At 40.8% G+C, this 121,896-nt stretch overlaps 4 protein-coding genes across 8 annotated transcripts; 3 read left to right on the top strand and 1 right to left on the bottom strand.

Annotated features, from left to right (window-relative positions):
- Positions 1-538: 538 nt before the first annotated feature.
- mrasa (muscle RAS oncogene homolog a) lies at positions 539-14,395 on the bottom strand. Its single transcript, XM_052081540.1, has 6 exons — positions 14,229-14,395; positions 8,402-8,652; positions 7,408-7,561; positions 5,896-5,995; positions 5,676-5,755; positions 539-5,583 (listed from the first exon to the last, which is right to left on the bottom strand). Exons 2-6 carry the CDS (start codon positions 8,592-8,594, stop codon positions 5,484-5,486), a joined length of 627 nt encoding a protein of 208 aa, XP_051937500.1. The 5' UTR covers positions 8,595-8,652; positions 14,229-14,395; the 3' UTR covers positions 539-5,483.
- A 3,472-nt stretch (positions 14,396-17,867) lies between these two features.
- Positions 17,868-21,553, top strand: tmem177 (transmembrane protein 177). The gene is made up of 3 exons (XM_052081529.1): positions 17,868-18,053; positions 19,014-19,250; positions 20,436-21,553. Exons 2-3 carry the CDS (start codon positions 19,050-19,052, stop codon positions 21,165-21,167), a joined length of 933 nt encoding a protein of 310 aa, XP_051937489.1. The 5' UTR covers positions 17,868-18,053; positions 19,014-19,049; the 3' UTR covers positions 21,168-21,553.
- A 1,270-nt stretch (positions 21,554-22,823) lies between these two features.
- On the top strand, positions 22,824-87,378 carry ptpn4a (protein tyrosine phosphatase non-receptor type 4a). 2 transcript variants are annotated; one of them, XR_007965238.1, is made up of 28 exons: positions 22,824-23,397; positions 46,889-47,043; positions 55,444-55,551; positions 56,400-56,442; positions 58,075-58,153; positions 59,298-59,342; positions 59,639-59,691; positions 62,686-62,806; positions 63,252-63,339; positions 65,777-65,865; positions 71,092-71,155; positions 72,308-72,480; positions 72,919-72,987; positions 73,101-73,235; positions 73,822-73,983; positions 75,983-76,142; positions 77,821-77,904; positions 78,083-78,139; positions 78,260-78,416; positions 79,990-80,156; positions 80,271-80,361; positions 80,505-80,566; positions 80,780-80,926; positions 81,275-81,403; positions 83,293-83,441; positions 83,741-83,876; positions 83,950-84,584; positions 84,887-87,378. XR_007965238.1 is itself a non-coding variant. In XM_052081445.1 (27 exons), exons 2-27 carry the CDS (start codon positions 46,906-46,908, stop codon positions 84,304-84,306), a joined length of 3,063 nt encoding a protein of 1,020 aa, XP_051937405.1. In that variant the 5' UTR covers positions 22,824-23,397; positions 46,889-46,905; the 3' UTR covers positions 84,307-87,378. The 2 variants fall into 2 exon arrangements, 1 of the variants encoding a protein (XP_051937405.1); XM_052081445.1 differs by having other exon boundaries at positions 83,950-87,378.
- A 1,721-nt stretch (positions 87,379-89,099) lies between these two features.
- On the top strand, positions 89,100-118,141 carry epb41l5 (erythrocyte membrane protein band 4.1 like 5). Of its 4 annotated transcripts, none has more exons than XM_052081458.1 (26): positions 89,101-89,286; positions 90,048-90,263; positions 94,245-94,349; positions 95,472-95,514; positions 95,760-95,838; positions 96,671-96,715; positions 97,119-97,171; positions 99,741-99,861; positions 99,996-100,083; positions 100,403-100,491; positions 100,603-100,672; positions 102,246-102,415; positions 102,929-103,035; positions 104,015-104,033; positions 104,666-104,711; positions 104,810-104,922; positions 109,728-109,888; positions 110,302-110,393; positions 110,539-110,673; positions 110,864-110,931; positions 111,919-111,987; positions 112,466-112,547; positions 112,697-112,780; positions 113,990-114,052; positions 114,218-114,357; positions 115,760-118,141. In XM_052081458.1, the coding sequence occupies exons 2-26, from the start codon at positions 90,084-90,086 to the stop codon at positions 115,827-115,829; spliced, it is 2,292 nt and encodes a 763-aa protein (XP_051937418.1). In that variant the 5' UTR covers positions 89,101-89,286; positions 90,048-90,083; the 3' UTR covers positions 115,830-118,141. The 4 variants fall into 4 exon arrangements, with proteins under 4 accessions (XP_051937419.1, XP_051937418.1, XP_051937417.1 ...); XM_052081457.1 differs by having other exon boundaries at positions 111,916-111,987; XM_052081456.1 differs by having other exon boundaries at positions 111,862-111,987.
- Positions 118,142-121,896: the final 3,755 nt, after the last annotated feature.

Here is a 121,896-nt window from a genome sequence, read left to right as displayed (position 1 = left end):
GTTGAGTCGTAATATTTTTATTGTAATGGCCCCCTGAGGCTAGATTAAAAAGGCACCATTTGCACCTCGACTAGCTCCTCAGTCAGAAGACCAAATGATCTGTATAAAAACAAACAAACAAACAAACAAAAAACATTTATAACCACACAGTGTCACAACTTCCAAATGTAAAACATGACGACGGGCCTTTACAAAATGACACTGGTTTCGGAGACCCCCCCCCCCCCAAAAAGCTTTATTTGTCAAATATGTTTCAAAATATGTAACAACAAAGTGCTTGATTTAACTCACATAACATTCAGGGTTTTGACACTTTATATACCTTCAGCGTTTTGTATTTGGTCTGGCCAGACATTCATTAACAAACAGCAGATGTTCTTTTTTTTTTTGTGTAACAGCTAAAATGCAACGAGAAAAGGGTCAAAAATAAAACACTTGTTACAGTGCACTGAGAAAGTTTATAGCACTCTTCACACATTTCGTTATTTTAGTTATGCACTTATTATTTTTTTCCATCAAAAATACAGGTGATTTAAAAAAAAAATAACTGGTCAAAAACGCTCCATGTTGTCATTATAGGGTGTAGGAGGAACCAATTTATGACGTGACACAAAATGTGGGGAAAAAGCAAGCACTCCGTATACTTTTCTGAAGCTCCATAATAGTTTGGTTTTATAAAATTGCTAAAATAGTAGTTTAGCTTAGCATAAGGGGGTTGGTGAGTTAAGGGGAGTTAGGTTGGCATCGCATTCTGCTGAGAAATTGCACTGTAGCATTGCATTAGCTCAAGAAATGGTTAGTTACTTGACCAAAACAGTTGCTTAGCACAGCAAAATGGCTCCAAACAATTGCTTCACTTAGCACCAACGCTAGAAATGATTGCCTCGATCAGCATTTGGGCAACAACGTTTTGTTTTTGTAGCATAAGTGTTCCAAATTGTAGCCTACTTTAGCTCAGCAAACGGTCCAGAAACAGTTTGATTGCATCGAGTTAGAAACAGCTGCTTGGCATAGCATTAGCCAAGGAACAGTTGTTCAGCGCAACATCAATGTAAAATTAGAGCTAAAAATAAAAATAACAGTTGCTTCGAAAAACAGGTGTTTTTATCATAGCACAAGGGGGGAAAACTGTACCTAAGGTCAACATAAGCTCCAGAAACATGTTACTAGCATAGCATTAGAGTAGGGTGAGCTGCTTGGCTTCGCAAAACGGCTAGAAACAGTAATCATAACATAAGGGTAGCATAAAAGTCAGTAAGTAGGTAAATAAATAAAAAGAGGAAAGGAAACCGCTGCTGAGCATAGCACAATGGTTTGAAACAGTTGCTTCACTCAACATTAGGAGCAGAAAAAAAATTGCACAATGCTAGGGCAAACGAAAAAGAGATTAAGGTAAAAAAAAAACAGTATCTCAGGATAGCATCATAAAACAAAACAAAAACAAAAAATACTTCAAAACTCATTCACTGCCGGCCATTTTGGAATAATTTGGCTGATATTTCAAGACTCACAGCATTGTTTCATTCTATAAACCAGCAATATAAACATTTAGGAATGGCCTTTGACAGCAAAATAATCATGTATTTACCAATTCAGTATATATGCTTGGTGAGTGATGCTAATTCACCAGATGGCACGTCAGTGATGGGCTTGTATTTATCGGCTCCTTACATGGCAACTGTAATCCTGTTCATACATTCAAGATCTTTGTTGTACTTTTGTCATATTCATGACACACAAACCTCTGCTAATGTGAATACTGCAAATGTACAATACCTGTTCTAGTGTCTGCCGAAATTTGACCTACTCTAACTTATGACCTGTGCGAGCCATTTTTTCACTCATAATATCTGATGCGTACTCACAAACTGGGCTGATGTCAAATCTAAAATGTTACATCCCTGCCATTTACTGGCAGTTGTGTGTCAGTAAAGTTGCTCCAGGCTTTGATATTTGCAGTGGAGCAGCATCAGACCCTCTCCCACCAGTTGGAAAAACCTAATTGATGAGTATACTCATTAATGGCAGTGAAGTATTTAACAAGAGGGGTAAGAAATGCTCGGGTAGCATTATAAACTAACAAACAAAAAACAGTTGCTTAGCTTAAATAAAGGCAGAAAATACATCCTTAACATACTATAAGAACAAGAAAAGGTTATTTAGTTGAAGAGTGGCATAAGAGTTATTAAAAAAATATTAGAATAGTATAATGTCTTCACTTCGCATAGGGGCCAGAAACAATAGCTTGGTAAATTATTAGCGCCCCCCACCCCTGAAACAAACAAAAAATACTTGCTGATATTAGAAATGTTTAAGCAGATAGTATAGCATAAGAGCTTAAAGTAGTTCCTTAACATTATAAGCAAGAAACAGTTGTTTAGAGTAACATTTTGTCTTCGAAAAACAGAAAAACAAATAGCACAAGGGCTAAATATGCATACAAGGACCAGAAGTAGTTAGCTTAGCATAACCGCGGAAAAAATAGTTCCTTAATATATGAGCAAGAAGCAGTTGTTTAGCATAGCATTAGGCTCGAAAGCCGAACATAACTTGGCATAGCAAAGGATACTTGGTCACATTTTAGTGAGCAGGCCATACATGCTTTTTGGTGGCTGATAATTTGAATTTTGGAAAGTTAACAGTTGCTAGCTTTGCTGCCAAGCTAAGCTAACCATCTGCTAGCTCAGACAGACAAATACTGTATTGATGTGATCTTCATCCAAATCGCATTTACTCTTGGATTTGATCCTCTCGCAGCAAATAAATATAATATTGACAAGATAAACCTTTTCACGTGGCTATTGAGCTAAAAAAAAGCCTAGAACCTATTTTTAAGTTCTAGAAAAAGAAAGAAAAAAAGGTTAGGGGATGTATTTTTTTTCTTTTGTTGTCCAATCTTAGGACACACTGAGGTATCAAACATCAATAAATTATTGTTTAAAAAAAAAGCACGCACACATATTTTCATATCAATAATACAAAATGGTATCAAACTTTCATAATGCAACATTGTCACGACACACATTCAATTTTAAGAGTGACTGGCTTCCTTTTTCAGTCTTTATCACATCCCTTTAATATCCAATGTTGATCAAGACCGTTTTATCCCGAGGTGACTGCGGGTCATTCACTTTGTTTTTGTTTCCCTTTGAATACCTCAAGTACACATTTGGTCTCATTCCCAGCCTTTACGAATACCACAGGCATACCCCAGACACGGACGGAGCTACAATACTAATGCTTTTTTTTTCTTCCTCTAAAATACATCTTCCAAACCGTTTGGACCATTTAATTTCTTGTATGCCTATAGGAAAGTCCGATGTCACATTGAAAGTGCAAAAATGTATTCCTTTGATAGACAAAATTCATTCAGACAATCATTTGCCAAAATGGTTTGTTATAATGCGTTAACAGTACAAGCCATTTCATAGGTTATTCAATTGTACATTCCCCTTCAACCTGTCCTTGAATGTTTCACTGCTAAAGTAAAATCATTGTCGTATTTTGACGTCATATTGCCTCATGGAGGTATAGCCTTTTAAAAATCTCATCGTACTAGTCGCAGGGCTCAAATTTCAACATGTGCTGTCCCTTCGCTGAGCGTGATTGGTCTTACAAGATGAACCTGAATTCATTGGTTTGCAAAGCTCCCACATGACAACAGAAAAGTCAGATCATATTAGTTTGGCATTTCAAGCGTCCACCACCAATGTTAAGATCATAACTTGTATTCACATTCATTATGAAGAAACACCCAAAAATTAGATGGTGAATTTTCTATTTACAATAGAAATGATCTACCAAGAAGTATTACTGGGACCACAGTGAGAGAGGGGGAAAAAAAAAAATTACAGACGCTAGATATAAAGTCACAATCGTTTTAAGAATACGTTGGTAATGTTACAAAAAATACAATTTGAGTATTATGAGGGAAAAGCAAAATGATTTTAATACTTAGTCATAATTTTAGGTTAGTGATGACGATGACAAAAAAATCTTATGAAAAAATTAGATATTTTTAAAAATGGGAAATAATTTTACAAAAAGATGCACATAAAGTCAAATTACACAAAAAAAACACTTGTGTTTAGTTTTTTTTTTTTTTACATACGGACATTTTACAGACGAAAATACACATTGTCTGACACTAAAGTAATACTAAGAACAGTCGCAAATTTACAAAACTATAATGTGATTTAACGGGTTAAAAAATGCTTACGGTAATATTCCTTGAATATTGCAAATCGTAATTTTAAGAATACAGTTGTAATATTTGGGGTAAAAAGTAAAAAAAAACTGACAATAAAGTTTGAATATCATGGGAAAAAATGTGTTATTTTTTGTAAAAAATCATATTGAAAATGTCATTTAAGTTGTGATATTACAAACTGTAAAGTAAACATTTTAGGAGAGTAAAGTGTTACAAGATTTTACAAAAAAAACATCAATTTTACAAAAGAGAAAGAGAAGCAGTTTGAAAAACAAGCTCAATTTAAAAAAATCACATGGTAAAAAGTCAATTTTATGAGGATGGGTTGTAATATGAGGGGAAAAAAAGTAGTTTAATAAAGTAATAAATACAGGAACGAGAAATGTTAAAATAAAGAGAAAAATATCATCATGTAATGAAAAGTTATTTTCCAAAACCCATACAAAGAAAAGAAGTGTTTTTAAGAGTGAATTAAGGAACTACAAGCATCATTGTAAATGCTTTTGGCCGTTGTATACAGTTTGTTGGGTTCTTTTTTTTTTCTTCTCACTAATACTTGATTCTCATAACTTAATGACTTCCCCCCATAATTGACCTTTTTTTTCCTCTTGTCTACGTGTTTTGTACTGATATCCCATCGCTTTCCCTTTTGAGAAAAGATTTTCTTTTTGAGTTGTTGGCCTAAATCGTTTTTGGCATCAACAAGTGGATTGGAGCAACCTTCCGTTTCCAATGACAATATTTCAATGTTATTGTACACGATACAAAGTTCACGGGTAAAACACTACGCTTTTCTCCGCTCGTTGCGGCACATCCTTCCGTCACCCTTCGACGACGTCCCAAAACAACCATTTGTTCATGTTTCATAATTTTCTTTCCACGCTGACGTCCACAGAATCAAAAACCACCAACCCCCAACAGGTGCTCTTCTCTTCCAGGATGGTGGGTGATGACCGGTAAAAACAAACACATCTTCACTTTTTTTTTGGCCATGTGATTTTGGGCCATCTTTGTTTTCTTTCCTTCTTTCACATTGGATAACACAGTAAAGATGACACCAAATAAACACGTCAGTACTTCTGGTTTCGTATTAACAGGGGGACATTAAAATCCTTCATGGGAAAATGGAGGCAAAAGACCTCCTCCCAATTGTCTCCCTTATTTTTTTTTTTTTTGTGCGCCAGTAGTCATGGACTACTGGGGAGTTAGTTCCCTGACAACCAAAAAAGGTATTTGTGTGGGTTATGTGGGAATTGATTGTGGAGGAAAGAGGTCACAATATGACACAGCGGAACCTGTGAGAACCAGTCGATCGTTCTGCCCTCCATTTCATCTTCTTCTTCTTCTTCTGGTTTCGTTCAGGGACTTGTTGTCTAAATGAAAAGAAAAAAAAAACAACGCTGATTGACGGAAATTCAGAACGTGCAAGTGGAACATATTTTTGTGTCAAGTAACTAGTTATTACCTTATGACACGGACGAGCTCGTGAAAGGCCTTGTCCACATTCATTGGAGGATCCTTGGCACTGGTTTCAATGTATGTTATCTAAACAAAATAGATGCAATATACTTCTTTTGTGATCTTTTTTTGGGGGGGGGGGGGCAGAGCCCTCTAATAGTTCTTGTTGGCATACTGGCTAATTTCTACAAATACTTTCATGTATTGTTCCAGGTATATTGACTTACATTATGTTTTGCCGCCATCTCTTGGCCCTGCTCAGTGGTGATCTTTCTCAAATGAACCAGGTCCACCTTGTTTGCCACCAGCACCATCGGAAAAGCCTCCCTGTGAGGACGTTACAGCAAATCAGAAAGCTGTTGGACACTTTAAAAGCTTGTAAAACGCCTTCATTGTACATATTTTCATTCATTCATCATCCGAACCGCTTCATCCTCACTAGGGTGGCGGGGGGTGCTGGATCCCAACAGTCTTCGGGCAATAGGCGGTGGACACCCTGAATCGGTTGCCAGCCAATCGCAGTTCATATTTTCAATGAGTGTAATTTCCAGAGTAGCCCCCCTGTAGCCCGCGGACCACCTCACCAGTGTTGGAACAATGTGATTTACAGCTATAGCTGTCGAAATAATCATTTGAAAATGCAAACCCGGAGATTTGGAGAAATAATTTACAGTATCTGTTTCCTACCTTGTTAAATCATTAACGTGACTGTTGTCTTCACCGTGATGAATATCATCAACTATTAATCATATACTGAAAGGTAATTTGAGCATTTTTTTTAAATTGAAGAAGTGTGTATCAAACTGTTAGCCCTTTGCAAGTTTTTGCTTTCACATGTGCATTTTCGCTTTTAGGGACACCTTCTGAAAATAGAGCAGGATTGAAAGAAAACGAATTTGCAGTGGATTTAACCGGGAATTGAGTGCCATCCTTTTGAATAGAAGGAACACTTGAGTCAAGCTTTAGATCGCTATGTTAGCTTCTCAGCTAGGGACCGTGTCATGTTTGTGTTATATTGCAAGACGTTGCGGCCAGATAAGACGTTCCTTGTGTAATGATTCGTTTTATTATTATGTTTAGAAAATACCTCAGTTTTCATGCAGGTCATATCATATTATTTTGTTCTATTTATCCGGCACACCTTAAAGGCCGGTCCCTGAAGGACAGTAGTGTTTGGACAGAGTTTGGTTTCAATTCGGGTTCCAAATATAATTGATCTTCTTGGGAATTTTGCATTTGAAATTCGACTAAATCAGAGTTTGAAGCGCCACGGCATATTTCATCAGACTTCTATTTTCCGGAGGGAATCGAGTGCATCTTAATATTGAACAGACAATGCGTTTGGTTTCACTTCCTCTTTCCTGCGATGTCCGTTTTTGGGGTGGATGTTGGTCACAGTTAAAGAGATTTGGAAACAAGTCGTACATTTTGCTCCAACGGCGGTGTACTTTTAAATCAAAGGAAGAAGTCCTCTAATGACTGTCACACTGAGAGGACAACGCCGCCCGCCAACATTTGTGCTGAGCATGCGAAGCTCAACCACACTGATGCTATTCAGCGGAAGTCAAAGTGGTTATGATTTTTATAAAACAACAACTGGGACAAGAGAAAAGGGTTTTGAAACACGTGGTACCTTATGTGTATTTATACTATTATCTACGAAAATCCTGCTACTGAATGACACATGAATTATCAAATAAAAATACAGCATAAAATTGTGTTTTGGGATGTCTTCTAACCTGTCTTTGACCCGCAGTATTAGCTGATGAAAGCGGTCAACGTGTTCAAAGCTGGCCTTGTCCGTCACCGAGAAGACGATGAGGAAGCCGTCTCCTGTCCTCATGTACTGCTCCCTCATGGCACTGAACTCCTCTTGACCGGCTGTGTCCAGCACTGGGTGGGTATACATTTGCACGAAAAAAAACCCACAATAAAACGCACACCAAAAATTTAACTCTTTCCCTGTTTATTTTAATGCTATAAATTGTAAAAATGACCGTGGTCAAGGAACACAGTAAAAAAAAAAGTCTTGGGTGTCTGATCAGATGTCAGCAAAAACACCAATATCGGACTACATCGATCTACATCCCAAATCTCTGATATTAGCAATCATAAACCTGGAGGTTTAATGGTTTTACATGGCTTTCGTTTTGATCTTAACCCTTTAGGCGCCAGTTTTTTTTTTCAATACAATATTATACAATACAATACATGCTGATTTCTATAGCGCTTTCACAGCAGCCGCAGCTGTAACAAAGCGCTTAACAAAACAGTTGGCATATTCATTTTGAATATCACAATTGCAAAAGGTTGTAGCTTGAAAGTGGTTGGCGATAAAGGCATCCTGTAAATGTTGTTTGGTGTTTCAATGATTACAAGCAGCTGCGCTCATTACGACAGGAAAGTTTGCCATCACCAAGATGCCACAAGATAGCCCCAAAGTACTTATTTTACAGATAAAGCTTTCGCCTGAAATCAAAAACGGTGAATAGGTAACTTTTGCCACTAATTCACATGTAGCAAGTTGTGTAATAAATTGGTAACTGAGCACCCTTTTTTTTTTTTTAGAAGCATCCAAATAGAGCAGGACAGCACTGTGTACTAGTAGTTAGTACATCTGCCTCTCAATCAACAGGTCCGGGGTTTAGACCTTGGCTCAGGCCCCATCACACGTAGTTTGCGTGTTCTCGCCGCTTGCGTGGGTTTTCCCGACATATTCCAACTTGCACTCACCATCCAGTATGGCCCACTGTCCGTCGATCTCAGTGTGTTTAAGGTAGGAGTCCTCTATGGTGGGATCATAGTCTGGCACAAAAATCTTCTGGAAAAACTGGATGGTGAGCGCGCTCTTGCCGACGCCGCCGTCTCCCACCACCACCAGCTTGTACGTTGGCAGGTTGTCGCTTGGCACAGCGCTGGTCGCCATGGCTACCCCTCAACGACGGAGTTGAAAGGTGGTAAGGCGGCTTGTGTTTGGCACTGGTCTGTAATGGAAGACACAGAGAGAAGACTCTTGAGTTGAGACATTTCTATTTTTTTTTTTTTTTTTTTTTAAACCCGACTGCTTTGTGATTACAGCTAAGATCGGTCGAAATGTGGGAAGAAAGACGAAACGGCATCAAGCTAAACGGAGTGATACTGCATTAGCCAGCCTGGAGTGCTTTCTGTGGCTTATGCTTTTTATCCCACCAGGGGCTCCCAGTGGCAACCCACAAAAGGCCTTTACTGTAAATGCAGCCCTTTGTTTCATTTCTATTTTAACGACTCCTTAACTGCCGTTGTGACGAAAGCTGGCCGACAAAGATTAAACATTTTCCCATTGTTTGAGAGCCAAAGCCTGAACCTTCGCAGTAGTCTTCTAAATATATGAAAGAATTGTTAACTACAAAGTCGTAAATACAAGACCGCTTGGTGCGCCAGTGAATTCTAGGTGGAACCAGTAAGGTGCACTGTAGTCAGAGCAGTAACTTGTTTCCTTTTCCCACAGCGGGTGTGAACTTTATGATCTTCGTTCCCCAATAATGTTGCCTTGCATGGTGAACAGTCACCCTTGGCAAGTGAAGTTGAAACAAGGCGCAGGAACAAACTACAGGTCACGGCAGTCCTTACAAGTACTGTAACGTGCTGAGGTTGTAACGGCGCTCAACTCGGAGTGCAATTTAATATTTTATTTCAAAGCTGATAAGTAGGCGGCACGGTGAACCCACAAAATGTCTGCCTCACAGTGTAGAGGTGCAGGGTTAGATTCCGGTTCCAGCTTTCCTGTGTGGAGTTTGCATGTTCTCCCCATGCCTGTGTGGGTTTTTTTCTGGGTACTGTGGTTTCCTCCCACATTCCAAAAGTATGCACGCCAGGTTAATGGAACACTTTCAATTGTCCCAAGGTGTGAGAGTGAGTGCGAATGGTTGTGATTGGCTGGCAACCAGTAAAGGGGGTCCCCCGCCTACTGTCCGAAGACGGCTGGGATAGGCTCTAGCATGCCTGTGACCCTTTTGAAGTTAAGCAGATTAAAAAAATGGATGGATGAATGAATGATAAGCCCAACAATAAATGATATGTGGGCTTTTATTTCTTTCTCAGGGGTCGGGGGAATAGTGTTTTTTTTTTTTTGCTGATAATTAAATCTTGAATTCTTGTTTCAAGGTGTGCATGGTTAATATTATAGGAATTAATTATATTGAACAAAACACAGGTTTATTGATTTTGATATATTTTTATAATTTATTACATCATTATTTTTAAGGCATTTTTCTTTTGTAATTTTGATTAAAAGGAAGACAATGCCTGATGATTAAATGTTAAAATTAAGGAGATGAGATCAAATTGTTTATTACCGGTAATTAGTTGTGTTGCCTTCTACTTTTGGAGAATCATCCGCACATATTAGGAGGTACTCATGCTCTGATAAAAGGGTTTGGGGTTATAAGAGATACAAAAATGTAGCCATTGTCTTAAATCATCCTTTACTGATATTAATGGAAATGATCATCATCAGAAAATGAATGTCGAAGGAGATGTGTAAATTTGCCAACAATGAATACACAAATATATGCCACTAAAGCTGCAGGAAAACTTTGTGGAGTTTGTCTTTTTGCAACAGTTTGCCCTCGGATTCGGGTTTTTGTTGCCGTTGTAGGAACAAAACCTCGTTACCAACAGAGAACACCTTGTCCTGTAGCATGGCACTCAGTCGAGCACAGACCTCTGCCAAGGCCAGGCTGTTGACATTTCTTGCACCATAGTTGTGTTTTTCCATCTTTTAGTAACTCCCTTTCATTGAAATTGCAAAATAGCACTTTTTTCGGCTTTTTTAGCACACTTAGCACATTTTTCGGCCAACATTTTTAGCCACTTCAAGCTGGAAGAAGTGAATCTGTCTCTGAGCCCATTCCTCCCAAAACAAAAAACAAACAAACAGGCAATTCAAGATCATCTTGTCTATTTATAAGGCTAAAGTAAACAAAACTGGGCAGAATGTGAGAGCAGGCAAAGAGCTGATTAGCTGGCAGGGTTTAGCTCAGTTGGCTGAAGGTGAAACAATACAACTCTGAACTTGACATTCACATTCGTTTTTCTCCTGTTACCACAGAGATGTAATCAAGGGTGCGTCAGTGTTCAGTTCACCCCTCCGTTTGAAGCTCGTGGTTAACAAGTTTAGGGAGTCAACACGCACATGCAAGCAAACACAGCTTGTTCTGCAACCATGGTTACTGCTCTTCTGGTTAATGCCAACCTTTCTCGTTTCCCCTCCTCTCTGATGTTGCATTTCAAAACTATTTATCAACCTCGCAATGTGGTTGTTGTTTTGACTTTTTTGTGTGCAACTTAATACGGTCATGTATCAACACGCTGCATGCGTCCGACACTTATCTGCAGAAATGGTCGCATATGTGCAGTCTGGAGAACCATGTGTTCGCAATCAATCTGGGAGTGATGACACGAATCTTCAATATGTCACTCAATCGTGTTATTATGGCAGAATGCTCACATAACTGTGGGCCACGGTGTGGGAGATGGTGCCAAAAAGAATGAGTAGGAGGCGAGCCAAGGCAAGATGAGAGTGTGAAGATGACTTGATGCTGCTGGACTAGTCAGCCTTTTTGCTTATAACACATGCAGTTTAAAAGTCATACGTTACATTGTTCAAGTGACATAATGCGGATTTTTGGCTAATAAGTGAATATTCGATTTTGTGTCATGGCAACATAAAAAGAAGTGGGTGGTAAATGCAGGAAATCGGACACCTGCAGATTAGAATCAGGAATCTCCCCAGATGTGATAGGCATCAGTTACTACCAAAAGACCTTATGACAGGTCTTTCGGTGCTTAAATACAAATTTGGGGAAAATATTGGGCTAACCAATCTCAGTAATTAATCGACACCTTATTTGGCCTTTCACTGATGTGCGCCCACACAGATTTGCATGCATGTGAGTAAGCTTATAGGCGACCGGGAAGCAGCTGTCATTTGGCAACCGGCCATTTTATCCTGGCCTGCACAATGGAGGGAAGGAAGATGTTTCCTTCCTTTCGAAAACCTGCCAGTCAATATGAGCAGTAGGTGGAGAATTTCAGAGTCAAAGCCCCCTGATCCAGTCACATATGGATGGCTGTCACAGAGGAAAATCATTTGTCGTACACACAATGATGTTTCATAAAATACTGCTGGGGATAATTTTACTATACTGTACATATGGGGATGAAACAAGGCCTTTCTTGCTATTAGCCGTTGTGCTTTTCAGACCGAAGTGATGGTGTACATTTGACCGTTAAATCAATTTAATAAATATGTAAACAAAACCTAACGGTGGATCTACCTCTTGTTCGGAATTAGGGCTCTGCGCAAATTGATTGATGATGCGATTAGAGATGCAATACGGTGTGCCGTGTGGTCGTGAAAATACGGTATGTACGTCTGTGGAGTATGCAGAGCGTCGTGTGAGGTGTGCTCTTTGAGAGCAACAGTCGAAGGTGTTTGCATGTGTATCGGAATGTTTAGCCGCCTAATGATCATTAAATGAAACTGTTAAGCAATCAGTCATTCACGCCCATCAAGGCAGGCCTCCCTTATTACTTACTTCGCTGTTAGCCATCCTAGCGCGAAGCCAGTTTTTAAACATGGGAGTTCGACCGGAGAAATCAACTTTCCCGGGTTACCTTATTGCTAGTTGGCTGGTATAACAGAACACAGATGGATTTAAAAGTTTTAACAAAAGTGACGTAGGCCAGTGTACGGCAAGAGATCCTGGAGGTTGCAGTTATTTTAAAGTAAAAAGGAAAACTGTTCTGTAGGTTGACGCAGCTGTTTTAGATCATTGGTTAACACTCATGAGTTTTCAAAAAAATATGAGTCTTGATAAAATGCTTTTGGCAACATATGGTGGAGATAAAACATTATATAAGTGCACTCCAGTTACCATTAGGATTAAACTGGATTTTTCATTTTTTGGATGATGATGTATTTTTTTCGGCAAAAGTACAATTAGTACCTCATTCGGGTTGATTTGGGACTCTCTGCTTCAACAGTAAACGAGGCGCGAACGTGGATTTTGAGTACAAGTCCAAGAGCTAGTTGTATATCTATATACAGTACAACAGCAAGGGTCTCAAACGCAGGTCCCAGCTGCCATTTGCAGCCCGCAACATGATATTTTGCGGCCCCCTACTTGACATCACATTTTAACTTTAGTGCTGCTCTCACTTTTATTGTCGTGTTATTGCCTTTTGTTTAATCACTTCTGGATGAACAGCTCAGACTCATGAAAGCTTTCGGCAGTGCTGTTGACAAGTTGGCCACATTGAATTACTGGTTGAAACGAATTTCTGAAATGACATGAAGTTGAAGGAAAAAATATCCTGTCACTCAGTCCCAATCACACCTTTTTTAAAAACCTGCCAGAGACCCTACTCCAGCAGCCCCCCACACACTGTAAATTGACTTTACCCCTGCACTATGCGCTCTGGTATTTACTTGGTATGTGGATGTTGGTCATAGTAAGGAGATGAGCGTTGCCTCAAAAATTATTAATTTTTAAATAACTATTGCCCACTGAGATGATGATAATCTGTGCAATATAGATTTATCATGTGTTGTTTAAATCATGATGTTTCAGGGGGAAAAAATCTGCAACATCATTGTTTTTGGAGATGCTTCAATTCTGGTTTGACAAAAATATTGTAGTTAGGCTTGATCATTACATAATGAATGCTCTGAAGCACATGCTAGTGCACACTGATCATCAACATCCATTCACGCACACATTTACACCTTTTAGAGTCCTCAAATCACCCCACGCACGAATCGGGAGAACATGCAAACTCCATCGAGGAAAACCTGAACTGAGATTCGAACCCAGGAAATCTTGACTGTGACACAGATGTTCCAACCACTAGGCAAATCAATAATACAGAATGAATGAACCTTAATGTTGACCATCATTACCATCATCCTGAGCAGAGTAGTGTGCGTGTGTGCACTCGCGCCCGTAAGTGTGTGCGCGCGTGCATGTCTCTGCTGACTGTTGCTTCTGAATGATCTCATCCTATGATTAAACACAACAAGAATCTCACTGTTCCCTTTGCACAGAGGTTCGCCAGCCTGTGTGCCTATTCAGTGGCTCAACACCGTTGATGCATTGGGTGGAAAGGTGGGTGTGCGAGGATTCCTTAAAATGCAGGAGGAGCAAAGAGTAGCATTTTCCCCACTGATTGTCAATGACAGAACCTTGCACACACCGCCGAGGCCCCGTGCTGTGCGGCTCTTTATTCGGCCGCGTAGTGAAGCCCTATCGCAACCGCCCAAGAATACAGTACCACATAAATGGCTTCGTCGTTCTCAAGTTTGCAGCATAAAACGGCACACGGTCCTGAGTCTAAACAAGAAGCGAAACGTGCCGCAACGATCACAAACACTGTCATTTGACGAGTAGTTATTCCTACATCAGTGGCACTTAAAGAACAGTTTATACACCAATTATTACAGGAACTGAACGCAAAATTCATCCGCGATACCATACGTCTATCGCCCTCTGTCTTTTTCCTTGGCAACCCAGCCACTTACCGTTAGATGTTCCTCTGATGAACAATATTTTTTAGAAAAGCCCTGAAGACAACCTAATTGTCATTTTCCGTCCGTCTTGGCTCCACGCCGCCGCCCTCGCGCCGCAGTCGGGCTTCCCACATCTGCGGAACAATACGTCGAGTAGCTCATCTTTGTATTGCAACAGCTGATGCTATTAATAGAGTAGCCCGAAAGGGGTGAACATCATTTTTTGCCCAACACTCTGAACTACTTGAAGAACTCATTTACCAACTCAGTATTGTTTATGTGTGAACCAAAACACCATAAAGAGCGTGTTGAGTTTCTTTCCATGCCGTTTCTTATGTTATACTTGTAACATCTCCGCAAATCGCGGCACAACTCCCCTTCAGATGAAATGGACTGCCCTCTAAGTCTTTAAAGGGATATAGTACGGTCAAAAGACGAGGAGACGAAAGAATGCGGCGGTTTTCAGACCGGTTTTTTTTCTCCATTTTCTTCACTGTCACAGGATGGGAAGCGACAAGTTTCCTGAACATAACACCTTATGTTATATTTCTGCCCCCCAACCCCCAACTCTAAATCTAATAATACGCAAATTAGAACTGCTCAAAATTATTAGTATTGGCCAATCTCTGGCAATTGACGTTATCATTTTACTCAACTGGAATTCCTAATTTCAATAACAGGCCTGAAAGTAACAGTGAGTGTTTCAAATTTTGACACCAAGTTACAGAGATTGACCCCAGTCCCCCAAAGTATTTTAAAGACAAGCACATCACAAACATGCTCATAAAATTTTGGGTTAACAGGACTGAGCCAAGATTTTACCAACTTTATTTCTTCCTCAAATAGTGAGTACTCGTGCATTGAAAATGAATTACTCTCCGGTGGAAAACAATTTCCAAGTGGTGTACATTTTCTGTTCTGTTTTCTTCGTGTGAAAAACAGTAAAACACAAAATGTTGTGATGGAATTTTTTTATTGGACAGCACAGAAATCTTTGAAGTGTTGACGTCTGCTGACTGATTGACAGAGAATTATTGCTTCTGCATTACAACGATAATGTAATAACTGCCTGTCATTAACAGTTTTTTTTTTAGGCTTTAAATTTGTTATTTTTCTAAAGCTGGTTTACTGTGGTTCACATTGACACTCTTTACGGGACCAATGCATTAAGCAAATGTGTTTTAATGATAATGTTGATTCTCTCTGTGTTTGTTACGTAGAGCAGTTAAGAGAAATATTATTCTCACCACCGACCCCCCCCCCCCCCCCATATTTTGTGTTAATAACATACACAATGGCTCACAGGCACATTTTCAGAAACACTGTAGCCAGAGAAAGACTTTCGTGGATTGTTTCATTTCACACTTGAATGGGTGGGTACACCTGAGACCAAATCATTTGTATACAAGAAATTGAAAAGTCAGTTCGCCACAATATATCCCTTTTAAAAAGTGTATATTTGAGCATTCACTTTATAGTGGCAGTAGATGTGAGTGTGCAGTTGTGGTGCATTGATTGCAGAGTGCACGTTTAAGTGCATGCAGCCGTATGGAGGAAAGCCACTCCTCCGAAGAACATGCATGTTCAGAAAGTACTGTAGTTTCATTAACCTCACCATTAACATCTCAATGCTGTAAACTGCTCTCTGAAACCTCATGAGTACTCAGAGCACATATGACAAAATGTCATATAATCTAGACAGGATTCATTTTTTTTGTCTTGGTTTATACTACAAAGTGAATGTGTGAATTGATACTTGGCTTGCAGTCTTAAAGCTTTAAAAAAAGAAGCTAAAACTGTACCACACACATTACAGTACAGTCTCTCAACCCTCTCGCTCTCTTTCACTCACATGCACACCTATCTACACTTTCTCTTGCCTGTTTCCATGGCAACAGCATGTGAGCAGGATTTTCTTTCCCCACTAGGATCAGCATATCTGGTATATATGTGCAAACACACATGTATACGCAAACGGCCTATAAACCTGAATTATAACATTTTCAGATGCACATAATTATCCTTTACTCACTTCTCTATTATATTTGTACATCTTCCGTTTCTCAAACACATGCCACCAGAGTAAGATTAGTATTTAATATCCATCCATCCATCTTCTAATCCGCTTTTCCTCATGAGGATCGCGGGCGTGCGGGAGCCTATCCCAGCTGACTTGGGGCAATAGGAGTCGCAATCGAACCCTGCACCTCTGCGCTGTGAGACGGATGTGCATTTAGAATTATGGACAAAAACTCAATTTGGGGTTTATCAAGCATAATGTTCTCAATAATTTTCACACGGTTTTATGTTTTTTTTAAATGCATGTTTCACCTTGAGCTACAATTAACAGATGAAGAGTACGGGAGATTGTCTTCAAATATATTAGAAAACATGTTTGTTTTTCAAATTCCAAATATTCTGTTCTGGCAATTATTATTTTGTTCTGTTTGAGTCATCAGTCATCAAGCGGTCAACAAACATCATTTGCAGGGCATGCACAATGGAAAACATACATTTTAATGGATTGTTGACAAGTAGTAGTATTTTGGGAGTGCATGCTGAAATTAAACAACTGTGCAAATATTTTGTTGTCTGAAAATGTATGTGTGAGTGATCCTGTCTAAACATCTGCCAACTGTTTTGTTACAGTGGGGCTGTTTTAGATAATACCCAATATGCTCCCATACTGAATTTACATAATACCCCATTTGCTCCCATACTGAATTTGTCTGCCGATTGGATGAAGATCCAAGGTCACTTTCAAATGATTGCATTGTCTGAGACATTGTTATGGCTTTGTCATGTAGAAACACTAACATCACCCACAGCTGTGACTCCCCTGCCATCATGTATTGGCAAAAGGTAAGAGGAGCTGCATGGAGGTTTGTTGGGTGTATAGAATAGTGAACTAATAAGTGACACATACTGTATTAATTTGCTTTTTGAGGCTGTTGACTTGGTGGTCGTGGGGGTATTTGTGTTTGATGATGTATCCATGGGCCACATACATACAGCATAGTGTATGAGGCGCTGTTTCCTTGAGTTAGATTTTGTATTGTCTTCATGTACGCATTGCCCGCCTCCCCAACACACACACACGCACACACATTCAGTTTTTTTTCCTGTGCAATTTGTCTGTTCATTCCCATAGCAATGCCCCAGGTTGCAGTAGAATCTGTACTCGCCGTTGACCCAGCAGTGTGTGGGAAGGGAAATGTTGTACACACACTTGTACAGGTTGATTTAAGCAAGACAAAAATAAGGTGCGTCAAGTGAATACCATAATTCTTGACACTTGGTGTATTTAATTGTTTACATCGTGAACAAAATGATGTACATTTCTTCTTCGTTGATGGGCAATGCATCGTAACACTGAATTAGTGATACAGTGTATGCCTCTGTATTCGGACCAAGGTAACAGATAAGAAACGCTTTCCCAAAGTAGGATGACGTTTAGCGCTACAAAACACAACACAAAAACGCGGATTAACTTGTGCAAGACTATCTAACGTTGTGGCTTGTCAATCCCGCGTAACTGCAAATCACAAGGTAATATAAAACGATATTTAGCTCTTAGAAATTATGAAAGTTCTCGCTCACGCCAGACAACTGCTACTGTCGTGAAACTGTCGTGCCTCAGCCGTACAGCCGTACGGCAGCGCTGTCGATTTACGACCAAGTTGTGTAGTGTTGTGTCATGGTTGTCATGTTACATTCGTACACACTGACAGATGTCCTTGAAATGATCCGGGCAACACTATCGTTTTAAGGCGTCTCTAAACTCTAATTGCAGTAGTTTTTGCTGCTTGGTGTTCAATTTCTCCAGAGCGAAACAATGTAAGTAACAGCCCGTTAGCCACCGCTAACTATGCAGTGTTGTGTGTACAGTTAAAAATCTTCATTGTTCCTGTCAGACGTTTTTCTTAATATCGTTCTTGTGTAAAAGTGGACAAATTTAAGTAACCTAAGTTTGTACGTAGGTCGAAATGTGGTGCAGCCCATCACTCGCTACACAGAGGCAGTGGTAAAGTCAATACTTGTATACAGAGACACTTCTAAGTCCATCCATCCGTCCATCAATTTTCCGATCCTTTTTATCCTCACATGGGTCGTGGGGCACTAGGCGGGGGACACCCTGAACCGGACACAGAGACGCACAACCATTCTCACGCACTCACACCTAGGAGCAATTTCTAGTGTTCAATCAGCCTGTCATGCATGTTTTTGGAATGTGGGAGGAAACTCGAGTACCCGGAGAAATAAACAAGTCAAGTATGCTCCTCTCACAAAGCCTTGACCAGGGTTCGAACCAGAATGGCTGCGGCCACAACGCGTGGCAATGACCACTATACAATCACGACTTAATTTCTACGTAATGAATATAAAATAAAATTAAAAGCCAAGTGTGGTGGTAACTGAGCGTGCATTATTGCACAACGGATCATTTTGCACCATTTGTAACCTTGGAATGTCAAACATTCATCCATCCATTATCCGGCCTTCAGGTGTGCAGTTTGCATGGCCTCAACGTGCCTGCATGGGTTTTTCTCCGGGTACTCTGGTTTCCTCCCACAGTCCAAAAACGTGTGTGCCAGATGAATGGAACACTTTCAATTGTCCCAGGTGTGATTGTGAGCGCGGATGGTTGTTCGTCTCTGTGTACCCTGCGAATTGCTGGCAACCAGTTCAGGGTGTACCTCATTTACTGCCCAAAGACAGCTGCAATAGGCTGCAGTCATATTAATGCTTTAATGATGTGCACAGAATGATTTATATCCTTGCCATCTATCGTCTCAGATTGTTCCCCCGAAAGCGGACGTCAAAGAAAAACACATGGCATTTAGCTTCCTCAAGTATGCGGTGCTTCTTCAGAAGTACAGAACTCCGTTGCTCGTGGCGAGCTGCGGTGGCATCTTTGCGGCCAACATGTTCTACCACGTATTCCCTGACGTGTCGTACCGCCAGCTCTACCAGGCGTGGTACAAAGGGGAGCCAGTCACCCTTTCTGACAAGCTGGAGGACCTTTTCCAGCAGGTGCGTACTTAAATTACTCATTTTTGGGCATATTTCTAGTTATACTTAATATTGTCATACCGGCAGAAAGGGCAAATTTGAATCCACTAATTGTAGATCGTGTAGAGGTCGTGTAGAGCTCTGTAATTTCATGTAATTAGTCCAAAGGTTATTTGTTTCCTACCCCCCCCCCCCCCCACCCCACCAATCTGTTTTCCACAGCAGTCTGGAGTGACTAGCACAATTCCACTGGAGGACAAAATCTCTTGTGAAACATTTCTTGGTTGTGAGCAGTGAGATTCTGCGAAATTTTGAACACGTTCAAAATTTGTTACCAACAAGAAAAACATCTGGCGAACATCTTCACAACCCTTTGCAACCATTAATGAACCCTGACTAAAAACAACATTTTCTACATTCGCTAAAACTCGCAGGCCTTCAAGGTGAACTGAATTATGAACATTTCAAATATACCTGACAGTGGTCACATGAAATCTTTATGCTTCAGCTTGGAAGCAAAAAATAAAAGAAATCAAGAAAAGCCTCCTTGAACAGCTCAAATGTATTTGTGCTTAATTAGAGGGTCTTTGAATAGTGGCTGGCATGCAGAGCCCCATTTAACATGCATTTAATATTAGACATGCATGACATTGGTTAATTCTGAACACAGCAACATCTAGACTTTTCCTCTAAAAATAAAATATCACTTGAGTTATACAGGATGTGCAGATTTTTATTTTATTTTATTTTTTACTGTTTAGCGCTTTCTTTTAACTCATTCACTGCCAGCCCTCCCAGTTAAGATGCATCTTAATAGGATTGAGATCAAAAGATGATATTGGCCAGTAGTTTTGGGCGGCATGGCTCAGTGGTAGAGTGATCTGTGACACCCCCCCTTCAATATCCAGAGCCAGAACAGCTTCGATGATATCTTTTGTATTGTGGGATTGTGTGAGAAATGATTTTACTGCAGAAGGCAGACAGTAAAGTTATATCCAATCCAATCCAAAGGCACAGTTCTTCTTTTTATATCGTGACAGGAAACGGTCAGCCAGAAACTACGCATATTTTCCACAGGGCACTCTGACACTGTTAGACTCCCGAAATGAACTTCCCAAGATGTCATGACGAGTGTACAATATAAGCAACAGAATAGATCCCAGTGACATTATACTAAAACCTGTGTGTTAATCTTGTCATTCCTAGGTGCTAAAAGACTACAGCGGTAGCTCATCCAAGAACTTCTCTGCCTTCGCCTCCTTTGGTTTTCATCCAGTCAGTGCTGGTGTCCCATGGCTCCCTGCAGGGGCCCAAATTGGCATCCCAGCGAACTTTAACAGCACGGACGATGACCGCAGTGGCATCACGAACCGGACTATTTTCATCAATGGCAAAGCAGTGGAGTGGGACAGTGAGATGGGCACGGCTCTCAAGGACTCCCTGGTGTTCTCCCTCCAAGCACAGAAATTCGCCATAGCGCGAGAGGTGGCACGTTTACAGTCAGGCGCACCCATTGTGAGTGCTGCAGTTGCCCCCTTTTGCCTGGGTGGGGTTTGGGTGTACAGCGTGGTGCTGAAGCAAGTGTTCAGCCTTCACGCTGGACCCGCTTTGTTGCGTGGAGCCGTGAATCTTGTTGCGCTGGGGCTTGGCGCCGTATCCTACTTCCTCACCTTGGACGCTGTCACCCAGTGGTCCGATTACTGGTCAGACCGGCGGGCCGCCGGGGTCTCCCGTGACTATGCGAACGGCGGGGTGGAGTTTTATGACAAGATTCTGTCCAGAAACAAAACCCTGCGTGCACTCATGGGAAAAAAAGGAGAAGAGATGTATGCGCCCAGTGGGAACTTGTTTCCCGCCAACATCCTTCAACTGAAGCACACACCGTACACCTCAAGGAGGGAGGGCATCCTCGCGCTAATGAAAAGGGACAAGATTTAAAGTTACTGTAGTTACTGCAACAGCCCCCACCCACACACACACACACACATTTGACTATTTTCCCATTTAATATTATTTTAATAGGAATTATCTTATTAGGTTAACAAAATGTGCATGAACCTACACACATAATTTCCTTACAAATGCCAGCAATCAACTGAAAATGGCCAATTACTGGCGACTGCAGTGCTTATTTCCGATTTGAGGTTCGGCAGTGAAATGACAGCTTGTAAGTGCTGCAGTGCACACCACTACTCTCTTCAAACATGAATTAAACCTTGTATGAGAAAATAATAGGACTATGAGGAGAATATTTGCTGAAAGCAAGTGTGCCATACCTCATGGAAAAGAACACCAAGGCAATATATATGCTTTTTTTTTCTTCACAGTGCAAGTCATTTATTTCCCCTGTGGTCTTTTTCCCCCCTCTAGCATCGTGTGTCTCCAGATGTTCTTTCCCCATCATAGCCCAAGAAAACAGCCTTAACTGAGAAAAACGTGCTTAAGTATGCACATATTTGCATGACTGGCTAATTTGTTTGGCGATAATCATCTTAATATCCACCTCAGTGGGACCTTGGAACTCATCGCACCACACTCCCTGAGGTCATCTGTCTGCATATTAACGAGGTTTCGATATGTGTTTTAATTACATTTCTAGTCAGGTACCCTGAGGATTCAACTAGATATAGCAGCTTGTCATGAATAATATTGCAGAATTGGCTGACTGGATAGCCTGTTTTTATTTCTTATCTTGGGTTTTTCTGAGCGGAATTTCACTGAAGCGAGTAAATTGTGTATAGGAGAATGTGAGCGTGAATGGTTGTTTGTCTAAATGTGCCCTCTGAGTGACTGGCAACCGGTTATTGCTGTTGCTACGAGTAAGGGGAACTGTGCATGGGAATTCCCAACATGTTGTCACCGAGGTCCCTAAAACAGTGCCTGTTCCAATGCCAGCTGTTATTTGGGATCCCTTTGTGCTCAGGTTGGGAGCATGGTTGGAGCAATTTAGGAGGCCAGAGACATTACTTAAAATCACACTAGTCTGTGTTTCATTATTGAGTGGAATTGCCACGTTATTAAGTATGAAACATGAAACGAGGCCTCAGATTTGAATGCATGCAATGCAAAAATTAAGCAAAAGACCCCCCCCCCGAAAACTATCACTTCATTATTGTGGCTCAGTCCATCGTGTGTGAGTTACTTTGGGATGTTCCCTTCAGCAACAGTGGGCTCACTGTCTCCTCTTGATCTTCTTATACTTAATAGTATGCCATTGATGGGGACAGTACAAAGGCCCATTGTCTTGTTGTTGTGCACTGGCTGCTATTACGTAGTACGCCACGTGAGGCCACTCCAGCCCACATCAGGACGCGTCCGCGTTACAAGAATTATGAATTACACGTCGGCTCGGTCAAAACGTGTGAATGAATACACTTGAGGTATTTATTTATTCATAAAAATGTGTTTTAATGATATCCAATTATTAAAAAAATAAACAAAATAGATTCTCAACGGTCGAGGAAAATTAGGTTACGCAGTCATGTAACGTCCCTTTGTAAAGAACAATATAGTCTCAACATCCGGGTCTCGAGAGGAGCTCTACACATAAAAGGATAATGCCGATTTACCTGGGTGCGCTTCATAACTAATAGCGCACCTCCCGCTCGTGTTGCCCCGCCTCCGCGCGCTCCAATTGCGCCATTACGTCGCCGCTCGCCGCTGTTGTGTCGCTCAGATGAGCAGCTGCAGTGAGACGGAGTGAGGCTGAAGTCAACTTGCGAGCGCCCGAAGTCAGAAACGCAACATTTTGGCGTTAAATTGACAAAGCCATTTACTTTTCATTTTTATATGTGTTTTTTTTGCATTTGCATCCGTTTCATGTACTGAGCCTGACGTGACTGATACTGGCCGCGTTTAGCCAATGCTTACCGCGGGGGCTCACAGCGCGTCTCGTGGATTATCATCCGTGGCTGCCGAGGCAGTGGTGGCATGGTCGCGGCCGGTGGAGGCCCCTCTCTGCCGGATGGATGTGTGTGAGGCAGCGGCAGACTGAGACCACTTGTGAAGACCGACTGTCCGTAGTAATGATGCCCAGGTCTCGTCGGCATCCGCGGGCGAACTCCTCTTGAATGTTCGGGCTTCGTCGCCCTACCTACAAAGACCATTTCCTTATACGGCGAATATTATATTCCTTGAAAACTGGACGCCCCCGGAGCAGTTTATGACGGTAAGAAAAAATCTATATAACTACAGCTTTTTAAAAACATTTTAAGCTTTCCAGACAGCTGACGTTAGCTAGCGTAGCTGGCTAGCTCAGCGCTGTCACTTTACTCCAAGTTGCTTCACCAAGCGAAATAATTTCCATTGCGTTAACGATTCCCCGTATTGCCAAATGTAACATCAAATTGTTTTAATGAGTGGTATGTTTTAAATGTATATGGCGTCTTAATATACATCACTAGTATGTAGCGCCCTTGTTTGCTAACGCTGCTTTGCCCATTCAACACATCGCAGTTACTTCTTAAAGCCAACAAACACACCAAAATGATCAATTATCCGCATTGTTGTATCGCGTTTAGTGACGTTTATGAAGCATTATATGCCTCAGCCTTCCGTGTGTCGACATAAACGTCCCACTTCGTTAATAGGTCATTCATTGTAACGTTACAAGTGTACAATAAGCCCCTTTAATGACAGCCCGGTTGGTGGTCAATAGAGCCAGTTCTATGGCGCACATTGATTTGAAGAGGAAGACAACGAATCAACAATTAACGAGAGTAACATGCTTATTTGTGCGCTCTTCTAAAAGTACAATATGGCGAGGGAAGATCGTGACAATTAAACTATGCATTTTCCATCCCCCATTCATTTAGAATCATTAAGCCTTTCATGTCAACCATTGTCTTTGTCGTGCCTGTCATTAATTGCATAAAACAGTTGGTAATCAAACAGTGGTGCGGTGTTTAATAATGCCAGTGAAACCTGCATGCGATTGAGGCGTCCTCCTTTCATTCTTTTTTTTTTCTCGATGACGTAATCCCCACCATCCGTGCCACATCTTTTGGGTCGCAGTCGGCCCCTCTGCTGCCTGCTGCAGCTCAGATATCATATTCACATCATATCTGCTCCTGCCCGTTTGTGTGCATACACAGCACTCGCTTTGTATTGCATTTGCGCAACCTTCAGTTTTTGGTCATGGTTCATCCTTCAATGAAGTGTTGCTATATTATTGAACAGTCATTTCTGGGATCTGTTTTCCTCCAAAGCAGCCACTGTGTGATTGAGGATCATCGGGGATCAGTAAAAGACTCCCATGCTGCTAAATGCTTGATGAAATACTGTATAGACTAGAGCACACGTTCCCAACCTTTTTCGCATTACAAACCAGTTTCACGTTCTGGTACATTTTGCAGACCCACCATAGAAACAAATACATAATCAAATATGCAACAGTTATACTGTTAGTGGTTATCAGTGGTGGTGCTGCTCATAGACTCAGTATTTGTGACTCCAAGGGGAAATGTTGGCACCAATGGTTTGCGCTTGAATGTTTGGTGGCAAAATAGAAGAATGTGTAATTTGACAGAGTTAAACTAGGTTTCATCACAAGGTTAGGGTTAGACATGTCGAAAGACATACAGGATGAATAAGCGCTCATACAGTATTAACCCCTGGCTTCACAAATCGTGTATGGTATTAACGTCTAAGTATTCTTCTTGTCTGCTGTTGACCTTTTAAATGCATTCATATGCACACATTGGGCAACAAAATTCTCAGGATTTTCTGTTGCACAAGTCCCATCTTGGAGTCAAAAGTTGTATTTTTTTGTAGTGCAAGCTACGTGTTCCAAATCAGGGTTGACACGTTCTTTGCCCCATTTGCAAGCTTGTAGCAAAATATTAAGGAATAGTTTGTTCCTTAAAAGGACTGCTGTACTGATATTGTACGATATTGTCTCTTCGGCTGATTATTGGCGCCAATATTTGGCATGTTGATGAATATTGACATCCGTCTTTCTTACAAATCTGCTGGCCAATATGAGTTCATATTAAAATTGGTTAAACCGCAGGGAATTATGATGATGATAATGATGATTATTATATATTTTTTTCACTTAACATTCATACATGTTTAACTCCCTGAACTTTTTGTTTGAAACAAAGCTAAGTGAAATGTTAACATTGTAGTTATAGTGACATTTTGGAAAATTTCACTGTTAAAAAAACTGTAAAGAGCTATTCAAGTTTTAAGACTGATGCACCTTTTGTTAAAATTTGAAAACAAAAATGTCTTTTTAACAAGTTCCAAATATGCAAAGCTGTTGAACAAGCATGCATAATGGCATTTCGACAAAGTGCTGAAGTTTGTATTCAAAATTTGTCCAGAAATATTTCCCTTTTTACTGTAAATGAATATTGGCTCCAAATATCGACCTGCTTAACTACTGCTAATCGGCATCGGCCGTGAGAAAAACATATTGGTTTCTCTCCATTGTCTGACTCATCGTTTGACCGATTCTCTTTTTCGAAGAAGCTGTCCAAGCTCTTTTTTTTGTATCATCTTTAAAGCCCTCCTCAAAACTCACTTGTATTCTTTGGCGTTCGACTCAGCATGATTTTACTGCTTGGTGCTTTCTACCGCCTTTATTACCATTTCGTCTTACTGTTTATTGTGTATGTTAAATTGCTCCATGTACAGCACTTTGTATGCAGCGATGGCTGTTTGAAAGTGCTCTATAAATACTGTTGACTTGACTTGACTTGTAATCATTTTGCTTGCCTTCTCCCCCTCCCCCATCATGTGACAGAGATATACGTGTTGACAAAAGCACCAGCAGATGTATCTGATTTTCCAAATAACGTTTCTTTCAGACTCCAATTGTCAATAAAATATTATTTGTTCAATCTCTTTGTGCGGAACAGTACCAAATGGCCCCTCCGATCGATTTGCCACTTGCAATTTTTTCTCTATAGAACTGAACAGCAACCACCATTCACTGAAAAACCCACCTATTCGTGCCTATGCATGCGTTTTTGCTCTTTTTGAAATGCTAAAAAATGCCACTCAAAAATGTTAAAAGAGTAGCTGTTAGCATTGACCACCCGCTGATGGCCGACCGTCTTGACAGCAAAGATCCCATTAGCGGTCCGACAGGCAGACAAGGGTACTTGTGGTGTTGACGCCAGAGAGAGCAGGGTGGTAAACTCAACAAGATGATTCAGAGAAAGGTCTGGTGGTAGTCGTGGAGGTTAACAATTGATCAGGTGGTAACTGTAAACTGCTCAATGTAAGGTCGAGTTAGTTTTCAATTAAATATAAAGCATTGTTTTTAGCGTATTTATTCAAGAAATCTGCATATACAGTATGTATCACTGATTCAAAAATGGAATAAAATAACTAATAGGAAAGTAGTAATTGGTCCATTTTGAGGTTGCAAAGCGGTGACACAAATCAGCATCCTTCAACTTCCAATGTATGTTTAAAAAAATCTGTGGGTCATTTCGTTTTTTAAAGAGAATGGAAGATGAATTTGAATTCCACGATACAATTTACGCACCTTGTTTCTTGTCTCGCTGAAAGTAGTCCTCATGCAAGTGAGTGACTGAACACCTTTCTGCATCCTGCTGGACAAATGGCAAGTCTGGCTTTTGTTACCATGGCAACCAGGAAAGGAGCTTGTTCCTTGTGACTGGAGCACAGCCCAGATTGTGTGACAGCAGCGATATAGTATACTCAATTAAAAACCTCGACTACCTTTGACAGTGCAAAATTACGAATGTGGCAATAAGGCTTAGTCTTTAGTATTACACAAATTTAAGCCCCAAAGGGACCTTCCAAGTTCCCAAGGGAAGAGTGTTTGCACATGAGGCATGTCTACAGTGCAGCACGTTTTAACGAGAATGGTGGTGTAAAAAAAGAAAGGGGGGACTTGTTTGTTTCTTTTGGATTTTTAAAAAATGTCGCATATAGAATTCAGTGTTATTAAAACAACCCTGTTTCTCACCCAACTGCAGAAATGGCAAACACGCGATGTCCTGTGCTCTTCTGTTCATGAAAGGATGTTAGGTCCCGTTGCGCTGGAATTCTCTGTGTCGCATCGGTTGGTTAACCCCCCCCCCCCCCCCCCCCCACACACACACACATTTTAGAGCAACTGGCCACTGTCATATGTGTCCTACGGGTGTGAGGATCTTCAAGGTGATTCATGTGAGATGACATACCTGCATTCTCACAGGTTCTGCTGCCTCGCGTGCTTCGTATGACCCACATGCTTCAGATCAGATTTCCTGTGGTACTGACTCCGCTTTTATTATCCTCGTATCCATGACCCTGACATGAGTAATGTGCATGTAGACATGTATTCTTAGTAAGATCTGGGAAGAAACGGATGATTTTTTTTTCAATAGAGGGATGAAAAGATTCTTTAAGTGGAAAAACATTGTTGTAAACTGTGAATTGCAGCACTAATGAAATTCTTTATTAATTTAAATTTTGTAGCATTTATCAAATACAAATACTAAACTTACCGGCTGACATTGTTTGATTGACTGAAACGTTGATGGGGTAACCTTGTTCATATTTACTGATTAAGCCGTTCTTTCATTGTCCGTTTCTACTCATTCATACGTGTAACCTGCTTAGTTCTCAAGTCATCTACGAACTCCCAGGGTTGTGTATCTATTGAACACTTGATAATAAATGATCAGGTTTTGAATGATTCACTTTAGTTGGCCATCACTGTCTTGCATCATAAACAATGGCCCTTTCTTAAAGTTTGCAGTAAGAGTTTAAAGCTAACCAACTAAGGCTTAGTTTGTTATTTGTTTCACAACTGGACTAATTTGAGATGGAGTGGTGTTTACCTTTTAGCGCCCTTCATTTATTTGACCGGGACCGGGCTTCTTTTGACCGTTGCCGTCTGCTGGTGACAGCCTTGTCAAAGAGGAGCCTGTTCATGTTTAACCAAGTGGACCAGCTGCCTGTCTATTCGACCGGAACCTCCTGGAAAGCTTGCAGTCCAGTCTAGAGTTGGGGGAGATCTTTGTTTGCAGACCCATCGATAGATCCGTTTTGCCAGATTTACTCCGCAGTGGGCTGAACACCAATCGATCTTTTGGCAAGTTATTTAAACTTAGTTTCAGATTGATCCTTAAACACTACACGTTTTACAACAGTAATGATATGAAACAGGGCTCGAGGCGGACACCAGTATGCTCAGGCAACCTAATATCGCAATGGAGCAAGTGATTGCACCGGTTTAACCAGCCTATTGAGAGGTGGGGGGAGGAAGGTATTATATATTTAATATTTGCTTAAGTGCAGTATTTGTGAACTGAGCCGTAGTCTGTTATACATAAATTTGTTAACTGATCTAGCATACTTTTGTTGTTCCATTATTCAGTGGCAGTGTTCACTATTACTATATACTCGATACTAATTATAAGTTATGCACACTTAAAAATGGATACACTTGATTTAAGATGCTCGATCATATTATCCATCAACAACATTGTTTGTTATAATAGTTTTGGGGAGAATATATTGGTCTAAAAATGGCCATCAGACATAGACTGAAAATAATTGCCATTATTTGAAAAAATGGTCAGAACGATTGCCAACTTCTTGAATCTTAAATAAAGTTCAAAGTAACACTGATGCAAATCAATTCATGCACCAATACTATTAAGTAAGTTTGCAGTCCTGTGGAGTTGTGATTCAAATAAACAACACCATACATGGCCCTGATCAGTCAATATCCCCAAAAATGAAAGTTAGTAATTTTCTTTGAAAAGGAGTGAACCTATCCCAATTTCACTGTTGAATGCTTTTGCGCTGATGCACCCAAGAATGAAAGTTGGGCACACCGGTGCAACCGGTGTAAAAAGTTAGTCTCGAGCCTTGTGAAATGTGGCCTTGCGTGGTGGCAAACACCGATAGAGCTCTCGAGGCAATGCGCTTTCAATCTGGCCCACCAGCGCTGCTGAAATTAAACCAGACAAACAGCCATCACCAACGCATCAGCCAGATGCCTCAGAGAAAGTGGGTTGGTCTGTTGATGAGGCCACACTGTGAAAATACTATTTCAGTTGACACAACACGAGCACAAACTAAAACTGGCCCGTCACTTGAATGTTGTTTTGATTTACTCAATTTTTTTTCCTCCCCTGAAGAATGCATAAAACGTGAATATATAGCTCGACACGCTCGTTACATCATTTCACTGAGGTTTACCATATTCTGTTGTATAGCTTACAAAAGCAATAAATCTTTCCGGGTTTATAGTTACTTAAGGATCTTTTGCAGGGAACTTGATACAAATGCCTTTTTCCAGAGATTATATTAGGGCTGTAAACTGCAAGGTAGTACCAGAATCTCTGTAAAATTCTAACTACAGTGTATAGTCTTAAGGAAGTGTTCTTAAATTTCATATGCAAAATTTTGGACCGACTATCTGCGCAGTTCAGATTGCTGTCAAAAAGACTGCGCGGTACTGTCAGTTGAAATGAAAGTGAAACAAACTTTGTCATTCAATAATGGTCTGTTGATGACTAAGAAGGTGGCTGATGAAAAGGAATGGTGACACTGTGGACGCAGGAAGGCGGTGTACATGTACGTGTGGACTGTTTTGTCATATTTAAAGAAAATTACTAATGTACAACATCATGCACCACTTGCACTCTGCTATTGTGCCAGATACGGATATGTTTCTGCGTGTGTTTGTGGATTTGAATATTTTCGTATTTTGAATTGCACGTGCCACATATGGTATGAACTATAATTGCTCTCTAAAACAAACCAATATTTGAAGTTGATCATGTTCTTCTCAGCTTAATGAATGTTCTAGCAAGGTAAGGCAACATGCTTCCATATCCTTTATTTCCATGTTTTTATCGGTGGTAAACAATTGAATATACATATATAAGACATCATATGAAGTCTTAATGTGAAAAGACTTACAAACAGCGCAGAGTCACTAACAGCAGCCTTCTTTCTGCACGTTTGTCTCCCAGTCTGAGGGAGAAAATGGGGGTAGAGGTCAACCTTTTCTTCCTGAAAGCCGTTCAGGAAAATATGTCCTCATATTATTAAAAACAACCACTGGATATACTGGAGTATCCCATGCAATTTATTATCCGGATGTTTAAAGCACAACCCCCACATGTGCACACCTCAGGTATGTAAGTACAGCCAGCTTCCAATTCTTTACTCAAGAGTTATACCCCAGTACTAGTTTTGACATGTCGTCTGCCAATTTTGCCCCGCAACAACGTTTAGAAGCGGAACACGGCAACAAAGCTACGTTTAGGAGCACATGCATCAAGATCCACTTTCTCAGAAGTGTTGCACTTTGTCCAGCCCTAATTTGCTTCATTTACAAGCTGAGCTTGGTGTGTTCGTTTTCTTTTTTTTTTTTTTGCTTTTGAAGCAGCTGTTATACTTGTAGTCGGAATACCAAGAGAGGTCAAAGCTCACAGTTGCTTCCGCACTGCTGGTCAGAGCCAGGAACAGTTTGCTATGTCCCCTTTTGAGGTTCACAAGCTGCTACTCTTGGAGTTTGTGTTGACAGTCATATTTATTCGACATGCGGTCAGACAGAATGAGATTTTGAGAAGGGACAGACAAAGCGAGAAGAGAGACCAGAGTGTGAGGACCAACAAAATAATGCCAGCATAAACCCACGTAACATTACTGCATAGGATTTTATTTTGTATCGATGTGGACGGGGAGGGTTGTGCTAAATAAACCCTGCAATGTGATCATGAGATAATAATCTTCTTTTGATGGTAAAGCCAATGAAACAAACAAAATAAATTGAGCGTGTCTGAATGACAAGAGCTTGTACACATGGAACAGCCACCAGTTGTTAAGACAGTATTTTTATAAACTATGTGCAGGTTTAGGCTTTCAGACATTTATGTTCTTTTTCAATTTGGTTCTTGTTGGAAAAAGCTAATTGTCCACAATGTTTAAAAAAAAAAAAGGGGAACACACACACACATGCTGATAATTGGGCCAATTCCCCGTTGTGTGACCTGTGATTTTATTATTATTTTTTCCCCCCTCGCTCACCTGTGGAGAAAATGGTTGGTGGCCACAACTGTAAATATTAAATTTGTTCATTATTTACGATCACGTCACCATGTTTGTGAACCATATTTTTTCCAGTGCAGTCTCTTCAACTCTTCTTTAAAGGGATAATTTACTTATTTAGCAATTGTCACAGTACAAAGTTCAATATTTAGTCTATAATGAAGTTGCAATTAATACCTTTAAGAAACTAATTTTGTTACTTGCCATCGACTGGAAATGACATCACATGTGACACCAAGTAGCAACATGTGTTTTTAAAAGTCCTAATTGTACATGAAAAGTGGTGACCTTATCAAATTCATTATAGATAAAATGTCAACTTTTTATTGCTGAAAATGGCTAAATTACTTAAGTATCCTTCTAAGTTAACAGATGGTAAAAGTTTGTGCTTTACAACCATAAATTAGAGATACAGTTCCTCCTAAATGTTTACCCGGGTCTTGGCATTTTGGACCAGCTTTCAATTTGCAGCTGCATCTTGGCTTCGAACTTTTCTCCAGACACTGCTATTTCCGGGACACATAACACAGTAAACCTATTCTTACTTGGCTCTATGTGCGGAATGAAGCAGAAAGAATTCCGCATCCAACTTGATTTACTGTCTAAAGAAACATAGGAGCTTCATCCATGCAGACCTCAATATAACACAGGCATCAGGGTCCGATATCAAGTCTTTTTGGATGGTGGCCCTACCGGGCCACCATGAGTCAGGTTGTGGTGGTCCTGCAAGAACTAGCACTTAACTTGATTTAAAACAACACTGATGATCATAATTCAAAATCACAAACATTAAATAGACCTACTTGTGGATGAAATAGTGAAGCATTATTTTACCAGTGGCCAAAATGCATGAAAGTGCAAGGAATCAAGGCAACCGCTTAAAAAAAATAAATCACATTCTCCACTCTGCAATATGTGGCTGTTTTGATTTGAAACAATACTTTCAAAATGTATAATTATACAGCATGTGTGTAGATGCAGTGGTCTAAATCCACACAATGCGTCAGTGAAAGAGGTCGATGATTGATTAATTGAAGTGGATGAAACTCAAAATGTTGAATATTAGATTAGGGAAAAGACAGAATGTTTGTTATATTTTGTATCGGACAGTCTTGATGTTGGAGCCGCACACAATGGGAAATAAAACATGTGGCGTTGGTGTGATTCAGGTTGTATTTGTGTTTGTGTAAGCTGAGTGCTTGTGAATGTGAGCGAGAGAGAGAGCGATGTGAGTGAGAGAACAAGACAAGTTGGGGAAACAGGCAGCCTCACTGTGGGGCAAGCTATCAGGACTTGAGGCAGCAGGGAGGGATCATAACAGAAGCTGTTACATTCTTGTGGTTTCTCTGATTTCAACGTGAGGCGGGGGGCTGTCTTTGGCTGACTCACGGCAGGCTCTGCCCGTTCGCGCTCAGCCTCAGTGCCATTAGAAAGCCGCTCAGGAAGAAGACAATGCATCACAGCTCTTGGGGCACATTTATACAGGACACATTATGGGGCCTGGGTCGTCTTTGCATATTTTAGCGCCACTTAAGCGTTAGCCTAGCAGCTGATTAACAGTGGCTAACCAATGTATAATTCTGCTTTATAGTTTTGTAGGTCATGTATTTTCCTAAGGCAGATTAAGGGACATTCTCAGATGTTGGAGAATGTTTTTCATCAGAATGTTTTCGTACAGTTGCACTCAGTTTGTTTTTGCTGGTGATGAATTGTAGTAGCAGGAAGGAGATCAGCCTCATTGATATTAAATGGAACAGAAATCTTCTTGAAAGGAAATTCCACATAATGTCAAATGTTAGACTTCAAATTATTATTTTGTGTCACATCAGCACATTTCACAGATGAAGGATTACCTCCAGATGTTTTGTTGTTGTTGTTTTTTTCCCTCTTAGAAGGATTACAGTGATGGGCAAAGGCCAAGGAGAAAAGTGTAATGACATAAAGCCAGAGATTAAACTGGCTGCCTGCACAGTACAATGTGAATAGTACATTTATACCCCCCCCCCCCCAAAAAAAATGTCCAAGCAGATGCTCATATAAATACACTAGTATGAAGCTGGAAGTACACATTCAGCATCAGGCATTTACAAAGAATGAATAGTTTTGCTTTTAGATTTACTTTCCAGTGATGAACTTCAATTTATACTGTCAGACTATGATTTGAATTGTAATTTAGGTATTTTAGACACGAATAGTATGGAAGTCACAATCTTGGTATCATGACAACCCAATTTGAATTCTTCATGATACATGCTAGTTAGGGATCATGATTTTCTGTCTGGCTTTTGGATCATATCCTTGTGTCTGTTCTCAGCTTGTATGCCGGGCGTCTTTTTTCATCTTTGCATTATGTTGTCTATCAGTAGGTCTGGGTGTTCTTTGTTGGATTAAGATCACATTTTCTTGTGCAGTGTTTTTTTTTTTTTTTAATCTGGAAGTGAATCAGTTTCGATGGTTGGCCGTCATTAGGGGCAGACATTGCACTAATCTTGTGTAAAGTCAGATTAATCTGAAACGGGCTCGTATACTTGACGATGTATAACGCATTTGTTATGGATGTGGAAGTATCTAATCTATAACACAGTTTTCTATGAATTACTGAACTGCATATATACCATGTGGACATCAGGTGCATATTAATTCCTTTAATGTCACGGGCATGTCAAACTCAAACCAAGTATTTCGTAGCTCACATGACATATTTGAAATGTACACGTAGGGGTTATGTCTCAATTCTGTCAACAAGTCAATGAATTATCAACATGATAATCCATGACAAAATGCCAGAATTTTTTGCAATATTCTTGTGACCAGTCATTACTCTGGCCACAGTCAGACTATTGAGAATCAACATTGGGTAAGCTCCTTAAATGCCACACAGTATTTGATGTCAAAGCTGTGCCAGCTCTGATAAAATAAAGGCTGCACCTCTGAGTCAGGGTTTTTGGCCCAGTTGAATGATGCCAGCAGAAATAAAGCTTTGCTAAGAAAGCCCAATTCTGAGAGATTTGTATCAGTTGTTTGAGTTTAACACGTTAAGACAGGCATGTCCAAAGTCCGGCCCGGGGGCCAAATCCGGCCCGCGGTCGACTTTCATCCGGCCCTCGGCCCCTGTCATAAAATCAGTGCCGTCTGGCCCGCAGGTTGGGCGCAATGGAACACGTGTTGCATTGACTGAGGTCTCGTAGACTGCTGAGTGATGTTTCATAGAGTACTGCTTCCCTCTAGTGGCTAAATGAGTAATAGCATTCACTAAATGAGTAATAGCATTTAGACACTAGAGGGCATCACTCACGAGTTAACAAGACATCACTCCGTGTTTATATTGACTGATATGTCATATTTCAAATGATCCTTGCAGTTGTGGATATGTGTATTGCTTGTTCATTTCCCCGTTATTCGAGTCAAAGGTTTTGTGACTATTGAAAAGTCATGGTGATACATTTTATGTTTTAAATCAATCAATTTGCACTCAGGAGACTTCTGTTTAAGAAAAAGTCTAGTGAATAAGCAGTTGCATGTGATATACCTGTTTCAAATGAACCAAAAGAAATTCTTAAGATTGTTGAAATTAAAATAAAAATGGAAATGTGAAACAGACTGGCTTACTAAAATTTGTTGAACAATATTGTTGTTCAATGTAAAGAATGTCAGCCAAGGTCGGCCCCCCGACATTTTACCACATAAAATCTGGCCCCCTTGGCAAAAAGTTTGGACACCCCTGCGTTAAGATGTGCATGCACCTTTTAATTTGCATGCTGTAAGTAGTGGCCAAGAGTCAGGATTACTCCAGACACCATTTTATTTTGCATCTTTTCATCTTCAACTCTTAGTACAGCCAGTGGTACAAAGACAGGCCCTCCCACACAACTCTGTTTTATATGGGATAATACACGAACATAATGTCTAAAAAAATCCTCAGCCGAAATGTATACTGATTCTACGTTTTGAATCCCACAAGCACAGAGTGGAACTAGTATAGCTAACAAAATGACTGCTATCCCCACCGACAGATACTCAAGAACCAAAATGCAATTTTTTTTCTGTCTGTAAAGCCCCTAAGCCAGGCATGTCCAAAGTCCGGCCCGCGGGCCAAATCCGGCCCGCGGTCGAATTTCATCCGGCCCTCGGCCCGTCATAAAATCAGTGCCGTCTGGCCCGCAGGTTGGGCGCAATGGAACACGTGTTGCATTGACTGAGGTCTCGTAGACTAGGGAGTGATGTTTCATAGAGTACTGCTTCCCTCTAGTGGCTAAATGAGTAATAGCATTCACTAAATGAGTAATAGCATTTAGACACTAGAGGGCATCACTCACGAGTTAACATCGTCACATTTCAAATGATCCTTGCAGTTGTGGATATGTGTATTGCTTGTTCATTTCCCTGTTGTTCGAGTCAAAGGTTTTGTGACTATTGAAAAGTCATGGTGATACATTTTATGTTTCAAATCAATCAATTTGCACTCAGGAGACTTCTGTTTAAGAAAAAGTCAAGTGAATAAGCAGTTGCATGTGATATACCTGTTTCAAATGAACCAAAAGAAATTCTTAAGATTGTTGAAATTAAAATAAAAATGGAAATGTGAAACAGACTGGCTTACTAAAATTTGTTGAACAATATTGTTGTTCAATGTAAAGAATGTCAGCCAAGGTCGGCCCCCCGACATTTTACCACATAAAATCTGGCCCCCTTGGCAAAAAGTTTGGACACCCCTGCCCTAAGCCACTGAGCTGCGAACAATTGTGTGTTTTCGAAGGTAACGAATGTTGCATTCTCACCTGGGTTAGTTCAAGGTCGCAAGAGTTCCTCAAACGATCGGCAACAGTTTTAGTGTTTTTTTTTTTTTTTTGTCACAAAGAATTTTTAGGCATGTTAATTACATCTCAATTGTGTAAACAAAACAATGAACATGAATGTCAACAACCAAAGCCCACTGAGAACGCTATTGAGGAAATTGGTCAAAAAAAAAATGGATGGATGAGTTTTCGTGTTTTGACAAAATAAACAGAACACACTCACAGAAGGCATTGAATGACCTGTATGGCCTCAAAGGATAAGGCAGTTGATGAAAGCTGTTTCCTAGTATACCCCTCCCCCCTTCCCCCCTACACACACACACCCACCCATCTACTTTTTGAAGCTATGTCCGAACTTAATTCTCATTCTCAGGAAAAAGCAAGATTAGACTATTCAGAGTTTCCAAGAAAATGTCTACAGTGTAAAGCAGGTGCTCAAAATAGGCCAAACTTGGATGAGATTATTTTTTGCTTCGGCATTTGCCTGAGCACCAACCGTTTCTTAGGACGACTTGGTTATCTGACAGTGAAGGTTTTTGTTGAGCAAAGTTAACCTAGTTGTAATTGTGTTTTTGTGTGGGTTTTAATATTCATTTTGCCATTATGCATGAATTTTGGAACCCGTACAGCCGTGCCTTGAGATACAACTTGAATTCATTTGGTGACCATGCTCATAACTCCAAATAATTATCACAAACTCTCTTTCTTTATGAATTAAAATACCGTTAAACGCATGTTGCCTCCTCACAAAAAACAAGAAAAATGTAATTTGTTTTTATTGAAGAAATTATATTGTAATTAAAAAAACATAAAGTAATTATGCAAGTAAATAGAAGGTAAAGAATGAAACAGGTTATGTATCATGATGAATTCAATGTGTCGCCCTCAGGTGTGAGTGACTTGGCCACAGGGGGGCAGTATAATGGCTTTTGTCTCAGTCTGAAACGAAGTTTCATAACCACAATAAGAGATGCACACAGGATGAAGAATATATGCCTATGAGTATTGTTAAATTTTCTCTATACATGTGTTGCTGCACTATTTATATTCAAATATCCGTTGTTGAAAGCGTGATCAAAAATACCACATTGATCCTATACATTATACTATGACTTGAAGGTAAAGGTATGTGGTTGTTTTAAATGTGCATTTCTCTTTTTTTTATGTTTAGTTTGACAGTAGCCATCAACTGGGAGTGGCAATAAATGGGTTGCAAACGCCTCTTTTTTAAGAATTGTTCGCTATTTGACGAAACATCGACTTTAAAGAGAGTTGTCTGCCAACAAACAATGCTTACATCTCCAATTTTTGCCTGCAACTCCATCCATCCATCCATCATCTACCGCTTATCCGGGGCCGGGTCGCGGGGGCAACAGCTTTAGCAGGGAAGCCCAGACTTCCCTCTCCCTAGCTACTTCTTCCAGCTCTCCCCGGGGGATTCCGAGGCGTTCCCAAGCCAGCTGGGTGACGTAGTCTCTCCAGCGTGTCCTGGGTCTTCCTCGGGGTCTCCTCCCGGTGGGACATGCCCGGAACACCTCACCAGGGAGGCGCTCAGGAGGCATCCGAATCAGATGCCCAAGCCACCTCATCTGGCTCCTCTCGATGTGGAGGAGAAGCGGCTCGACTCTGAGCCCCTCCCGGATGACCGAGCTCCTCACCTTATCTCTAAGGGAGAGCCCGGACACCCTGCGGAGAAAACTCATTTCGGCCGCTTGTATCCGGGATCTCGTTCTTTCGGTCACGACCCATAGCTCGTGGCCATAGATGAGGGTTGGGACGTAGATCGACCGGTAAATTGAGAGCTTCGCCCTTTGGCTCAGCTCCTTCTTTACCACGACAGACCGATACAACGTCCGCATCACAGCAGACGCTGCACCGATCCGCCTGTCGATCTCTCGCTCCCTCCTGCCCTCACTCGTGAACAAGACCCCAAGATACTTAAACTCCTCCACTTGGGGTAATATCTCCTCCCCGACCCGGAGGGGGCAATCCACCCTTTTCCGACTGAGGACCATGGTTTCAGATTTGGAGGTGCTGATTTTCATCCCAACCGCTTCACACTCGGCTGCGAAACGCTCCAGTGAGAGTTGTAGAGCCCCGTTTGAAGGAGCCAACAGCACCACATCATCTGCAAAAAGCAGGGATGTAATACTGAGGCCCCCAAAACAGACTCCCTCAACGCTTCGGCTGCGCCTAGAAATTCTGTCCATAAAGGTTATGAACAGAATCGGCGACAAAGGGCAGCCTTGGCGGAGTCCTACCCCCACTGGAAACGGTTCCGACTTACTGCCGGCAATGCGAACCAAACTCTGACATCGGTGGTATAGTGACCGAACAGCCCGTATCAGGGGGTTCGGTACGCCATACCCACGAAGCACCCCCCACAGAACTCCCCGAGGGACACGGTCAAACGCCTTCTCCAAGTCCACAAAACACATGTAGACTGGTTGGGCGAATTCCCACATACCCTCAAGGACCCTGCTAAGGGTGTAGAGCTGGTCCACTGTTCCACGGCCGGGACGAAAACCACACTGCTCCTCCTCAATCTGAGGCTCGACTTCCTGACGGACCCTCCTCTCCAGCACCCCTGAATAGACCTTACCAGGGAGGCTGAGGAGTGTGATCCCTCTGTAGTTGGAACACACCCTCCGGTCCCCCTTTTTAAAAAGAGGGACTACCACCCCGGTCTGCCAATCCAGAGGCACTCTCCCTGTTGACCACGCGATGTTGTAGAGGCGTGTCAACCAGGACAGCCCCACAACATCCAGAGCCTTGAGGAACTCCGGGCGGATCTCATCCACCCCTGGGGCCTTGCCACCGAGGAGCTTTTTAACCACATCGGTGACTTCAACCACAGAGATAGGAGAGCCCACCTCAGAGTCCCCAGGCTCTGCTTCCTCAAAGGAAGGCGTGTTGGTGGAGTTGAGGAGGTCTTCGAAGTACTCAGCCCACCGGTTCACAACGTCCCGAGTCGAAGTCAGCAGCGCCCCATCCCCACTGTACACAGTGTTAGTGGTGCACTGCTTCCCCCTCCTGAGACGTCGGATGGTGGACCAGAATTTCCTCGAAGCCGTCCGGAAGTCGGCTTCCATGGCCTCACCGAACTCTTCCCACGCTCGGGTTTTTGCCTCGGCGACCACCGAAGCCGCGGTCCGCTTGGCCAGTCGATACCCGTCAGCTGCCTCTGGGGTCCCACAGGCCATAAAGGCTCGATAGGACTCCTTCTTCAGCTTGACGGCATCCCTTACTGCTGGTGTCCACCAGCGAGTACGAGGATTGCCGCCACGACAGGCACCAACCACCTTACGGCCACAACTCAGATTGGCCGCCTCAACAATAGAGGCACGGAACATGGTCCACTCGGACTCAATGTCCCCCGTCTCCCCCGGAACATGGGAAAAGCTCTGTCGGAGGTGGGAGTTGAAACTCCTTCTGACAGGGGATTCCGCCAGACGCTCCCAACAAACCCTCACTATACGTTTGGGTCTGCCAGGACGGACCGGCATCTTCCCCCACCATCGGAGCCTACTCACCACCAGGTGGTGATCAGTTGACAGCTCCGCCCCTCTCTTCACCCGAGTGTCCAGAACATGCGGCCGCAAATCCGATGATACAACTACAAAGTCGATCATCGAACTGCGGCCTAGGGTGTCCTGGTGCCAAGTGCACATATGGACACCCTTATGTTTGAACAAGGTGTTCGTTATGGACAATCCGTGGCGAGCACAGAAGTCCAATAACAAAACACCACTCGGGTTTTGATCGGGGGGGCCGTTCCTCCCAATCACGCCCCTCCAGGTATCACTGTCATTGCCCACGTGAGCATTGAAGTCCCCCAGCAGAACAATGGAGTCCCCAGCAGGAGTACTCTCCAGCACACCCTCCAAGGACTCCAAAAAGGGTGGGTATGCTGAGCTGCTGTTTGGTGCATATGCACAAACAACAGTCAGGACCCGTCCACCCACCCGAAGGCGGAGGGAGGCAACCCTCTCGTCTACCGGTGTGAACCCCAATGTACAGGCACTGAGCCGGGGGGCAATGAGTATGCCCACACCTGCTCTGCGCCTCTCACCGTGAGCAACTCCAGAGTGGAAGAGAGTCCAACCCCTCTCGAGAGAACTGGTACCAGAACCCAGGCTGTGTGTGGAGGCAAGTCCGACTATATCCAGTCGGAAATTCTCTGCCTCACACACCAGCTCGGGCTCCTTCCCTGCCAGAGAGGTGACATTCCATGTCCCAAGAGCTAGCTTCTGCAGCCGAGGATCGGACCGCCAGGGTCCCCGCCTTTGGCTGCCGCCCAGCTCGCATTGCACCCGACCCCTTTGGCCCCTCTCATGGGTGGTGAGCCCATGGGAAGGGGGACCCACGTTGCCTCTTCGGGCTGTGCCCGGCCGGGCCCCATGGGTGTAAGCCCGGCCACCAGGCGCCTGCCAACGAGCCCCACCTCCAGGCCTGGCTCCAGAGGGGGGTCCCGGTGACCCGCGTCCGGGCAAGGGAAACCTAGATCCATTTATTTTTGTCGTCATTGGGGTCTTTTGAGCCGTGCTTTGTCTGGCCCCTCACCTAGAACCTGTTTGCCATGGGTGACCCTGCCAGGGGCATAAAGCCCCAGACAACTTAGCTTCTAGGATCATTGGGACACACAAACCCCTCCACCACGGTAAGGTGACGACTCACGGAGGGGTGCCTGCAACTCAAAGTAAAAAAAAATCGTCCGAATGACAGCTCGTAATTTGTACCTTTATCTTGGGTCAGTCGTATCTCTAGGCACCGTTGACCATCCATGATGTGTTGTGGTCTTATTATTGAGCTGCAAATTTTGCTTAAAAGTCAAGTAGTTGGAGCTGTACCTTGAGGATTTACCATTAGACGCATTAGTATAGCCATGTGACAAGGTGTAAATTTAGGTAAATGATGGTGGAAGCACAACCCCTGCTAACATTTGAATGTAAGAGTCAGCAGGAGAGAGAGAAAAAAGGAGGAATGTGCTGTTTTCATCTATCCTGGATCTCTTTCTCTTATGTGTTTTGTGTTTCTACTTTACATACCATACGCATCTTGGTGTTCTTGCATGTTTACTAGAAAGTAGTGATCTTGTTAATACATTGCAAGAAATGGTTTAATCTAGCCACATTGCTTGGCTTTTCGTCTGAACCATGTTGGCTGACCAATAAACAACAGCCAATAGTGGGTAAACAGTATATCAGACCAAACAGCAACGACATTTGTGGTATCTAGGGGCAACTTTACAAATGGCAGAAGCTAGACCCATATACTATTAGCATTCCTGCAAATGTTGGAGTAAGCTTGGTGAAATCTGCAGCATCAGAAGTTTGTTCTAATCAATTAATCCAGGTAGGCTGACGCATGCATTTCATTCAATGCGTTTAGAGAGGGGCATTCCATACGGGTGGCTGTTCAAGCTTGATGTTTTTGTAGCTGTGTAATGCATTTGAAACACAGAGCGGAAGCCCCAACATTACTTGTCTGCCTGCTTCCTTGCTTATCTTGCTTTTTTTCAACTTATGCACCAAAGGCCAAATGTGCGCTTGTGCACAATTATTTTGTACACATCGAAAGTTGCACACAAAGATTTTTAAGACCTTAACCAGAGAAGCTAGGCAAAGCTGTTATATTATCCACTAACTTCATTGCAGTGCCGGTTGTGTAGCCTTAAGAAAAGCACTTGCCAGTGACAGGAACTAGAAAAGGTTGTTGGCCCGAACCAAGAGTAAGTAGACGCTATCACACAATTATTATTTCATAAAACTACCAGTAAATATTTTTCCTCAAGAGTAAACTGTTGGCTTTGCCATGAAATTTGCTGACGCTGCAATAAACTTAGACAAAGGGTCAGCAGCGTCAGGTGAATGAGTTCAATTGTCTGCAAGTGGATTGGCTGTCACAGTTTTGAATTAAACCCAACACAGAATCAAGGCAAAAAAAGATTGTTGATTGACAATGGGATAAGCTTATTTAAGTCACAGCACTTTTAATGTAGTGTGACATTAAGTAGCTTACACATCGTGTAATGTAGTCAAATCACATATGGGAATTTAGGAAAGTCCGCTACCTTAATGCTAACTCCCATGCAAAATTCTATAGATTGGCTAAGCAAGAGATATCAGAACACAAATAGTGCAGCAACACAGGCAGACAGACAATATAACAATACTCACATCAATACTGTATAGTCTGTATCATCTACGAAAAATTACTAATGGCCTACTTCTGTAGCTTACTGAGTCACTTAGTTGTGAACCTCTTTTGCGTGGATCATGTGTATCTGTACTATATTGCCTTGCGTTAGCCATACTTTGTTTTAGTTGTGAAAAAATGAATCATTAATTTTATAAAATGAGAAAAATCTGCATTATTTCATATTAGTCTTCTGACTTTTAATCCGATCGTCAAGTGGCTTGAATCCCAGCATATGCTATTGTTGTTGTCATTATGTATGTTGTTGGTTCAGGGCTTTAAAGCCCTTATGTAAACAAAAATGCAAACTATACAAATAATGCAAATTGAGCATAAAGAGTTAGGCGCAAACTCCGTTAAATATTATTGCTTCTATAATTATTGCTTGCACATTTGTTCTATCTTTGAATATTTCTAAAGCAAACTGCTGCTCCATCACATGATGTTTGAGAGAATCCCAACACGGTTCATTTCACACATCTAGATTCAGTGGTTTGAGTTTTTGCACTTTTTTCGGTGAATTCTGAAGTGCTGACTACACTTGAATGATTTCACGTGCTTTTGCGATATTTTGGAGCACTGACGGCAGACTCTATTCAGCTACGTGTTGGAGACCTCTGTACTCCAAGGTATACTGATCTCCATCAAAACTTTTAGTGAGTTTTAGGGCCAGCTACCATGATTTTTGCTCGAGCTTTAAACAAAATCACTTGGAATCTCTGCTTCTGCTTCCTGAGGAAATTATAAAAAGTATTATTGTTGGCTTCTGACCTCCTCAGAGGAGTTAGTCTTCCCACTAACCCTTCAAAGTTTGACTGCTTGGCAGTTCCTTTTGGTGTGCGTGCCGGCGGCTTGTGTCATTGTCTATGTGGAAGTTTACAAGTTAAATGTGACTTTCTGCCGGATACAGACAAACCCACAATGCTGTGCCCAGACTGTCTGGAAAATCCAGAGAGGGAATTTTTCAGTCTGTATTTGGGTTGTTTTAATTAGATGTGTTGTTTAAAATGCCTCGTGGACATCTTTTTCATTTATATATTGAGTAATTAAGAAAACTCAGTCATGTAAAAGGTCCCACACAAGTAGCTGTGCAGTTAACCACCTGTTTGTCTGTGGCATAGTTTCATTTCAGTTGTTCCATAAACATTACAATTCATGGCTCATCTCTCAAATAAATAAGGATTTAAAAAAAATGAATAGGGCAAATTCAGTTCAGCAATTGAAGGGAGTGTAACTTCTTTTGAAGATTGATTCTTCAGCAACGAGGGAGAATAGTTTGGTGCATCAGAGTTTGAGTCACACTCTTGCAATGTTCAGGTGTTTCACAGCGCTTCTGGGTTTGAATTGTTGGCACTGGGCCGTGGTTGATGTTTGTTTGAACGGTGATGTGTGACACTATGGGTGTTTTATGCATGTTTTTAAATGAGTTTGTTCCTGCAGACAGGAAAGGTTGCAGGACTGTTTGTGTTTACGATAAGCGGAGCGAGCGCTGGAGGAGCCCAGCAGAGAACAAGACTGTTGGGTCTTGTTACACACACACAGTTTGTAAGCACTACTGCCTGCAGGAAGCAATAATGTTAGCGTGCTTCCGCAGCACCATATCCTTCTCTCAGGGGAGTGTGGATGTCCTGTCCAGCTCAGCAGGACAAAGCCAAGACTACAGTACTGTACAAAGTTATAAAATGCTTTAAAACAACATTTGTGAATTAGTCTACGTTACTCCAAAGCTTAGCATGATTAAAGAGGTATATTTTTGTGGAAAATGTTCAAAATCTCAATTGTATGATGCTAAGACACATTTAAATTTAGCACTTCCACTCTATTGAGTTTGTTCATTTTTTACAGCATACAGATTTGTTGTAGGAAAAGCAATGTAATTAAGTCCACACACTCTTCAGTTAATATCCTCCTCTTCTCTGTGTGTATGTGATGCATTTGTCTTCAGCTGGATTGCACAAAACTCTTCGGACACGAAGAGAGCGTTGGAAGGCAAGCCAGCCTGTGGGGATAGTCTGTGTGTCAGGCCTCATCATTTATGTATCCCACTGTGAGCCAATGATAGTAGAGCGTTCCCTTTCCCTTCCTTCAGCATTCAGCAGTGCTTCAAACTCTTTCTTCCCTTCATTTTGGTGTTTGGTGCTCTTGCAAGCTTTGTCTTAGTGTACATGGCATAACTGTCTGCGTGTGGCAACTTGATAGTATCGATCACTCAAAAAAAGAATAGTGTATGAAATAATTGCTGTTACATTGATTGATTCCAAAAATATGCATGGAAGGCTGATTGAACACTCTAAATTGTCCCTAGGTGTGAGTGTGAGCGTGGATGGTTGTTCGTCTATGTGTGCCCTGCGATTGGCTGGCAACCGATTCAGGGTGTCCCCCGCCTACTGCCCGGAGACGGCTGGAATGGGCTCCAGCACCCCCCGCGACCCTAGTGAGGATCAAGCGGTACAGAAGATGAATGAATGAATGAATGATTGATTCAATATGTTAAGTCTCTGTGTCGCTTAATATGGGATTTTATTTCCTGTTAATCCGACTATTTGTATAGAACTTGTCCTCATAAGGTTTGTGGGTGAAGTGGTACCTCGACTGGTCACCAGCAGGGAGGTTATTGGCTTTTTTTGGATCTTCATGCTTCATGTACAGTGTTACCTTGACAAATGCCCCAAATTATTTTACGCCCCCCTCCTCCCGCACAGAGTAAAGGGCTGACTGTCACTTGATTGAATTTTGTTTTGCTTTGTGCTGATCCAAAATGTCAGTTAATCGCGAGTTTCAGATATGCTGATCGGACAAACAATTGTAAAACAAATACAAAATGAAAGCACTTGCAAGGAGCATGGAGCAGACATAAGACGGCTAACCCCCAGCTCCTGATGTCACTCATTGACCATGCCCCTGAAAGGATCATCTATGAAAAGGTACTGCAGTGTGTGTGAGACTTACGGTAAATACAATTACAGGTACAATTACAAAACAGTTTGTTTGTTTACATTGTCTGAACATTGTGTACATGTCTTTACATCACTATATATAATACAGCAAAATTTTCTACATTAACATGTTAGGAAAACATTGTGGGGGTGAAATTGTATTGCATTTCATATCAGTGGTGAAAATATGTTTAAGAATATAGAGTAAACACTAGTTATAAGCTCACTCCTGAAACAAACTCATAAGTCAAGATACCACTGTAACACCATGAATATTTTACTTCACTATATTTCATTTTAGTTTTTTAAATGTAAGGTGAGTTGTTGCTACTGGATACAGATTTATACAGTCTAATATTTCTGCAAAGATGTTCACAACAAGCAACTCACGCGATCAGAGAACCATTCAGCATGCATAATTGCACACAAAACACAATGTGCTCACACAGCCCTTGAGACCAAAAAAGCGGTGCCTGATGAGAGGACCATAACTCTTAAGGGAATATCATACAATATGACTACCATTATGCTGGCTCACGTGGGAGGAGACAAAAATAAATAAATAAATACAATTATATATAATGGGGGTGTCATGGTGGGGGGCTGGTAAGCACGTCCGCCTCACAGTGCCAGAGGTCCAGGGTTCGAGTCCGAGCTCAGTGCGTCCTATGTGGAATTTGCATGTCTATATATCTATATATATATATATATATATTGCATCCATTCAATATGGTGAATAACTGGTTTGTTACATGTTTTCCAAAAATTATTCACACAAAGGGAAGCTTAGAAATGGGGCAGTAGTTGCTAACAGTCAAGCGGTCAAGATGGGCTTTTTTTGACACACACACATGCTGATTTATATAGCGCCTTCACAACAGCGGCAGCTGTAACAAAGCACTTAGCAAAACAGTTAAAATGAATTAAAATAACAAACACAAAACATAAGTGGTTGTACAATTGCTTGCTCGAAAGCAAATGTGACACAACCAGAAGCCAGTGAGTAATTGATCATCAAGAGCAAAAAAAAAAAGACAAATACAGCTGAATATAATTTTCAAAAATTATCGGCAGGCTATCTATTGAAATGGAAGTGCTGTTGTCCGTGGCCCAAAGTCGGTTGGGATTGGCTTCAAGGAAAGGGGATGGATGGCTCAATAGACTGCTATTCTGAAACAAAACTTGCTCAGTAAAGATGATGTATTTATTGTTTTTTTTGTTGTTTTTTTTACATGGTTCTCTTCACTTAAACTTGCCTGAGATCATGAAGCAGAAGGGAGAAAAAATAAGTCAGCTTTGTTGTTTAACTGTTTTTGGTTTTATGGCATTCTGTCTGAAGTTGCACTAAGTACTGTTGTCGCAATGTACTTTCCACGTTCGTTATCTGCTGCTTCTTTGGGACTTGTTGACATTCTTTCGACATGAAGCTTGTGCTGCAAGTCTTTGCTTGTACAATCTTTCTAGCCATGTTGCAGTGATAGGGGATGGAAGGCACATCATCGTCATCCTTTGGTCTATCATAATGACGTTGTGCTTTCATGAGCAATCATGTTTGTTCACAGATCACACACTGGCCCTGATAACGCTCCAATTTATAGTTTTACCTATTTTGCTTTGTTTTTCTTTCACGCATTACTGACATCCCGTTCCTCCTCTATTTATTTATTTATTTATGTATTTTTGTTAAACTTTACAGACCCTGGTAGGAGCGTGATGAGCGCGCGCTTCCGCTTGCCTGCTGGCAGATCCTACAATGTCCGGGCGACGGAGCTGGAGCGAGACAGGCACCACACACAGGTTGTGTGCAACGTACTGCTGCTGGACAACACCGTCCAGGCTTTTAAAGTCGGCGTAAGTACTTCAGTGGAGCTTGACTTTCAGCCTTGAGAAATAATACTCGGTGTTCTGCTCATCCCACATATACATGTTTCTTTTAATTGAAAGACAGAAACAGTAGGGATATAATGACAAACAATTCCTAAACTCGGTTTTGAATTAGAAGATGCACGTTTAATGAATCGAGCCACATGGAATGAACTTTAAAATAGATCAAGTATCGAATCATCTTTTATTGGAGGGATATATCTTTGAAGGTAATCCCACATTAATAGTACTGATAAGTTCCTTCTCATGTACCGTATTTTCACGAGCATTCGGCGCACCGTATGGTTGGGCGCAGTCTCATTAATGGGTGCTATTTCTGTATTTTACACATAGACAACACGCACTGTATCATTGGGCACAGTTTTAAAGTGGTAAAACATATGCCAGCTTAAACATTCGGCATGCGTGCGCGCACGCTAAAAACACGTTAGCTTGAAGCATACGGTAGCAGGCCAAGACATACAGATACAAGCTAAAAACACGTTTTTATAAAGGCAGCAGAAGCAAAACTGAGTTCCATTGTATTTCATTTAGCCATCGTACAATGTACTCACGTTTTTTCGATCAATCATCACCCAGAAATCCATCAAAGTCCTCATCCTCTGTATCAGAAGCAGAGGACTGCACATCCCAGTTGTCATTGAACGCATCACATGCTAAAGTGTGAGTTGCTACGCATTGCCGAGCGGAAAGAAGGAGCAGCAACAGCAAAGTCAACATTTCTCTCGTGTGAAGCTTTCCCACATTTGAAAGTAAAGAACAGAGCGAAACATGGTGGCAGCGCGTGTGTCTGTATAAAGAATTGAACAATTGTGCAAGTACCGTAATCCATCAAAAACGTGGCGTTCCCTCTCATTGTCATGTGGCTCCACAGAAATGATGCCAGCTTTGCCAAAAACTCGAACAACAGTTCAAGCAGACACGTTCGTCCAAGGAGCCACAATCCATTCACAAATTGTGGCGTAACTCGCCCAGCGCTGCTTCTCACTCTTTGTAAAGTTGTTTGCCATCGATCATCCATTGTTCCCATGCCGTTCGCAACTTTACTTTGAACGCCCGGTTGATGCCGATGTCCAGCGGTTGGAGTTCTTTAGTCAAGTCTCCGGGAATAACGAGTTCATTTGCTTGACTTGGTTTTTCACCGCTGCTGTGAGATGGGCACCCATGCCAAAAGCATAACCGAAGGCTTGAAGTTTGAACTGAGATTCGTAGGCGTGTCTCTTTGTCAAATTTATTTTCGGGGGTTCTTAGAAACTAAAACCGACGTTGTTTTGCAACAATGCACATAGCCACACTCTATACAGGTGTTTGTACCTGCTTCGGGCGTCCCTTTAGCGTCCACTTTCACGCCCACCCTTCACTCATTGGCGGACTGCTCCCCCGCATGCCTGTCCTCTCTCACGTCTGCCTTCTCTCTCTCTCTCTCTCTCTCTCTCTCTCTCTCTCTCTCTCTCTCTCTCTCTCTCTCTCTCTCTCTCTCTCTCTCTCTCTCTCCATATATGTATATATACACGCCCACCCTTCACTGATTGGCCGACTCCTTTGCCGCATGCCTGTCCACAGTCACTTCCGCCTTTTCTCTATATAAACAGCGTGTCGGCTGTCAGTCAGGTTTTGGAACTCAGCGCATACACAAGACGCTCCGCATCATAAGGCGTCCTGTCCATTTTGGCGAAAATTTAAGACTTTTAATGGTGCCTTATAGTCGTGAAAATATGGTTTGTAAAATGACAACTCACTGCATCAAAACTGAATCAAATCGTTCCACTTTAAAATCAAATCGGCTTTGAATTGCACCCCATGTGTGAAGATACGTATTGGATTGTCTTTTAATGGTGAGATGCATGCCCCTAAAAACAGTCTTTATCCAAAATGTTTTGACAAGAAGCAAGAATAGATGCATCATGTAAAAATACCAACTACAGTCAATTGAAGAACACAATGTCAAAAACACAAGTATTTTTCAGGAAGCCCATCGAAATACTAGATATACAAAAAGAATCACCCCCATTGCTTTGTAAACATGTTCATGCTTTGCCAACTGTGCAATACAGCCACTTCAGTTGAGTGAGTCTTCCAGACCCGTTGTCTATTTTGACTTGAGAAATGTACTGTATGTTAGTACTTTAGGCGGCACTGATGCATCAAAGTGCTGATTTCTGTGGTTGATTAAAGACAGTCATAAAAGACAGTGACGATGTTGGGTCTTCTGCATGTCTGAGGATGTTTTTCACATTTGCTGCCAGTGAAGCCTCACATAAAAGGAGGTGTCACGTTTGGACCTGACTAATATTACAGCAGTCTGTTACCAGATGCGCAAACATATTCAATTCCCCGTTTGCATCTGTTTTGATACGCCTGCCGAGAATGACTTGCTCATAAGTAAAATCCCCGTTGTGACTCACAAAACATGCACAATTCTTCCAACGACATTACTCCAGCTACATCACTTCCTGTTGTAGACATTGTCCTGTGTATGTTTGAGTGCAGAACGCACACCTGCATGCTCGTGGAAAGCAAATATGCTCTGCTGAAGGGTGTGTCTTTGAATTTCACAATATAGAAGGCTGTCCCGCACTTGTTGTTGATGCAGGTAGTGCTTGGGTGTGTTGCTGAGACCAAGCCTTCGCCTCTGGCTACTGAGCTATTTTCAGTGTCTTCAAAGCGGAATAGCTTGAGGAAGGGAATTTAAATATTATTCAAAATGTCATGTCAAATGCAAAGCACATGAGATTTTTTTTTATCCAAGAAATGCATCCAGCTTCATCCCACAATCACAAAGTAACAAAATGAAAATACATTATTTTGTCCACTCACCCTCTCTGCTTCCTGCTCACGATTCCCCACAATCCCCCTTTCCTGCGTGGAGCTGAATGAATGACTCGGTCTCTGTCAGCGTCATTGATCAGACCCCCGCAGCCGCAGTAACTTCCTGGAAAGACCAGCCATCCTGCGAGCCACAATACTTCTATTGATTCTAGCCTTGACCGGCCTTTATTCTAATGGCGAGTGAAAATCCAGAGGCACATGCTTATTGTCATGGAAACAGAAACAATGCCGCACACGCATGTTGCTTACACAGAGTGATCTGTTGAACCTTTCATTAAGACGTAAAAGGTTCTTTCCACAATGGAGCCTCAAATTATGCCAGTTTGGAAGCACAGTCGGAACCAAAACCAAACCAATCTAAACGCCATGTTGTATCACATGATCTTTGACAATAAAAAATATGTTTCTGGGTTCCAAGTGAGATCTAGATGGCCGTTGCCCAGCCATACCAGTACGGTATCTACAGCAGGGCTCACCAACCTTTTGAAGCTGAGGGCTACTTCTTGGCTGCTGAATAGTGCAGGGCTATCAGTCTGAAATAGCACATGTTCTGAAATTACGTTAAACACGGCACTATTATGTGTTATTATTTGGGCTGGAAAAAAAGTCGGCAAACTCGACCACCAAAATGGTTTCATGCAATAATTTACAGACTATCCTTAAAAAAGTTGAATAATTGATAGGATAATCAATTTTAAAAAGATTAGTTAGTGGTAGCCCTATTAGTAATTGGCATTCATTTTTGCAGATCATGTTCATTAATTTTCACAATGATTATTTAGGAAACAGATAAGTACCCATTTACAACACTATTTCTAAAAATCTTTTCATTTGTTTACATTTTCAAGTGATCACTCATACAACATGCCTAGAAAATTGCAATGCCTCATCTTTGGTGAGCTACATTTGGAACAAGCTCATGGGCTACTTTTGGGGTCCTTGGAGACTAACTGGTGTCCGCATGCACCTCCTTATCCGACAGTGTACATAGTTTATGAGTGCTAGGATTGTGATAGTGGTACATGTTGCCTTTCACACAGATTGTGTCGGGTTCCTGGATCAACTGCTGTTCCCAGGGACTGATAAAAATACGCGGGTCGCATCATAAAAACTACAAGTGACTTGTTGTGACTACCCCTGAGAGGGAAAAGCCTAAAGTCACTTCTATAATATACATGGTGAGATCTAAATCGTTTTCCATTAGTTGATTGTAATTGTAACTTAACATAATCTATTTAGTATGCTTTGGAGGGAGCAGCAAAAGTTGAAGCATGGAGACTCTCTGTCACTGACATTGGAACCCCCAAAGTATCAAAACTATGAGGTGGATGTGCTCACCTTTCCACTAAATTACAATGTTGCGGACACTATTTATATCACCTCACTGAAATAATTTGACTTTAGATAAATTCTATTTTCAGAAAGGAAGAGAAATCTGAACCAATTGATGACCAGAACAGTGATAGAATGGATTGTGTTTGATCTTAGTAGTTCCATTGTACGGTACTGAATAAGATTCAGATTCAGAAAACTTTAAGTAACTTAAAAGCGATTACAATGGAGGCATGCAGAGATTAATATTGCACATTCAGAAGTTAAATGAGGTTCCCAATGAATGAGGTGGTCACATTTTCTTTAAAACTGTAAAAATACAGTTTGTGAACTTTTACACATTTTTTCTGTTGAAATTCATCCATCCATGTACAGTATTCATTCATTTTCTAATCCACTGCTCCTGACTAGGCTCCCAGCTGACCTTGAGCCCATCCTTTTGGTTGAAAGGTAGGGCCTAAACAGGGCACATTCTGGACAACTATTGACTCATATTGAAATCTACAGGAAGGACAATTTGTCACCTTCAATGAACATAACATACATGCTAGGTATGAACGTGAGGCGGATATGCTACCCATTAGTTCACAGTTTGTGGAGATTATCTAAATTAAAAAAAAATGTATATTTTTTTATGGTTAATGGGGGGGATTAAAGATTTTGCCTTGTTTTTTTTTTTTTTGCCAAAAAGTGTGCGTGTGTGTGCGCGCATGTGTGTGTGTGTTTATTTCTTTTTAGTTCTGCGCAGAATAAAAAAGAAGCACTTGAAGCACAGCATTCAGTTGTTTTTATGAAACATGTTATACAAATGTACTTGTATGTAAGTTAATTCTCTCGCAAGTTGCATTTTGGCGTGGTTCAGTGAAGACGAGCCCTCTTGCGTCACAATCTTTTATTTCCACTTGTGGTTCGGATGCCCTCTGTCTCCACGCATTTTATCTGCGCCTCGTCTCCTCACTTTCACGCACGGATACACTATTTGTGTTAGTGATTGTGGTAGGCCGATGAGGCCGAAGAGAACCACAAAAGAGCGTTTGTCTCATCCAGCAGAGTCGTCAGTCACTCCTTTTTTCTTGGCTGCTCTTTTTGTCTTTTTTTTCTCTGTGACTCTCTGTCTTTATACTTTCTTTCAGTCTATGTGCTCCACGCGCACATACACACACACACACAAACTATCTTGCTTGTGTGTTTGTCTTGTGTTACTCTCGCCGTAGTTTCCGTTTGATATCATGCTTAGTTCCAGCCCATCGTCCCTCCAGAACACGAAGTTTGCGCTCAAAGTTTGTTGTTAAAAAAGCAGAAAGAATGCGCGGACATGCTCTCCCTTGTCTTGCCTCGCTTTTCACAATGCACGACTGTTCGCTCCCTTTGCACATTTTCCTCTCATGCTTTTAAGAACCGTCACACTTGTTCCAGCACACATACACTGAGCGGCAGAGGCTTCCCTGTGAAGAAAAAACAACAAGGAGCTCGGAGCGTGTGCACATCTGACTTTGGCAAGCTGCTTCAGACGATGTGGAAGCTGTAAGCACGCCTATGAATAGTCTTAAAAAGGGAAGGAATCCCTTGTGGAAATATGTTTGATGCAAATAGTGTGCCATTTTATATCAGTATCTTTCAGTGTCAAATTGAAAGAGATTAAATACTTTGTATAAAAATGCATTGAAAGAAAGTGTTATTCATGACAAGTGTCAGTAGTTTGAATGGGTTCTGTGTGAATTCTCTGGTGAATCAAAATCTGAATCATACAAAATGTTAATAAGCACTATTTTAAGAATATACAGTAAACCCCATATTTTGCGTTGCTTTTTTAATATAGCGCCTACCAATAGACCCGCACCTTGTGATGTCACACACAGCGCTTGCAGCATGAGGGCAAGCGGCCGAGTGAGATCAACGTCGAGAGGCAAAATAGTCCCGAATTCCGTTGTGTGTTCATAAAAATCGTGAATACCTGTGCTGTTTATGGTCACTCTAATCGGTCAACTAGAGATGAGAAATCTTATTTTGGGATAATGGCAGCGACTCTAAACCAAGGGTGCTAAAAGGAGGAAATTGTGTGTAAGACAAGCACGACGGCTATCAAATCTTTGACATGACCACGTTAGATCATCAAGGATATATGTTCTGATCACTTCATATCAGGTACTGATTTATTTTCATGTACAGTGAGTCATCAGATTAACCTTTGGAACTTGCCTGTTTGCACACCCATTCAAGTTTTACTTTGCATTGTCATTCAATTTTAATCTGTTAACTCATTCATTACCAGCCAATTCTAGACCAAGTCTGAAAAGACGTTTAAAAATGTCTTTGGAAGTGAATGAGTTAATTATGTGGGATTGCAAATTTTATATGTTGATGGAATATCATAGAACATCTTTCGTCAGTCTTGTACACATTTTCACTTGATAATCACCACACTTTAAACATAGACTTGATGTCTACTAAGCGACAAATTTGATGAATGTCACATGAACGAAAAATCTGATGTATTACATTATACTGTATATATTCTGCCCCTTTTCAATTGCAGTCCCAGTGAAGTGATGCGACCTCTTTCCCAAATAATTTTTATCAGGTCCCACCGGTCATAATTCTCAATTGACAGAGAGCCGACTATAATCATATTCATTGTGATATGGCTATGAATCACATCAGTGCACGTTTGTGGATTACTGTTATTACGATTATTTTTTTTTTTCCCGGGTAACCTTGAATTACGTTAACCGCAACACATGATATCCTTTGGACACATACGTTTTGATGTGTCATAAATTGGGAAGTGAAGTGAGCAGTCTGGAAAATATGAGCAGAACACAGACTGTGTTAGTCAGTGTCAGTTGACGCACACGCACACGCACACGCATAAGCACACGCACACGCACACAGGGCTAATAGACGGCTGGGGATCCTTGAGGCCCGCCATAATCAACAAGCCAACTGTCAACTCTCCGCCCGCATGTGCCTTGCTTTGGCAAACTCGTACATGTTCACGGTCACACACTCGGCTGCAAAAGTGTGTCACGAGGGAAGAGGGAGAGAGAGAGGTGGAAGAAAGCAGTAGCTTTGTGAACGTGTGCGTGTGTGTATGCTCCCGCGGGAGCTCTGATGGTGTAGTTGTTGTGACAGTGTGTAACTGTTACACACTCGCACTTGATTTTAGCAAATCAGATGTGAATTTTTGTTTCTCATGTCGTTCCACAGTTTATCTCCTCAGTCTTGCAACTCTTTCTTTGATTGTCAATCAATGAATACTGACAACTACATGGTGCCATATTGACAAACAGTGGGGTTGCATCTTATAATACAGATTTTTCTCCATATGAATGCCTCATTTTGCTTAAGGAAAAAAAACAAAAACAAAAAACTTACCTTTACTCTCGCTATGTACTTGTACACGCACATCCTGATTTGGTTCTGCCATTGATATTTAGCTGCTCATGACAGAAGACAGATGCATAAACAGTGTGGAATTAGACAGTGATGTACATTAATCTAAACAAATTGCCAAAAGTGTCTTTAAATTTGTTATCCAAATAAACTGTGTTTTAATTTTAGCAGTGTTTTGACGATAATGAATGTCTTGGCGGCTTACAATATTCATAACGTTTTGTCTTTAACCTCATAATGTTTCAACTCTATCATTCATATTCAAGTTTGATAAAAGACTGCCTTATAATTCATTACAATCTATTTCCAATTCTTGTCCAAAGTCTCAATAGATATGTTCAGAAAGTAGATTTCAAAGCACATTGCAATTAAGTGCAATTTTGACTGCATGCATCCGTTTACCCTCACCAGCTCTACAGTTACTATACTACACCATCCCTCAGGCTGAGCTTCCCTCCTTGTACATTTTCTCTTGCTAATTGTTGATGAATGAGTTTTCCCCCTGAACGTTAATATCCCAGACAAGTGTGAAGGGGAAATGCTCTTTCCAGCTCCACAGTTTGATACAACGTGGCACTTGCAGTGAAGTTCTACTGACTTAGATATGATTTAATTAGTTCCTCCCGCGTCTTCGTAGCCTCTTGTGATGTTTTACTTGAGGAATTCGGTAACAGCAACAGACAAGGGCATGCCTCAGAGATCTGCAAAGGAACGTGTGCCTTTTTTAAAAGGCAATTTTGTGTCCCAGTTGTACAAACAAATTTTCAGATTCTGATTTTTAATGTATTTTCTGCATTGTGTCCCTATCTGCAGAAGTCTGATCATGGGCAGGTCTTGCAAGATGCTGTCTTCAAGCACCTGGAGCTGACTGAAAGAGACTACTTTGGCCTGCACTTGGCAGATGACTCTTCGGATGTTCCGGTCAGTGTCATGTTTGGATAATCCAGGAGTGTGTGTTTATATGAACATGCGTGTGGTTCAGTTGGCTTGTTGGCCATTTTTTTTTTCTTTCCGAAATACAGGCAGTGTTGAAATGAACGCTCTTTAATTTCAGTGCACAATGACTTAAGAAGTGTCTGTAAAACTCTTTCAGTTTGTATTCAAATTATTCTTATTAAGGTAGCGACAATAACTGCACTCAAAGAATATTACAAATAATAATTACTGTTTTTTTACAAACGCATCGCAAATAAACCCTAATGAGGCCCCTTGAGGGGCAAGTCAGAGAGTGCTTCCTTCAAGATGTAAGGTAGAACATGTTCGCAGAAGTGAGACTGCATCGCTTGGCCCTCTGTGTTGCAAACATCTTCAAATTAAGTCAATCCAAAAGACTTTTTTTTCTCTTTTCACTGTAACTTTTAGAATTAATTGTACTCATCAGTGTAGTTTAAATGCTAAAACTGTCTTTACTTGCATAAAAATGGATGCCCTTTTCACTTCCTTACTTATTTTAACTACATGTTTTTTTGTTATTGCGTTTTCAATTTTGGTTTGTCTTGTGTCATGACTCTGCAATAAACTAATAAAATTGTTAACATCCATTCACATGCCAACCTTATATCCATTCTGACCATATATGTCAAACATTTAGCAATTTCATTTATGCGGTATGCAAGTTTGTTTCTATCGTCGCTCACAGTGTTTGCATATTTCTAATTGTTGTGTATGTCCGTGCATGTGTGGGGCCAGCGGTGAATAATTTAGGTGATGTAGTCATGCTGTGGAAGCGTTATGGTGTCTCTAAGTGTCTCTCAATCAATATTTTACAGCGCTGGCTGGATCCCAACAAGCCCATCAGGAAGCAGTTAAAAAGTAGGTGAAATCCACAACATAGCACTTTAACCAAGCACCTCAGACAGTTTTCCAAGCAGTCACTCATACCAGGTTCTCCGAAATTGCCCCGAAATTCAGACTTCATCAGCTGGTTGAAGCTGTAATCTGTAGTCCGGCTTTAGCCAGTGAATGTTGCAAATCTGCTCTTCACCTCCAGCAAAATTACCCAGTCCACATGATCTGTGTTTTCAAATCTTAAATCTGCCTTAAGCGATGATTAAACTCCATTTCAACTCTGCTCTTGTATTTTCTAGTGAGTAATTTAGATTTTGTAACGTCAAGCTTTGAAACAATCAAGCACACTTTTGATTCATTGAGATCTGTAGTCCCGCAGCACTGCTTGAACTTTGTTTTAACTGTGGCTTTTTTATTGTCTCATCAAGGAGTGTTTTATTTGATACAGCACGTTGTCTGGAAGCACGCTTGTTTTATGCGTTTACCGATTTTGTCATCTTTTATCTTCATTATTGGATGGCAGCGTGGCGGAATTTAGAAATGTACAGTCCATAATGTCACTATTGCCCACTTACTCAGCATTAACCCACTTTTACCATTTCTGCATTTCAAATTGTAAAAATAGATGTTACGATTTTTTCTTTTTTTGAGTGTGGCTATTCTTGAATGCATTTTTACTGTTCAATATAGCACAGTTTTGGCAGTGGTCCTATTTCGCAGCGAGAAAAAAAAAAAGCCAAATGCTATCATAGTACCATGCAGTGAAAAAAAACAGTTTAGCATTGGCACCGGGCCCAAAATTATATCCAAATCGGATCAATTTGATGTTTTTTCACAAATTGTTAATTTTGGTCCTTGCGTGGGTACAGTCACGTTTGTTATTTTACAAATTATTCACTACTCTTTAAGTATTGTTAAGGTAAAAAAAAGTATGAACAACCTACATCAATCAGAGTTAAAATGATAAATTCTAAACATTAAATATAATGATAAATCGGAACTAAGTTGATAAATAGAGAAAGGTATTGAAATATCCATTATGAATACAAGAGAAAATTGACACAAGAGTGCCAGGGTGTGGATGTATATAATCCCGATACAAACTAAAAGTTGTAAAAATGTCATTTTTAAGGGTAAAGTATGAGCCTGAATGGAGACTTCTTTCTTCTTACTTTTTTCTTTTCTGATTGATATAAAAATGATTTAGTCGATATAAACGCATAACGAGGTAGGACTAGATAAGTTTTTTACTTCTTCCTACTCCCTTGAACATAATAACTGTGTTGAATGAAGACTGATTTTTTTTCTTTTTACTTTTTTATCTACCTTATTTTCTGTCAAATTATTATTGATAATGGCCCAAGAAATATGCTTATTTTTATGGGTAGGCTTCCTGAACAGTGACGGTTTTCAGAAGATGCGAAGATTCAGCCAAACGCCGGTGATACTGGCTTTTACTTCTCTTTTGTCAGATTGAAACCCTGAATATTGCAGTACTGTGATGTGTTAATTTGGCCCCGCAATATAAATATTCTACCCCCTGTCTTGTATATAGCTGTTAGGTTAAATCAGTCAACTGCATTATGCCATCTTAAGCATATGTTTTAGTCTTTAAGATCAGCTCTCTCCTCTAACCCTTTTTCATGTTCCTCCCAGGAGGCTCACCTCACAACTTAAGCTTCAGAGTCAAATTTTTTGTGACTGATCCCAGCAAACTTCAGGAGGAATACACTCGGTAAGATCTTTTATTATTTTGTTCAGTTGTTATAAGGACTAATGACATGGGTCCTTCGTTTATGGCTGAGTTAGATTCCAATGGCTCAGACATTCATTCATTCATTCATCTTCCGTACCGCTTGATCCTCACTAGGGTCGCGGGGGGTGCTGGAGCCCATCCCAGCCGTCTCCGGGCAGTAGGCGGGGGACACCCTGAATCGGTTGCCAGCCAATCGCAGGGCACACATAGACGAACAACCATCCACGCTCACACTCACACCTAGGGACAATTTAGAGTGTTCAATCAGCCTGCCATGGATATTTTTGGAATGCGGGAGGAAACCGGAGCACCCGGAGAAAACCCACGCAGGCCCGGGGAGAACATGCAAACTCCACACAGGGAGGCCGGAGCTGGAATCGAACCCGGTACCTCTGCACTGTGAAGCCGACGTGCTAACCACTGGACTACCGGGCCGCCCTTTGGCTCAGACATAACCTGTATTATTAAACTCACCAAAGGAATCATCAATCGAATATATATTTTTTTGTCATATAAGTTCTGATTGTTTTAATAATTTGTGGCCCTATATGTCCTTGCTTCATGAATTTATACTATCGATGTACCGCTAAGTCCTAACAATTCCACACAAAGTCATATATTGCTTCTGTGGAACAATACGATATGATAAATTCGATATGATAAAGGTGATTTCGATACGATATTTTGATACGCTAACATAGCCTTTCTGTACATGAACAGACAAGAGCGAAGAATGAATGCAAGTTTATTAAAAAAAATAACATTGAAAGTTAAAAAATAAATGGCCATTGGAAATTTTGCGCATTAAATTATTTCATGATTTATATTGATTAAATATTCAATAACTTGTTTCCAGTGCTTATCAATGTAGTTTGATCGAGGCACAGACATATCAATAGATCAATTAAATAGATATACCATTAAGTCCCATATAGAAACTGATTTTATTCATCACAGCGAAGCAATCACATGAGATGGAGTGATATCACATCTGTGATTCAATCGTAGGCAAGAGGGTGTAGGTATTCTCGTGGTAATGATAATTTGATGAAACCTCCTAGTGTCCTCTCTGTCGGGGCCAAAATGCTGTTCAATCAGTCATCTCGTGTCTTTTTCTCTTCAGGTACCAGTATTTTCTTCAGATCAAGCAGGACATATTAACTGGAAGGTGAGTTTGATGGCTTTGTGCAGGCTGATCAGTATGCTTCTGGTAAAAGTGGACACTGTGTGTAGTTGCATGGTCTAAAACTAATTTCGGAACATTGGTATCATGAGCTCATCGTTTGTCGTTTTCGTTCATGATTTTTCTCACATTTCAATATCACGTTGAGAGGAATCTCCCTTGTGTAAAAATAACTGTGATCTTCTTTGGATGGCTCCAAAACTAAATTCTGGCTGTGAACAGTAACACAAGTAAGTGTGTTTACGTGTATGCTTGGGTGCCTGTTGTCTTTCGTCCTCCAGATTGCCCTGTCCTCACAACACAGCTGCACTCTTGGCTTCCTATGCTGTTCAATGTAAGTAGTGCTCCCTGGATACACTCACTCTTCATTATGATTGAAATCCAATTCATTAAACCTCTCTTTATGTACACACAACATAATGGCTGTGGTTGGTCCAGTGCCCTTATGGCTGCTGCTCACAAGCCATTACTATTCAATTAAACTGCGGTCTGTTATTAAGGGCACTGCACAGTTTTGAAATCCTCACTGATGCACATTTAACTCAGTGGCCATGAGAGGGAGGACTGACATTCACAGTCTGCTTATTATGTAATGAAATTGTGCTTTGTTTTTTTTTTAAATCTGACTCTGCTTCAAAGTAGCAGTGTGTAAGTAGTGTAATTTTTGGTCTTCACCGGAGCTGCTTCGCTGTCCAACCGTGATGCAGTACATATTTCACAAAATACTCCAAAGTATTAGGAATGGAGGACTTCTTACTTGTCCTTGTAGTGACGCTTTGTTTTTAAATGTTGTAATTAAGGAGACTCTTTGTTTAACAAATACATTAGGAATTTCTTTTTTATATCAATTAAGATTTCACTATGACAGCGTGGCCATATAGGTCGTACTGGTTTCATGCTAAATGTTCAGTATGATCTTAAAATAGATCATTATACTGGTATGCATCATTATACTGGTATGCATGCAAAATGTTTGAATGTTTGACCATACTTACACCTCAGTTTCATTATTCTTACAATTTCATGATGACTGATTGATTCTGATGAGAACGCCAAAGGCTCTTGATCGTGGTATTTACCGATTTTCCATACACATTTATTTTTTCAAAACCAGCTACACTAATTTGTCGCCTTATGCTTGGAAAGTACATAAAGATTTCATTCTACAGTCATTAATCCAGCAGATACTGTACATGTACTAGAAAAATATGTATGTAAGTATTGACTGCATTTACAAACATTCACAGTAGACGTGTCGGTCTATCGAGTAATAATCTCAGATCAATACTTATATACTACTTGCTTTTCTGTGGGCTGGTACAGATTTACATCTGTACACACACGCATTAAACTGCATTCACACTGATATGCTTTTGCATTAGATTCGTAATTAATGACACGTCCATTTTGCGTGATCACCCAACATCTACAAATGAAAAACTAAAGATTGCTATTTATACATATTTTCTCTTGTCTCTTTTTATTTGGCAATATACTTTTTCAGGTGAAAGCAAAATTTCATTCCCCATTTATTGCGCAGCACCTATCACAGGGAGCCTTAATTGTACTTTACTGCAGCATGTTTATCAGCCAGCTGTTTGTGATGCGCTGTAGCACAGGAAACTACCAGAGTCATCTGTTTGTGGCTCATAGCCCCCTTACCCCCTCCCCACATGCTCTGATTTTGTGGGTATTCACATAATATAGGTCAGAAAGGAGATTTGGCCTACTGCTCAGACATCGTTACACTACCACTTTTTACATGGAACAACTCAAACACACTCCGTGGCTCAATTTTCACTTCACTCTGTGCCAGCCAGATTATGCAGATAAATGTTTGCCTTGGGAAGAAAAGGGCTGGAAGCAGCTGCATATGCTGCTAATTCAGCACGCTCAGTCCATGTGCCAGTACTGATCAAGCTAAATCCCGCATTAAAGCCTCATTCTCATACGCTCGTTTACAATTTACAAAATGGTATCACAAATCCTGCGCATACCGTTAAAGCGGGGCATATTTGTTTTCATATTCAAAATCAATAGCATGAGATTCGGACTGAATTTCAATTATTAATTGATATTTCACCATGATGAAATCTAAATTTCGACAACACCCAACTACACACGTAATATGATGAATATTACTTTTGCAGTGTAAATGCTGGGTTTATTCCATAGCTATATTTATATTTAGCTCTAAAACTGAATCAATACCGTGTGTACATCCAGCACGTAAGGTATTATGTGCTTGTAAAAGATGTTTGCAATATTTTGCTTTTTATCTAATTTTGCTACACAAAAAGCATGGTATCATTAGATTGGGTGCACCAAATGAAACATTGGCGGCATGAGTTTTGACAGTAGAGGGGGAGTCAAAACATTGTCAGAATTTGTGTCAAAGGTGAACCGGGCACTAAATTACCATCAGCACATACAAATCCATCATCTGAAATGGAGAGCTTAACAGCTTGTTTACGCTTTGCTGCTCATTATTGAAAGCCTGAGCTGATGCTGGCTGAACTGAACTGTTTTGAAGTAATAAGTACAACCAACACTGTTCCAAGACTTCAGCGATCGACTGTACATGGAATTCTCCCTGGAGTTATATGCACATCAATAAGCAGGAGGGCTGGAATTGATTTTTTTTTGTCAATATGCTTAAGCTGCAGATGTGTAGGTTAGTCCGGGGACTACTTGAGCGAATTGATGCTTTTCAACTTCAAGTGTGAGCTATCGAGCTAATGGCTTTGGGAATTTGATCCGCGCCACCTTCCTCCGATGGCTATGAAAGAGAGAAAAGAGGGAGCAATCCCCCCCGCCCCCACCCCCAGACATTTTTCTTCCTGAAAAAAATGAACACTTTCGTTCTTTATATTAAAAAATTCAATCGAAATCAAACAGTTAACATTGCTTTGTTGTTGGATAATAAGTCAAAGACATTCACGATTGAACCTGTAGTCATTGTGCAGTCAGTAAGTATTATTACTAAGTTTAGCTCAGTTAAAATTACACATGCTGCACCAAAAAAAAGTGTCAACTGTTTTTGCCAAGTAAGATGGTTTATTTTATGCTTGTATGTGATTCATTTATTATTTGCAGGCCGCTTATTTTGGGGAGTGTTTTTCCAGGTTCATAATTGTCACTTGAACCATGCCGAGTAGAGCAGAATATATATACACTTCCAGTTAAATACAAGATGAATGCATCTGACATTATTATTGTTGGCCAAGGGAAAATAAAGCGTGGATGATGACATCATGCTATTTTTACAAAATATGCAAATTGCAGCTGAGAAATTGACATTGGATCCATGTCGCCCTCTGTGTTGTAGCTGAATTGGGGGACTACAATGAGACTGAGCATCCTCTGGGCTATCTGTCTGAGTATTGTTTCATCCCCAACCCACCTCAAGATTTCCATAAGGAGGTCGCCAAACATCACCATCAACACAGGTAAATGCGGAGGAGAGCGGTGGAAATTTGATTTGATTTTAGTCCTTGAAAATTCATCGTCGGATCAAGTGTTGTAGTATACCTTTTCTTCTCCTTTCCTCATATTGCAGTGTGTTATTCAATCTACAAGGCTATTTGTTACACTGTATTCATGAATTCTGCCATCAATTTGTGAACTACTTATGTGCACACACGTTCACAGATGCTCTCGCTAGGCTCGCTCATGTTATACCACTGCTTTATGTGACGTTCACCCAGCTACTTTTTTTGTTTTGTTTTCCTCTGGCTCTTCCTTTCCTTCACCATATGTCTTATTCGTTAACACACCCACACACACACACTTATCCTTCCTACAATGTCACCACACCTCTCCCCTTGCTCCACCATCACTGATCCTTGCCTGTATTTTTACTCGACTCTTTGACCCCCCCTTTCTCTCTCCCAGTGGTCTATCTCCTGCCCAGTCGGAGTTTAATTATCTGAACACAGCACGCACGCTAGAGCTCTACGGGGTAGAGCTGCACTATGCAAGAGTAAGTAAAGTTTGATCTACTAATGCCTGTGTGTGTGCTTGTTTTTCTGTTTATCTAGGTCCCACCCCCTAAGCAAATGGCATATGGCCTGTGAGACAGTATGTCTGCACCTCGTGCTCCGTTTCTTCATAAAGATCAGAGCAAGATAACTTTGCCTGCATGCTGTTGTGGTGATTTAGGTCTCAGTCCACTGGTTCGAGCAACATTACATATAACATGCCAGTTGCTGTATCAGCTGAGTAGTCAAGTGTCCAAGCAAAACTGAGGTTGGAGTTGCTGTTGGGATAGTCACGCAATACAGAATGTATTAACTCAATCACTGCCCTGAACGTTTATATTCAAGAGTCAACTTGAATCCTACCTGTTTATCTCTTCCATCCATCTTATCTGTGAAGTTGAGATTTGTAAACCACTGTCATGACTAACAAATTCTTATAAATGGTTACGTTGCATTACTTTAAATTTGAGATCAGCACGGGTTTTGAGTAGAAGAGAAAGACGAGAGGGGGAATCTCAATTATAAGGGAGAGAAATGTCAACACGTTGGAAGTTGGATAAGTCTAGGCCCCTCAGACTTAAACAGAGTTCCTAAATGTATTCCATAAACATGAGTATAAATGTAACTGAATGTAACAAAATGTAATGTAAAATAAATAACTTTATTTTACATTTTAATTAAAATTAATGTTAAATGCTGTAGCGCTTACCTTATTACTTATTGAAGTAAATAACTATTTGCATAGATGTACCAAAAATGTTTGCTTTTTTTCCTATTGTATCATAAATCTTTTTAATTTGTAAGACATTAACATTACTCCATAAATGGATGATCCAAGTGAATAAATAAAAATCATCGAACACCAGTTGTGACATTAACTTGAACGTGTTCAAAACTTAGGTCACAGTTGAGAGGAACAGAATAAGATAAGATAAGATATCCTTTATTCGTCCCACACTGGGGAAATTTACATATGTACATACATTAATAACGATACAACCAACAATTGTGAGCTACTTAGAACATGAGACAGATGGAATATTTTACAAAAACAAATGGCTGCATACTGCATGTGTATGTTTTCGGGATGTACCTGTTCAAAGACCTTCAGTATGCAGTGCTGAAAAAGACTGAGGTTTCGTGCAATCCCTTCAGCCACAATGCATTTAGCTTTCACTGCCTCATTGTTTTCAGTTGTGGCTTTTGTGAACACGTTCTGCTGCAATCGCAGGTTGCCTTTTAATTCGTAGACAATTGGTTGGTTTTCTTGAAGGCTTATTTTGGCTCAGTGTTTGGTGTCAAAATGCCAATGTCGATTGTACTCAGACAACTAATATTGCCTCATAACACAACAGCATACCTTTTAATTTTCTCTTTGAAGCACAAAGATGCATGTTCATTCTTTCTTGAAACTGCCTTCCATCTGTATCCATTTTAGTCTTGTTGGACATTTTTCGATCATTGTTTGCATTTCTCAGTTCCACTTGTTTGGAAAATCGCATTGATGTGAATACCTACACTGCAATCTCTTGGTGGCATGTTGTCACTTTGCAGGTATCACGCTTTGTGTGAGATTTAGTTTTTGGTCAACACACGCTTGAGACTTACTTATCTGAAGACACCCAGGCCTTTTAAGCGATCCCAGGCCACATTCAGTGACATGGCAGGGCAAATGTGGCCCTTGGGCCTTGAGTTTGACACCTGGCTTACATTGTCACAGGGCACTTGTCACAAGAAGGCATGCTCATTTATCACCATGTTTTTGTTTTACGGTTATTACAATTAGTGTTTTTCATCCACTCCATTGTACATTGAGGAGAGCCCTAGTTTGTGCCTTGCGCTCGGCAAGCCACCAGTCCAACTTGTTCCATGTCTCTCATCCAAAGTCAGCTGGGGTAGCCTCCAGCTCATCACCAACCCTGACGATGATGAGCACTGTAGTGAAAGGAGGGATGAATAAATGGATTCTGATTTAGACAAGTAATACTGCTCTATCCTTGGACTTATTTAGCTATGCAGCTGAACAGTGGTTGACTACAAGGATAAAATGCTTTGTATCAAATGGAGGATCAGGACAGAGCCTTTAAATTGTGGATAAATTCTTCAGTGGGCAGATTAAAAAAAGCCTCCATTTAGTTGTCAAAGAAGAGACTATACTTGTCGGAGTAGCTTTCTCAGGGTTACTAAACCTGAACCCACTCAAGGTATCCGGCTGTTTTCTCTCACAAGCATCCACTCTTGTTTTGAGTCAGGTGTATTCACACAGAGGCGCCTCTGTTTCCAACACTGCATTGGTTGCTTTGAAACACTGCCCAAGAATGTCTCAAAAATGTATTTCCCTCCCATCCGCAGTCCTTCTCCGTTTTTGTCTTTTCTGACGCTCGGTACTTGTGCCTCAAAATACAAACTCTGTTTTCCGTTTTTTTTTTTTTTTTCCAGGATCAGAGTAACACAGAGATACTCATTGGAGTGATGTCTGCTGGCGTTATAATTTATAAGAACAGGGTACGGATCAACTATTTCCCATGGTAAGTGACACACGCGCTCGTACACACATGCAAACACACACAATTTATTTACCTAGGCAGCAACATTCTTTTTTCTGGTGACATCTGTGCTGAGCGTGGGGAGTAACTGTGTGACTGTTTGGCATGCCATATGTTTATATCCCCCGATTGATGTTCCAAGTCAAATTGAGTTTGAATCGTATAGATGCCAAACATGGACACTCACGGTCTTGGACAAAAATTGCACTTTTTTGTAATCATGTCCCTTTGGAAAATCCTGAGGTATCAATCATATTGGAGAGCAGCTTCTCAAAGAGGCCCAAATGGGGCATGTTACCTAATTATTTTGTGTATGGTGATACAGTGTAAGACGTTGGGATATATCAAGGCGCAGGTTGTTATGAGCGTAAATATCCTGGAGAGATTTCGTTACATTGGCAGTGACATTTATTCTTCTAGGGACTGTGATCATGAGGTAAGCAGACAACTGGGCTGGGCACGGGAGGAATAAAATCGCTAAACCGGAAGGTTCGGCATTCCATATATCTTTATCCACGGCTGAAGTTCCAAGTCTTTAGAATTGTGTTCCTCCCACTGCTTCTTTAAGAGTGTGATATCAAGTATCTGAGAAAACTCCTCTGGTGTATATAGAAGGTATGGGACGACAGCTTCTCACAAACCCACATGGGGCATGAACTTGAATAATTTGTGAATGTCAGCAAAGCCACGACAAACACACACTTTTCAGTGGCCAGTCTTGCTTGTCTGTGTCTGAGCCTCTCTGTTTATGACCCCGAGGACACCCGGGGAACACTTGAGATGAGATAAGACACATGTGACCGGGGGCTGTAGCAACCAGTGTGTTAGCTGCGCTGTGAGTCACTTACGGTGTAATGGTTCAATTGCTTGACCGTCATGGCAGAATGAACGTGATTCCCTCAGTGACGGTATGAATATGAGTATGAAATGTTGTCCGTCTCTATTTGTTGCCCTGCGATTGAGGGGCAGCCTGTCTTGTGGGTAGCCTGCCTTTTCCCCACTGTCAAGTGGGGTAGACACACTCAACAGAATAAATAAGTGCAATAGAAAAAGGATGGATGGGTGGTCACTAGGCAGGATTCCTTGATTGACACTTGTGCATACTCCCAAACCTTACCTGGCCTAACCTGTCGGGACTTTGCCACTAGTTGTTGGTAGTCAGGCAAATAGATTTAGAACGTTGCACGTGGTAAGTGTTGTTTATAACAGAAGCTCCCTTATTTAGTGTGATAACTGCTCATATTCTTGCTTGATATACAGAAGAATTATGAACTGACGTCACAGTTGAAAGACATTCAAGCACAATGCTACGTGACTCAATGTGAAGCGTGATCGTGGCTCTGCTCTGTTATACTCTGTGGCCAAGAGCAGAGGACCTGCCAACTCCAGAAGCGTGTGGATAAGGGAGCAGTACTTTGTTTGAAAAATCAAATTCCTTTGATTTATTCACACTGGGCACTCCTTATTGCCCAAGACCATTCCTGGCAACTCCTCCAGACCCGTTCACTCTTTTGTCTTTGTAATGTTGGCTTTTGTTTTAACGAGGGGAAAAAAAAAAATCATTTACCCCCCCAGATAAAAATCTGCTAATTTGGGGAATCAAATGGTAGATTTTGTTGCTACAACTCCACCTGAACTGCCTCCAAGAATCCTTGTTGATAATAAATGTACTGTGGGACATTTTGATGACCTCTCACATAGTAGTTGAGGTCGCTGTTAGCATTTAACTCGCCTTCACCCCTTATTTTTTACCCCATCTCAATTATGTTGCTGATTTTATCTGAGTTTTATCATCTTCCTGTGTTGTACCAAATTTCTTAGAAATATTGAAACATCTCACTGCCCTTCTCACTATGTTCCATGTAGTCTGCGTTGTACCAAATTTCTTAGAAATATTGAAACATCTCACTGCCCTTCTCACTGTGTTCCATGTAGTCTGTGTGTGCAGTTTCATAGCAAGTGACAAAAGCACAATCCGTCTACATTTAGAGTCCCTTTAGCCCGTTAGCATTCGCGGAGAGAAAATAGTCTCTCATTTCCATTGCATTTTTTGTTTCTGATTTGATATCAATTGTGTTACAGAAGTTAGGGCTCCTTCGTTTGCCATGATCTTATACTGTAATTTCCTTTCCTCTTTGACAGATTGTTCAATTTCCTTATTCTGAATTGTATTCAAAAAAATTGATTCAAAAATTGAGTGAGAAATTCAGAACTCTTTCAGTTTTTTACAATTTCTCTGAGAGAAAAGCCAAAGGCACACTTAGATGGGCATGAGTCATGCTCAACCTCGGCATGTGTGTGCATGTGATATATATTTAGCAGGGGGTGGTGAGTCAGAGTAGCAACAGAGCTCTAGGAAGGAATTATGTTACTCTGCTGCTTATCAGCGCACCTCCCATAGTGTGCACTCATCTGAGTTGAACATAAGGTTATAACACATGCATATTAATGTCACTGCATTGGGTTAATGTAATTATTCTTATTTTTACAAAGGCACCAAGTTAGCAAGACATTTCTATTTGTAGTCTTGTTTCTTCTGAGAATGTCTTTTACTGGAAAGTAAAATTGGTACTGCACGAAATACTGAACTGAATTGAAAGTCAAAGTGAATTATGAATTGTAAATTGAATTCAATCGGGTCCAAGTGAATCGAATCAAATCAATTTTGGACAATTGAGTTGATACCCAGCCCTAAAAACGGTAGAATACGACGCTGGGGATTAGCTGTCCTCATTACAAGCTTCGCTGACACCAAGCTATCATATCTTGTTGTACAGCCAAACTAACAGAATAACACCCCACAATTATGTTTACTGGCCCATTCGGTATGTAAAAATCATTAAATTACCATCCATCCATCCATCCATCATCTACCGCTTATCCGGGGCCGGGTCGCGGGGGCAACAGCTTTACGAGGGAAGCCCAGACTTCCCTCTCCCTAGCTACTTCTTCCAGCTCTCCCCGGGGGATCCCGAGTCATTCCCAGGCAAGCTGGGTGACATAGTCTCTCCAGCGTGTCCTGGGTCTTCCTCGGGGTCTCCTCCCGGTGGGACATGACCGGAACACCTCACCGGGGAGGCGCTCAGGAGGCATCCGAATCGGATGCCCAAGCCACCTCATCTGGCTCCTCTCGATGTGGAGGAGAAGCGGCTCGACTCGGAGCCCCTCCCGGATGACTGAGCTTCTCACCTTATCTCTAAGGGAGAGCCCGGACACCCTGCGGAGAAAACTCATTTCGGCCACTTGTAACCGGCACCATAAATAATTGTTTGGTGGACCACCTCCTCTGAGGCGCTGCAATGGAGATTTCCACATTGACTAACTGAGCCAGGTTGCTGTCGCGCTTTCTTTATTTGAATGGCGTTTCACACGATTCTAACATTGCATAGCATCACATTATGTGTTAAATGTTGCCCACTCGACACACATTGCTGCCTGGTCATCCTGGAAGAGGGATTTCCCCATCTGCTGGCTCCCTCTCACGCAGTGGTTCTTAACTTGGGTTTGATCGAACCCCAGGGGTTCGGTGAATCAGTCTCAGGGGTTCGACAGAGCCTGGAGGTTAAAACACACCCGACTCAACATGTACATTAGTTATGACACACTCGCTTGGCCATCACCATCACTGACTGGTTCATTTTGTGCACAATTACAAAAAACTATATACTTATACTAATTGTGTTTACTTTTTTCTATTATTAATGTTTTTTTATGTCATGATTTTGTAAAAATTCATATTTTTATTTTTCATTAGTGAAAAGGTCGGTGAATGTGCATATGAACTGGTTGGGTTCGCCACCTCTAACAAGGTTTAGAACCACTGCTCTCAAGGTTTCTTATTTTCCCTCAAAAGGTTTTTTTTTTTTGTTGGTGGTGTTTTTTGTTTTTAGTTTTTTCTTCCCCATCCTGTGTATTCAGATCAGGCGGATGTCATATTAACATCAGTCAACTGTGGGCTTGTGAAGCCCTTTGAAATGCTTGTGTGATAGAAGGAGCCATCTTACCACTAGAGCAGGGGTCGGCAACCCAAAATGTTGAAAGAGCCATATAGGACAAAAAAAACGAAACAAAAAACAAATATGTCTGGAGCCGCAAAAAAAAAAAATAAAAGCCTTCTATAAAACTTACAATGAAGGTAATGTAGGTAGGAGACTGGACTGTCTCAGAATTGTTTGTTATATACTCCTTTGTTGTGTGTTCACAAACTCCCCCATAGTATTTCTTTAGTGATTTCCTCGCTTCATTTTCTGTTTTGGTGCATTATTTTCACTTTTTAGTGTCAGTAAAGTGATCATTAATTTTCGTTTTTTGGAGGCTGTCTTTGAACGCCTCTTGAGTCGAACGAGAAGTGACAAAGCATGGAGTCGGACGCAGACGTGTCTGTGTTTGTCGAGACTTAAAAGCATAAACATAGTGTACGTTTTTAAGAACTAACACCACAGCTCTCTCTTTTCGGCGCTGCAACATGTATCTATATCTATTTGAGCTATGTTAGCGTACTTTCAAAATCTTTTTCCATTTTCAAACATTTTTTATAAAGCGTCAGAGAGCTCAGTGTGCGTGTGCGCTACCTTAGTTAAAATTGCATTGCCTTTGCAAGGTGTTCTCTGTCTGATACAGTATGTATCAGACTGTAAAATAGATTGCTGAACTTTCGCTGGTAGACTACTAAGTGGTCTATGCCCCACCTGCTGTCTCTCATCTCTCATAGGCCTTGAATGTGCAACTGGAACGAACTGATGGCAATCCACACTACAGTATGATTCAGTCAGACAGTAGCACAAAAGGTCATTCAGCCATTTTGGCTTACAATGAAAGTTCTTATTTCTCTGCGGGATCTGTGCCCACTGTCATGCCCATTGGGGTCTCAGTCAGAACATTTAGTTTCTTTGCCCCTACACCCTCCCAACCCCTCCTGCATTTTGCTTTTAAAAAACAATCAGCTCGTGACTGTCTTATTTTAAGCGCTGTGAAACCTGATGTGGCGTGCCGTGTTGCACTGATCCAAATCTGCCACACTACTTAAATGCTTCTTCCTTGGCCCATGCTCCTTTTTTGGGGGGCAGAAGGGGGTAATCCTGCCCACAAATAAACAGTTCTTTTTGTATTTCAGTATAACCGACCTTAAAATAACAAATTCCAAAAGAAGTGTTTTCTTTTTACACTCGACAACAGAGACACTCAACTCTTGTCATTTCTTTCCTCCAGGTTGAAAATAGTGAAAATATCCTTCAAGTGCAAGCAGTTCTTCATACAGTTGAGGAGAGAGGCGGTAAGTGTTTAAAAACACTACACACAAAAATTGTTTCATTACTGATTTCAAATGTGGAATACAGGCTGCGGCCACCTTCTGGTATGGAACAGTATTGTATTGTACGTCATGAACGTTAGTCAATTTATGCTGCACAGTAGTTTTGTAGAAAAACAATTACTGATTGTACTTGTTCTTTGCATCTGCGTAAAGTTCTCCAATGTTAACAAGTTACAGGTTCTCACAGCAACCTTGCTATGATTGTCTCATTATCAGAATTAATCTACATTGTGCTATTTGTAAGCCACCTCCCCGTTTTATTCAAATTGTGACAAGCTTTCGCATGCCTCAATTCATGACTGTTGGAAACAGCCATGAATACGGTAACCACATGCAAATTCAATTGCATAATATGATCAGTTGATTATTAGGATTCCCTCATAGAACATCTTAGGTAGGGGACAACAAATGTGACTACTTTTTGATCTAGCCTATCTAGATCTAGTCTGTAAACCAACATAATCTGTAATATACTGTACATAATTGCTATTATTATTATTATTATTCCATTGTGCAATTCAAATGTGACTTCCAGCTGCTTTTTAACAGTCTCTCCTGGGGTTTCAGATGTAAGTAAAAGTAATAACAAAGGCCACAGATGTTTTTAATAGTTTTATATTTCTGATTGTTTGCCTTTTGTTCCCTTCATCTACTCAATGTCAACAGAATGTACTTAAAACCAGCGTATTTGATTTGTAATGTACCTTTATCACCGCAGCGATTAAATATTTATGTGTTTTCGCCGTTCTAAGCTGTCCTCCGAGGGCAACAATTACTCTGATGTGGCCTGGATGAAAACAAGCTTGACACAAGTTTGAGCGGTTTCTTTTAGCTCATAGATTCTCTGTGACATCTAAGCAAGATGTCACATACTTTCCATTGTATCGCTCCAACAAAGGCATCTACACTCTCACACTGTACAGTATATTTCTTTTACCTTGAGAAACTGGCATTTTTCTTGTGCCAGAGACATTAACTTCCTGTGTATGTTATGAAATGGTAACACTTTGTCTCTTTGTAATTGGCCAAATAGTGGGCTTGGTCCTTTGTGTGAGTCAGCATCCGATATACATGTTATTCTTATGACTGTCTCCATCTTTTCCTTCCACTCAGACCGAGACCCGAGAGACGCTACTTGGTTTCAACATGGTGAACTACCGGGCCTGTAAGAACCTGTGGAAGGCCTGTGTGGAGCACCACACCTTCTTCCGCCTCGAACGACCCATCCCGCTACAGAAGAATTTCTTTTCCCATTACTTCACCCTGGGCTCAAAGTTTCGTTACTGGTACGAAGAAGCGTGAGACATTCAACACACGAATAGTCCCAAGCGTGTTGACTTCACAGCGGGGTTTTGACAAATGGAGGTGTACATGTATTATTTGAGAGACACATAGTTGTTTCACTTCATTTTTATGGACTAAAACACTAGATGGCTCATGGGCACCTTGCATGCTACCTTCCCCCAAATATCTCTGCTAAATTATTCATGGCTAACCCGAAAATGGATTTTCAACCTGCAGAATATGTTTGGTTTGATGTTTTGTCTATAAAATTCCATTTTAAATAATAACTGGTAAATACATTTTTAAGACGATATATACCACTGTGCCTTTGTAGCATAATTTAATAAAAGGGTTAACTTAATGAGGGACTTAAATACCCAGATTTTTTAAAAGTTCTTTTAGTTTGATGGCATTCTATTGTTTGTTATTGTTCCACGTAGCGGGAGGACGGAGGTTCAATCTGTACAGTACGGCAAGGAGAAATGCATCAAGGACAGAGTGTTTGCGAGGTAGTTACCCTGTCTTCCAAGTTTTGCTAATTCAAAGTCCACACAGTAGCTGTTCTATTTTTGTTCTTGGTTAAAGTTTATTTGCACCTGAATTTCTTGCTTGCTCTGTGCAGATCTCCTAGCAAACCTCTGGCCAGGAAGTTGTTGGGGGGAACTGACTGGGAGACAGTGAGCAGGAACAGCATATCAGATGAAAGACTGGAGACCCAGAGCCTGCCAACTCGCTCCCCACCTGGGACGCCTAATCAGTGCGCTCAAATTTTAGCCTTTATTTCAAACACCCATAATATGTATTTTGTTGTTGATGGTTAATGTATGTTCTAAAATGAATATTTGGGTGCATCCCAAAACAGAACTGCATGGAATAGTTCACTTATGTCAGGAGATCTTTAAAAAGTGAAACTCATTTGACTGTATCAAGTCAATGAACACATCAGGAAATAATTTTGTATTTTTGTAATATGTACCCAATTTCTGACCCAATTCTTTTTCAATTGAAACATTTCATTAACGATGATTTTCCCTTTTTAAAATTGAACTCATGTACGTTCTCCTCTCTATTTTTCTTTATTAAGATGCACCTCTAAGTAGCTAATGAATTCCAAGTCAATGCAAAAAATATATCCCAGTTGCAAATATTTCAAGGTTATTTCCATGACACATACTCAGTCCGTTGCTATTCGAATGAATATGCTTATTTTATAATCAAAAGTAGAAAAGATATCGTAACTCATTTGTCTACATTGTGAACACTCCACAATAGTAATGAATTTTTGGGCACAAAGACGGCCCTCACGTTGTCTCAAAAGCTTTGTGTTTGCGTGTGTTTCTTAGAAATTCCCTATTCACGCAAGAGGGCACGCGGCTACGCCCTTCGTCTGTCGGCCACCTGGTTGATCATGTGATACACACGTCGCCTAGCTTGCCCGTCTTCTCTTCGAATCATAAGTCGGCCTCCTCCACACAGGCCAACAGTATAAGCTTGGACTCCACGCCGTAAGTGTCCTACCGTCCTGCAAAAGTTAGGTCACTATTAAAGCTTTTTTCCCCACCTTTTGACGCACATTCCCTCACTAACTTGGATTTAGCAGCAATGCAACAGATTTCAGTTCTGTCTTCCATTTAAAAATAGCGGCCCCTGTAATTTTGTGGTTGAATTCTACTCATCTTTTGTTAGTGCCACTCTGTCTGACTGCTGAGTTGACTTTCATTTTTTTTGGGGGGGGGGGCGCTTGTATCTGTGGCCTCTCCCAGCAGTTCACACCCTCTTTGAGTGACACTTAGTTGAAACCTTTAGAAAGACAAACCCTTTGTCAAAACACTCATAAAATGTGCCTATAGTGAGTGAGGAGGGCGGAGTGGTTTGAATAAAAGCGTCAGTAGTGGGAATCGGCGGGTGTTTTCGGCATGTTTTATTGTCTTTAACCAATATAAACTGCCTAGTAAATTATTTAACTGGTCTGCAAAACATTTTCATAGGAACGGCAACATTATTGACAGTGTTCAATATGCCCATGGTTGCATTTCTGAAGTCCGCTTTCTGCTTAGTATCCTACTTGACTAATGACTACAAGTTAAAAACTGCATAAACACGAGTTCCAACAATTTCTGAACCACTGGTGAAAGGACTTCGATTTATTCATTTTTTTTAATCTATAACCACTTCCAGCAATTAGGCGTATGTAGCAGTAGTTGTTACAATTGTATTATTGTTAATGTTTTTTTTTATGTGTTCTGTTGTTAAAGCTCAGCTGTTGTGAAAGGCCGATTGTATTTTATTGATGTATTATCAACTGTTTTTTTCTCTTCCTCTTTGCACAAAGCAGCAGATATTTACTGTACTGCGGTATATATTCTGTTGCCTTCAAAGCAATGCACGCACACGCGGTTGCCAAATATTTGGGCCATTTGTTTGTTTTTGAGCCAAAATGATGACACAATCACCAGACACCACACATCTGCGGTTATCTTTCATTCTTGTCTGGTATGCATTTGCTCTTTTATCACGACTGTAATACATTTTCGATCAATCTATCTATCTATCTATCTATCTATCTATCTATCTATCTATCTATCTATCTATCTATCTATCTATCTATCTATCTATCTATCTATCTATCTATCTATCTATCTATCTATCTATCTATCTATCTATCTATCTATCTATCTATCTATCTATCTATCTATCTATCTATCTATCTATCTATCTATCTATCTATCTATCTATCTATTTATTCGTTCATTCATTCATTCATTCATTCATTCATTCACCGACGCTTCGGAAAGCTTTTGTGAAAACAAGTTGGCTTTGATGAATGCCACCATTTTTAATCATGTCCCTTATTATTCTTTGCCTGTCGCCTGCTCATTTTACTTGGCCGAAAGAGTAAAATGCAGTTTTTCATATGGATCAGGACTTCATAGGTCTCTGTAGCTCTTATACTTGACTCTAAAGGTTCGGATAATTTTATGCTGCCAGAAGTGTGTGTGTGTGTGTGTGTGTGTGTGTTTGCGCGCGCGCGTGTGCGTGCATGTGTGTGTGAGAGAGACACAAAGTGGCACCCGTAACACCAGTCAAAACAAAAGCAATAATGTTTGACTGCTACGCCCATCCCTAAGGAAGATCATGCTCCCTCACCCCCACCTCCACACACACACTTAACAGTGTGCGACGCCTGGCGTTTACCCTTGCCATGTTGCTGTTGGAAGCATTACCTGATGAACCTTCTGCATTCATGTCTGTCATTGCCACAGTGTTGTTCTCTGGGATGTTTTCTTTCCCTTTGAAAGCACATTGCATTGAAATAAATTCATTGTGACATAGACAATGATATCAACCCTCTCTGTCTCTTGGGACCTTTTTCCTCTCACTTGATCTTTTCTTGTTTTACTTTTTGTATGTGTTTTTAATTTAATGCTTGCTTCACTTTGTACAGGAGTAGTAAAATTTGAATAAACTATATCCACAGAATAAAGTCTCATTCTCTCTTCACAGTTCTCCTGACGGGGTGGACAGCCAGCCTCCAGCTCTGCCCCCAAAGCAGTTGAGCAGGAAAACCTTAAACCAGATTATCCAGGCCCACTCGCAGCAGAGCCTATTGGACAACCACCTCAACGAGATGTACGATGTTCCCGCCAACACTGACAAGACCACGGTCAGTCAAGGGACTGGATGATACAAAACACACACGTTAGTTAATTAAAAGAATTAAATTGCCCCACTGGGGAGAATGTGAATCTGAATTGCAGTCTGTCTCTGTTGGCTCTGTGAGTGACTGACAACCAGTCCAGAGCACCCTGCACTTTCGTTTCATAGTTTTGATGTGTGTCAATGTACGTTGTCCACACCTGACATTGTCAACTCTCTGTAAATATAGAAACCCTTCAGAATTGTGATATTATCTATTTGCTAAACAGTACCCAGTCAGCTTGCTAACTCAATCATGCTAAATGAAGCTTCATGTGCTCATAAAATGTGAACACCAGCCAAAAATGTCCACCCTGTTAGCAAGTTTACATATTTGCTGTCTTCCTTAATATTGTCCGCTTGCACTTAATTAAAAATGTTTTTAAGTAGCAAGGGGTTTGGAAACTTGACCATTATGCATTTCTCAAAGGCATCCTATTGTGATATTGACGCCACAGTTTAAGTTTAATCCATCCATCCATCCATCCATCCATCCATCCATCCATCCATCCATCCATCATCTACCGCTTATCCGGGGCCGGGTCGCGGGGGCAACAGCTTTAGCAGGGAAGCCCAGACTTCCCTCTCCCTAGCTACTTCTTCCAGCTCTCCCCGGGGGATCCCGAGTCGTTCCCAGGCCAGCTGGGTGACATAGTCTCTCCAGCGTGTCCTGGGTCTTCCTCTGGGTCTTCTCCCGGTGGGACATGACCGGAACACCTCACCGGGGAGGCGCTCAGGAGGCATCCGAATCAGATGCCCAAGCCACCTCATCTGGCTCCTCTCGATGTGGAGGAGAAGCGGCTCGACTCTGAGCCCCTCCCGGATGACTGAGCTTCTCACCTTATCTCTAAGGGAGAGCCCGGACACCCTGCGGAGAAAACTCATTTCAGCCGCTTGTATCCGGGATCTCGTTCTTTCGGTCACGACCCATAGCTCGTGACCATAGGTGAGGGTTGGGACGTAGATCGACCGGTAAATTGAGAGCTTCGCCTTTTGGCTCAGCTCCTTCTTCACCACGACAGACCGATACAACGTCCGCATCACAGCAGACGCTGCACCGATCCGCCTGTCGATCTCCCGCTCCCTCCTACCCCCACTCGTGAACAAGACCCCAAGATACTTGAACTCCTCCACTTGGGGTAAGATCTCCTCCCCGACCCGGAGTGGGCACTCCACCCTTTTCCGACTGAGGACCATGGTTTCAGATTTGGAGGTGCTGATTTTCATCCCAACCGCTTCACACTCGGCTGCGAAACGCTCCAGTGAGAGTTGGAGAGCCCCGTTTGAAGGAGCCAACAGCACCACATCATCTGCAAAAAGCAGGGATGAAATACTGAGGCCCCCAAAACGGACCCCCTCAACGCTTCGGCTGCGCCTAGAAATTCTGTCCATAAAGGTTATGAACAGAATCGGCGACAAAGGGCAGCCTTGGCGGAGTCCTACCTCCACTGGAAACGATTCCGACTTACTGCCGGCAATGCGAACCAAAGTTTAAGTTTAATGAGCCTATTAATCATGAATGATATCTGACTAGAGATGGTCAGCAGAGACAAAATGTTCCTTTTCTCAGCACTCTGTAATTGTACTCAGTTGTCAGAAAACAGAAGATAAATTAGGTTTAATGTATTTTTTACTTGTTCCTTCAGCTAAATGGAGTTGTCCCTCATGATAATCTGGTCTTGATCAAGATGAGACCTGATGAACATGGACGTTTTGGCTTCAATGTTAAGGTAAAAGAAGAAAATTCTCAATGGGACGTTTTATTTACTGTCCTATGCTTTTGTATGGGTTCATTGTCTTGAATTCTTTGCATGACAGAGTTCTATTTTCACAGTATTTATAGCATTGTAAGAATGATTTCAGAAGTTGACCAAATTTCCCTGAGCATCTGTGTGTGTGTGCTTCCAGGGTGGGGCCGACCAGAAGATGCCAATCATAGTGTCCAGAGTTGCTCCTGGAACATCAGTAAGTGAACATCCACTGCTTTGTAGTTATACAGTCAAGACCTTGTTTCAGCATATGGTAAAACAAAATGTATGTCCACAAAGCTGCCATTTGACTCTTTTGATCTTGTTTGTGCTTCAGGCCGACCTATGTGTGCCCCGGCTGAATGAGGGTGACCAGGTAGTCCTGATTAATGGACGGGACATCTCAGACCACACCCATGACCAGGTTGTCATGTTCATCAAGGCTAGTTGTGAGAGCCACTCTGGAGAGCTCATCCTACTGGTCCGGCCAAATGGTAAGATGTTGACGTTGTCGATCCCACAGCGGGTAAATTCACTGGTGACAGGATCCAAAGTAGATTTATAAGCCCGTTGGTAAGAAGGGGGGCGGGAAAGTGTACAGGTATTCCAACTACAGAGGGATCACACTCCTCAGCCTCCCTGGTAAGGTCTCTTCAGGGCTGCTGGAGAGCAGGGTTCGTCGGGAAGTCGAGTCTCGGATTCAGGAGGAGCAGTGTGGTTTTTCCCGGAACAGTGGACCAGCTCTATACCCTCGGCAGGGTCCTCGAGGCTGCATGCAAATTCATCCAACCAGTCTGCATGTGCTTTGTTAACTTGGGGAAGGCGTTCAATCGTGTCCCTCCGGGAGTTCTGTGGAGGATGCTTTGGGAGTTTCAGGTACCGAACCCAATGATACGGGCTGTTCGGTTCGCATTGCCGGCAGCAAGTAAGTAAGGTTCCCCGGGAAGCGCTGGAAGAAGTAGCTGGAGAGAGGGAAATCTGGGCTTCCCTGCTAAAGCTATTGCCCCCGCGACCCCACCCCAGATAAGCATTTGTGAATGGATGGATGGATACATAGATAGATGAATGGATGGAGTTAGTAATTCAAGTATTTTATTTTTAAAAAATTGCAGAGCAGTTTTCAAAAAACATTTGAAATGATTAGAATGGCCAGGTAACATGCAGAAACGTCAGTATTAATTGCACTTAAACGGACGATGAGCGGTTTATCGTGCACTTCAAATAGTATCTAGTTTTCAATCTAACAATAAATTTCAGCCAGTAGTTGTAAAAAAAAAAAAAAAGATGATTGTCAGCATCCTGACTACTGTCAAGGTGCCCTCAAGCAAGACGTGCATGTGATGTGCGTGCAAGCGCAAAATAGTTAAAGTGGCAATATCCATTTATCTGGCACGATATGTATGATACACCGGTTCAAAGATAAATGCATTGACTCCAACATTACCCGTACTGTAATACCATATTTGTTTGATGTTTGGTTTAATTTTAAATGATGAAAAGCTTCCTTTGCTTCATACGTAACCAGATGAAAAAGAAGCTAATGGAAATAAACGCAAACTCATCTGGTTTCTGCGTTTGGATGTTCATAATTATGCATACATTTGTCTTCAGATACATTTGTCGTCATACACTGACATCTAAGCTATTTATATTTAGCTCATCAAAGAGTTCCTCTACCACCTTCGGGGAGTGTTTGAAGATGATGAATCATTGGAATGCTTGGCGTTAAGTGGGCCAAATGGGGATTTACATCCAGTTATACATCAAAGCCGATACATATCATTTAATTTATTCTGCTGCTGTGTCATTTTAAATATCGTCATTGCGTTGGTAACGACATCGTCTTGACTGTCGATGTACGGACAGGAGCGGTCAGATGTTTACACTACACAGTTTAAAAATGAATTAATAAAACCCGCAATGTCATTCATGCGCACGAAATGTGTGTGTGTGTGTGTGTGTGTGTGTGTGTGTGTGTGTGTGTGTGTGCGTGTGTGTGTGTTAAAACACAACTGTATGCATTGATGAAAGAATCAATAGAAACCTTTGTTTCTTTTTGCTCCCCAGCCATCTATGATGTGGTGGAGGAAAAGGTGGACTCAGAACCCGATTTTCAGTACATCCCAGAGAAGTCCCCTCAGGACCCCAGCCAGCTAGATCAGCATGCCCTGAGGGACTCTATGATTGTCCTGAAGGATGGTCTGAGCAGTGGAGCCATACTAGCCCAGTTTGACGTGAGTTGAAATGCACAAATAATAATTCTCGCAGATGTGGTATTTTTATAAAAAATTACAAGTGATTTGATGAATTATCAGTCAAGTGACCTCAACTTACTGCTGTTCTTACAGCAACTGTACAGGAAGAGGCCGGGGATGAGCATGCTGTGTGCCAAATTACCTCAGAACGTTTCCAAAAATCGCTACAGAGACATCTCACCCTGTATGTGATTGCCACACAAGATTTACACCTAAATACTCAGCAACATATGTTCTGTTATGTATGACACACTTGCTGTCATTATTCATTCCGCCTTCTGTTGGTTTTGGTCTTTTCCTTGTCTGGTACGATTGGTCCTTCTGAAGATGATGCCACGCGGGTCATTCTGAAAAGCACAGATGACTACATCAATGCAAATTACATCAATGTAAGTTTTGATTGTCCTTTCTCTGATTTGTTTGCGGATTCACATTTGTTCACTGTGTCAAAAGGTTCACTATGTCTTATTTTCTGTGATGCATTTTTTAAAGCAAACAAAGCATCCATCAAGCATGACCTAACAATTTATTTGTGTCCTGCATTCTGAAAACACATATTCGAGACAAGTAAGTTCTCTGTATTTCAATCCCTATGTTTGCAGATGGAGATTCCCGCCTCCAGTCTCATAAATCGATACATAGCTTGCCAGGGTCCTTTGCCCAACACCTGCCCTGACTTCTGGCAAATGACCTGGGAGCAGGGTTCCTCTATGGTGGTTATGCTCACAACGCAGGTCGAGAGGGGACGGGTATGTTCAGAGTTTTCATTGAAAATCAGCAGTCATTGATTTCCTTTCTTGATATGATGAGAATTACAGTTGTCGATCCTGAGTATTTTTAATATATTTTTTTTTTTCGCCATTTGATTCTTCCCGAGTCATCCGTCTAACTTCCTCATTTAGGAACTTGGAGTTGTACTCTTTCAGCCCTTAAGAAGCTTCAGTAATCATAATTCATTCAATCAGGCAACAACTGAATGAATGTTATTGATTTTCTTCAACTGTGTGTATAACTCAGTAACAGGAGAATTCTATCAGCAAAGACCAGGTAACTTCCATGTGCCTCTCTATTTACAACGTCCTACTTGTCGGTTATAGGTGAAGTGCCACCAGTACTGGCCCAATCCAGACAGCAGCGCTCCCTATGGAGACTTCACCGTTACATGCCACAACGAGGAGGGCAATTCAGCCTTCCTAGTCCGGGAAATGACCCTCATGCATTTACAGGTGAGACAAGATGCAAAGATAATAATAAGATAATAAGATATCCTTTATTTGTCCCACACTGGGGAAATTTACAGCCTCCAGCAGCAAGAATGTAGGTAGAAAGATGAAGCCCTCTGAACATTTCACGTCAGTCACCAATATTAACACAGTTATCCGTATGCTCTTGGTATTGCTGAAAAGAATGTAAAATACCATTGCACTAGTGTAGGTTAATAATAGACGATATTACCTTCCTGACTCATGTGCAAATTGGGATTATGTCTTTGCCGTAGCAATGGAACTCCGCCCTAAACTGACGACCTCTTGTACCTCTCTCAAAAGGCGCTAATTATGGCATTAAAGATAAATTAACTCTGAAACAGTTATAATAATCCATTCAAAATTCTACCATTTTTAACAGAATGGTTCATCCTGAGCAGGATGTGGCATTCATGTTTATGCACCCAATACAGCCCGATTGAAGAACAAAAGAGGGCGAGGATGAAAAACAGCAGGGGAGATTAGAGAGAAAACATGGTGCGAGAGAGCGGCCAGCGTTTCGGGAAGAATGAACAGCCGAGGATCCAGAGGAGGTGTGTTGCCATAGTGAGCGGTGTGGGCTGTTCTTTTTCTGGCTCCCGCATGTGGACCACGTATTGAGATCTGGCTACCATGACAACCCAACCACCCCTCCCCTCCGTCAGTCAGATTCTTGTAAAAGAACAAAAACACAGAAGAGGAGTCAAAAGCAGAAAGGGAGACAACAAGTTTGCTCTAGTTTGCTGTTTATGGTCATGGTGGTTATTTTGCATTCTTTTAAATTAGAGACTACTCTACAGTCATTGTCTTTGCCGCAGGAGATGAAACAATAATAACAGGGTTCCTTTTCTATGAGTCGATGTTGTTTGTTGTGTTTAGATGTGCAATTCTTTCTTTGTGTGCACGTCTGTGTCTAGTTGACCTCCTTGACCATTTCCTACATAGCATAGCCTTTCAAAATGTATTGGTCTCGAAAGCAGCGTGACTGCCAAATGGTTGCCATAGTGAGCACGTTGCCGTGTTGAGGCAGCACAAGAAGTCTGCACTGAATCAGTGTTTGCGATAGGAAAAGATAAACAGTATGGTAATTGATTTCACAACATGGGTATCAGGACCAAAATGATCACAACTACTGTACTGGTGTTCTCATGACAACAAACGTAAACAAAACTGTTTCATTTTGAATTTGTAAAAAATATACATCATACATAAAATCAGGAAACGAGAGAGAGAGTCTTTTTCTCTTATGCAAGACCCCACAAAATCTACACCCTGGGCTGGTTGTCACCCAATCGCAGGGCACATACAGTAGATAACCATTCATATTCATAATCACACTTATGGATGAATATAGAATCTTCAATAAAGTTAACTTGCATGTTTTTGGAAGGTGGGAGGAAGCCGGATTAGCAACAAAATTAACTATGGAAGCCCGGGAAGAACAAGCTAACTCCAACCGCAAACCTCTGAACTGTGAGGCAGAAGTGCCAAGCACTCCATCTTACTGCACAAACATCCACCCTTCAAAGATGCTTTAATTTCTCTCAGCACTGAGGCTGACATTCTAATTATGTTCTTGTCATGGTCAGATCACATATGAAGAATTAGTGTTTGTATGTATAGATTTTACACCCATTTAGTTTCAGCCAGGCATCATGCAACCTGTTCATGACTGACGGTGTGAGCCCTTGGCAATAAGGTTTCAAATAGTTGATGGTGTTTTTTATCTGTCCCAGTAAAACTGACCACAAATCCCCAATCGTGTTTCTCTCTGATATTGTGGAGGCCGTATATTTTAGGCTAGAGGATGAATCCAATACATTTTTCAGTAAGTCATGTTGGTGGCACTATGTCTTTGTATGCATTTTCAGAGTGAGCAGCAGAGAGAGTTGACCCAAATCCAGTACCTGGCTTGGCCCGACCATGGCGTCCCTGATGACTCCACTGACTTCTTGGACTTTGTTGCTTTGGTTCGGAGCAAAAGGACCGGGCAGGACCAGCCAGTGGTGGTACACTGCAGGTACGAAGGATCATATAATATGGCAGATTAGAGCAACTGACACAAGATTTGTTGCTCATACACTAATTGGCACATAAATACCTGATCTTCCCGGCAGAGATCAGTCATCCATGTTCTTAATGCTCAAACAAGTGATTGGCAAATTCTTACCGTCATTGCAGAGTCAATGCATTGACTAGTCGATTCAACATATACAAGTTCAATTTGAGTTTGCTACTTGGACATACAGTTCAAATCTAGCCTCTGGTTCACCTCTGTGACTTTTAACATAAAGCCTTTTACCTCCTGCTTTTTCCCAGTGCTGGAATTGGTCGGACAGGTGTTCTGATCACCATGGAAACAGCGTTGTGTCTCATGGAGTGCGGCCAGCCGGTTTACCCTCTGGAAATCGTCCGGACCATGAGAGACCAGAGAGCCATGATGATCCAGACACCTGTACGTCAACCTACCTGTTTTTCAGTCATGCTTCACCATCGAACTTGAACTCATCTGTCTCCGTCTCCACCAGAGTCAATACCGCTTTGTGTGCGAGGCCATTCTGAAGGTCTACGACGAGGGACTGGTCCGACCGCTGTCGCCTGCCGCCTATCAGCTCCCAGAGAAGGTGGATGGCATCCGAGAAGAGGAGGAAGGGAATATAGAGGAGAGAGAAGTCAAAGCGGAGATAGGGGAGGAGGCGGCAGCTGTGGTAGACCTGCTGGAAGGAGGTTTGGATGAGGAGGAGGAGGACGACGACGACGACGACGAAGAGGTGGAGGTGCTTGACGTGGGGGAAGTGACAGAGGATGAAGTGGAGGAGCCCAGCATCGCCAGTGCCACCAGTGAGACCAGCGTCAACCCTGAACCCGATCCTGATGATCCGTGACACTTTATCAGAGGAAGCGGGAACAGGAGACGAGAACAAACGCACTGTTGCACTTTATAATAACAAAGATGGGAAGAACAAATAGACAACAAACAGGAAACGCATTGACAGGTTCCAATTCAAGAAGCAATTCTGCGATGTTGATAAGGTACCATTAGAGGCGGTTGTGTGTTCAGGGTACACACAAAGACATGTGGATGCGGAGTTGCTTGTGCCATACGTACCAAGGGGATGGGCTGTCCCATGGATGGAAGGCTTCCCGTCACCCTGTCCCCTTTGTGAGTGAGTCTGCCAGACAGACCTGCCTTTTTTTTTAACTTGATACAGAGATAAACCTTTTATCTTTTGTCCCTCCCGAAAGAGTATTTATTGTGTTTTATTTTGTGTCAAACCTTGTCCACTGAACAAAATGAGTTGTATGTTTTGTACCGGTCTAGAACATCATGCTTTCTCAGTCCACTTTAAGTAGTCCAGCAGTCTTATCCCTCTTAACTGCTTTGTTAACCGTTTGATTTGTGAGGATGGAAAAGCGAAGTGATTTAATTTATTTTTTTGATCTTTCTCACCTTTCTTGTTTCAGACTGACAGATGGACATTGGGAGGAAAATTTAGCACGATGACTTCGGTTCATTGCTTTGCGTTGGCAGACATCACACGGCATAGAGAAGAACAAAACAGTTTTACAATTTTCACCCATTTTTTGAACTTGCGCGCATTAATCGCTTAAAATGAAAGTGTCATTCAATTAAATTGGATCTCACACCACTTTATTTCACCCCCAAAATGATCAAACTTTGACAACATTTTCCACACTAAATGGATGGCATTGAAAATGTTTTTTTGTTGGTGGAGCTTCTTCCAACTGGGACTCATTTGGACAAGTTCCCCAATAGGAGTTTGAGTCCTGAAATGTGCCCAAAATGGCTGCTTTAAACCCAAATGGCCAATTTAGAACATGGATCCTGGAGTTCTGTTATTGAAATCTCTCATTCTCGGCATTTCTATAAGTCAAACATTTTTACGAGATCATGTTGAGGACCTCTGGAATATATTGCTCTCAGATTGCTCTCAGGAGTCCCCTCTTCCTCCACTAATCGGAAACCATTTGGTGAGTCCATACAGATATGAAGCCTGAAAAACAAACATGTCACACTATTGGAAAAAAAATACCCCAAAATCTTAACATTGAGTTGTATTATTCGTAACATGCAGCACTTTAAAAAATAAAAAATAAACATCTTTTTTTTCGGGTATCAAGTGGTACACCATCATTTCAAGGTACTTGATTTTTAAGCTTATTTGAATGGCAGTTTGAGTGTTCACCTTCCCGAGTGATCAATTCCAGCCTGGAATTTTAACTTATTTAACACGTCTTTGTTTTTCATTAGTTTTGTTTTTTTTAATTGATAAATTTAACATTGTCCATAGCTGTATGATGTGTAAGTTTTCATCGCCTTCGTCAACGACTGGATGAGTTTTGTTTCAAAAATTCTCTTTTCAGTCCTTCTCTACGGTTGCATCTCAATAAATTAGAATGTGTGGAAAATGTGATTTTTCTTATGGTTCTATTTAAAAAGTCAAGCTTGTCAAATATTTAGATTAATTACATACAAGGAGACATACGTAATGCTTTCCTATTTGGTTGTTGTAATTGGGTGTGTTCCAATCAGGGTTTTAGGCTGCCACTTTCAATAAAGATGATCCATGAGTGAGCTTGCCCGATACCGATTGCGGTATTGATCACTGGATTAGCTGCGGATTTTTCAGTTTTACACCTGCTCAGTAATTACTTTTTTTTAAAACAATTGATTAATGTCATTTACACTGGTCAACAGCTAATTTTAATTAGAAATGTCTGTGTATTTTTGACACTGATTTAATAAATATCTTTACTTTTTTCCTAGCACATCGGGTTTTTTAGATATGCTCATTTTTTTGTTTTTACAAGTTTGACCTTCACAGACGTCATCATTTTAACAGAAATTAGGGAAAGAAGTATTTTCCCCTGTGTTCCTAGATTCATGACAATACAGTATAATATCAGCTTCCCCTTTTTGAATTGAGCTATGGAAATAACTGAATTTATTCACCATATTCTAGTTTATTGTGATGCAGCTGTATAACTTCTCCTTGTTCTCCTCTGAATATTTGGAGCTGTCTGTTCTAAGCCTGCTTGTCTCTTAACTGGAATGAAACATTGTGCCATAAAAGCGTTTCCCTCTTTGACATGATAATTTTTTAGTCTGTCCTGAGAAAACCAGCTTATGTTCAAATTGTCCTTAGCCCACCCTTTTATGCCGAATTTAGTTTGTCCCCGATCAAGAAGTTTAGTCCTCCGAAACTCATTTGGCTTTCATAGCACATCTCGTCCATCCTCCATGCTCCATGTATTGTTCCCTCCACATGTTGTGTTGGAACAGTGTAACCGTGCGTTTGTTTCTCCACAGAACATCCTCAAGCTTTTTTTTTCCCTTAAGAAAAACAACACTACAATCACTCTGTCCCTTACAGCTAACTTTGCATTCAGTTGATCATTATTTAAATTTTATTTAGTTTAAAACTAACGCTTTTTAAAGTTCTTTGAGTGCCGCTTTGGCAAGACAAACTGGAATAAAACTTTAATGGCATTTTACCAAGATAAAATCCTTGCAAGTGTGTGCAACTCTACCAGACATCTAGCTAGGAGCTGTATAACTGAAATGTTTTGTTAATGACCCATAATTGATGAATTTGGGGTACTGAATGATGTTAGTTTTAGAGAGGTCTCAAAATGGGAAGGGCCAGCTTTAACTGTATTTTTTTGCAAAGATAAAACCTGTTTTAGATGGCTCGGCAAAGGATAGCACTTTGTAGAATGCTGAGTAGCAAATAGTGCTACTGAAATGGAAAAAGTTCCTTTTTTTATGTTTAGAATTTATTTCTTTTTTTAAGACATGAGTAGGGGAAAAAAGAAAAGAACTTCTGACTACACAGTGCCACTTGTTAATTTTGTGTAAATAATGCTAGACCCTGTAAATACAATGTTGTATATTAAAAAAAAATCTTTAAAATAAAAGGGAAAATCAATTGTGAGCACAAGTACTTTGTTGTTGTTTTCCTCTGGATGATTCAATTGTTCCACAACTGGTGTTTACTTCCAAACTTCTTGATTTGACTTGACACAATCTCTACCGGCGAGTATATATGCTAAAACTCCGAGACGGTGTTTTTCCTTATATTTTAAATGAAGCTTTTTTTGTGTGTCGTACCAATGTCTTGTTTCTTTCTGACTGGATTCCTGGTTTTACTGGTGCTTTGAACGTGTCTATAAGCTTGATTGTGAACAATTAAAGCTTGTCTGTCAAAGCATGGCAATGTCGCTTCAGATTTACACACTGCAAAAGGGAGGTAAAGAGGACTCAATGAGCACTTTCTATTTTGATAGCCATTGCTGATCTTTTTTTCATATCTACAGCGGTCAAATGTTATATTTTGTTATATGAAAAATGAGACTCGGATAAATCATTATTATTATTATTATTATTATTATTATTATACAATAATATTTTTCCAGCACTATGACCTATAACCTGTACATCACAATTGAAAAAAAAATAGAGATAAAAACAAACAACGTCGGTAATGTGATTGCACAAATGTGCACATCCTCTTACAAGCGGAAGGCGTGGCTTAGTTCTAAACGAACCAATCACATTCAAACTCATGTTAAATCAAATTCAGCACGCAGCTGACACCATCTGAAGTGCCTCTGATAAACCTAAAGTCAAGGTCAGCTGTTCTAAAAGGCTTTTCCTGCCATTGGTTTGCTTTCTCACAGAAACCTGAAAGTCTGGTGTGAACACAGACTGGTATTTGGAATGGTTTATAATTCTTTCCACTGTACCTTAAATAAGGCTGATCTGTAAATGTCAGCAAAAGCTTACTAGAGCAACTGGAGTTCATGTGGGTGTACAGAGGCCCTTTAAATGGTGGCAGCTGAATGATGACTCCCATTTTACATTCATTTAAATTTGATTAGTTGATTCTGAGCACAGCCACAACCCCAATAATATGGTGTGCACACTTGTGCAACCACATGATCTCAGGAGTTTAATTTTTTTAATGCCCTTTTAAAGGCTTTTTTAAAAACTCTGACACACCCGACCCTTGTGAGAATAAGCGGATTTGAAAATGGATAGATGGATGGATGGTACAAATAATGTATTTCAATCAGTTGGACATTTGAAACATTTGGGAAGGGCAAGCTAGGTTATGGTGCATTTTAGGTTAATCTTCAAATTTCACCCATGCCTGAATATCCATAATTTTGGGAAGTTGAAAAACACTGTTCTAAATTATCCAGTAGAGGGCGCTTATGATTATTTAAAAATATCTACTCTTTGTTCACGACTGAATTAAATGTGCAGTCGGAAAACACTAATGCGTACATACAGTAAATATGTGTATGAAAATCACCTTGGCGTCATAAAAATAAAACAGTCAAATGAAAAACAGTAAGTTGGAAGGTAATTGAGCGGGCTATTTTTTTGGTAACCTCGAAATGTCATGTGAGGCTGTCGTAAACTATGAATTACTTCATTCATACCAGGGGGTTGTTGAATGACTAAATGCATCTGTGCCATTGTTCTGTTATTTCAATTTTACTACCAAATTGACTTCAAAACAAATTACTTAAGTTCCTGTATGAACTTATATAATACCAAGCCTCCAAAGTTGTGAGAATCAAAATGAGTCCTGTCTCTTTAAAAAATACTAATCACGTTGTTGTTTGGGTTTATGTGGCGTCACTTCCGGGGGAAAGCTTTGCCTCCTACTTTTTTTTTTTAGTTGGGACCTAGGAGAAAAAAAATCTCGCAAGGGTCGTGGGGCGGAATGAAATAGCAAGCAGAGTTCGAACGCTTATCATGCTTCATGTTGCTCTTCGGTCATCTAAAATGCAAGTGGGCGTGCTTTCGCACTGGAATTAACGCAGGCGATTCGGTAAGTATCTCTCGCTTCTTCATTCGAACCGCATTCACAAGTGTCTCCCACAGCCGGACAAGTGTATCTTACGTCCAGCCAAAGAAAGCACCAGGCGGCGCTTGTTTTACGTCACCGTACCGTCAAGTAGAAATGGTACGCCCGCAGTACAGTTGCAGGCATGTTTACGGCTTGGCTAGTGCTTAAAATCAAGCGCACACCTGTTGCTTTACTTCCTACAGGTACTTTTTCACCCGCTGGCTGAGCTAATACAGCAGTCACGGTTCGTTTCTCTGTGTTCTTCCTTTGAATGAAGTATCTGATTAAATCAAAAGCCATAACCTAAATAGCAGCAACTTAATTGCCTTGCCCGCGACTGACTTTTAGTGTCATTGCCCCCTTTCCCACCCTGAAACGACGTCATTTTCTCAGCATTATTTGACGTGTATCAATTTTTGGCCATAAATGCTTCTTTAAAGACCGTGATAGGACGATACAAATCTTTTAATTATCTGTCAAGTAGTGAAGCACTGCACTATCAGTGACATACAGTATATAGATTATATGTTCCTGTATGTGTTAACATCATAGTCCAAATTTTAAACACATTCTAAATACACTTTACTAATCCATCTAAAGTAGTTAACCATTGTACTTTCAGTAAAATTTATACATCAACAGTTGGCCATCTATGTACACCTCTGTCACTTTACACATTATACATAATTTCATGTATGTTTCATCATCATAGCCTATGTTATAAACACCTTTGTGTGATACAGGTGGTGTAGTGTGTGTGACCCTCCATCACTCCCAGCATGCTGAGTTTCCTGCGCAGGACATTGGGGCGACGCTCCATCCGCAAACATGCTGAAAAAACGCGGCTACGGGAGGCCCAGCGTGCTACAACGCACATCCCAGCTGCTGGAGATGCCAAGTCCATCATCACTTGCCGAGTCTCCTTGTTGGACGGGACAGATGTCAGCGTCGACCTGCCGGTAAGAGCAATCCTAATGAGTTCAAGTGATGTCAAAAATGCAATGAAAAGCAGTACAAAACTACAAATTTGAACACATTACGCCAATGTAATAAGCCATTTAAGTGAATACCTCTCACTTATATATAATGTGTGCAATGGACAACTACTGATAACTAAAGTACATGTTTGTGCAGCTTCTGCTTTCAGATCTTCTAAGTAGGAGAATGATTATATGTTTAAGTGAGAGAAAACCAGTTAATATAGAAAATTTCATTGATCCCACGTGTGGTTTGTCTGAGGCTGTGGCTTTAAGGCAAGAGTGAATAAAGATAAATGACTGGTGTGTGATTGAAGCGCAACACGAATCTTTGTCACTCAGAGCTCAGTTACTCACAAAGTTATGATGATTTTAAATCGATAACTTAAATCCACACAAATGAACCGCTACATGAGCTTTTTTAAATGCTCTGAAACATACTTGATAATTTATCATTCTGTACATGGAGATGATGAATGTATCTTTGATTTTTATTTTATTTTTTTTAAAGTGTGTAAATGTGGCTCATTGCAAATTAAAAGTAGTTGTATTAGTGGGAATGTTACACTGGTGAGCCGTAGCCGTGCTACTGACACAACAACATCGCCGGCTACTGACACAACTTCAGTAGCTTCAGTAGCTGATCACCTGTAATTCCATGATCCTCTCTGGACAACACGCTTAATCACATGACCCCATCACATGACATGTGCGGCACCTCACTTTTGATTGCTCTTTGAAATGAGAGGTTTTCTTGTTTCCCCTTTTGCCCCTCTCAATTCACAACAAAGGCTTCCTTCCTCCATGCCACAGGCTTCTTCTATTGTTCACTGATTGCTTTCCAAACTTTGACCCACAATTAAGCTGGGAGAGAAAAAAAAATCAATTATACTATCAGTTCTGCTGTCGTGCATTGTATTGATAATGAGATTGATTAGCAACATTTGTGAAAACGATGGTGTACCTTTTCATATTTATGACAGTATAGTGTTGCGTTGATATTTGCCTTCCCCTAAAGTACATTATACCTTGAAACGTAAACGTGCAGTGTATGCTTATTAACTTTGCATTGTTATTAGATCATACCTTCCATTGGCATTAAATGTGTGTAATAATTTACATCTTTTTGCACCAGTGGACTGATTTTCAAAAATTTCTGATATTTCCAGGTACATTTTAAAATGTGGAATGTAATAAGTTTATTTTGTCCAGGAATTCAAATCAAAAAGTGATTTAAATATTAATCAATCACAGACCGGCAGTCCACCCCGACCTAATTTTGATTTTAAGAATATTTTTTATGATGAAATACTCTTAATTTCTTCATCATTATTTTATTGTTATCTGTGAGCAATCATCATCCAAAGAATTTTTCCAAAAAATCATGACTTTTGTCACCCTCTGTGTAATCTCGCTTTTTAAATTGAACAATTGAAGCAAATTATGTTTTCCCTCAATATTCTCATTTGTTGAGATGCACCTGTAGGGATTAATTTCATGAGTGGGTTACACACTAAACTAATAACCAGTCAGTCAAAGGAATGACCTGTAAAGATGTATTCACACTTTTAAGGTTTGGATTATTTGGTCATGTCAGGAATGTATAATCTGAAACCTGCCTGGTGCATATCAAAAGAGTGAACCGAGAGCAGTTGTAGAATTAGTCAAGGAGCTGCAGCAGGGGTACATGATGGAGCAAAAAAAAAAAGAAAAAAATCATTATTTTATTCGAATTTATTATTATTATTTAATCATTTAGCCATATCACCAAAATATGTCTTCACTTGAAAGTGGTCTATAGTGCAAAAACGTTTGGGAACCACTGTACTGTCACTGCACTGAAAAATACCGTCATTAGTTAATTGCTTTCGACTGGACTTTCAATTACTTTACAGTCAAATATAGATTTTTTTTTCAACCCTACTTCATTGTTTTAGTTCACACTTAATGGCTGGACAGACACTCTAGAGACCCAACTATTTGTATACTAGCAATTATAAAGTAAAGTTTCCATTCTACCATCCCCTTTAAGTTGGTTTAGTGTCGAACTATTCCAGTTACCCTCTTCATGATCCTTATTATTGTATATGTACACATTTCCTCACGTTGACTACACTAAAGTCCCCTGTCTGGGGACAAGCATACGATAGTAACGATATACAAAATGCAATTCAGACAAAATAATGTGTGTACAGGCAGGTTTTCTTGCATCCGTCCCCCTCTGTGCCTCACAGGGCAAACGGTTTCATAATGCCATGCCTGCTTTATTTTTCTTCCAAATATTTGTAGTAGGACTCCCAAAATGTAGTTGTATTAGAACCTTAAAGGTCTACTGAAATCCGATTCACGTCATTAGTTAAGTTCCAATTTGGTTCTTCTTTATAGGCAAAATAACCTTTTCACATTCCTAACTTTTGTCCTATTAATACTGGTGACTTAATGACACGGCGATATTAATAGGTGAGACTTATAAGCCACTCTTTTCAACACTCTTCACTTTTATGATAAATGAGAAGGGGGCTTTGCTGAGTCACTTGCATCTCTAGTGGCTAACAAGTTGGCGGTTAGCGCGTGTGGCTAATATCGGCAGTCAATCCAACTGCCTGTTTGTGTCGTGCCATGCCATCTCAAATGAGTAATCTTGACCTGCCAAAAGCATATCGGCAAGCTTTGATGTCTGACATATTTTAAAGATACAAATATTGTACTATTTGCACCCAGTAACTATTTACGATCGGTTATTTTTCACTGAATGGCATACTTTTTGAGATGTGCAACAGCAGCAGACTGGAGCCCTACTTATAGTCATGCAAATCAGTTTGTATTTCCTCATTTTAGTTGGCTTGTCGGTTCATTGACTGAACATATGCGCAAATCTTTTTCAGATAATATGTACCCTTCTTACTCAGTGGTTGAGACACATTTGTGTGATCACATGCCGAGAGACTGCAAAAGAACGAAACAAAAAATTTGAATTACTGTAACAAAGCATGGCACACATGCTCACACACAAACACGCATGGACAATGAGGCCTTTGTATGCTGTCTCTCTCCCTCCGGAGGGTACTCCAGGGGTACGCTATGCCTGCTCAGAGATGCCAACTAGTATGGGGCCTGAAAACTATTAGCGGTGTGTGCGGGAACACACTTCTGTCACTGATGATGGGTCATGTCCTTATATTTATTACATAGTTGTATCCAGGGCAGTTGGGAAAAAAATACAAGTAGGATTTGCTGTACAGTTAATGCATGAAAAAAGGGGTGCTTACAAAAAGCAGCAACAGTTATTTTATGACATGGCAGATTTTTTTTTTCTTCTTCGCTAAGCACAAAGACCAAAATGGTCACAAAACGTCAGGTGATCACATGGTGTGTTCAGCTTCCCCACTTCCCTCAGCTCCATGGTGTCTGGGGCACTTAAACCCCCATTGCCATGGCAACGCAGTCACCATGCCTCAAGTTGAGGTTTGGGAGACAAATGAGTCTGCGCGCGTGTGTTTGTGTGTGACTGTGCGCGTGTATGTGTGTGAGTGTGTGTGTGCGTGTGCGTGTGCGTGTGCGTGTGCGTGTGCGTGTGTGTGTGTGCGTGTGCGTGTGCGTGTGCGTGTGTGTGTGTGTGCGTGTGTGTGCGTGTGTGGGTGGGTGGGTGTGCGTGTGTGTCTGCATGTGAGGGAGAGATCTTCCAGTCCCAGGCAGAACACGGGCAGTAACTGGTACAGCCTTGCTGGAAACAGCAACTCCTATTCAGGCTATTTAGATTTACTCATAATGGTATTCAGTGAAAATTCACAAATTAAAACACAGTAATCACAAAACAAACATGAAAGAAAGACATCACAAATGATATCACAATTTTTGTGCTCGTGTTGCTTGTTTACAATGTCGGTTCTCCAATCAAGAAGATATTCAGCACTGAGAAACCTAACTGCTCTTTTTCTTTCTTTTCATGGGTACCCTCATTAGAAAAAAGCCAAAGGTGAGGAGCTGTTTGACCAGATCATGTATCATCTGGACATAGTAGAAAAAGACTACTTTGGACTACGCTTCATGGACTCTGCACAAGTTCCGGTGAGACAGATTTTCTTTTGAGCAGTTCCCAGGTGATTTAATACCTTGTCTGTGATATCCTTTCCTCTGAAATAGAATCTGCATGTATGTTGGGCATGGACTGGTGCTTGAAGAACACGAATAATTAGATTACAAAAAAAAAAAAGCTGAAGCAAAATCAATGCCTGAAAGCTTCACAGTAAGCCTTTTCCACATGGACTAATGTTACTGCTGACACACGCACCACTGCATGTACAATAATTCGCCATGATTCTTGTGAGCCAGGAGGAAGCCGTGCGTAAAAGATAAAGAAGACGATAAAGTGCAATGCAAAACGAATGTAACTCAACACAAAGTATTGATATTTGCTGAATTAATGTAGCCTACCACTGCTAGTTATGATGTATTGGATTGTTCTCAAAGACATGCACTCATACACTTTCAATTGTTTTACTGGACAAACAATTAACAAAAAAAAACAAAAAACTTCATTTTTTTTTTGGTCACCTCAGGCATTCCAGAGACTCGATTATTTGTATGCAAGCAATCAAGTGCAGTATGTTTTCCATAGAATGTCCTGTTTCACATTTTGCTGTTTGGAATCCACCCGAAAAATCAAACTGACATCAACATCTCGTCGTCATTTACTCGACTAAAAGGATTGGTTCTGGCACTCTTGTCGGCTTAGAGAGTCTGCTGGTGCTCGGACTAAGACTTTCAGTTCTTGGTGTGCCAGTAACCCCGGCTCTTTGTACCAATTCCCTGCGAATGCCGTAAAATCTGACGCTGGGGAAGATTTAGCAGAGAGGAAGGGCACATGATTGAGGGCTGGAGGTAGTCTGTGAAAAGTGGGAGAGAATGCTACAAGGAGGAATGCGGGGGAGAAGACGCCACGGTGCTCCGAGTTCCTCGCTCGTTCACTCACTACCACGTGCTCAATCACAGTCACCAGCTTTTGCTCTCCTGACTTCCTTCATGTCTCATCGAGCCTGCATGTTTCTCGTAGAAGAAAGCTCTGGGTCAAGTTAAAGATATACATTCTCATAAGCTCCATGAGAACTTGTGAAGTCAGCAAGTATGTACTGCACAGTACTTTTTATTACGTGTAACAGTGTTGAATGGATTGTGCTTTTTTTGTTTCAGCACTGGCTTGATGTTACAAAAAGTATAAAAAAGCAAGTGAAAAGTAAGTACACGGGGCCCTCTTTTCCCTTTTTCCTTAACGTCAGAAGTTACTTTTTTTCTGAACGCGTTTATGAGCAAGAGCAGAAAATGTTTTTATGGGAATAGCAAATCTGTGGGCACATTATGCATCTGGCTTTGCTGTTTCATTTCATATTTCCCTGATGGTACCTTGGGTCTTATTATGCGCAGTAAACAGTTCTCATGCTTGACAACTTTGACATCCTGCTGTAATGTAACATCTTTTAGTTGGCCCGCCATACTGCCTTCACTTGAGAGTTAAGTTCTACTCCTCCGAGCCAAACAACCTGCACGAGGAGCTTACCAGGTGAGCTAACATATAAACTAGAACTATTCGAATTTAACAAAAACCCGTTACGAACAGAGGTTCTGATTTTAAGTTCTTTTTGAATGAATTGTCATAAACAATTTGTCAGATCAGCAGAAATTGAATGTGACAAAAGGCCTGTTGTGCCTCCTCTCACTGCGAGTCGTCCACTGTCCTTTCTTCCCTTGTTTCTGCCATGCTTCATGTGAATGAGTCACTCTGAAAGCATTGTTTCAGCCTCAGACACTTTGAGTGCAGTCATCTGACTTTCTGGCTAATCTTATTGAAGTGATAGAGCCAGACGTTGTTCGTCGTTACGTTGCTTTGCTAGAACAATCATGTGACAACTATTTTTTGATGGGCCAAGCAATAGATAAATAAATAAATACATGTTAAAAAGTATGAGGTGGCTTGGGCATCTGATTCGGATGCCCCCTGAACGCCTCCCTGGTGAGGTGTTCCGGGCATGTCCCACCGGGAGGAGACCCCGAGGAAGACCCAGGACACGCTGGAGAGACTATGTCACCCAGCTGGCCTGGGAACGCCTCGGGATCCCCCGGGGAGAGCTGGAAGAAGTAGCTAGGGAGAGGGAAGTCTGGGCTTCCCTGCTAAAGCTGTTGCCCCCGCGACCCGGCCCCGGATAAGCGGTAGAAGATGGATGGATGGATGAAGTATGTTGCATTACAACTACTCAGACGAGCGCGATTTATCTGTTACTTAAGTATTTGTAACTGACTAGACCTAGCTTGTACCTACCCACCCCTGCTTGTAACATAATTGAAACAAATGAATCATCACCATTTTTCACAAGAGAAGTTTGTTTTTCTCCCAGATACCTTTTTGTGTTGCAGTTGAAACAAGATATCCTCAGTGGAAAGTAAGTCATTTTCCTTCATCTACGTCAGGGGTGTCAAACTCGATTCACATTGTGGGCCACATATGGCCTCAAGTGGGCTGGACCATTAAAATTATACCATACTCTGCTATAAATAACCAAAATATCATGTCTTTCCTTTGTTCTAATCAAAACAGTGTGTCCCTTTGAGGATACTCCATGAAGTGCACCTTATTAAAAATAGTCATTCCGTGTCTTTTATGCATTTTTTTTCACTTTTAAATTATTCCGCGGGCCTAATCGAACCTCCTTGGGGGGCCGGTTCCGGCCCGCGGGCCGGACATTTGACACCCCTGATCTACATTAACGCATAAAGATATTTTCTATCTGGATAATTGATTTTGGCTCATTTTCTGCATCTTACCAAACCTGTCGACAATTTCAGGCTAGAATGCCCATTTGAGACAGCAGTGGAATTGGCTGCCTTCTCACTACAGGGTAAGTCAGCAAAGCGGCAGTAAAAAAAATTGTTTGGTCCATCAGCATCTTATGTGGTTTAGGCTTTTAGACATAAAAGCCATTGTTTACTACTTCCAGTAGGATGATGTTGACCCACATTCCATTTTGCTTTTTCACAGAGGTTAAATCTTTTCACCCTTCTGCATGTCGTCTAAAGATTGTTACTAATCCGGTTGGTATTTGCAAACTGGAGAGCCTTTAAAAAAAATCAACCTATGTGTCATTTCGAAAGTGCTCTTGCCAAGGCCGACCTGATGGCACAATGCCTTTTCAAGTGGATCACTGCTGGCTCTTTATGTGACTGGCCCGGTGTTGTGTAAATCACAAAATCCCACCTTTTATGTGACATGGTCAGGAAAATACAGAAGTTAACATGCTTTGGTTAGTTTTCAAAAGCTTTATGTTCTCCCTGTAACTTACTTTTTATAATTGCAATTAAGATTTCACCTCCAACATTTACAATGTCAGGTTGACATTGTATTCTAACTTCACAATCTTGAATTGATTGGTTACAATTTAATTTTTTAGGACACATCTATCCACACACTCACAGCGAATGTTTTGAATATTACATGACCAAATTCAGAAAACAGGCAAGCCATGGTCGTTACGTGGGCCCTTGGGTACTGTGATGTCATTTTCAGTCGACAGTAAGTGGCAAAATGGCTGCCACCTGAGATGGATCAAAACAGATGGATTTTGCTGCTTAATTCATATTGAACAAATGGAATACTAAGCAGAATGCCATTTTTAGACGTGTGGTGCCACATACAACATGTTTGCCTCGAGTTTCCTTTGACTCGGCCTTTCACTTGTGTGTCTATGCAGTAGATGCCAAACTAGATTGATGCTGCGATTGTGGTTTCCCATTGCTTAGAGCCACCTGAGCAAACAGACCTTGATTAACGGTTTCAAAATTGACTTGTTTGCGTTTTCGCTGCCTTTTCCAGATCAATTCACACCAGAAACCATTCGGTTCTGATCTTCTAGTAATCTTTTACTGACATTTTTGTCATCTGATCTTGCTACAGAAGGCATCGTGCACACAGATTCTGTGGAATCTCATTTGTCAAATGTATTAGTGTGGAGAAGGGCACAAAATAACTTCCAAGGTAGTAACTATACCATGGGACTAACCGAAGTCATCAAGTGTAGAAAATATGCCAACAACGGTGGCATTACCATGAACTGGATGTAAATTTAAAATTGTGAAAAAAATTTGTTAAAAAGACGACAGGGCTGATGCCAAGAGTTCAACATCGAAGTTGTTTTAAGCAAGCACTAAATGTTTCGTGCATGTAAGAGCATTGTCCTGTCTTATTTCATACTGTATGTCCGTGCTGTTGGGTAGGGTGACAGGACGGAGGCCTCATCTCATACAGACAAAAACAATACATCAGACAAACATGTCAAGGTGAACCTTATGGCCCTAATTCTGAAACACATCTTAAGACTAAAACAACACCATATCCACAATAGTGGCAGTAGCATCATGCTTAGCGGAAACGGAGGCCTTAGGTGGAGGAATGACTACTGGAGCAGCTCAGCCGTAGTTGTGGTTATTCAGAGGCACTTTAACTGGTGGTAGGTGCGTGCTGACTCATTTGTTATTGAGTTTACGTGGTAAATTCTGAACACATCCTCATTCCCATTTATACGGGGGTGTGCACACTTGTTCAATCACACTAAATGCTTTTTATTTTCCCCTTTCAACGAGTGGTTGAAATTATTCATCTTGGTCCTATTTGTTAACATCACAAAAAACGTTATTAATTTTTTTATATCCACTCTATTGTTCAGTGTTTTGTGGAACTTTGTAACCAAAATGCACGCGTGCGCACACGCACTCACGCTCACGCACAGACTTTCATAGTCATTGTAGGCTAAATGCCAGCTCATTAGTGCTCCATCCTCTTCAGTGGCCTCCTAATCCAGCACCTTATCTGTCTTTGCTTTTTCTCCCCTGTTGAGCTTCCTCCTTTTCACAATCTCTTAAAAGAAAAATGATTTTTTTTCCCTCCCCCCACCATCTATACGCTAAGCCTTCACTCACTGTCAGGGAAGCACTTTCAAGATTCAAAGATCAACATCCTTTCTTCCACAACAGATAATAAGCTTTAATTGCACTTTGTCTTACTCTGAACACACTTCGTTTATCGTCACATGGTTTCTTCTCAAATTGGTGCTCACCTGTCTTGTTGAAGATCACAATACTCCCGCATAATTTGTGAATGGAACGACATGATGTGCTGTGCCTGGTAGGTTTTGTCGTTTCCTTGGTTCTCGATGTTTCTGGGATGATTTGGCTGAGACTGACATTGACTATTGTGTGATTTTGTTTGTGACACTGACTAGAGTATAAACTTCCTAAGGCACATCTTTTAAAATGTTAATTTACTGAAACGTTAGTTCCTTTGTTTGATGTATGGCGCCTTTCTTATGAACTGATGACCAAAAATCTTGCCCGTTTGTGCGTATTTTAATTTTTTTACAAACATTCACTCATAAGAAAAACAAGATTATCATGTTTTTAATTTTTTTTCCCCAGCGGAACTAGGTGATTGTGACCCACTAGAACACAGTCTGGACCTTGTATCAGAATTCAGATTTATCCCCGAACAGACTGAGGATGTGGAACTGGCTATATACAACATGTGGAAGGAGTGCAGGTTGGTTTGTTTTTCACGACAGAACCACAGCATTTTACTGTTTTTCATTCTGCACACAGTGTAGACTAGCTGTTTGTTTCTGGAGCCAATACGTCATTCTGATTTTATTTTATTTTATTTTTTTACACCTTCAGAGGTCAAACACCGGCACAGGCTGAGATCAACTACTTGAATAAAGCAAAATGGCTGGAAATGTATGGTGTGGACATGCATATGGTTCAGGTAAGTGACACATGAACACACACACCTTTTTCATCAATAGAATGAAATTGCTTCCCACTGGTTAAAGCATTTATCGCGATTCATAGTCAACGACTTGCTGCAGGTCATGAATATGTTTGACCAGTTCAAATTGTGTCTTTTCAAATTCATTGAAGATTTGAACACAGACAACATTTTGTTCTTCAATTATATTAATTTTTATGTATTGTTTTGGGATACTTTTGGATGTACGCGTTTGTAATTTTAATTTGCTGTTGAGATGTGTTGTCCAAAGGTGTCGGTAATGCTGTAAATTCTCCTCTCCTCTTTCAATGCACAGGCACGAGATGGTAATGAGTACAGTCTGGGTTTGACACCCACTGGTGTTTTGGTGTTTGAGGGACAAACCAAGATTGGCCTCTTTTTCTGGTATGCTTGACTATGAGCCAATTTGTTGGCCCATTTAAATGCCTCGGATGTGATCTACCTTTTTTTTTTTGTTCTGTCTTGAGTATTGTGTTTGTGTGTTCCTGTTTGTAGGCCAAAGATCACTCGCCTGGATTTCAAAAAGAGCAAGCTGACTCTGGTGGTTGTGGAGGATGATGACCAGGTGAACATGCACGCCAAATAATTCAGATATATAAGACCTAATTGCTGAAAAAGAAAAAGTGTTAAAAGGCGAAAGGGAGAAAGAAGGTGCAAAGTGTAGCATGTGGAATACTTTGAAGTGTGCTCCGCAGTTTTCATTTGCTCTTGAATTCTGCAATATCAATCTCACATACTGCACCAAATTATAATCGTTCTACTGTCAACACTTGGTCGTTTCATATTCAGGGCCATGTGGAATAATACTTTTTACATCTTATCGGTGGCTAATATTGTTCCTCAACTCGACATAGCGCTTTACAAGCACATAAATCTGTTGGCAGTTGCTTCACAGGAAAAATATGAAGCTTTGTTTCCCAATAAAATAATAATAATATAGTGTTCCTTAGGCCCCCTGTCCCAAAATAAAAATGAAAGTGGACTTGTTGGATTGCCCAGAGGCAAGTGTATATGTGGGAGCAGCAGAGCTTGTTTATGTCCATCCTGGAGGTCCGTGTGGGAGGTTAATAGAGAAGCCTCCTCTCTGGTATTTCTGGTATGCATTATCCACGCTCCCCACCACCACACACACATACACTGTGCACACAGCTCCGCCCTTCTTGCTCGGCTCCCTCCTGACAGTTAAAAAATGTATCATTTCCTGGTCAGTTCATGTATTAAGCTTAGATACTTCATCATCACACATATGACACACCGTATTATAACTTCTGCGGTGACACGCATAAGTGTAAAGGCTGGCTGGCAATCGTCTCTGGAGATCTGAATTTATACTTGAGTATAAAAAGTAAATCGTGCCATCATCTCTGCAACACTGGTCATGTCTTATTGTATAACATAACTACTGTGTCTGGGTTATCTGCAGGTAGATGTTGATTTCTTGGTATAATTCTTTAAGAAAGACCGCCGTCACACCAGAGAATGCAACTGTAATCATGTCTGATGTCTTGTGCTGAGCAAAGCGAATGGCTTCTTCCGAAAGTAAAGTGTGCAATTTGACCCAGAAGTCAATGAAGTGCTGATAAGGTTGAGTAATGAATGCATGGTCTCTTTTATCAGTCAGACAGTAAATAGGCAACTCAATACAGAGTGCACAATGACTCGGCTGAGTTGGAGAGTACCTATTTCCTGAAAAGCTTTATGACGTCAATTGCTAATGTTGAAGCAAATAAGCGACACATATGTTGTGCACATCATTAAATAAGATAATTATTGACGCTACTACAGTGGAGTAATGTTACGGTTAGTTACCCTCATTTAAATCAATGCAGTTGGCAAACTAAATGCTATGTAATGTTTTATGTACCGGTATGGTATTGTTTACGTCCATGTTGCCACTACCTGCCTTCCTTTTGGAGAGTTGTTTACTTGCAATTTGGGAATCTGGATGGGGATTTATTTTTCACTTGTTCATTTTATGTAAACAGAGACAATGACTATATGTTACTTGAAACATACAGTCAAAAAATGGAATTTGGCACTTGAATGTGCAGGGTAAATCCAATAGCATGGCCCATTTGGTTGTTGGTGGTGATAATATTCATCTTCGTTACCACTGAAATGTAATCCATCCTTTGTAGGGCAAAGAGCAGGAGCATACCTTTGTCTTCAGAATGGACCACCCGAAGGCCTGTAAGCACCTCTGGAAGTGTGCTGTGGAACATCATGCCTTCTTCCGGCTGAGGGGGCCAGTACAAAAGAATTCTGCACGCTCCGGCTTCATCCGCATGGGATCACGCTTCAGATATAGGTAACACGCTGTGCACAAGTTTCCATGGGTTTTTCCAAAAGACTTGCAAGTTCAGTGCCTGTAAATTGCCATTTCCAATTCACACTACCAAAAGACCACTGAACTGTTACTGTTTGAACAATCAACCTTGATTTATTTGTATGCCATTAAAAAAAAAAATTGAAGTGCTCAAATTGGTAGAGACGGTTGACAACGAACAGTGTCATCTTACGGCACTGTACTGGGTGCGTGTGTGCGTGTGTGCGTGTGTGTGTGTGTGTGTGTGTGTTTAAATATTACCCAGTTAGATAAACACTGGCAGTCATGTTTGCTTTAGTGGGGGCGGGGAGGGTTGACGGGTTTGTTGGTACTAGACAGTTGTGCTTTCAGAGTTCAACCGGGGGCATTTGTGTATGTATGACAATGAACTGTTTTCAGAAAACTGTGTTCTTGTTTTAGTCTGACGATTGAGCCTAAGTGGACAGTTGCACTTTTCCGCTCTGTTAAGTGAAAATGTGTTTTTTCTGCGACTAGTGGAAACACAGAGTACCAGACAACAAAGTCCAATAAAGCCCGCCGCTCAGCCTCCTTTGAGAGGCGGCCTAGTCGACGCTACTCTAGAAGAACAATGCACAACAGAGGTGAGTGCCACAATCAAATGCTGTGTTGTGTTATGGACTAAAACAAATTTGTAGACCAGTGAACACAACAAGCGTCTACCCACACTTAACTGAGCAAGACTCAATTGCACTGAAACACGGTCAACTTTATAAGCGCAGAAATAGTTAGAATGTCCTCATCGTGGGTAGAAATGTCAACATGGGACTGTTAATGATTGACAGTATTTGAACTGCTGTTTTTGCTAAGATGGAATGACTGTACAGTTGGCATCTTCAGGTATTTTTGAAAAAAAGATTGCATGCTTAAGCTTTAGTTTACGATTTAGGATTTCTGAATTATACATTCAGTCTCATTCTTTCGCCTACATCACCTAAAGAGGTGAATTGTGGATTTATACCGGCGGGGAAAGTCATTAGAAGTCACTACTATGTCACAGATTCCAAGATAATCAATTCAAACAAGTGTCTTCCCCAAAACTCTGACTTTAATCCCTTAAACATGAGTAAATTGCTTGAAAGACAGCCCGAGCCAGGAACCAAATTGATTTAGATGAATTGATTGTTAACTGCTTTGAAAAGTGTCTGGTTGAGGTAGGACATTTTAACCAAACATTAATGCACATTTGTTTAAATTTATTTGTCTTTTTTATCCTGTGTGGATTGAAAGGGTAAGTTAACCCCCCAATGTTCTTGACAATAATAAATTCTATGCAGCTCTATTGGTCGTTACCTGAGCCCTAAGCAACTGTGATGTCTATTTCAGTTGACAGAAAGTGGGACTTCCCGAGATGGCGAGAAATGGATGTATTTTGCTGCTTAACTCGATATTAATCAGAATGCCATATTTAGATTAGTGGGGGGCATATAGGACATATTACTGTTAAAAAATGTTGGGGTTGACTTGCCCTTTAAGAAAAAAAATCTTGTTTTCCGTTACCCTGCATCACTTTCAGACTTAACCTGGACACAAGGTTTACCATCTTTTCTGTTTGTTTTGCAGGACCCTTCCACCCTCAGGAGTGAGTGCTCTATCTTTTTAAACATTGTGATTGTGACCAAAATTGAAGAATTAGCTGTTATAATTTATAATGTGCTAATTTGTGTAACTTTCAGTGGGAAAAGCATAAATGTGTCATAAAATGTACATTTTGCCATCAGTTACTCAGAGTAGCGACTCACATTGAGTCACATTGTCAGGCCTGATTATTTAAGTCAAGTCACATTTTTGTTTCAGAATTTGCATGTGGGCTGAAGACATGACGTCACCTACATAAGCTATTTAATTACTTGTTGAGTCAGAGTTCTTGTGACTTAAATGTCATTAGAGTTATTGGGTTTTGATAACCCCACACTGCAACAGTTTGTGATCTAATTGGCCACTGTACTATGTATGTAAATGCTAAATATATTAGGTTTAGGATTGTAGTTCATGTGCGCTAATATAGCCATCTAGTCAGCTTGCCTTGAAATGATCCTCATGATATCTTTGAAGTTCTTTAGTGGTTGAAGCCGCGACCCTAGTGAGGATCAAGTGGCTCGGAAGATGAATGAATGAATGGTGGTTGAAGAGGTTGTAAATATTGGAGATGGATCTCAAGGGTTGTCTGAATTATTGATGTAGATTGGAATGTAAATGTGTCTCTTTGCTCAGGGTTCTTTCATCGGGCAATGGAGTCAACTCCAGCAAAGACAAGCATGTGAGGGTCCCAACTTCACTTTTTCAAATCACTCGATTGTTCATGCAAAATCAAACGAGCACTTTTGAAAATATGTTTTTGTTGCACTACCTCATTAGGTCAGTCGAGGCGCCTGGTCGGGTGCACCGGTTGTGACCGTTGCGCCTGCTTCTGTTTGTGGTCCGTTGGAAATAGAGCCTCTTCCCAGAAGTCCTGGAGGGGAAAAGAGAAGGTGGGTTCTTTTTTTTTGTTGTTGTTGCAAAGCTGGCTTGAACCCAAAATGTTCTTTACACTAATGTTCAATGCAGCCCTGCTAGTCTAAATGTTGTGATTAATATTGCATTTGCGGAAAATTAGTTACGCAGGAAAATCCAGCCATTTGTCGCCATCTTAGAGGGTGGCCATTTTGGCACTTTCTTGCAACTGAAAATGACATCACAGTTGCTCAGGGCTCCCTCAGGTAATGACCAATCACTTATTTTCTGAACCCAAGCAATGGTTGGTTGTTACCTGAGGCCTGAGCAACTGTGATGTAATTTTCAGTGGACGGCAAGTGGCAAAAGGGCCACCCCCTGAGATGGACAATAACAGATGGATTTTACTGCTTTGCTCACATTCCACATATACAATATTAATCGGAATGTCGATTTTAGAGTAGTAGGCTTGCATATAACTTCTTACTGTAAAAAAAAAACATTTGGGTTGACTTCCCCTTTAAGTTTTCCAATTCAGATACAAATCTAAGACGTGCCGGGCGTCTGCCAACCCAATGGGCATCTTCATTTTAAAATATATCGAGATTCATATTGCGTGATCTGAAACTATCCCGGTTGTCTTTGGGGAGTATGCGGGGTGCACCCTGAAACTGCTTTCCAGTCTTTGTAGGAAATGCCACATTGAGACTACTGACAAGGTCAATAAGAAACTCATTGCATCATGTCCTCTTGAGCTGGAACCTATCCAATCGAATTGTATTGTTCCACTTAAAAATCGTACAATCATTGAATCGTATCACACCCCATGTATGGAGATACAGTAGAGATCGAATCATCTTTGATTGGAGAGATGTACAGCCATACTTGACATGTACATGGATAGCAAATTGTGTACTTGCACCTGCAGCATCAAGTGTCGTCTGCATTTTTGTGATCTGTGAAGCTGGTATTTCCGAAAGCAAGCAAATGCATATATTCCCTTGTGTGTTCCAGTATTTACATGTATTGAGAAAAGGCCTGTTGGAAGGTCAGGTAGGTATGATAGTATATTGAGCTTCTTCTTTTTTGTCGTGGCTGCGACTCTCATTATAATCAATTAGTAGCTGCATTGCGTGGGGGCTTTTAATGATTTTTAAAAATATTTGTTTACCTTTGAAAAATGTCTCTCTAAAGGTGGAATTGTCTCTTTTGATTTGCTGCTTGTATTCTTTTGATTAGCATGTAATGGTAACCTATTAACTGCAGGTGACTCTTGGTGCTTCATGTGAGTCTTTTTCTCTTGCCATCAATTAAGTGGCTAGAAACAGCCTCTGCCACATAGTCAGTGGATAACTACAGTGTGCATATCACGATATGCGATGACGCTTCAGACAATATTTTCCATTCAAGCAATCTGCTGCTTCCTATTAACCCGCTGTCGCTCTCTTTGGATGAGTTATATGCAACGCTGACACACATGACATATGATTTCCTTCTCCTTTATCCCATTTTCATTGTTTTCTATTGCTTCCTGTCCATTGTTAAATCCATCTACACACCATTACCTTACCTCTCATTATTCCCTTCCTGTGTGCCCCCTCCCATTTATCCTTGTCACCCACCTCCCACCTCAATCTCCTCAGGTGTCCTCTCCCCTGCATCCTACTCGTTCATATCTCATCAAAGCTCCTAACAAGGAGCCTGGCAGAACTGAGCAACAGACAGTCATCTCACCGTGGCATGAATTGGACGGCGCGCTCATGCCTCAGCAGTGATTTAGACATAAATAATGCGGCAGAGAATGTGTCTCACACCCATGATTGCATGTATGCCTCGAAGTTAGAAATGGAAACATTTCGCATAGCGTTTGAGTTTTTTTGTTGTTGTTTTTTTTTTAATGTAGTAAACTCCCTAAAGTGGCAATCATATCTTATACCTCATTTGACTGTTGTTTCCTCAGCTAGAGGTGCACCGCTGCCTTACTCCTGACTGAGTTCATATTTTTGTATTCATTTTGAAGTCTCATTCTGAATACTCAGAATCAGTTAATATATTCAGACATTTTTCTTCAAGCTTTCCATAAGCCACAAATTTCAAAAGTGCACAACAGACTAAAACATCACGCGCCTATATCTACTTACTTTCTATGTTAAAGGTCTCATGTTGTCGCCCCACCCCCCCAACCGTTGATGTCGTTTACTGGATTTGGAGGTTAATTTGGATTTGAATTGCCAAGGATACCCTTTTCAAAGCTAACGGTATTATAATTGGTCCAAAACGCCTGGCAGATGAGACAGCTGGATTTATCATTAATTTTTTATATGTAATTAAGTTTTGTTGTGATTGGTTCCACCTTCTCCTTCATTTGAATGTGGAAAACGGCTTTGCTCTGATTTGTGGTACGCTATATTTCTCAAGTGTTATAACGGCGCGAGTGTGTGGAGAATCAGAGGCTAAAGCTTTGACTGGGTTGGTTCACATTAAAATAGAAACAAGAGCTGGAGACAAGTACTTACCGGATATGTAACTATCTCGCTGACCGCTCTCCAGGCCTGCTCTTTTTTTCGTATGGTCATGGTCTTTGGAGCAAGAGTTACTGTATCTAAAGGCTCCATGTGCCTTGTGCCTACAAACAACAACCATCTTTTAACCGCAGGGTATCATACACTGTATTTTTTCAATGCCAATTGGCTGTCATGATGCAGCGTGACACAAATTTCTGTTGGATGCGTGTTTACTTGAATAATGAGTAGCGTACTGAGGTCACGACATCACCAAATTCTGATCTGCCCATTTTCCATTCCTCTTGCCTGTTTGATCGGCTATTGCTTGTAATTGACAAACAGTATTGATGTCCAATTTAAACCATCTCACATACAGACTTATTTTGATTTGATATTATGGATTAAAAGGTGGTTGGTAGCAATTGGATTTTGACTGCATGAGACCTTTACCATGAGACATTCGGATGAATTACAAATGAATAATTGAGATTTATGAAGTCCATGATTTGCCTGTAACGGCTTTAGCCTGGGCATCATGGTAGCTTGCTTCACAGTTCTGAAGTTCAGGATTTAAATCATGACTCTGGCCTTCCTCTGTAGAGTTTGCAGAACAGTATCCTCAAAGTGCTTACATGTTTGCTTGTTGTTGTTTTTTTTGCCACATACCCAAACGTCCTCCCATTCCACCCCAAATTGTCTAAATTGTCCGTAGGTGTGGTTATGTGATCATAATCTAAGTTGTGTCTTTTAAAAATACTGTGACAGCTTAGAAACTAGCTTGTCACCTTGGTGAACAACAAAACAGGATTGTAATTTCCTGAATACAGTATGTCTAGTCTGGTACGTCTGCACCCTTTCTGTAGGGCTTTCTTGATGCAAAGAATGTGTTTACTTTTTTGTTTGTTTGGTTTTTCTCAAAACGATGTGTGACTGACATATCTGACTTTTCCAATCACCTTTGTGATTTGAAGTGAGATTTTTCTTTTTTTGCATATGGTCCGTGCCTTCTTCAAAACATTTTTACAAGCCTTCCTCAGATGAATTTGTGAAATCAAATGTTTTGGATTTCGGAGGCTTCTGAAAGATGAAACATTGCCACTTACTGAAATGTTACCGTCTTGGTTGCTTACATATATCGGCATGCTTTGCACGATTAACAAATATCATAGTGGCATGACTGAGTTTATGAAGTGGATAAATTGATCACTGTGAATTAAACAGATTGGGTGTTTCTAGTCTTATGCACTTGCGACATCTTGTATTTTCCTTCACCCGGGTGATGAAAAGAAATACATAGTCAGGTTTTTCCTGTCTTAGTTTTTCTGTGATCGCTCAACTGATCTGGTATCGGTGTCAATATGTCACCTTGGTGAACAACAGTACAGGTTGAAGTTGAGAATGTACTAAGCACATACTGTAGGTCACAAAATGTGATGTTCTTCACCAAAAATGTTGTACTTGTATCCAGATACCCGTTTAACTAAATTCACTCCCAAAGACGTTTTTAAACGTCTTCTCAGACTTGGTCCAGAATTGGCTGGTACTGAATGAGTTAATTAATATGTTCGTTGTGGAATCTGAAGTCAATATCTGAAGTCTCTTTTAGTCCCGCTATCAGCTGACTACCAAAATGTTTGAAAACTTTTTTTACCTGCACCTTTTTTTTAACTTAAACCCTCATTCAATTAACCATGTAATTTAGATGCATAATCATATCCCCAACCTGATTACTGTATTTAAATATAGTCCATTTACACCTACCTTATGACAGAACGTCGTTGCCGTCCTAGGAGACTTCAAGAAGAAAATTTAACTAGCATAATTTATTTGCAGAACTTCTAAATGTGATTGTATTCTTTAATCTCCAGTTTATTTAAAGTTGCTGCTGTTGTAGTTGTTGTGAATGTTGATTTTTCTCTTGAAACACACTAATCCAACTGATTTGTGAAAAACTGATTGTATCTGTATTGTTGCCGAGTTAAAAGTGAATACTAACAACTATGACCAGAGGTGTTTATCCTTCTGAATAACGTGCATATGATTTAAAGAGAATAAAAACTGTTACTCTTTGACATGTCATGACCACCTGTCACCGTGTATTTGATTCTTTCTGCTTTTTTAAAAAACATTTCAAGTTATAACTCACCAAAAATTTGTTTGCATGTTTTTTTTTTTTTTTTGCGGATATCGCTGGTAAGTTGTATGAAACCTGAATCACGATTTTGCTTTTGGCTGTATTTAAGTTAACAAGTACCAATTTATTGCACATTTTGTGCTTTCAAAGAGCTCCATGTTTCATTCGGACTATTTCTCCCTCCTCCCATTTGCTTTGTCTGTAGTTTGCCCCTGGCTGGTGACCTGATCGAGACGTGCATTGATGATGTCCTCAGGACTCCTGCACCTCCCGCCGCACCCACTGCAAAGGCTGTTGAGGACGCGGGTCCAAGTATGGTCTATTCCCCTTCTGGTGCCACTGGCGAAGAATTACTCAGCCTCACCGGTCAGTCAATGCAGAAACAAGCAAACATGCTGTAAAAAACAACAAAAAAAAAACACCTTGTTTGTATGGCATACAAAGCACGCAAATTTCAATGGATTGTATTGTATTCACTGTATTATACCATCTAAATGAGAAATGATTAAGCGTCATAAAAAATATTGTGCTGGTGAGACGTTCCCATTGCTGACACTAGACCCGAGTTTACATACCATAATGTGATGACCTCATCAGCACTGTTCAGCTTTATGGAGACATGGCTGAAGGGTACAAGGTTGGCCGTGGGTGAGATAATGTCACTTCCTAGGTCAACAATGTGGATACGAATTATTTCCGTTTCATAATTTTCAGTATTGTTTCATTTGAGTGCATAGCAGTTGGCTGTACAATTTAATGTTGGTTATCCACCCATGAAGAAACAGCAGCACGTCTCAAGCAGCTGGAGTTGGAGAGCAGTCCGCGTTTGACCAGGAATAATGTCAACATCAATATGGTCATGAATAATCAGGTGGGTGATGATTCTTGGAAGTAGTTCCGTTATCTTAAGCATAGAAAGCAGAAAATTAATTGAAGTGAATGATTATCTCTGTTTTTCTGTATTTGTTTCTCTCTCTTTCGCTTTCTTTTTCCTTCTACCCAACCGACATCCAAAGGAGGACATTGTGAAGCTCAGAGAGAAATGCTGTCTGAACAGTGCAGGAAGTAGTCCTGTTGTCACACCACTGCGAACTCCAGGCGACCTGAAGAGTAACATCCTCAAAGCGCAAGCTGAGGCCGCAACGCTCAAGGTGAAAAAGAAATAGGGAGAGAAATCCAGCCATATCATCCGTTTTCTCGAGGGATTGTCTGCTTAAGCCTAATCAATATTAATTTCAGAACAAGTACAGTATACCCTGGACAGGTCGTCGGCCAGTCACAGGGCACATATAATGTTCTTTCTTTTTTTTTCTTTTCATTTGTTTTCTGTCTGTTCCATAGGTTGGTTTGGAGGAACATGTCACAATGATGGGAGATAAGAACTGCAATCTGCAGGAAACCTCCTTCAGGTGTGAAAGGCCTTGATTGAACTGTAACTCTTTTTTTTTTGTTGTTTTTTTTTTTGTGAGCTGATTTCGGACAGTGCATTTTCTCATGAGCATGCTTACTTACTGTACATTGGAGAATGCTTGATTACCTCCAAATAATCATGCATCTTCATATTCATACCAATGGACAATGCATTATCTTAGCCAAATCCGATATTCTTTTCATTTACGCTTTGAATATGTATGAGGAGTCATTTGCATTTCAAACACTGCATTACCAGTTATTTTTATCCGTCTCAACAAGGCTCAAATTGCAAATGTTTTCAGAGCATGAAAATAAGTTATTGTGTAATATTTCTTTGAGTTGTAACGGACACATATTATGCAACTGTTTTCACAAGTTAAAACAATTCCCAGATATCGTCATCACTAAACAGTTATAGAAAACGTTACACACTCAGATATGGGCTCGTTGAAATAAGGCTGTTTTAAGGGGCATTTCATGCCAGTGAGTGACTCTATGCACCGTTCCTTGTACTGCTCGGCTAATGGCAAGTCAGACTTGTATTACCTTGATAACCGAAGCTGAGCCTGAGGGTTGCTACTTGAACGCTGAGGATTTGGAAAGTGTATTTACTTGTGAATGGGCACGTCACTAAACACAAATACATCCCATCTCATCGTTGAGAACTTCACCAAGCAGTCATTTATGTACCGGTTTCCAGTTAACACTCTCTTGTCATGGGCTGAGAAACTTGACGTGAGATGATTGTGTAAATTAACTGCAAGTCCAGAATGACATGCTCACGGTCACATTTTCAGAATTGGTAAAGTTGTATAACTGTAACCCAACCTCGCTTGAAGACAGCTTTATTCAACTCAGTCATATATCTCTAATGTTGTGCCAGAAACGAAGAGGAGGGTATTCTAATGTGTCCCATCTGTTGCGAGGTTGAAGTCAAGCACCAGCCGAATGGGCAGTAGTAACTCATCTCTGTCTGTTAGCAGTCGCCCTGACATTCAAGACTCATGGGAGCTGCTCAAGTCTTGTTCGATGGTCTCATCAGCAGGCACCAGGTTAGTGTCCGTCTTTGACAGGTGAAGTACAGAAGAGGTTGATTAGCCTCCTTAAAATAATCTGTGAAAAAAATTTTTTGGGGGGAAAAAAATCAGGCTGTTACAGGCCAGCAAGCCACTCTCAAGTTTTGCAGACATCTGTGTCCATCTGTCTGATTGGGTGTGTTAAGTCACATGAGCAGAGTTCTGCCTGGATACTGTGGGCATCCTTGCTCCAGAGACTTTACAGTCGGTTGACACTACAGACAGACATGGTGTCGCTTGAGTGGACAATTCACAAGGCTGATATGTCTGCAGGCCCACTGATGTAGAAAATGCTCAGATAGTCTTAATAATGTTTGTCTAGTGGAAAAATACTTGGTGGTGTGTGTGTGTTAAAGATGAGCCTTCACAATGGTTCGTGAAAATATCAAGACAAAAACACATTTTACCCCAAGGATGTTTTCTCATTGCATTTTTCATTTCTCCTTTTCATCAGCGCTGAGAGGTTAGCTGAAGATTTAAACACTCTTCCACTCAAGTTGTCCTCAGATCCCGTTGTTGAAGGCACCACACTCAAGGTTATTCATCCATCGGCTTTTCGAGACTGTCCCCTGCCCCATGAGAGCGCAGCGTTATGTGGAATTGTGTGTGTGTGTGTGTGTGTGTGTCTTCTCATCGGCCAAGTGCAGCTTTTGTCTGATTTAAGTGTATTCATGTTACATTACAGGTTAAGGGAGAGGAAGTTGATGTTCCAAACACGACCCCACCTCTGCCTGATAATTTGATTGACTTCACTGACCCAATCCCTACTGTAAGATTTTTCTTTTCAGAACAATTATTACTGTGATAATTGATGTATGTGCTTATGGGAGAAGGCCACAGTTCCCATGCAAGTACAGAGAAGTTGCAAACTGCACACAGGAAGGGCGAAACGCATTTAAGGCCAGATGAGCACTAACCACTGGGCTCCCCCTTAACTAAAAGGACATCTGAACCTTATCTTCAAACAACTTCTTCTGTGTGTGATGTTCGTTTGAACTCATATCTAGGCCTCTGATGCTATCATTGGATCATAGTTTCATAGGACTGGCTTTAACATGCCACCTCGAGGGATCTCCAACAGCAGTCCAGGGGAGACCTTCTCCAAAGACTCACTTCTGTGAATTATTGGAAGAGCAAAAGGATAAGAAGAGGAAAATAATATCCTGTGTTGAAATTCTTTCTGATCCTCCCACAAAATAGTTGCAGAAACACTGAGATCAGAGGTTGCTTGGAAGTCCTAAATTAATATCTGGATTAGATTATGTATGCTCTTGAAATATAGCATCCACTATTTATGTACCATATCAAGGAATTGTAATAGGTTACGAATTCCAATTAGATGTGGTCAAATTCATGATGAACCTCCATCCATCTGTTTTGCATAATATGTCTCCTAATTAGGGACCGAGGTGACTGATGAAAGGCAGGGTACGCCCAGACAATCACATTGACTCCCTGGAGTAAATGAGGAAAATTTTGTCTTTTGAACCTAGTGTGTACATTTTTGGAATGTGGAAAGGTGCACCTGAAGAAAATGCAGCTACGGAAGGTCGCAAATAAGATTCCAACCTGGAACCGTGAGGCAAATATGCTGTCCGCCAGCTCACTGTGCCGCCCTTGAGGCATAAAAATACATAAGGCACTGAATATGAAATACTGGACTGGTTATCAGATGTTAGCAGGAACCCCCTCCAAAGATATTTTATGAAGCAGTAGATTTCCATCTGGAAACGATGAACCCTTTTCTCCTGAAACTTTCTTTACTCCGAGGCTTGTTGGTTCAACTCTGAAGGGGGTGACGTTCATTTCCCATGCTAACTATGTAGTCAGACTCTTCTTCCTCATGCTTGGACTGTCCAGACGGCAATGCAATTGTAGTCACGCCTCATCAAATCTTTGTGCGTGTTTACAGAATATCAATCCAGCATTTGATATTTGTTCCTAAACGGAGAAAGAGTTTGTTGTTCTTGTTTTCCAGTTGCCACCTGTGCAGTCACCAAAAGTTTCTATCACCCCTCGCTGGATCATTCCTACAGCTGCTGTGAGCAAACATAATTTTTCTTTTTTTTCACCTGTCTGTCAATTAGGTGTGCTTCTTGTTTGTCCAAATTGTCTTTTAGAACGCTTTGACTTGTTGGATGACTTGTTAGATGCTGACCGCCTTCCTTCTCCCTTTCCCCCACCCCACGATCCCCTTCTAATGCAGCCTCCTGGTATCTTTACTAACGGCCTGCTCGACCTTGAGCCCCCTACTAAGGTCGACGCTTTTCCCCCCGCGGATGGGGGTGCCGTTCTCACCTCAGCCCTCCCTTACGCCGCTCACACATTTCACAGCAACTCAGTGAGGTAAAGTCAATTCTTTTCAGATCGGCACAAAGAATATTTGCTGAGCTATCTTTTTAAGGGCGCTTTTTGATCCGTTGCTGCCCCCTGTTGACGGAGCTGGAATTTCATTCACACTTCTGCTATGATAGCAAAATAGCATTTATTTAACATCGACCATTTAAAAGCATTCCAAAAAAGCATTCCAAAACTCAAAAGATTCATTCAAAATTTACAATTTTCCAACAATTCAAATCATCCAGATAAAAAATGTTGCAACAAATGGATATAATTGGTAAATGCACCTCAAATTTGCAATTTATCAACGATTTACAACCATTTGTAGCTTTAAAAAAGGTTTTGAATAATTACAATAAATTAAATTCCAAATATAACATATTATATTACTATAACTGAACATTTTTCATTTTAAATTTTTTTATTCATTTGTTTTTTAATGTCCATTACATCCAAATTATTTCTCACACTCCTAGTTTGACTGACTGATATAAAAAATGTTTCCCAACGCTTAAGTCCTCACAGTACAACACAAATTTAGAAGTACTTTAGCTTTAATTTGTTTCATATACAAGCCTGTAATTAAGGCTGAACAAATAATCAAATTCAAATCCACATTGCGGTGTTGTAGAATGTGATTTTGTAGTTGCAAAGGCTGCAATTTGTGGGTTGGAGTGTTGGTGGAGAAACCCTTTTGCTTTGTTCTAGTTGTCTAGTAGGCTTGATATCTGTAGATGCGCATACGCGGATATGTATATGTCTGCTTTTTAAAACTTTTTTTAAAATGAGAAACTGAACAATTATGTGTAATAAATCTGATATTGTTCATAATAATACAGATTAATTCATTGCTTGGATGTTAAAAAATGGGGATGGGAAGGGGAAAGTTGCACTCTGATAAATGAAAACATGATAAACATACTAAAAATGAATTAATTGGTGGTATGAGGTGTAATTACTTTAGTATTAGTGTGTTGGATGCCTGCCTTTAAGTGGCATAGCCTAGTAAGTGACATCAGAAGCTGGAGAAGACTAGTCTGTGAGTGAGTTCTGGCCAACAGCTACTCCTTGTGAGTGTTCAGTTTTTTTCTATTTATTTGTTTGACAATTTTTTTCCCCCTTAAAGTGCATTTGCAACTGTGGCTCTCCTTGCCCACAGCACCTTCATTTCACCCCCACTCCCACCCTACTTGAGCTGGAACGTAAAAAAAAAAAAATCAACCAGGCCATTGCCCAACTCATCAATTAGTATTTGCATTTTTACCAATTCATCAAGTATAATTGATCCCTTTTAGTTTTGAGGGATGAATGCCTTGAATGTGTATCTGATATATATATATATATATATATATATATATATATATATATATATATATATATATATATATAATTTTTGTTCCCCTTGCAGCATTATGGGTCAGCAGGCAGCCTCGGAGGATGGAGTCACACCCAGAGGTCTCTTGACCACTGAGCTCTAACAGCCACAAAGGAGCTGGGCCAGCAACATAGCATGCAGTTTCAAGTAACAACACACTCACATTAACAAACTATCAGACTGGATTGGGAGAAAAAGTGTTTTCATCATAACCGCACATAAGGCTTAGTTTGAGTTAAAAAAACCCCCACTGTGGTCCATCATCCAAGTAACGGTTGGTTCCATCCATTTTGATCCGGACAAGCATCAAACGGTCTGACTTTTTTATTTTTTATTTGTGCGACATCTTTATTTTCACGTAATGCATTCCCCTGGACTGAAGTTGCACTGACTGTTGGAGTATACGTTGAACTGTAAATGGAAGAAAGACAATCAGCATGTTATTTGAAGCGAGAACAACTTGACTTTTTGATATCTGGAAATATGATTCTATACATTCCTTGAGCTGCCATTTGGATTTTTTTGTTCTCAAGTGTCACTGGATTACTTTTGCGCTACTGGAGCATTTGACACGAGCATGGATGAGGATCATGCTTACAGATTTTTTTTTAATAACCTTTTTTTGGTCTCGGTTTTTAATATGCTGTATCACACTGTTTGTACATCGTGGTATCAACATTGCGCTCTCGTTTGACCCTGAATGATAAACCCAACCAACCCAATAATGTGAGGTTTTATTGTTTTGACTGAATGTGATACTGTCCATGATATCCCCTTGGATTTCCATTTTTTGTTGTCAATTAATTTTTAATTTTATTTTTCTTAATTGAGGAATGTAATTTGTCAGTCGCGTTGAGCTGTAAAATGTGAACCCTGCTCTCCGGAGGACATGTTGGAGTTTCACAGAACAAATTGCAGATATGCGTGAAAATGTAGTTGGGGGGGAAAAAAGAATGCTATATTAGTGTCTCAATTTGAAACTGTTCTACATTTCACCCAAAATAATAATTTTCAAAAGACTGCTCAGTTTTTCTTGCTTTGTTAAACAGGGTTCCCACGTGTCCTTAAAGTTAACAAAAATCCATTTAAAAAGTTGTAAAATTATGTTATTAATTGTCCTTAATTTTCAGAGAAAGCTTCTAAAATCCTTAAAATTTAACCTGTGGTGTTCATTTAAATTGTGTATGTCATTTCCCTCACCCTTCCAATGAATAGCTTTATCGGAGAATGCGCCTGGCGCCCTTTCCCTCAAACCCCGCTGTTGGGCTACATGCCTTCCAGGTTCCCGACCTGCTTCTCCCGCCATCTCCGATCAGTTCCGATGATGATCACGTGATCATCATCGGGTCATTTTGGGCCAATTTTAAGATAAGATAAGATATCCTTTATTTGTCCCACAATGGGGAAATTTACAGCCTCCAGCAGCAAGAATGTAGGTAGAAAGAAGAAAGAAGAAAAAAAACCCCAACAACAACAACAACAACAACATACAGTATGTCAAATAAAAGGTTAGCTGATTGCCCCTAAAATAAAGATGTGCCTTTCCTTTGGCAACAATGATTTGAACACCAGCTCAGTGATATGTGGCTTTCTGTTCATTAAATCCACCATGAATCCCCTGCTGAATGGAGAAAAACTCCTTTTTAAAAAATCGCTAAATTAGCCCTCAAAAGTCCTTAAAAGGTCCAGAAATGAAAAGCATGTGGAAGAGTGGGAACTCTGTCTAATTGGAGTGGATATTTTGCTCTGGCTTGTTCATGTTATCTTGTTCACTTTGCCCTCTTGTGGAAACTCTAACGATCTGTTCTGAAAATGTGCACGAAGCCCCGCCCCTCCATTGCTGATCGTTTTACGTGGCGAATCTCTTAAGTGTTATATTGTACTTGCGAATTGAAGATTGTATTCTATATTTTTGGACTATATTAATGGCACATTGATTCTTAAATAGTGATTTTTTTTTTTAGGTTTTTATTTACGACCCCTCCCATCATTGTGATGGTGTCATTTATAATGGAAGCTAACTGTTGTCCCAATCAGTGCTGTTATTTATGCGACTGTTCAGTGTTCACATAATGCGTGTCCACGCGTGTGATTACGTCACAGTTGTGTGAAGTATTCAGCTGGCTGTGAATGCAGGATGATACGTTTATCATTTGACCGTGGAAGTATTGTTAGCGTGTTCACAAAGGACAATAACAGCATTAAAGTCATTAAAACTGTACAAACAAAATGAAAAACAATGCCTGTTGTGATGCTATTCTTAGGAACTTGATCACGGTTCAGTAAAGCTTTCCTAAAGGTCAGTAATTACTTATCTATTTATTTATTTTTTAAGTATCTTGAAACATTTCGGAAGTGGTTAAATGTGATTTAAAATGGTTAATTCCTTTCTCATAATACGGTGAATCAGTACAACTGTATGTGTCAGGGAAAGGTGGGGCGAAGAATACATTGGTGCCTTAAGATATGAGTGCGTACTGTGACCACACTTGTATCTCAAATAAACTTTACCCATTAACCCTTAGATGCATATGTGGGTCAAAAATGACCCGGTGAGGTTTTTTTCTTGAAATATCTTCGGACTGAAAATTTATTATCATTTCATATTCCAGGTATTCCTCAAAAAACATGTTTTTTATATAATGTCATTCACAATTTTAACTTACATTTTATACATTTTAAGAAATTTCAGTTTTTGTATTGCTACCCATAGTTTCCATAAATGGGTCAAAAGTGACCTGTGTACATTTACTATGGAGTCCAATGGGAACCACTGATTCGAATCGACTTTGGCTGTCAGCAATACATTGACTGCGGACTGGGCAGACTATACTATCAGAAATGAACCCCTCAGGAAAATTATTTTACACTGTAAGAGCTGATACGTCTAAGTATTATCTTCATATAAAATTGTTTGTGTGTCGTTCATGACTATGATTTACAGTATCTACAAATTGGCCTTCTGCCTGGAAACAGATCATATGGCAGTCTTTCGCTATGTATGGTACCTGTTCCTGGTCAACTGCAGACAGCAATTCATCCCCAGTGATTGTGTCACTGTCGATGAACAGCTTGTGCCATTCAGGGGAAGGTGCAAGTTTCTACAGTACATGCCAAGCAAGCTTGCCAAGTATGGCCTAAAGATCTTCTGGGTTTGTGATGCAGGCATCCCCTATGCAATAGATGGTATAGTTTACACGGGGAGACAACCAGGGGAAGACGTTCAGAAGAATCTGGGAGAAAATATTGTCCAGCAGCTGTGTGGTAGATTTAGAAACACCGGTCGCAACATCACCATGGATAACTTTTTCACCAGTGTGCCACTAGCGCAGCATCTCCTGGAGAAGGAGCTCACTATTGTGGGGACTCTATGTCAGAACAAGCCAGACATCCCTACTCTGATGAAGCTTTCCAAGTCCAGGGAGGTTTACAGCATAGAGTTTGGATTCAATGACAGCCTTACCATGGTCAGCTATGTCAGAAAGAAAGGAAAATCTGTTGTGCTCCTGAGCACGATGCATCACGACAAAGCAGTGGATGAACATAGTAAAACGAAAAAAAAAGAAGTGATCAAATTTTACAACGAGACAAATGGAGGTGTAGACACCATTGACCAGATGGTTGGCAACTACCCGTGCAAGCGACAAACAGAGGTGGCCCATGGTGCAATGGTACAACATAATTGAGATCGGTACCCTAAATGCCTACACCTTTTTCATGGCTCAGCACCCAGATTTCAAGAGTGGCATCACCAATGCACGACGGCTGTTCCTCAAAGAGCTGTCAAAGGAGCTTGTCACACCACACATGAGGTGTCGACTGGAAAGCTGCAACCAACTGCAAATCCCGATTATTGGAGCAATGAAAAGGTGCGGGGTGACAAAAGCCACCACTAAGACACAGGAAAGAAATACACAGGGCCATCCAAAGTGAAAAAGGTGTCAGATCTGCCCAAGTAACAAAGATCGCAAAGTCAGCAATAGGTGTGGGAAATGCAATGTACCTGTGTGCAATGATCACTGCCAGAAAGGCAAAACAGGCAATGCATACAGACAGACAGACACACACACAAAATGGATGTTCACATTTTTCTATTGCTATTCTGGGTAATTTTTATTTTTCAAAAATGTTAAAAAATTAAAAATAAAGATATTTCAAACATGAAATCATTCCTGTATGGTCCTAAATATATTACAAAATTTTATACAAGTGATTATTCTTAACCAAAATGACAAAAATGTCATTAAAAAAAGCATTTATTGTATTATGGGTCATTTTTCACCCACCTATGGAAGAGTGTAGGGGCCAGTCACTCATGCATCTAAGGGTTAAAATGAATGAAAAATGCAATGCAATGCAAGCCGCCCCCCAACAAAAGCCCAACAAAAATGTTTTCAAGTAATTTTCAAGAAGAAAAATAGTACTCTATGAAATTGCACTTAAAATGTATTTTTAAAAAAACATAATCATGGCATCATTAAATATGCAAGGCAGATTTATTTCTATAGGGCGTTTCAAACACAGGATAACTGAATGTGCTTTATATCATTAAAAGTAAACTATTTCCAAGCATTTACAAACGAAAGAGGCCTTTTCCCTAAAATCATCCAAATTCACCCCTAGCCACATTGTAGAAATAGAAAATGTCATCACAGGTTTAAATTAACCCAGTTTGCCACCAGAGGGCAGCAAAGTCCAGTTCTTTTGTTAAAGCGCTGATCAGGTGCACATTTCTAACCAGTTTCATTCTACTTGCGTGCGTATAGCTTGATCTCCAAGCGGCACCCGTTGGGTGTAGTGTTACTGCATGGCGAACAGACTTAGTGATGTCAGCATGATCATTTCAGGCGTGACAACGAGCTAAAAAGTCTCAAGCTCTGCTCATGTCTATAAACGGCTGGCCAACGTATCCAACCTTCAAGATGGGTGTCTCTGCAACATCTTGTCGATGGGCCGCTCACAAAGTTAGATTCGGGAGATTCCATTACAAATGACAGACGTGTTGCTTTAGATAGTGCTTCACTTTGCTGGCTGATGAAACTCAGAAGAGAGGCTGTGATTTGTGAACTGCTGTCACATTGCCTCCCGTACGGAGGGAAGTGATTGCAACTTGACTGATCGCCCCACGCAAGTTGGGGCCATTATTAAGCAGAGCCACAGCCCACTGTGGCTCAATAAGTCAGACAGGCCTGCTCTCCTCAGCATATTGGTGACACACACACACACACACACACACACACACACACACACACACACACACACACACACACACCCTCTTAAATGAATAATGGATTGCCGTACAAGGACCTTGTGCTAGTTCGTGATTGCGTTGGCATGTTCACAGCTTCCGTGGATAGCGTTGATGTCTCGGTCATAGTCAGGCTGTTTCATTCGCTTCGTCATGTCACAGTTCAAATTTGCTTAAAGCAGATAAAAATCAACAGTGCTGAGCGTCACTACTTAAACTATATCTTCCAAAATTAATGTAAATGTATGAACTGAAGCGCGGCTCGTTCAGTTAAATATTTTTTCAATCTTTAAGTGAAATGTTAACGTTCAAACTCTGCGTAATGTTCCAGTTGATCGTAATATTAAATATACATTTGCAGGAATAAAAACGCTGCTTGGTATTTGATGAGCAGAATATGCCTACTACGCTGTTGTTGGTTATTATGCGGATGCTTCAAAAGCAACGCATTTTTACACGTAGTACTCTGTTTAAAAGTTTTGACAATACGAAGTTTAATTACAAGTTGGTCCGCAGAGTAAAGCTGGGTTCACAAATGTAGATAATGGGGACAAATTTGTGCATGCCCCCAATACGCCCTACCCTCCTTCTGATCAAATAATAAAGGCGTCATCATGCCGAAAGCGGTTTGGAATATTTCCTTTGCTTCATTTATCAGCACGAGAGGAGGAAGAGATGAGTTTACATAAAGGTGACAAATGAATTCTTCAATGTGCCCCGGGTCAAGCGCGTTGCTTCTCCACGGCAGCATTAATGAGTTCATCGTTCATCACGCTGAGCGTAATCAAACATTGCATGTCCCGTCCTGGCGACTGTCTCCTTGCTCCTGTCACGGATGCTCTTTTTAGTCTCAATCATTTTAGTACAATCATCGCTCCTGCTCACCTACATTATATGAAGCGTGAACATCTTTTTAATGAGA

The sequence above is a fragment of the Hippocampus zosterae genome, chromosome 12, assembly GCF_025434085.1.
Source record: "Hippocampus zosterae strain Florida chromosome 12, ASM2543408v3, whole genome shotgun sequence".
Lineage (NCBI taxonomy): Eukaryota > Metazoa > Chordata > Actinopteri > Syngnathiformes > Syngnathidae > Hippocampus > Hippocampus zosterae.
The sequence above is the reverse complement of the archived record's forward strand: the minus strand, read 5'-3'. Positions and strand labels throughout refer to the sequence as shown.

Coding starts and splice junctions, on each gene's coding strand:
- mrasa (XM_052081540.1), bottom strand. CDS start 8,594: ATGGCGACCAGCGCTGTGCCAAGCGACAACCTGCCAACGTACAAGCTG. Junction 7,562..8,401: donor ACAGTGGGCCATACTGGATG/GTGAGTGCAAGT, acceptor ATACCCACCCAG/TGCTGGACACAGCCGGTCAA. Junction 5,996..7,407: donor ATACTGCGGGTCAAAGACAG/GTTAGAAGACAT, acceptor ACGTCCTCACAG/GGAGGCTTTTCCGATGGTGC.
- tmem177 (XM_052081529.1), top strand. CDS start 19,050: ATGGCATTTAGCTTCCTCAAGTATGCGGTGCTTCTTCAGAAGTACAGA. Junction 19,251..20,435: donor TGGAGGACCTTTTCCAGCAG/GTGCGTACTTAA, acceptor TGTCATTCCTAG/GTGCTAAAAGACTACAGCGG.
- ptpn4a (XM_052081445.1), top strand. CDS start 46,906: ATGAGCGCGCGCTTCCGCTTGCCTGCTGGCAGATCCTACAATGTCCGG. Junction 78,417..79,989: donor CCTACTGGTCCGGCCAAATG/GTAAGATGTTGA, acceptor TTTGCTCCCCAG/CCATCTATGATGTGGTGGAG. Junction 80,362..80,504: donor CTACAGAGACATCTCACCCT/GTATGTGATTGC, acceptor GTCCTTCTGAAG/ATGATGCCACGCGGGTCATT.
- epb41l5 (XM_052081456.1), top strand. CDS start 90,084: ATGCTGAGTTTCCTGCGCAGGACATTGGGGCGACGCTCCATCCGCAAA. Junction 95,515..95,759: donor TATAAAAAAGCAAGTGAAAA/GTAAGTACACGG, acceptor AACATCTTTTAG/TTGGCCCGCCATACTGCCTT. Junction 100,492..100,602: donor AAGATTGGCCTCTTTTTCTG/GTATGCTTGACT, acceptor TCCTGTTTGTAG/GCCAAAGATCACTCGCCTGG.